At 40.6% G+C, this 144179-nt stretch overlaps 5 protein-coding genes and 1 long non-coding RNA gene across 7 annotated transcripts in view; 3 read left to right on the top strand and 3 right to left on the bottom strand.

The window, feature by feature from the left end:
* atf5a (activating transcription factor 5a) overlaps positions 1 to 597 on the top strand; it is a 1940-nt gene extending 1343 nt beyond the window's left edge. For both annotated transcript variants that reach the window (XM_085363647.1, XM_085363646.1), the window contains exons 2-3: positions 1 to 324; positions 411 to 597. The exon at positions 1 to 324 is cut by the window's left edge and continues 865 nt beyond it. In XM_085363647.1, the coding sequence (XP_085219773.1) occupies positions 1 to 324; positions 411 to 597 (511 nt within the window). The remainder of the gene's footprint in view (positions 325 to 410) is intronic.
* Positions 598 to 3183: 2586 nt separating this feature from the next.
* Positions 3184 to 8845, bottom strand: stk36 (serine/threonine kinase 36 (fused homolog, Drosophila)). The gene is made up of 20 exons (XM_085363645.1): positions 8762 to 8845; positions 8537 to 8677; positions 8357 to 8434; positions 8142 to 8272; positions 7816 to 8065; positions 7512 to 7605; positions 7221 to 7408; positions 6952 to 7124; positions 6771 to 6876; positions 6485 to 6616; positions 6221 to 6397; positions 6045 to 6136; positions 5865 to 5928; positions 5619 to 5729; positions 5457 to 5531; positions 5246 to 5363; positions 5029 to 5155; positions 4753 to 4933; positions 3595 to 4521; positions 3184 to 3303 (listed from the first exon to the last, which is right to left on the bottom strand). The coding sequence occupies exons 1-20, from the start codon at positions 8843 to 8845 to the stop codon at positions 3184 to 3186; spliced, it is 3369 nt and encodes a 1122-aa protein (XP_085219771.1).
* Positions 8846 to 11497: 2652 nt separating this feature from the next.
* On the top strand, positions 11498 to 24186 carry LOC146624060 (A disintegrin and metalloproteinase with thrombospondin motifs 15-like). Its single transcript, XM_085363644.1, has 8 exons — positions 11498 to 12627; positions 17319 to 17451; positions 17579 to 17746; positions 19485 to 19768; positions 19869 to 20046; positions 20146 to 20318; positions 22551 to 22726; positions 22872 to 24186. Exons 1-8 carry the CDS (start codon positions 11698 to 11700, stop codon positions 23662 to 23664), a joined length of 2835 nt encoding a protein of 944 aa, XP_085219770.1. The 5' UTR covers positions 11498 to 11697; the 3' UTR covers positions 23665 to 24186.
* A 51245-nt stretch (positions 24187 to 75431) lies between these two features.
* LOC146624059 (uncharacterized) lies at positions 75432 to 77051 on the bottom strand. The gene is made up of 3 exons (XR_014906534.1): positions 76726 to 77051; positions 76423 to 76549; positions 75432 to 75888 (listed from the first exon to the last, which is right to left on the bottom strand). It is a non-coding gene; the product is annotated as an uncharacterized LOC146624059 (long non-coding RNA).
* Positions 77052 to 103561: 26510 nt separating this feature from the next.
* On the bottom strand, positions 103562 to 123302 carry LOC146624058 (sorting nexin-19-like). Its single transcript, XM_085364443.1, has 13 exons — positions 123139 to 123302; positions 113559 to 113695; positions 110371 to 111864; positions 110143 to 110278; positions 109955 to 110055; positions 109756 to 109875; positions 109334 to 109452; positions 109076 to 109172; positions 108828 to 108969; positions 108188 to 108311; positions 104174 to 104358; positions 103990 to 104077; positions 103562 to 103781 (listed from the first exon to the last, which is right to left on the bottom strand). The coding sequence occupies exons 3-13, from the start codon at positions 111838 to 111840 to the stop codon at positions 103670 to 103672; spliced, it is 2694 nt and encodes an 897-aa protein (XP_085220569.1). The 5' UTR covers positions 111841 to 111864; positions 113559 to 113695; positions 123139 to 123302; the 3' UTR covers positions 103562 to 103669.
* Positions 115361 to 125667, top strand: LOC146624057 (carotenoid-cleaving dioxygenase, mitochondrial-like). Its single transcript, XM_085364444.1, has 12 exons — positions 115361 to 115479; positions 116919 to 117102; positions 117189 to 117400; positions 117746 to 117861; positions 117959 to 118061; positions 118579 to 118707; positions 118809 to 118969; positions 120979 to 121146; positions 122392 to 122529; positions 123171 to 123353; positions 124151 to 124261; positions 125025 to 125667. Exons 1-12 carry the CDS (start codon positions 115452 to 115454, stop codon positions 125139 to 125141), a joined length of 1650 nt encoding a protein of 549 aa, XP_085220570.1. The 5' UTR covers positions 115361 to 115451; the 3' UTR covers positions 125142 to 125667.
* Positions 125668 to 144179: the final 18512 nt, after the last annotated feature.

The following is a 144179-nucleotide window of genomic DNA, read 5'->3' as shown; positions in this document are numbered from 1 at the left end:
CGAGAGCAGCGAAGGTTGTTATCTTCCAACAACATCACAGTCTGAGGCCTACCATAGCTTCTTGGGCAACATCAACGAGCAGGTGAAAACAGAGAGTCTACAGAAAGCTCAGCATGATCTACACTGTAATTTCCTTGAGGATCAGGGCCCAGAGTGTCTTTTAATGGCTAGGGATAGTTTGAACCTGGAATCTTCGGGGCACAGACAAGCATGTCGGCTGAAGGAAGACCACTGTGCAATGAAATACGAAGTGGACATCATTCCAGGTGAAGGCGGGGAGCGCAAACAAAAGAAAAGAGATCAGAACAAAACTGCCGCTCACAGGTGAGATTCTTCTCGATGAAATGTCAATGTTATCAAAGTTTCACGAGTTTACATTTTCACAGAGTCTTCGTTTTTGGTCGATGCAGGTATCGCCAGCGAAAAAGGGCGGAGCTCGATTCTTTGGAGGAACAACTGCACTGCCTTGAAGGGAGGAACCGGGAGCTCCGGGACAAAGCAGAGTCCGTAGAACGTGAAATCCAGTACGTTAAAGACCTGCTGATTGAAGTTTACAAGGCCCGTAGCCAAAGGCTTAAGCAGGACACAACAGCGTAACACCAAGCTTCTGCGAGTACACTTAGAGAGAGCGTAACAGGGAGAATCAGCAGCTCTTTCTGTCTTTAAGTTTGTCCTGAATCAAATGTTAATTTTTTTTCTTTTTTTTTCTGTAGCGAGGGGTTAAAAGCATGCTTTGCTAATATGAAATCTTTTTTACATTTTAAATCAACACTATCCAATTCTTCCATCGCTTTCGTACTCGAATCACTTGAGCCGGCACTGTGGCATAGCAATGCTTTAAGATGACAATCATTTTCGATAGCTCTCGCACTTCGTGAATCTACTATTGAAATAAGGTAATTTCAGAAGTAATGTAACTCATTATGCAGGTTTTATATTTGTAATAGCCTTACGTTAAAATTGATGTCAGCAATAGAAACTCATGTTTGTTTGAGGGTTTTTTTTTCTTTCTTTTTTAATTATTTTCATGCTCAGTCGCTGGATCACGTTATTGGGTGTTGATATTTCAGTGTGGACAAATATTTCAAATCAACTGCGTTTATGCAACAGCAAAAACTAATTGGCATTAATACTAAAATTATTAGAACTGACCTTGAATATCCTTTGACTTTTACAATTGCAGAAAGAGCGGCTAACGTACAAAAGAGTCGTGAAACTTTATTGTGTATTTTGTTGTTTGTTTTTCTGTAAAACATTTGATTTGCTTCCAGTTTATTTCAGTCAATAACAGAATTATTTTATTTGTATGTTTAGAGTATTTTAGCCAGCTTTGTTGGAAACATTACTTTGTCTTCTGTATTTACATTTGTTTAATTTTCATCCCTTTAAATGTAACAAATATAACCTTTGCTATCTTTCTTTTAGCAATGGCTTCAAATAATGTCGGCATTATGCATTCTGTGACCAAAACTGTTTTTTTTCATATTATTTTTAAATGTGTAACATTTTATCATGTGGTGGCAGTAAGATATTCTTCCCTCGCATTTTGCAAAATGTACAATCTGTTTTGCAGCTCAGGATACATGTTAATCCGCCAGTTCTACAAACATCAGTAGATAATCATGGGAGGAGATTACAGACTTGAAGCTTGCAGGGTTTCCTCATATAAAACTGTTGTTTTTTTCTTTATTTCCAAATGTGTACAAATATTGTAACTAGTATCATTCTAACAGCCTTCCTCTGCATGCCTTTGCATAAATGTACTCTCTGGAATAGAAAATTTAGGGTTTCAGAAATAATTCTCTCTCTAAACTGCTTGTTAAAGCAATAAGTTTTATAGGCCTCTGGCTGATCTGCACTAATTTGTAACAACTTTTGTATGTTCAGGGAGTGGAGTGTGTTAACCTTTTCTTTCTATAAAATTATTGGGGAAAAAAATCCTAATTTTTTTGTTTCTTAAAGCTTTTGCAGCTTTAGCTTTGGTGTAAGAGGTCTCAATTCTTTTTTTCATATAAGCAAATAATCATTGTTACTGTCATTTGCTCCATGCTTATACCAAGGATAGTTGTTTTTCTATGCATATTTATTTTAAGACAATCTTGAATATAACAGCGAAACTATCGTAATTATTTATGGGGTTTAATTGGTGCTTCTTTTTTTTTTTTTTAGCCCCCTGCGGTGCACTATCAATCCCGATGGTTAAACCAAAAGTGTGTACTAACAGCACATTTAGCGCGTTGTGTTTTTAACGCAATTTTATCATAGATACAAATTAACTTCGTCTGATGTCAATCTTTTTGCTTTTAAAAAAAAATAAAGTGTATCATCAACTTGGCCCGCTGTGCTTTTTCTTTTTGGTGCTTTTACTGGGATTTATTTTTATTTTTTGTCTGCGTTATCCGAAGTACAATCTGCGGCCTGAGCGTGAAAATAAGTGCTTGGTTTTTGGATTTAATAAATCCGCGGGGTTTTCATTTTATTTATTTATTTTTTTTAAGGGAAATCAAAGTAAAGCCCGGTCAGGGCCCGACAGACACTGACAAGCGCTTCTTTTCTCACCCTGCCCCGCTGAGCAGACAGCTGACAGACGGTTATACAGAGAGGACTGAAAACTTTCATGGGTATCGATCTCTTCTAGTTTAGTCGATACAACATTTAACATAAAACCACATAAAAACGCTTTCGACGTCCAGTCCTCGGAAATTCGGCTTCGTTGTTTTCCACTTTATTTAGCCCAAATTCACAGACTTCTAGAAGACCTCGAAGGGCTTTGAAATGCGAATGCCTCTAAATTCACATGTTGATCTGCATATGGAACATTTTTAAAATCCATCAATAATGTTCGCTACACCTAAACAAAAGCTTTCCAAAAATCGACAGCACGCTGCGGTGCCAGCAGAAATACTCATAACTCAGAAATGAATGAAACTCCTCATTCGCCACTTTTATACAGACTGAATTATTGTTATGACAATTTTATCGATGAAAAAGAAAACCTACCGTGATTTTTACGAAGTTACATCGTTTCCTTTTTCTCGTGAAATTAGAACAGCTTGCTGTCACAAACCGAGACGTTAAACAGTAAAACAGTTTTATTTTGATTCATAAACGGGGACTCGGTCGTTCACTAACACATGGCTTCAGACAAATATGTTGCTGTAAAGTTAAACAGGGAGCAGGTTTTTAAGCTGCTGACTTTTCTGGTGCAGTCAGCTGTCCAATGAGCCGCTGATAGTCACACTGTGGAGGAGCATGTTGTGAAGCCTGAACAAGCTTCTTACTGGCATCAAGAGACATCAGGACCTTTGAATGAATGCAAAAGAAGAGCAATAATCTAAATAAATCAATAAATGTGTGTTTCAAAGTGTGTTACTGACTTGTGAAAGATTAAACAGTGAACAAAATTTATCTAAAGGACAGAACAAGCTCTGGGCGTAAGAGCACAGCTTTAAATTCAATACCAGGAGGTGTGAACTGTTTTCTGCTTTTCTAATTAAAAAGTAAAAATGAACTATTTCAAAAGCACCAAATTCTCCAAACAGAGATTGTTTTATTGTAATGTGAGCATGTGCGATGCTGTGACTTGCTCGTTACCTGACGCATGGCATCCTGCTGGCTGTACAGGTATAAAGATCCTATGGCAGCTTCTCTCACTGCACTGTGGTAATCTGTGCATGCAGTTCTTAGAAGTAAGCTGGGCACATTTTCCTCCAGCAACAAGGATATGGCTCCATCAACATTTAGCAGGTTTCCCAGGGCGGCGCAGCAGTGACGACGTGTGAGGGCATCAGGATCATAGATTAGAGTTACCAGCATGGCCACTGTCCTCCTGGCTTCATGTGTCCACCTTCTTTCTTCCTCCTCCATTCTCTGCTCTCTTAATGTTTCCAAATCACTTGCTGCCTCAATATCTGAGTACGTCTGTTTATTTTGTTGCTTTTCTATGCACCATCTCCCTCTATGTATCCCCTTTTCACTGGGTCTGTCCATATGCAGCCCAGCTGCAATATAGCCCAACCAGTTTCCAACTGACCGGCAAGCAACCTGCCGGACAGGCATGCAGGAATCATTAAGGCAGTTTATCATGGCTTTGAAAATGTCAGGTTTTAGGGTGTGTTGTGTGAGAGGCCTGAATGGATCCAAATTTCCTAAAAATCTACACGTGGCAGCCCTGATCTGCTCATACGAGTGAGCCAGTGCATGCTGCAGCACTGAGGTTTCTACATAAAGTTGCAGTGGGCAGGAGGGACAACGGGCTATCCCAGACAATAGAGTGAGGAGCTCCACAGCAGCTTCCCACAGAATTTCCAGCTGCAGGAGTTCGGGGAGCAGAGAGCAGGCAGTTCTGGTTGGAGGACTCTGACGGCTGGAGGCAGGGAGCTGATCGTCCCAGGATGGCAAGAAAAAGCAAGAAGCTGCTTTTGTGAGGTGGTCAATTGAGCGGGGGGGATCACACAGCAGCAAGCGGCTCAGAAGGGAGAGAGGCAGCTCCAGTAGATGAAGAGGAAGGGTTTGAATTACCTGCCAAAGCACAAAAAAAATAATAATAAAAAATAAAATCACACAGACAACTCGTCATACATCAAACAGGCAACAACAAACAACAACACAGTGCTCTTAAAAAAGTACAGACACATCCAGGTGTACAGTACTGCATGCCAGACACAAAACTAGTGCAAGAGTTATCCTGTGTTGCATCAGAGAATTATGTTTGTCGGCGAGGTCTTTATTGGAGCAAAATAAGGCCCTAACCTGCAGGAGGCTTGTAACAATACCACAGCTGTCGTACAACTGGAGAACTGTGGACATGGTGCGTGGAGGCAGGTCCAGGGCGAATGGAAAACATAACAAGTGGCAGCTCAGTGTGGATAAAGTGTTGTGACTCAGATCCACCCTGGGCCTCCCAGGATTGCCCTTGGCAAACAAATGAAGACTGTAGGGTATAAAAGATGCTATTGTTAGCTCCAGGCATTGCAGCTGGCTTGTAATACAAATTATTTCGTTTAATTAAGACATCTCAACACTAACCACTCGGTGCCCAGCAGGCGGCCAAGAGCGTACACACATTCTGATCCAACATCACAAAACACAGGAATGCACGAATATGCATCCTTGCAGAAGGCAAACAGTAAAGCAGAGAGAAAGAAATACAGTCCTGTAACAGACACACACAAAGAAGCAAGGTTTGCTTTTTCATTAGAAGTGTTTTCAGACATCATGGGTTTCACAGGATGAGTACAATTACCATTTGCTGAACAGAAGTCAGAGTCTGATGTTGCACTTCTTAGGGAAGCACCGATCTTTTTCCACAGATTCAGAAAGAAAACTTCATTTAAACCCGAGGGCAAAGGGCCATTCTCATGCTGTTTAAACAAGAAAGCACAGACATTTAGTACAGATACGTTGCTAATATCTGTACTAATACATGTTTAACCAAACTTCATCTGCAGTCTGACCTCATTAAGTGCATCTAGGAACAAAGACAGCAGGCCATCACAGAGTCCCCAACCGGAGGGTGGAGAAATGTGGGGCTGATAATGTAGAAAAATAAATGGATCATACATTTTCAGGTCCCTTCAAGCTTTCATATTACTGCCAGGTTTACATGAGCTCAGTACCTCACATGGGTTCAAGACCAGAGTTTTCAGCAAGGATGCTAGATGCTCCACATCAACTTTGACATCAACATTGTGTTGTGTGAAGAGAGACAAAACACAAGCAGCCAGAGGCTAAAAGACAGATAATTGAGCGTTTCACACAACAGACCAGCTGAATGCATATCAAAAAGGTACAGACACAGGATATTATATGTAAACCATGCTGAACATGGTTGATGCTGTTGAAATATGTCAGTGGGTACTCACGACCAGACGACTGAGATTTGGTTGACTAAGAATTGTTTTGAAGGACTCTGTGAACTCTTCCAGGCTAAAGCGTGAGAAGCAGATGGTGAGCTGCTGTAGTTGGAATCTCGTGTGTATGCACTGAGTATTTCACAAATGAACAAAGTCAGTTTCAGCGAGGGAAAAAAAGACTCATCAAACCTTTGTTCCTGTTCCACCCAGGCACAGTTCTTCTCCCAGTAGACCAGGACCACTGTGATCATTTCTTGAAGGACGGGGATACTCTGCTGATGCTGACAAAGTACCAAAGTAGAAGTGAGAAACATTGTTGCAGGATCAGTTCATTGTGAAACACTGTTTCAATCCAGGGTAGCAACCTTAATGAAATCTGAGCTTTCTACAGTATCCTGGATCAGGCCAAAGAGGACACGGGGTAGCCCAAGTTCACGGCCGACGTCGTTCAACTTCTCAACCTCGGCCATCACTAGCAGATTATGTAGAACCCTCATTGGTTGCTGAATCTGCTGAACTTCTTTTACCACGCCCCCTTTTAGCTGCCCAAACAAAGAAAAAAAAGGAGTAGATGCAAAACTCTTTTGAAGAAGAAAAAATTCACGCCGAATGAAATGCTGAAACATTACCTGAGCTTTAAATTCCTGGATCTTTGATTTAATTTGAGATATAATTATGCTGTAATCTAATATCTCTCTCGTTTGTCTGCTTGGATCGGACAGTTGGGCCAGATTCTCCCAGTATTCTTTGTTGTTTACATTCTGAAAGAACAAGAAATGACTCAGTGTCAGGTATATATTAATATATTAATTTAAGAAAGCAAGTTTTTTTTGTGCGTGTTATCAAAGCAGATCCTCTACTGACAGATAATATGTAAATAATTTCTAATGAGTGGAAAAGGCAGCTGTCTCTGACCTGCAATCGCTGTGAGGTGTGGCTTTCCTCCCTGCATCTCCGCACAAGTCGCGGCCCGATATCTATACAGGGAAATTCCCGTTCGTAGTCTATGCTTATCTGACCCCTGTAGAGAAAGGAACTATAAACACATTTGTTTATGATAGCATAACTCATCGTTACTTTGAACCTTCATTAACACCTGTGCTTTGATGTTGAGCTAGCTTGAATCTTCGGTCTGAGGCTTTGATTAGCAGCCATCATATCCAGCTGACCCGAGGTAACAGAAACATCGCCACAAGAGGGCATGGGGTTGCACACTCTAGGGGACATTGCTGCTGCCATCGCACCATTTTCCCTTTCATCCTTATTTTTCTGTCAGTGCACACAAAACAGGTTTAGGGCCCTCCGCTGATCTCACCATACAAACGTTTACAAATAATAAAATAATCATAATTACTGATTACTTACTTTGGCACTGTCCTTTCCTGGTGGTTTCCTCTTACTACAGTTTTCTGTTTGTTCCCTGACCTTTCGCAACAATCTGCTTTCTGCAGAAGCTGGTACAGTCTTCTCTGCCACTTGTTGGAGTTTCAACGCCAGCATGTCAGGGCTGGGTGTGACCGTCAAGGGCCTGGACACATTTGTGGCTGGCAAAACTGCAAACACATCACATGGGAATAAAATCATGAATGTCAGACATGAGAATGTGTCATTAACATTTGAAAGCTTTCTACTAAAATCAGGAGTTTTAAGAATCACCTAGAACACCATCAGCAACAAAGGGATGGTACAAGAGGTCTGGCCATGACAACCGTTTCTGGGGGTCTTTGGTCAACAAGCCTTTCAGGAAGCTCTGCAAAGAAATCATTGGATAGTAATAATATAGAAGACTTTGCATTAGGAAACAATTTGTGTAAGGTTTGTCTCCAATAAACCCTTCAAGGGACTTATAATTGCAACATAATCTTTTACAGGCTTAAAATTTTCAAGCTAGCAACATATTGAAGATATTGGCTTCAACCTAAATGTAACACAAGGTGAGTAAAGTGTAGCTTTACTGTACCGTGCAAGTGCTGCTCATGGTGTCTGGCCATTTCACTTGGTCTTTCACAATGAGCTGCACTAGCTTGAAGATGGAGTTGGTGTAGAACGGAGGCGCCCCCGTGTGGAGTTCATAAAGGATGCATCCCAAAGACCACAGATCAGCAGTGTGGTCATATGGTTTCTCCTCCACCAGCTCAGGGGACATGTACAGGGGCGTTCCCTTGATAGAAGTAAGCACTAAGGTGGAGACGCTCATCGCTCTGGCAAACCTACAGCAAGATTGCATCATGTCATTTATTCTTTTAGAAACGATTGAAACTTTTTTCTTTGCAACTATCAACATACCCAAAGTCGCAGAGCTTCACCACACCGCTTTTTTCTAGCAGGATGTTTTGGGGTTTCATGTCACGGTGAAGAATGCGATGGGAATGTAAATAGTACAGAGCAGAGACCAACTGGCAGGCAATCGCACGGACCTTGAAAGAAGGGAAGACTAGTTTAATAACGTAACATTAAATAAAGCTTCACATCTGGTTCAGTTGTGTAAAAACAGTGAAAACCTGGCTCTCTGGTAAGTTTCCATCATCCTCAAGGATCTGGAACAGCTGGCCCTCTGCGTACTCAGTGACAATCACAACCTGTCATTAACATATATAGGGGGTTATAATGATCATGGGATTATGTAAAGATAATTAGTTGACAGCAACTTATTTGAGAGTTTTGAGAAAATGGGAGAATACCTCAGTTTCAGTCTCAAAACTGTCAAAGAGCTGGACAATATTGGGATGCCGAAGGTCCCTCATAATTTCAATTTCCCTTTTGAGACTTTGTAGCTGGTTTTCCGAGCGACCCAGCTTTGGCATGAACTTAAGAGCCACCACCTCATGGGACAAAGATGAAGAGACGATGTGAAGCAGTGTCGTTAAACAAACAGGAAACTAAACTGTGCTCCTGTAGATGCTTACCATGCCACTACCTTTTCTCCTTCCCTTGTAAACCCGTCCAAATGAGCCCTCTCCCACCAGCGACAAAACGTGATACGAGTTCATTTCGGCGGCAGCTGGTTCCGTTAGAGCCCAAAAATCCCCGTAACTTTCAAACTGTGACCATTGGTAAATTATTGCTCTTGTTACAATAGACGCTTGGATGTAAAATGTTTTACTTTTTAACTTTAAAACTCACAACTTATGACGGGTAGCAGAGGTTACTCTTCAGTAGTGTTATTTTTTTCGGTGTGCAGGGTGTCAACGAATAGCACAGACGCTTGCCAGTTTAGCTGCCAATTCAAAAAAGTGACGCAGAACATATAACAAAGTGTGATAAGTCGTTTGCATACACTCAGTATTCAAATATGCGACTTTTTTCCGCTTATTTTGACATCAAACGTGGTTTTCAACTGTTTTTAACGATAGAATGCCAAAATCAAGACCGGCTTCTGTGTGGACAACTTAAAAGCAGGGGTCCTCAGTCTAGCAACGGCAGCTGCGTTCATAGCAACCACGTCGCAAACAAAGCTAAACGTTAAATAAAATGATATAACTCCCAGAGTCAACATTACTATTTTTCACCCCGTTGGGGCCATATTAGAAATTTTATACCACAAATTATTATAAATATATTTTAAAAAATCCTTATGGTTGAGGGAAGTGGCCCAAGTCTGTCTGTGGATGCAAAGCTAGTAGTAGACCACATAAAGTCACAATCATCATATTTACTACTACAGACGGATGAGATGAAGATTTCCACAGACTTTTACACGACAACACACAAAACAAAAAGGAGTTGATAGTGGACTTCCGGAGGTGCAGAGAAGTACACACCCCCATCACCATCAGCGGCGCTGCTGTGGAGAGAGTGAGCAGCTTCCGGTTCCTTGGTGTACATCTGGCTGAGGATCTTACGTGGTCAGTACACACAAACAAAACAGTGAAGAAGGCGCAGCAGCGCCTCTTCTTTCTCAGGAGACTGAAAAGATTCGGCATGAGCCCCCGCATCCTCAGGACCTTCTATCACTGTGCCATTGAGAGCATCCTCACTGGATGCATCACCACCTGGTATGGCAACAGCACCGCCTACAACTGCAAAGCTCTCCAGCGAGTAGTGCGGTGCTCTGAACGGATAATTGGAGGTGAGCTTCCCTCCCTCCAAGACATCTACAGGAAGCGGTGCCTGAGGAAAGCGGGGAGGATCATCAAGGACTCCAGTCACCCCAGCCATAAACTGTTCAGACTACTTCCATCAGGAAGGAGGTTCTGCAGCATCCGGTCCCGTACCAGCAGACTGAGAGACAGCTTTTTCCATCAGGCCATCAGACTGCTGAACACGTCATAGACACCTCAGCTTCACTATTGGAACTTTAACATTATGCACTCCATACTGTACAGTAATGCCACTGTTTTGCACATGTCTCACTCTGTATATTTTATTTTATTTATTTTATACATTTTATTTATTGTTTACTCTATTTAATTTGTAAAATATGTGTACACACACACACACACACGTAGAAAAATATTTAGTATACACATCCAGAAATGCATATACTATTACATATTGTACATATATTTATTAGTTTCAGATGTAGCTTGTATTTTGCTTGTTTACATTATTGTATTTTGCACAACTCTGTTGCTTGTGAAGCTCGCACACAAGAATTTCACTCACATGTGCTGTACCAATGTACCTGCACATGTGATGTGACAATAAAAGTGATTTGATTTGATTTGATTTGTGTTTTAATTTCAGCTTTATTTCTTTTATCTATGTTTGACTAACAAAACCGAAGTACATTAACTTTAGCTGCACTGTTAATATTAGATCTCCGTAAGGTATGTATAATGCATTTAAAATGTATAATAGTACAAAATATGTCTCACATAACAACTTTAATTCAAATGCTGATACTTTTTGCAAATAAGATTTTAATCCGTAAAGAAATAATAAAGAAGTATCATTTAGCAACAGCCCCATCCACCTGTATAGAAGTAAAATTAAATCAAATTAGGCTGTAGCTGAGTAAAAATAATTAGAGTAGTTACTTTCTAACATTTTCTGGCAGTCTTAAAAGAATACCCTCGGACCCCTGCTATAGAATTATTATTATTCTGTCCACAAGATGTCGTATGTGATTCTCTCAGAAACGGACCTAATCACAACATGGAGAAAAAGTGATGCTGAATCCTTACAACTTATAATCTTCCTCCGAGGAACTTCAGCTGCAGTATGATAGTGGCCTGTGTCACCCCTTATTTAATCATGCCTGTTATTTTCCTGCTGCCCGTTGTCCGGTGTTCCGTTAAACATGCAGTACTTGTAGCTCTTATTCGCCTTATGAACTACAAATGAAGTGCAGGGATTTCTGTTGAATATGCATGTGGCATTAAAGATTTTTATTCACTCCATGTGACCAAAAGCTAAAGATTTAATGGAGTAGTGGATGTGCAGTAGTCTGAGTGTAAAGTGCAAGATCTGCTAATTCACCATATTTTGTACGTTGTGACTTATTGATTGGCCTGTTTGATGAGTTTTAAGAGGCGGCAAGAAAAAAAAGAAAAAAAAAGAAGAAGAAGAAGAAGAAGAAGAAAAGGCTGAAGCTCATCCAATGAGCGCCTCGAAAGACTTCCCCCCAGCAAAGAAAGGTTGTGTTTCCATATTTTTACACATGACCAAATGCATAAGCTCCACACAAGGCAGCAGTCGACTGAGTACACACGTGGAGAATGACCAGGAGGAGTTTTCTCTGAGTGGACTTGTACGACCTGCACTGTTTTAGCGCTTTGGATTATGCTCTTCATCCCGATCCTCTCGCCGCCGCCACTGAGCTTGTAGATTCTTCATCATTCTGATTTTCTTTCTTCCCCCCCGTTGGTCATTGCAATCTTTGATTAATGCAAACATCGTCATGTTTATCAGATCAACTTTTCTCCTTTACTTTGTGGTCTCACTCTTAAAGCTCGCTCGTTGCATGGAGAGTGAACTTTGCTTCCCGATTAGAATGAATAGTGATGAAAGGACGGATTCTGATAACGACGTGGATTTCCTTAATAGAAAATATGTCCTAAAGATTAAAGCTTTCAAGCAGGAATTAGTGATCGATTTACAGCGAGACTCTAATTTCATTGCCCCTTCCATCTCTAACCAAGGCGCACTGTGGCTCTCCGATACCGATGTCACCACTGACCTGACCCGGTGTTTTTATTCTGGATATGTGAACGCTGATCAGTACTCTTATGCCGCTCTCAGTCTCTGCAAAGGTGTGCAAGGTGCATTTGGCTTCCACGGCTGGGAATATTTTATCAGCCCGGTACAAAATGACACCAGAAGCGCAGAGAGCGCGCACATCGTCCGGCGCAGAGCCAGCAACAACCTGAAGCCCAGCTCTACCTCCAGGTGCGCAGTGGACAGCGACATAAGCCTCCAGGCTGCGCAGTCCTTGGAGAAATACAAGCGACTGGCGGACCACAGCAATGTGACAGAAACGATGCTGAATAGGATGGGGAGAGCCAAAAGGTTCGCCTCAGTCCCCAGATACGTGGAGACGCTTGTTGTGGCGGACGAGTCCATGGCGAAATTCCACGGAGATGACTTAAAGCACTACCTCTTGACACTGATGGCAGTGGCAGCGAAGCTGTACAAGCATCCCAGCATCCTCAACTCCATCAGCATTACAGTTGTGAAGATCATGATTATATCCGAGGAGGACAAAGGACCCAAGGTGTCCGGGAACGCAGCCATGACGCTGCGGAACTTTTGCACTTGGCAAAAAAAGATGAACAAAAACAACGACAAGCATCCCGAGTACTGGGACACAGCTATTCTTTTCACCAGACAGGTAAAGAGAACTTTTAGTATCGTTCATGTTACACATGTTTGGGGTAAAACCAGAGCGGGATATGTTCTGTAAGCGCAATTACGCACAGAAAACGTAAATGTTTGTTTTTCGCACATGCATTGTGTCACCTTAATGAGTGACATACTGTAAAGCAACCTCTGATCTTGAGAAGGAAAATGTGCAATGTACTCTTATAACTTTGTGATAAGTAAAACTCCAGTTGACGCGTTTTTGATTTGCTCTGAAAACACTCTCCGCCTCTCGTGAACTCAGGGAGCATGCAGGCAGTCCACCAATAGCATCACAGCTTTGACACCAAGGCTGGGTCACACAGAGCTGAACAGAGCACCAGACTTGATTGCTCGTCATAGATCCTTAGAGGGCAGTTTTATAGACTTGCAAACCACCTCTGACTTCTCCCTGCACTCCCAAATATTTGCAAGATGACACAAGGTCAGAGATGAAGTCATTGCTCACATTCATTGGTCAGTGTGATGTATGCGCTTCCATTACCACTGTGAAAACTAGCAATAAAGCTGACAAGTCAGCCTAACTGATTTAGTTACAGTGAAAGTTTTTAGCTTGCAGTCACAAGGTCGTCTTAAAACCTGTGCTATCAGAGTTAAAAGAGCCAATGGTAACATAGTACTATTCTGTCAGCCTTAGTAGTACATAATGATAAGTGAACTATTGCTTGTTATACCTGCAAATTTACTGAATATAATGAGCGTCAGTGCCCTTGGGGATGTACTGTGTGGATGTGTTATTTTTCTCAGCTGTTCCCATTCTGCTGCAGCTGCCTGCTCCTCATTAAACAGGCCCCTGAAGGGATAGGATGGAGGGACTGAGGGTGGTGGCGGTGGGGTCCTTTGTGGATGTCAGAGTTACAGGCCTGCATGTTTTGGACTCACCTGTTCGCTTTATGTTGAAACAAACTCCTCCACATCAGCAGCTGGACTGCATCTTTCCCTGGCAATTCTTCAGTCTGTCACATGCTTCCTCCATTTCTTTTGCCACGGTGGTTCTGCACAAGTTTTTACAGTATGTCCTAGCTGAATAGATATCGACAGCTTAAGATGGTCAGCATTTTCCATAAAAGTGTTCCAAAAACAAGAATGTTACAAGAATGTAACATTCAGCTTTAAACATCAGCTTTAAACATCAGTTTAAAGCTGATGTTATAAACTCTGCAGCCACTTGACACGACCCAAGTCAGCTTGGAGAGTCACAAGGATGTAATTTACTATATAAAGCAAAAAGACAGGCATCAAGCAATCAAAGGTTTAGTGAGGTGTAACAAGTGCAGGGATTCAGAAAAAAGCCTCCTTTTAACACAGCAGGTTGAACAAAGGAATCTCACCTCTAACCATTGTGTGTTGAACAACAGATTCCTGGTGTAATATCACATATAAAGTGTATACAAAACAAAACATGGAGTTTATGAGCGAATGCTAACATAGTGTACAAATGAAAAGTCTAAACAGTGGCTTGTGGTGCATAAAACTTTCTTTACAGTACCACCCAATCAAACTCATGCTCAACACCAGGAATCTAGAGGATACAGGCCTTCACTGACCTTTTACAGTCAGTTTCATATTGAATCTATTAGCACAATCACTGTTTCCTGAAGCAATAAATAAAATAGTGGGGTTTGCAAACATGTACCTAACAAGCTCTAAATATTTCAAGGTCCGGTGTACTGCATGAGAGGCCTTTACTGATCATGAGATTGTAGTTAAACCTGTCAGGCTTTGTTCACTGCAATTAGATTGACATATATTTTTTCCTTTTTTATTTTCTTCTCAGTTTAGGCCTAAACGGTCTCCCCTCTTAAACTCAAGGATTCTGCTGACATGTCTGCTAACAATTCTGCTACATCATGACACAATGACTTTAAGTCTGTCCAATTAGTGAGTAGTATTTTCCTTTGTTTACTACAGTTTTTAACAGATATTTCAAAGCCCATTCATTCTCCACTTAACACCAGCCCATTGTGTAATTTTGTAGGTTTTATGAAGACCAACTCTGTGTTGTCCGGAGGCAACTGCGGTTGTCCCGAAACAGTATAGTCAGCGTGATTTTTGTGCAAAGAATGCCGCAAAGTGCGCTAAGTTGCACAGAATGTTTATTGTAGGAGAGCAGCCAAAAGATAAAATCTGACCATAAATCTGCTAGAATGCAAGTTCCCCCGGGGAGAGAGGAGGTGACTGTACTTTAGCTCACAGCCTTTTCTTACATGATAGATAATGGGCTGAGAAAGAAAAGAGCTCACCAAAGAATGTCCAGATGTCATAAACTCGGTCCAGGATACTGCATCAGACCTATAAAACTCTGAGATGCACCTTTTTCAAAGCTTTTTGAATATTGTTTCCAAAGCACAAACAGGTAACAGGCTGGACGGGATTTAAAAGCAATAAAATCTGTACACAAAACAAAATGGGAATTTTAGTCCGCTGAGGTAAGTATTGTTTTTCTATTCTTTTTGTTAATTCGCAGGAACACCAAAATTGCAAAGACAGATGACAGATGTGGGAAGTAGGTCATAGCAAACAACAAACTCATTGACTTGGGTGTTTCTTCTCCCCTGTTCATCTTGCAGTTCTTCTATTTTTTTTTACTGAAATGGCCCAAACTTTCAGATGTCCTCCAAGCACATGAGGACATCTGGATTAGATTTGCACTGGTGTACAATTGTGGTTTTGTGGTTTATTCTAGGAATGATTTGTCATAGCACTCGAGGTCTTCACTTGGCCCCGTGTTTAATGGTTACATTAAGCACGGCTGAGGATTGCAGGGGCTGCAGGAGACTCAGCTGGTGTTTTATCTGTAACAGCTGACCACCACTGGTTTTCTGTGTTTTGGGGTATGTAGGGACAGTGCTGTTTAGGGAACAGGCAGATGGGTGGTTCTTTGCAGCGGTTACTGCCGAAGTTGTCCTGTGATTAGGAGGTTCAGCTCCAAATGCATACTCGCTAAGACTGGATTTTAAAACCTGTGGTAGAGAAATAGGTCATCTGGAAACTCTGCTCTGGCATGGAAATGTTATGGTTGGGGTTATTTAAATTACCTCATAGGAGAAGGTGTGCTCTAAACACTGTTTCCCACTAAAAAGATTTAAAGACTGGGTGGTGGAAAGCAGTGCTTGACACGACTGAATAATTTCCCAATTTCTTAAACGAAGATCTTGCTGCGATGACATCAAGACAACATAAAGGATAATTTAATAATTGTACTTTCATAAACTGGACATGATTTCAACCGGCCTAATAGCATCGCACTCAGACAAGTTAATTGTCGACGTCTGGGAACAAGGTGACATCACCACAAAAAAGCCAGACAGGGCAAGAATGAGGATAAGCTGCAGTCCAGTTTCAAACAAACTTCAATCTCTGAGAAAGAAAAATGCAGACCAATAACAGATTCATAACCCAAACTGTCTGAGGTCACGCTGATCACTTGAAAATAAATGTCTTGGTAAATGGCCTGTATTTGTATAGCGCTTTACTTAGTCCCTATGGACCCCAAAGCGCTTTACACTACTTTCAGTCATCCACCCATTCACACACTGGTGATGGCAAGCTACATTGTAGCCACGGCTGCCCTGGGGCGCACTGACAGAGGCGAGGCTACCAGACACTGGCACCACCAGACCCTCTCCTCTGACCACCACCAGTAGGCAACAGGTGAAGTGTCTTGCCCAAGGACACAACGACCAAGGCTATCGGAGCCGGGACTCGAACCGGCAACCTTCCGATTACAAGACAAACTGCCAACTCTTGAGCCATCTTGTGTGAATAACCTTTATTTAGCTTTGTCACACTTTCCCATAACACTGCAAATAACTCAGTGGGAGCCATTCTGTGATCATCGACAGAAATCATTGTCTAATTTAGCTACAACTGGATTTTATGTTATCTTAAAAATACATCAAATGCCATTATCAAAACAAAGTGGAGTGTCTTAGGCCGCTGTGCTGTTTAAATGTTTGGCACACAGTTGTTACCACTTTGATTTACCGTTAATCCACTGCAGCCCATTTTGTTTCTCAGTATCACACATCAAAGACCAATAACAAGTGACACAATTACAATCATGAAGCAATAATCTTGAATAAAATGAAACTGAAATATATAAAATAAAAAGTTTACCTATTGAAATAATTAATCATTACGAAAAATGTGCTTCCATTTGATCAGAGTCCATTAAATTAAATGTTTTACATTTTACTTATGTAGCAAAATCACATGGAAAAATTACATGTAATTCAATTAGTTAAGGTCAGCATTTTGGGCATCATTTTTTTTCTAGTGTACCGAACAAAGTTGCCAAAAAAGCAGCTAAAAACACAAATATGTTGACCTTAAACAACACTTACTCCTTGTTGTGTAAAATAGGCAGCTAAAGTATGTTAATGAGTTTTTAACTCAATGAAAAGGGTGTTAATATGTCAGCGGTAAATTTATAAATAGTACCCACTACCCAGAAGTGACTAAAACGATAAATGAAGACAAATATTGTAACTCTCTTTGTGTCTCTGTGTCATAGAGAGACAAACTTAGCTTGGCTAGCCTTGAGCACCATTGTGATTCAGACTTTGGTTAAGAGGAAGGATGGATGCAAGCCCATGTTTGACTTTGCCTTTAGCTGTCATTGTTTCAGATGTAATCATGCTAATGTCTTTTTTCATCCAGGACCTCTGCGGCGCCTCCACCTGTGACACACTTGGCATGGCAGATGTTGGCACCATGTGCGACCCCAAGAGGAGCTGCTCTGTAATCGAAGACGACGGCCTTCCTTCAGCTTTCACCACTGCTCATGAGCTCGGTATGCTCCGTCGACGTCATCCTTCATTCAGTCCACATTAATATCTCAGTGTCCCTGAAAGTGTATATGCATAATCACAGTCTGTGCACTCATGAAAGACATCTGAGATCTCACTCCCTCTCCACAGGGCATGTGTTCAACATGCCACATGACAATGTGAGATCCTGTGAGGACCTGTTCGGAAAAATGCAGGAGAACCACATGATGTCACCCACACTTATTCAGATCAACCGTACCAGCCCCTGGTCCCCCTGCAGTGCCGCAATCATCACTGAATTTCTGGACGGCGGGCATGGTGAGTACTCTTGACCTCTGACCTCAGTGTTTCCAGCCTGAAAGCAGCCTCATAGCATGCTTGAAAAGGTCGAAAGCCAGAGTTGGATAGATAGTTGTAAACAATCTTGAAGCAGTAATGACTTACAAACATACAGCAAGGCATTGTCCTCACTGTGTTGGTCACACTGCTGTGTTTTGTTCAAATGACAACCGTGCTTTTGTTTTTGAAGAGCAAGCCCTGATTCCAAACATTACTGAAATCATTTTTTGGATAAATGCAAGCGAGAGAATGGATTCATTTCAATATCCACCTATGCTTGATTTCTCACATCTGCCAAACCTCTCTTAAAAAACAGGCTTGCAATAGCCAAGAAGAAATTCATTCATTTGGATGCAGATTTTTTGCCAAACAGGACAGACCACAGCACTTGGCCTTGGAGCAATTCTAAACTTTTATTTTAAAACTGCCCCCACATCTGTCCCAAATTACAGGCCTTTTTGTCTGGGGAGAGTCACCACAGCGGTTTGGACCACTAAGTGTATCTGCACAATGTTTCCCATGCAGGTTTACTCCAAATAGACATTTTTTGTTTGTTGCTTCTCTCTATTCATTTTGGAAATAATCTGTGGACAAAAGTACTAGTTTAGAGGAATATCAGGGAGTGATTTCTGTGACAGCATCGTAACCTGGTTTCTCCTGGCCATCTGTCATAAATCTAAACTTCAAAAAGCAGTGGGGTGGAAAAAGCATGTTACCACATGCTTGTGGTAATTTTCATTCAGCGCTGTGTCCAGACCTATTTGTAACCTGTTTAAACACACACACACCACCAGCTATTGTTTCCATGATTGCTCTATGGAGAGAGACTAGGAAGGAAGAGATGAGGTTGAGCTTATTTGGCGTAGAGTGATTTGTTTGTACAGCATTGCCTTATCTGATAATCAGTGTGTTTTTCTGCTACATCTGTGGGACTGTTACCACCGCACCGCAGTTCGCTTATAATGTGCTGCGAATTCACCACAACATGAATGGCATACTCAACAGTTCAAGTGGGGGAACCCAGTTTTTCCAAGCGCAGATTAATGTGTTTGTATGTGAAAATTCCCCATAAGAGTGCGAAGTTCTGCATGTTTCTGGGGGATAAAAAAACTTCTCCTGGAAACCTTTTTCATCCACTCATGTTGGCCTTTCGTGATTCCATTTTGCACCTACTTGCCAAACTCTTCCTAATATTAGTCTGTTCCCAGAAAGGTATGTATTTGTAGCTTTTGATGCCTTTGACTTTTGCAGCACTATCTAGCTTCATATCCTTTTTATCAATATTCTAGTCTAACTGCAAGTCATGCAACAAGGCTGGGATGGAAAATAAGAGGAGAGGCTTGTGGGTTTTTAGGGGGAGTTTGAGGAAGGGACTGGGGTGGGGATGACTGTGTGTGGTGTGCTCATGCATGTTTCTGTGTGTGTGGCATACATTGCATATACTGCATCAAAGGCCAAATCACAAGGGCAATGACTGCTTCCTGTGCCCACCCACAATCCCACCCACCACAACACAACATGCAGAAAAAGCACACATTTAATGAAGAGGACCATATAAATATTTGAGAATAAGCATAAACACATTGTTTTTCATTGTGTTTTTCGTGCATTTGTGTATTTTGGTTGCATCTTTTATACCTGTGTGTCATAAAGTCTCCACAGAAGAAGAAGGTCATACTGCGTCGTTGTGTGGCTTATTGAATCTCCCTCTTCTTAGGTGATTGTTTGCTCGACCAGCCTCAGAAACCGCTAGTCCTACCTGACACGCTGCCAGGATCATCCTACAAGCTCGAACGCCAGTGTGAGCTCGCCTTTGGTGAAGGCTCTAAGCCTTGTCCCTTCATGCAGCCGCCATGCAGTCGTTTGTGGTGCACTGGAAAGTCCAGCGGACATTTAGTGTGTATGACTCGGCACTTTCCCTGGGCAGATGGCACTCAGTGTGGGGACGGACAGGTCTGCGACCGAGGGGTCTGCACTGACAAGCAGTTTCACAACTTGAAGGTAAGATTCAAGCAGTTCTTTCTGTCAGGACATACCTTTATGAGGATATGAATAATAATAGTATTTATTTGCATTTTTATTTATGCATTCTTATTTTCAGGTGGACGGCCGCTGGGGCAAGTGGGGACTGTTCAGTACCTGTTCACGCACATGTGGTGGTGGTGTCCAGCTGTCAAAAAGAGAGTGTAACAACCCAGTTCCATCAAATGGGGGTAAATACTGCCAAGGAGTTCGGGTCAAATACCGCTCTTGCAACCTGAACAGCTGCCCTGACACAGGTACAAATCTCTCAACACAGACAAGTATATCCAGTTACGTATTTATGCTAGAGCAATCCCACCTCTCACCTTGTATGTCGTCCCTCCTTCTCTGTGTAGGTAAGACATACCGTGAAGAGCAGTGTGAGAGTAGCGGCCAGAGATTCAGCAGTAACCGTATCAGCCACTCAGTGGTGTGGATACCAAAGTACTCTGGAGTGTCCCTCAGTGACAGGTGCAAACTAATCTGCAGGGCTAATGGTACGGGCTACTTCAACGTCCTGGAATCAAAGGTAAGAATAAGGTGCACTCGAGAGACAGAAAATCTGATTGACGATCAGTCAAAAGTCAAAATACATTAGCACTTAAAATCCTTTTATTTTTAGAGGCAGCGATAGCAAAGAGAATATATGTCATCCAGCTGCCTCTGGTCTCTGAACAGAGCAGGGGAAAGAATGAAGAAGAGGAGGAGGAGGACAGTTTATCTTTTTCAGATAGCAGGGCGTAGAGTGAGCTTTTGCAGCAGAGAGACAGAGTTCGCACTTCAGTCCATCAAATCAGCTGAGAAGGAGCAGATAGGGAGAACTCAGGGGACACGTAGATCAGCTCAGCACAGGTCAGCTGGATGTTTTAACCACTGACTCACAGCTTTAAAAGTTAGCCGGCAGCAGGCTTTATGTAGAATTTAGTTTAAAAAATGCGCTGAAGTTAATAGTTAAGGATGAAAAAACCTTGCACACTTTTTCTATATCACATTTGCATACACACTGGAAATAGGGCTGATCTCAAAACATGCACTATACTATGACATTCTGTGTACGCTTACGAAGTCATGTAGGTAGTTTACCTGATATAACAAATACAGGGAGTGCAGAATTATTAGGCAAGTTGTATTTTTGAGGAATAATTTTATTATTGAACAACAACCATGTTCTCAATGAACCCAAAAAACTCATCAATATCAAAGCTGAATGTTTTTGGAAGTAGTTTTTAGTTTGTTTTTAGTTTTAGCTATTTTAGGGGGATATCTGTGTGTGCAGGTGACTATTACTGTGCATAATTATTAGGCAACTTAACAAAAAACAAATATATACCCATTTCAATTATTTATTTTTACCAGTGAAACCAATATAACATCTCCACATTCACAAATATACATTTCTGACATTCAAAAACAAAACAAAAACAAATCAGCGACCAATATAGCCACCTTTCTTTGCAAGGAGACTCAAAAGCCTGCCATCCATGGATTCTGTCAGTGTTTTGATCTGTTCACCATCAACATTGCGTGCAGCAGCAACCACAGCCTCCCAGACACTGTTCAGAGAGGTGCACTGTTTTCCCTCCTTGTAAATCTCACATTTGATGATGGACCACAGGTTCTCAATGGGGATCAGATCAGGTGAACAAGGAGGCCATGTCATTAGTTTTTCTTCTTTTATACCCTTTCTTGCCAGCCACGTTGTGGAGTACTTGGACGCGTGTGATGGAGCATTGTCCTGCATGGAAATCATGTTTTTCTTGAACGATGCAGACTTCTTCCTGTACCACTGATTGAAGAAGGTGTCTTCCAGAAACTGGCAGTAGGACTGGGAGTTGAGCTTGACTCCATCCTCAACCTGAAAAGGCCCCACAAGCTCATCTTTGATGATACCAGCCCAAACCAGTACTCCACCTCCACCTTGCTGGCGTCTGAGTCGGACTGGAGCTCTCTGCCCTTTACCAATCCAGCCATGGGCCCATCCATCTGGCCCATCAAGACTCACTCTCATTTCATCAGTCCATAAAACCTTAGAAAAACCAGTCTTGAGATATGTCTTGGCCCAGTCTTGAAGTTTCAGCTTGTGTGTCTTGTTCAGTGGTGGTCGTCTTTCAGCCTTTCTTACCTTGGCCATGTCTCTGAGTATTGCACACCTTGTGCTTTTGGGCACTCCAGTGATGTTGCAGCTCTGAAATATGGCCGAACTGGTGGCAAGTGGCATCTTGGCAGCTGCACGCTTGACTTTTCTCAGTTCATGGGCAGTTATTTTGCACCTTGGTTTTTCCACACGCTTCTTGCGACCCTGTTGACTACTTTGAATGAAACGCTTGATTGTTCGATGATCACGCTTCAGAAGCTTTGCAATTTTTAGACTGCTGCATCCCTCTGCAAGATATCTCACTATTTTTGACTTTTCTGAGCCTGTCAAGTCCTTCTTTTGACCCATTTTGCCAAAGGAAAGGACGTTGCCTAATAATTATGCACACCTGGTATAGGGTGTTGATGTCATTAGACCACACCCCTTCTCATTACAGAGATGCACATCACCTAATATGCTTAATTGGTAGTAGGCTTTCGAGCCTATACAGCTTGGAGTAAGACAACATGCATGAAGAGGATGATGTGGACAAAATACTCATTTGCCTAATAATTCTGCACTCCCTGTAGTTTATTGTCCCAGTATAAAAGGAACAAGTGAACTCATTTGTAACAGTTTTTTGATGTGAATGCAGAAGCTAACGCTTCGTGTGTTTTTACATCCAAGGTTGTTGATGGGACTCCATGTTCACCAGATTCCACGGGAGTGTGTGTCCAGGGGAAGTGCATTAAGACCGGCTGTGACAGCAAAATTGGCTCCACTAAAAAGTTTGATAATTGTGGAATCTGTGGAGGTGACAACAAGGGCTGCAAGAAAGTGTCTGGACTCTTCACAAAGCCTGTGTGAGTATCACTATGTCATCATGGGACGGGCTCTACAAAGCGTTGCTTAGGTCATTCTTTTTCCCCCACTCACTTCAACATAACTTTATCATTTTCGCTCCATTATTACAAGCCCCCACTGACTCTAAAATGTTTTGGCTTGCAGGCATGGCTACAACTTCGTTGTCATGTTGCCAGTGGGTGCAGCCAATATAGACATCCGCCAGCGAGGCTACAAGGGAATGGTCAGTGATGATAACTACTTGGCCGTGAAGAACAGTGACAGCCATTACCTGCTCAATGGGAACTACATAGTGTCAACTGGCGAGAAGGACATCTTTGTAAAGGGAAGCTTGCTGCGCTACAGTGGCACAGTCGGCCTCTCCGAGACCATACAGGCCATGAAGCCCTTGGGAGAAGCCCTGACGGTGGAGGTCCTGTGTGCAGGCAAGTTGACACCTCCTCGCATCCGCTACTCCTTCTACCTCGCCCGTCAGGTCAAGGAAGACAAGACTCTGAAGAAGAATGAGAGGGTAAACTCTCAAAACAGTGTCCTGGGTGAAGATAGTGTCAAGGAGAAAGACACAGATACCCTAAAGATGTCTTACAAAAAGGAGGAGCCCATTCTGGACAAGTGGGTTACCACAGGCTGGGATGATTGCTCCGTTTCCTGCGGCCGTGGGATCCAGAGGAGGATGATGCAGTGTTTGAAACCAGACGGGAAGCCAGGGTGGAACTGTGACTCTTCGCACAGACCTCCAGCCACCAGGGTTTGTGAAGGGCCGTGTCCTGAGTGGTATATTGGCCAGTGGTCACCGTGCTCCATAACCTGCGGGAAGGGCTTCAAGAGACGACCACTGCACTGCCAAAGCCAAACTGGGCATCTTCTCACAAGAGATCACTGCACTGGCGTTCGTAAACCACAGGAGCTGGACTTCTGTAACATGACGCCTTGCTAGTAACTTAAACCTATAAGCGACACAAGTGTTTTTTTTTCTGTTTTAAAAGGGTGAATTGATTCCATCTGCAAGTATCTTTTCTATCTGTCAGACATGGATTTTTCCACTTGGGCTGTTAGAGGATGATGGACACCTGCTTGGAAGAATATCAACACTCAAACCTGGAAGATGAATGCTGAAAGTTATCTTTCACTGCCACTTTGTTTAAGCATTATTCAGGAGTACGTTTTATGGCAATACAAGATAATCAAGGTCAAATAAAATTTAGTTGAATTCCTTGTACTGTCAGCAGATACAGAATGTCCATTTGCAAGCAATCAATCTAGTTTACCTTTTGAGTCTGGAACCCATTTCATGTCATAATACTTTAACTGTGCAGGCTGCAGATTAGTGAAAGCTGTGGGTAGTTTACAAAACGACTCCAGTCATTTTTCAAATAGCAACTATACCAAGAGTGACATGTATGAATAACAGTTTGACTAAAACATAGTTTCAAAATATCTCACGCATGTTTATGTTTTATCGGCCATCTTTTTTTTTTTTTTTGAATCACAAGGAATTTTAAAATCTTCCAACTGATTCTGAAATGAAACTGATATCATTTTCATTGCTGTGTGAATACTTATGTGGCACTGTTTATTCCTACCACCACCCGTTTACAGTTTGGTAGTTAACTCCTGCAGTCAATCAAGACTGCTATTACTGCGACGTTTTAGGAGTTAAAGATGCAAAACATACGATTATCATGTAGCCAGGATTTCTTCAAAACATGAACAGAGATCACCTTCGTTGTACACATCATGTTTCAATTTAAGGTTGAATATGAAGTCACACTGACTAAACAACACAGGCCAGGAAACACTGACCTAAGATAGCGGCCTAGCCAGATACTATAAACACGCAAATACACACAGACTGCATTGAGATCCTCTCTCTCGTGATCACTTCCTTCATTTGACCTCAGCAACATTATTCGTAGTTCATAGTGTTCAGCCAGTCGTGAAGCCTGTTAAGTCATGCTCGTCCGGCACAGTTAGCACAGCTAATTTATTATCAATATAACAATAACACAATCACAGACAGAATGTGTTTTCCTGGATCCCCATCTTCTTATGGCCTCACAGCCTGAGCCAAGCTGTTCTGTCGACAGACTCGGAATCCTGTAATCCATTATGTTCTGTTTTATTTGAAGGGGTCACATTCACCGGTCCAACATCCGACTACAGGGTAAGTCTCATGTTAGTTGGCTGTTTTTTTGTTTGTTTGTTTTTAAATCCGCTTTTGCACTTTGTACAGCAAAAGAAACCAATGACTTACACAGGCTGTACTGTATACTATGTATACATTTATTCAGCTCTGTGCAAAAAATAATGTAAATACTCTTTTTTTAAAAAATCTTTTTTTTTTTACACAGGCATTTGTAATGGTCTTTGAGACTAGTGTATTTATTCCAAAAATAAAGTCATTACCGTTGTAACTGATGCTTTGTTTTTCTTTTCTCAACTCTGTAGATATATAATGTCAATATCAGTCTTCATTCGGTTGGTGAAAGACGTCCGCTTTTCACAATAGACTGTAAAAAGGTGGACATAGCCAAAGTCATCTTGCTTTAATTTTTAGGGAAGGTGAATATTAGTCAACTGCCTCTGGCTTCTAAGCAAGCTAGTAAGCTTATTCACAAAGGTGCTTCCACGGACTCTGTGGGTGCATTGCCCAGGATACCTGTTAACTAGTGCTGCAAGGGGCCTCTCTGAGTGGAGTTCTGTTCTCCCTGCGCCGGCTTCTGGCTTCCTCCCACAGTCCAAAGACATAAACGAGATGAGATCATGTGACAATAAACTGGCTGTAGGTGTGAATGTTTGTCTGTCTCTGTGTTAGCCTAGCTTGTCCAGGATGTACCATGCCTCTTGCTGTATAACAGCTGAGATATGCTCCTGTGACCTTGAATTGGACACACAGAAGATGGATGGTAATATACAAAAAATATACAAAAAAAATATATATATATATATATATATATATATATATATATATATATATATATATATATATATATATATATATATATATATATATATATATATATATATATATTAGGGGTGCAACGATACTCGTATCGATATTGAACCATTCGATACAGTGATTTCGGTTAGGTACGCATATGTATCGAACAATACAAAATTTGTAATTTATTTTATCAACTTTCCTTCTGACGATGCTGTCTGTGTTGAGCGCTCAGTGGATCTCCGTTCGACTACTCCGCCTAGGTTGCACTGTCAAGCGCAGATCCACTGAGCGTTCAACACAGACAGCATTGCCAGAAGGAAGAGCGCAGGGCAAGCTAGCGAGACAGAAGTTAAGCTCTCCTTGCAACATGGCAAATTGAACCTCCCCCACCCTCATTCAGATCTGGCGTTTGGAATTATTTTGGTTTTCATGTGACGTATGACCCTGAAGGTAAGCGCGTCATGGACTAAAGTAAAACAGTATGTTGGATGTGCCACGCAATGGTCAATTACATGGGTGGGAACTAGTGTGTTAGCGCAGTTAGCTCGTTAATGTGTTGGCCGTCTAGCCCCACGCACGGGGGGATCAGGGGTAGCTCGTTAACGGAGATTTGCCGTGTTGTGGCGTTAACGTCATTTCAACGAGATTAACGCTGACAGCACTAGTGGGAACACAACGAATATGACTGCACATTTACGCCGACATCATCCTAGTGCAAAGACAAGTGGAAGCAGACAAAAATAACAAGAATGCATGCTACAAACTTTACCCGAGTCATTTAGACAGCCGTTAGCACATGATTCTCCTTATGGGGACCTGATATGTTTAATATTGTGGCGAGCTCAGACAAGGAGGAGACGGAGGTGTCGTTTGGTCTTGCTTCCCGCGAGCTAGCCAGGGAGTACAGCCGTTTATTGACATCTGCAGAAGAACACTGCCGCTAGCTAACTGCTCACAGCGCGGCAACCGCACAGCAACAACAACAACAACACACAGGGCGCCCTCTGACCCCGGAAGGACACACCGTCGCAGCCAGAGGGCGTCACCTGTCACTATGGCAAACATAAACAAAACATAACCGTACAAACAGAACCCCGAACAGCCCTGACCCGCTACATAGCCCCCACCTAAGGGGTCAGTCGTCCCCGACGACCCCATTACCCCACACAAAGTCCTGCAAATGTCCAGGCGCCTTCTTTTGGCGCACCGGCCGGTCACGACCGGCGGGGGAAAAGTCACTCGGGTCAGAACATGGGGTGCCACCATCATCCCACTTCTGACACCAATGTGGCGAGCTCAGACAAGGAGGAGACGGAGGTGTCGTTTGGTCTTGCTTCCCGTGAGCTAGCCAGGGAGCACAGCCGTTTATTGACATCTGCAGAAGAACACTGCCGCTAGCTAACTGCTCACAGCGCGGCAACCGCACAGCAACAACAACAACACACAGGGCGCCCATGTGGAAATGTACATACAATCAATATCAGACTCCACCAACAAAAAGGCTCTCAAAACAATATATGTATGTGAATTTTTGCGTGTATTCCTATAATTGTTACCTTTTTCTTTTACCCTTGGCTTTTTGTGTTCATGTTCTGTTGTTTTGTATACTTCATCTGTATGTTGTATACTCATTGTTTGTTAAATAAAGTAAAAAAAAAACAAAAAAACACAGGGCGCCCTCTGACCCCGGAAGGACACACCGTCGCAGCGAGAGGGCGTCACCCGTCACTATGGCAACATAAACAAAACATAACTGTACAAACAGAACCCCGAACAGCCCTGACCCGCTACAATATGCTGCTAAGAATATAGCCCAGAAGAAGTGTATAGTATTGCTTTTATTTTGGAAAGAGCCATTTCTCTGTAATAAACTCTCTTTTCCAAAGATGAGTGATTCCTCAATCAGATACAGGGCTTGCAAAATCGCTAGCCCGACGTCCCGGGGCTAGCGATTTTTCCAGTCGGGCTACCAAAATCTATCTCTGCCCTGCCCGTCGGGCTGTTGTAGGAAGGAAAAATATATGTCAATGCTTTTGCATTCTTTCGGAAATGTAGCTGGGTAATTATGTCATTGGCATCGGTGAGCCACTGTCAATATGTGACATATTAAAATCGCGTTTGAATTTGCGCTTGTTTTTTGCTTTCACTTTGCAATCGCGCAAACTGTGTATAGAGAGCAACAGCACTGATTGGTGAGTGATGATAATTTGCGCACCAATTCCTCTGACATCGTCTTATCAATCGTTAGCTTACTATGCAAACATGACAAGTGAAATCTCCCGCAGCAAGCTTAAACATGTGAGAGGTTGATCGCGCAGAGAATCGCTGACCGTTATGTGTGTGTGTGTGTGCGTGTGTGTGTGTATGTAAAAGCAGCAGGATATATATTTTAGTTCTGCTGAGCCAAATAAGACAGGTCAGGGTGAAGAAGTGACAGCCAAAGAAAAGTTTACCACAAAACGGAAAAGTTATGACAAATCAGACTATAAGGCAAAAAGAAAGTGCAGCTTTATGGTTTCATGGACAAAAGAATTTCTGTGGATGCAATATGACGAGCTATATAACCGGGGCTGCACATAAGTGGTCCGCAGGTGCGCATTCGCTGTCAAAATTTAAAAAAAAAAAACGCGCACAAGATATGAAGTTGCAACGCGTTTGCATACATACGATTTTCTGGAGGAGGACAGACATTTGTTTAGAACTCTTAAAGATGTCGAAGAAGCTCCTTAAGCAATTACTTTGGTGTTCCTCCACCTGCAAACAAATGTCAGAAGGAGTCCGAACCACAAAAGAAGCACGTATTCTCGGAAAAGTGGTTGCAGGAGGTGAGCTGGCTTCAAACAAATGATGAACGCACAGAGATGTGGTGCGGAATGTGCCGTGAAAATCCCACTCTAGCGGACAAAAACGCGCATTGCAACTTCTTATCTGGTGCGTGTCTTTTATTTTGACAGCGAATGAGCACATGCAGACCACTTATGTGCACCGGTGTAAATAACATAATGTTCTGCCGGGTGTGTTGTTGGTTTTCCCTCGATTTCTGAGTCGACAAGCGCCTTTGTTACTGGGACCAGTCATTTTAAGAAAGGCCCCCATTAGAACCCATGAGAAATGCAAGAAATGCATTATTGCTCAGTCTGCAATATCTTTCCCAGAACAAACACCAATTGCAAATAACATACTAAAAATAAACCTGAGAAATCTGTTTAGAACAGCGTACTATGTTGCAAAGAGTGAACCACCACTGGCAAAATTTAGCAGTCTTTGCAAACTTCAAAAAGCAAATGGCCTAGATCTTGGTTCCACTTGCCTCTTACCTGTGACTTCAGTGGAAATTTCAAATTCAGGATCTGACACAGACTGATTCATGTCCTACACAGTTCTTACAAGTTCATAGAAATTTCTGTTCAATTAGAACCAAGTATTTGAGTTGATGATTGTAATTTTTATACAATGTTGTAATTTGTGTTTCAACAACTTTTTGATTAATGTTTTGTTTCCTTTACAATATTATACATTAATGTATAATATTGTAACGGAAACAAAACATCAATCAAAAAATTGCTCTCTTTTTTATTCGGGCTACTTACATTTATTTTGGGCTACAAAAAACTGAAGAGTCCCTGCCCGAAGGGCTACCAGGGATTTTGAAATTTTGAGAGCCCTGAGATATATTAATTTTTTTAATTACTTTTGTTTCAGCAACATTAAATTTAAAAACTGTACTTTTGAGTTAAAATATATATTTATAAGTTTAATAAATGACAAATTAAAAAGGCATGAACATTTTTTTTGTATCGAAAAAATATCGAACCGTGACACCAAAGTACCGAACCGAACCGAACCGTGAATTTTGTGTATCGTTGCACCCCTAATATATATATATATATATATATATATATATATATATATATATACACAAAAGGCTAGGCTAGGCTAGGCTGATAGCCTAATAGCAGGCTATCAGCCTAGCCTAGCCCTTAAAGCTTGCCCTGAATGTTACCTGAATGATAACTTTATTCCATAACAGAATCTAAATAAGTGACTTATAAAGCAACCTGAATACAGTTGTTAGCTAGAAAAGACTAAAACTATTATTTGTACCAAAGTGTAAATGTTTTTATATCTGTGGTAAATCTGAGCACAAAATGTGAGTCTATGAGCACTGACTCTCTTTTGGTTTCATTCCCTTTTTTTTTTATACCCTTGAGGTTTTCACTTGCTGTTCAAAGTATTTTTATAGATGACTTTTCTTAAACCTGCCATGATATTTACAATGCACACATTGTAAAAAATCTATCAATGCTTTAATCACTGGCACTTAGATTGTCAAATGAAAATTACTGGCTGTAATTAGTTCCTCACAGCAATGTCAGTGTGAATGAATGGAGACAAAACTTAGAGTGGTAAACATATTTTGAGGTCAGCATTCAAAGAGACTGAGGAGAAGAAGCAGCTGGAGTGTGGCCTAGAAAAAATGAACAATAGCCTACATTTATTCTCATCTTCCTTTTTGCTCAAATCTCTCATTAAAGCCATTCACTTATGTGTGCAGCTGCAGTAATTGTAAAGATGAGGTATTTGCGGCCATGTAGCATTTCAGTGTAGTCTATAAACCACTTTGTCATGCATTTGTTTTGCATTTACCATTTCAGACATGCAACTATGAATACTTTCCACTGATCGTGCACTGATGTGAACCTGTTCACATTCTCTGTGACTGGTCCAAGAATGCAGCTGTGTTGCGAGGTGGAAATTTTGAATTGTGTGATTTTGGCAAGATGACTTATGCATGGCTAGCTGTCTGACTAGTCTAGAAAAAGGTCTGTGGGCGGTGTTGATTCAGATGTTTTTCCCCCCTTTTTCCTTTTTTTTGACTTACTGAGAAAGAAGTGATAAGTCAAAGAAAAAAAGTAGAGAAGTCTGACCTACATATGAACAGATAGAGGAATGGCTGCCGGAGAGCCAATGGAAATATTTATTTCTCTCCCCAGCTGCCTCTTGCCTGGGTTTATAGTAATATCTAGTTGGAGTTTTCATGACTTTAATTGATTCAGACTCCTTATCAAACGGCTGTTTGGTTGGAAAAGTTTCTACCAAATTAAGCTTTTTATTTGGAAAAATCTATCTTAGAATTTGTGAGGCCTGTGTTATATTACAATTTAACACCGTGGATTAATGGACTCAGTCTTTAAAGCAGTTTATATGGTACAAACTCCGTGATGTTCACTTTTATGGAAGAACAGAAACTTCCACAACAGGAATTCTGAGGTGATTAGATGAAGGGCATATTGTCACATGACTTACATTCACAAGTTGCGTCCAAACCACTGCTCCTTACACGACCACTTGCTTTTGTTTTGGCTCTCATCCCTAGTTAACATAGTGCAACTTAGTTGTGGGTTAGTTGCCGTTATATGTTATAGTATAAGGTCAGATCTAAAAGAGAAAACAAAAGTAACAGTGTATACATACAGTTTTCTTGTATTTGAGTAAGCTGATAGATAGACCTCTACAAGAGATAAATCAGGAAATTTGGAAAGAACAACATTTTTGGAAAGACGTGGAAAGACATGGGCTACACTTCAAAATAAGGCAGTTAAGTTACTTTACCTTTATTGTGTTAATTGCTTTACATTAAAGTAAATGTTACCATAGACTTTCAAAACTATAAATTTTTTTAAACACCTATTCGATTTGGGATTGTGGGAGGGCAAGGACCTCCCACTTCTTTGCAAGAAGCCGAGTACACCTGAACAGGTGCCAGACCATCACATTGAGACAACCATACACTGAGGCCAGTTTAGAATCAAGAGTTTAGAATAACAATTATGTCTTTGGATAGATGGAGTATAGATAAAAGCCACACAGGCACAGGGAAAACATACAAATTGGACATGCAGGGGCACCAGCAAACCTAGGGGATTAGACCAGGAACCATGTTGCTATCTATCTATCTATCTATCTATTAGGGGTGCAACGATACACAAAATTCACGGTTCGGTTCGGTTCGATACTTTGGTGTCACGGTGTTTTTCGATACAAAAAAAATGTTCATGCCTTTTTAATTTGTCATTTATTAAAATTATAAATATCAGGGCTCGCAAAATTTCAAAATCCCTGGTAGCCCTTTGGGCAGGGACTCTTCAGTTTTTTGTAGCCCAAAATAAGTTTAAGTAGCCCGAATAAAAAAGAGAGCAATTTTTTGATTGATGTTTTGTTTCCCGTTTTGTTTCCTTTACAATATTATACATTAATGTATAATATTGTAACGGAAACAAAACATTAATCAAAAAATTGTTGAAACACAAATTACAACATTGTATAAAAATTACAATCGTCAACTCAAATACTTGGTTCTAATTGAACAGAAATTTCTATGAACTTGTAAGAACTGTAGGACATGAATCAGTCTGTGTCAGATCCTGAATTTGAAATTTCCACTGAAGTCACGAGTAATTTGCATTTGCTTTTTGAAGTTTGCAAAGACTGCTAAATTTTGCCAGTGGTAGTTCACTCTTTGCAACGTAGTACGCTGTTCTAAACAGATTTCTCAGGTTTATTTTTAGTATGTTATTTGCAATTGGTGTTTGTTCTGGGAAAGATATTGCAGACTGAGCAATAATGCATTTCTTGCATTTCTCATGGGTTCTAATGGTGGCGCCAGTGTTCGGCAGCCTCGCCTCTGTCAGTGCGCCCCAGGGTGGCTGTGGCTACAATGTAGCTTGCCATCACCAGTGTGTGAATGTGTGCGTGAATGGGTGGATGACTGGATATGTAAAGCGCTTTGGGGTCCTTAGGGACTAGTAAAGCGCTAATGGGGGCCTTTCTTAAAATGACTGGTCCCAGTAACAAAGGCGCTTGTCGACTCAGAAATCGAGGGAAAACCAACAACACACCCGGCAGAACATTATGTTATTTACACCGGTGCACATAAGTGGTCTGCATGTGCGCATTTGCTGTCAAAATAAAAGAGCGCACCAGATAAGAAGTTGCAATGCGCGTTTGCGTCCATATAAAAAGCACTGTTTTTGTCCGCTAGAGTGGGATTTTCACGGCACATTCCGCACCACATCTCTGTGCGTTCATCATTTGTTTGAAGCCAGCTCACCTCCTGCAACCACTTTTCTGAGAATACGCGCTTCTTTTGTGGTTCGGACTCCTGACATTTCTTTGGAGGTGGAGGAACATCACAGTATTGCTTAAAGGAGCTTCTTCGACATCTTTAAGAGTTCTAAACAAATGTCTGTCCTCCTCCAGAAAATCTTATGTATGCAAACACGCGTTGCAACTTCTTATCTTGTGCACGTTTTTTATTTTGACAGCAAATGCGCACCTGCGGACCACTTACGTGCAGTCCTGGTTATCTAGCTTGTCGTATTGCAGCCACAGAAATTCTTTTGTCCATAAAACCATAAAGCTGCACTTTCTTTTTGCTTTATAGTCTGATTTGTCATAACTTTTCCGTTTTGTGGTAAGCTTTTCTTTGGCTGTCACTTCTTCACCCTGACCTGTCTTATTTGGCTCAGCAGAACTAAAATATATATCCTGCTGCTTTTACACACGGACTCACATAACACTCAGCGATTCTCTGCTCGATCAACCTCTCACATGTTTAAGCTGCAGGAGATTTCACTTGTCATGTTTGCATAGTAAGCTAACGATTGATAAGATGATGTCAGATGAATTGGTGCGCAAATTATCATCACTCACAGATCAGTGCTGTCGCTCTCTATATACAGTTCACAGTTGCAAAGTGAAAGCAAAAAACAAGCACAAATTCAAACGCGATTTCAATATGTCACATATTGACAGGGGCTCACCGATGCCAATGACATAATTACCCAGCTACATTTCCGAAAGAATGCAAAAGCATTGACATATATTTTTCCTTCCTACGATAGGCTGGCGGGCAGGGCAGAGATAGATTTTGGTAGCCCGACTGGAGCCCTGCGAGCCCTGTATCTGATTGAGGAATCACCCATCTTTGGAAAAGAGAGTTTATTACAGAGAAATGGCTCTTTCCAAACTAAAAGCTTCAGGGAGTGCAGAATTATTAGGCAAATGAGTATTTTGTCCACATCATCCTCTTCATGCATGTTGTCTTACTCCAAGCTGTATAGGCTCGAAAGCCTACTACCAATTAAGCATATTAGGTGATGTGCATCTCTGTAATGAGAAGGGGTGTGGTCTAATGACATCAACACCCTATATCAGGTGTGCATAATTATTAGGCAACGTCCTTTCCTTTGGCAAAATGGGTCAAAAGAAGGACTTGACAGGCTCAGAAAAGTCAAAAATAGTGAGATATCTTGCAGAGGGATGCAGCAGTCTCAAAATTGCAAAGCTTCTGAAGCGTGATCATCGAACAATCAAGCGTTTCATTCAAAATAGTCAACAGGGTCGCAAGAAGCGTGTGGAAAAACCAAGGTGCAAAATAACTGCCCATGAACTGAGAAAAGTCAAGCGTGCAGCTGCCAAGATGCCCCTTGCCACCAGTTTGGCCATATTTCAGAGCTGCAACATCACTGGAGTGCCCAAAAGCACAAGGTGTGCAATACTCAGAGACATGGCCAAGGTAAGAAAGGCTGAAAGACGACCACCACTGAACAAGACACACAAGCTGAAACTTCAAGACTGGGCCAAGACATATCTCAAGACTGGTTTTTCTAAGGTTTTATGGACTGATGAAATGAGAGTGAGTCTTGATGGGCCAGATGGATGGGCCCGTGGCTGGATTGGTAAAGGGCAGAGAGCTCCAGTCCGACTCAGACGCCAGCAAGGTGGAGGTGGAGTACTGGTTTGGGCTGGTATCATCAAAGATGAGCTTGTGGGGCCTTTTCGGGTTGAGGATGGAGTCAAGCTCAACTCCCAGTCCTACTGCCAGTTTCTGGAAGACACCTTCTTCAAGCAGCGATACAGGAAGAAGTCTGCATCGTTCAAGAAAAACATGATTTTCATGCAGGACAATGCTCCATCACACGCGTCCAAGTACTCCACAGCGTGGCTGGCAAGAAAGGGTATAAAAGAAGAAAAACTAATGACATGGCCTCCTTGTTCACCTGATCTGAACCCCATTGAGAACCTGTGGTCCATCATCAAATGTGAGATTTACAAGGAGGGAAAACAGTACACCTCTCTGAACAGTGTCTGGGAGGCTGTGGTTGCTGCTGCACGCAATGTTGATGGTGAACAGATCAAAACACTGACAGAATCCATGGATGGCAGGCTTTTGAGTGTCCTTGCAGAGAAAGGTGGCTATATTGGTCGCTGATTTGTTTTTGTTTTGTTTTTGAATGTCAGAAATGTATATTTGTGAATGTGGAGATGTTATATTGGTTTCACTGGTAAAAATAAATAATTGAAATGGGTATATATTTGTTTTTTGTTAAGTTGCCTAATAATTATGTACAGTAATAGTCACCTGCACACACAGATATCCCCCTAAAATAGCTAAAACTAAAAACAAACTAAAAACTACGTCCAAAAACATTCAGCTTTGATATTAATTAGTTTTTTGGGTTCATTGAGAACATGGTTGTTGTTCAATAATAACATTATTCCTCAAAAATACAACTTGCCTAATGATTCCGCACTCCCTGTATACTATACGCTTCTTCTGGGCTATATTCTCAGCAGCATATTATTAAACATATCAGGTCCCCATAAGGAGAATCATGTGCTAACGGCTGTCTAAACGACTCGGGTAAAGTTTGTAGCATGCGTGCTTGTTGTTTTTGTCTGCTTCCACTTGTCTTTGCACTAGGATGATGTCGGAGTAAATGTGCAGTCATATTCGTTGTGTTCCCACTAGTGCTGTCAGCGTTAATCTCGTTGAAATGACGTTAACGAGCTACCGCGGATCGCCCCCTGCGTAGGGCTGGACGGCCAACACGTTAACGAGCTAACTGCGCTAACACACTAGTTCCCACCCATGTAATTGAGCATTGCGTGGCACATCCAACATACTGTTTTACTTTAGTCCATGACGTGCTTACCTTCAGGGTCATACGTCACATGAAAACCAAAATAGTTCCAAACGCCAGATCTGAATGAGGGTGGGGGAGGTTCAATTTGCCATGTTGCAAGGAGAGCTTAACTTCTGTCTGCTAGCTTGCCCTGCGCTCAGTGAGTCTGCGTTCGACTACTCTGCCTAGGCTGCACTATCGAGCGCAGATCCACTGAGCGCTCAACACAGACAGCATCGTCAGAAGGAAAGTTGATAAAATAAATCAAAAATTTTGTATTGTTCGATACATATGCGTACCGAACCGAAAGCACTGTATCGAACAGTTCAATATCGATACGAGTATTGTTGCACCCCTACTATCTATCTATCCATCCATCCATCCATCCATCCATCCATCCATCCATCCATCCATCCATCTATCTCTAAATTCCCACTCACCCATGTGTGCCGTCTTCACCCTTCAAGTTCAGGTCCTCTACAGAGATCTTCTTCCTGGAATCTGCTGGAGTCACGTGCCCAGTTTAGGGATCACTGTTTCAAGTTCTCAAAAAGTATCGGGACCACTGTTGCCTTCACCCTCCACATGTCGAGCTCCTCTCTCTGCCCTTAGTATTTCTCAAGCTTTTTGTGTTCCTTTTCTCTGATGTTGCTATTACTTGGTATACAAATATTATATTTGCCAAGTTTACCAGTTCCTGCTAATATACTTTGTTTTATTTCTGCAAACAATTATTTCTGCTTCAGTGGCCACTGCTGCAAGACCTTGATGCTGAGCCACTAACTTTACTAGCTGTTACTTTATGTTCCTTTGTTTTCTTTTTGTAATTCACCAAAGAAGGGTTAACCCACGATCTGTGAAAAAAATGTAAACTGGTAAAGGGCTCAGTGTCTCTGTAAGTAATTAGGGTGAAGAGCCCATTGGCTTTTTTTATGTGGCGTCTTTTGTCTGATCAGCAGCATATTTTTTTTGTTTTTGCGGCAAGTGCTGAGTCAGATGGATAGCACACCACAAGCATTTTTAAAGAAGCCTCAGAGAAGTGCTTTGTACACAATCTGAATGTACACATTGAATGTGAATGGGTACAAGGAAAGGCCCAACGAGCCTCATTAATGCTCATCTCTGAGGAGGTCTGCTGACTGCAGCAGAAAGCGGATCAGTGTGCAAACAATAGTGATGACAGAGCCACAGCTGACCTCTGCTCATGGAAAACTATTCGAATGATTCAGCTAAGTGTGGCTGAGGTAAACTGCATGCCACGTTTGTGACAGTCATGTTGATGATGTGGGTGCAGCATCATTAGCCAAAACTCACTGTCAAAGTAGTTATGTGAAAATATCATTCAATCTTTGCTGCCCCGCTGAACTAAATCTGAACTACACACCCACCAAAAAGTTAAAGCTAGCTTTCTGAAATGCAGTTATTGAACCACATTTTACTTCCTTGTCTGTGGTACAATGGACCACGCTAGCAAAACTGCCAGAAATATCCCCTCTGCATGTGCTTTGTAGAAAAGGGTTCTTGTCCATGAGTGATGGCAGACAGGATCAGTGGGCTCACAGGTGGATCGAGGACGTGTTTGCAGTGATTTGGATACCCTAAAACTCTGCCGTGGTGAAGATTTAGGTGAGTGTAGAGAACCCACACAGGTACAGGAAATGCAATGTTCACACAGGAAAAACCCCAACTGGGCTGCAGGTTCAAACCTTGTTGCTGTGAAGTGACAGCACTAACCAATGAGCCACCGTGCCTCATTTAAAAAGAATACCATCGGGTTACCTCTATAGGGTCCCAGTGGTTGGAAACCAGTACTTGCAGTGAAGATATGTCATATTCTTTGAGAGCCTTCAGGAAAGAGCTGGAGGAAGTGTCTGTGAATCAGCACACCTAGGCTACTTTGCATAAAAGTTCCAGATAATAGACAAAAGCTGTGTCCCAAAACGTAGGCTGCATCCTTCGAAGGACCCGGCCTTCACGGTCTACGTGGGCCGGGTCCTTCGAAGACTGGGAAGGCCAGAAGTGCGAGGATGTGAAATGGGACAGTCTAGCCTTCAGATTTGCGTCACCGCTGTCTCGGTGGAGTTTAATAAACTCAGCCGTCTGCTCCTTGCTATCTAAAATATAACAGGACAGTGGCGTAAATTCTCGACCGTCTCACACTTCTGTTTAATCAGTTTTCTGTTTGATGTTTATTCAGCTGTGTGAAAATCCCCGAGGAACCCACCCGATGGATTAATAAAGTTTTATTTAATCTAATATAATCTAATAACTTCAATCTCAGCCAAACCGATTTACTCCGGAACAAATAAAACAGACTTACTTAGACTTAGTTCCTCCTACGCCGGGCGGCGCATCGGGCAGCTAGTGATCTCCATCGATGTCGGTCAGCAGCGACTGCTTCAGCTTCGTCCCAGGCAATGTCGACAGTTCTCAGATCGTCCATAAATGTTCGACGCCATGTGGTCTTTGGTCGGCCTTGCTTTCGCTTGCCAGTGCGTGGACGCCATGTCATGGCAATCTTAGCTGGGCGATGAGGGGGTAGGCGTAAAATATGGCCCGCAAAGCGGAAGCGCCTTTCTGCAACAACATCGGCTAATGGGCGGGTGCCTGCTCTTCGTAGGACCTCCTCATTTGTTATTCGGTCCCGGTAGGAAATTCTCAGGATTCGCCGCAGGCCACGTTGTTGAAGCACGTTCAGGTGTTGAATAATTGCACTTGTTGAGCGCCAGGTTTCACTACCGTAAAGTGCAGTAGGGAAGACGATAGAGTTCAGTAGTCTGATCTTGACCCTTACATTCAGGGAGGTCGAGTTCCAAATAGGTTGGAGACGTCGCAGGACACCAACTGCCTTCCCTACTCTGGCGTTGACATCCCGATCAGAGACCCCGTCATTCGAGATGATGCTGCCAAGGTATGTAAAATTCTCCACCTCTTCAGCACGTTGTTGGTTGATCATGACAGGAATGCGGGCACGTGCATAGCCAACTCGGAGTACCTTGGTTTTTTTGGCGCTGATTCTTAATCCAACTTTCGTCGCCTCCCTCTGCAGGGCCGCGGTCAACTTTTGGAGGTCTTCCTGAGTCGAGCCCAGCAGGGCAATGTCATCTGCGAAGTCCAAGTCAGTGAGATTACGCGCTTCGTGCCAGGGCACACCGATGCCAGCTTGGTCAACTGATCGTCGCATGATGAAGTCAATTACCAACAGGAAGAGGAAAGGGGATAGCACACATCCTTGTCGGACGCCAGTATTGATCTTGAAGAAATCTGTGCAGCCGTCATCCGTCCGGATGCAGCAACGGGAGTTGGAGTAGAGACAACGAAAGGCATCTACAAACTGCTGAGGGACTCCATAGTGGCGTAGGATAGCCCATAGAGTCGGCCGGTGGACGCTGTCAAAAGCCTTCTCAAAGTCAATGAAATTAATAGAAATCTTCCTTTGGTATTCCAATGTTTGTTCAATGATCATGCGGAGGGTGAAGATTTGCTCGACGCATGACCGGCCACTCCGAAACCCAGCCTGCTCTTCTCGCAATCGTTCGTTCACAGCGTGTCGTAGCCGATTCAAAAGAGCGAGGCAAAACACTTTCCCGGGTACCGACAGCAACGTGATGCCCCGCCAGTTGTTACAGTCACCCAAATCACCTTTTTTTGGAAGTTTGATGATGGTGCCTTTTGTCCAATCATCGGGTACATGTGATGTTGACCAGCAGGCGTTTAGGAGTCTTGTAAGGGCGGCTTCAAGATGGGGTCCGCCATGCTTCAGCATTTCGGCGAGGATTTCGTCCAGGCCTGCGGCCTTTCCACTCTTGAGGAGTCGGATCGCTGTCTTGACTTCAGTGATGCTGATTTGTCCGATATCGACAGGAAGAAGATCCATGGAAGGTGCCGGGTCTTCGGCCTCGAACCGTTGGGGTGGCTCAGGTTGGTTCAGAGTATCGCGGAAGTGTTCGACCCATCGTTGGTCTTGTTCAGTTGCAGTAAGGAGGACACGTCCATTTTTGTCTCGGATTGGAACACCGCGGCCACCACGAACCCCAGTTAGATCTCGTACAATGCAATATAACTCCCCGCGTCATGATTTGCTGATCGTGGGCGGAGATTTCAACGCGCAAATAAGCAGTAACCGGGACGGCCTGGAATCGACTATCGGCCCGTTTGGAATCGCAGCAATGACAAATAAAACAGAAAAAAGCCAAAAATTACATTTTAAGTTATTTAAGTGACTTATATATCATGTTTACCCTGAGTAGCGAAAGACAGTGGGTGTCTGAAAACGATGAAGCCGGGAGTCTGCTGCTCTCGCCGGTTCGAGTGACCATTGAACCCCCCCGAGCGGGTGGGTAACAGACATCTCCAAAAACGTCGGAGCACTTTGGCAAATATGCAATGTCTTGATAAACCAAGCAGATATTTGAAGTTTACACGGCTACTTTCTCGCCTGAAAATATGTTAAAAGTTTATTTTGTGACCCAGAAAGATTAATAAGAGTAATATTAAAACTTAGCAGCAGTCGCCATTGTTGGAAACTGGAATTGGCTGGGCCACGCTATGAATTCTGGGATATGGTGGGCCACGAAGACCACACCCGACCCATCCTTCAAATTCGGGGAAATGCATTTGGCGGCCGCATTTGAAGGAGTCGACAAATTGGGACAGCCTTCGTCGCCTGGCTGTGACGTAATCGGCCTTCAAATGCGGCCTCCGGAGGATGTAGCCTAGGTTTTGGGACACAGCTAAATAGTCAAATATTGACCCAGATGTGAAAGCATATTTTCCTTCCATGTTTTTTTCAATTCTTTAACCATACCATAGGATAAATGCTCTAGCTGGAGATCAGTTAGTTGGATGCCTTGTAGCTAACGGTATAATTTGTGTTCTCAAACTTGTAGAGACATTTCCGGAAGGTTTTGTGCACAACACGAGCTTACTCTGATAATCCACTGTTATTGCAACACTGCTGTTGAGCTCCTTGCCTTACAAGGATGTTTTGGTCACCTGCTGCTATATGTTTACCTTTGACCTTGCTTGAGGGGAAACACGCACGCTGATAAATAGGAAAGGTAAGAAGGTAACATACACGGGAGTATTCTGGAGATCTGTAAGGAGTAAAACCCGTGACCTCAGTGTGACCTTGTTAGCTCGGCACGCCTATGTGTGAACGGCTCTTTGAGGACATTTCTTTGGCCAGAACCTAATGTTTACTAAAATCTCAACACACTGAAGAAGAATAATGATCACTTTATGATCTCGACATTTAGGGTCAGTTTACACAATTCACACATTTTATACCAAATGTGATAAATGTTCACAGGATTTGTCCAGTAAAAATATAGAAATCATACACCAAAATATGTTTGAGATAAAAATAAATGGAAGCTTCTTCTTTAATATTATTAATAAGACAGTAAGCAGTTTTTTTGTTTGCCACAAGTTATGGAATCTACCAGGAAAATTTGTCTAAAGCACACAATAAAAAACAGGAAGAGTATAATTATTAGGAGTGTTATTATCATATTTTATTAGTATTTCACAATTAAAATCATTCCAGAGGGAACAATTTAGTCCATGCACGCAAAGACTTTTATTATGAAAGAGCTGAAAGCCTGTTTGGAGACCTGATAATGGTGGGATATAATGCCAAGGCAAAACTACCACACTTGTTTATACTGCATTAAAATTTAGCCAGCGGCTCTCAGAATGAGCTCCTTATTGGAACTTAAGCTATTCAAAAATATACTGTGAGCCAGTAACATTTTGCATTTTAGCTTCGCTGGGAAGCATTGCTCTGAATGGATTCAGTTTATTTTTATCTGATCAAGCAGTGGATGGAATCGAGTTATTTGTGTGATTAAAAATGTTGGATTTTCAATGAGCGAAAAATGTTTTGAAGCCAGTTCAAATACAACTGTGTGATAAATTATTTAACATTTCATTCGGATTGCTCTTCAAAAGGCACACCATCAAACATATTCCATTTACTCTAATCAAGAGGCTTTTCAGGTCCCAGAATGAAGAGAGAGATTAAGTAGAACCATGTGTGTGTTTATGAGAGGGGGTATGGTAAAGCACCCCAGAGTTGGAGGCTTGTTTTAGAGTTCTGGCATTTATCCCTCACACTGTAATTTTGATTACAAAGACAAACCCAGGTAAATTAAAAATGTGGCATCAATCAAGAGTCTCTACACAACAGCGAAGGCGCAGAACATAAACTGGCTGCTTTGGCCAACTATACTGTTACTCATGACTGTTTTGGGTGGTCTGGCTGTGTTGGGTCCTTTGTTTAACTCAAGCTCAAAGCAAGCTTGACTTTGTTATAAAGTGGCCAGGAATTGTCCAGTGGGTAGCTGGCCAGATAATGACAATGACTCACGTTTTTGCAAATTCGTTCAATATGGGGCTCAGTATACGTCAGGTGAATGTTTCACTTCCAGCAACGTGGAGAAAACCATTTCTGCTTCTCTACAGCACCCCTGTATGTTTCTAGTTGGTTCTGCCTTCTGGTTTCAATAGGGAATTCTAATCACGTTAGAAAGCCATTTTAGGGAAACAAAACGGCAACCTTCCCCTCTAATGTGACAAGTTCCTGGCAGAGACGAATAATCTGCTGAATTTGAAAACATCAAGTATGCCTTTAACCTTGGCTCGTAGGAGAATTAAAGTCTTGCCGCCTGTGGTTAGTATGCATTTGGATTTTGGCCACATCTGTCTGGCGCTGTCAGTCCCTAAAGACTGAGCTTAGTGCACATTGGTTGAGCCTCTTGAGTGGAGAAGCAAGGGCATGAAGTCATACGGTGATGCTGTAAACCTGTAAAACTGACTATTTAACGCGAGTAAGGCCACTTTAGTCCACTGGATCTTCAGTCAATTAAAATATTAGACAACAGTGTGAAAAAGCCTACGTGGCATTGTAAAAAATTATTTGCCCAACCTCAAGTTTCTAATTCCCCAAAAAGCAGTCGAGGGGTCTAATTAGAAAATCTGATTTATGAACAAGAGGAATTAGGGCCAAGAGTGCACTAATTCAGGCCTGCTGTTGGCAAACACCCTAAAATGTGCCTGGATAATGCATCGGCTCTGCTCAGGAGACACACAGTAAAGTCAAATGTAGAAAGAATAATACTCATGTAAGTGGATGCATACGCAAAGTCATGTTCTGGTTAGTGAGACCATATGCTGGAAGGGATTCATGTTTGCTTAAAACTGATACACCTCAAATATTTCATTTAGGCTAACGCCAAACTACAAAAACATGAGGTTCAGGTCAAGATGGCACGCAGATGCGTGAGTGGATGTTTTATCGTCAAACATATCTTAAAGCCTGTGAATACAGAAAAAAAAGACATGAAGAAGCACAGAGAAAAAAAAAACTGGGAGACTTTCCAGAAGTTATCTTTTTCATGTCAGCATGGGGGTCACCTGGAATGCGTATCAGAAAAGCTGTGCAAATGACTCATTAATCATGGCAAAGGGAAATGTCACTGCCGGTCTATCGTTTTGCCAAGATGTGTGGCAAATTTTATGGTGTTTCTAATCGTATTCCTTCATTTCTGTCTTAAATTAGCTCCAGATATTCAGGAAAGAATTAAAGCTTTCAAGGACTCCTAGTGTGAGTTGAAGAAGGGGGGGGTTATGAAGGAATGAAAAGTATATTTGAAAAGATTTTCCAGCTGAAATGTGCAAAGACTTTTCAAAGAGTGCAAAGCAGGTCCCAAGTTTGATGAATTATTCTCAGGTGCACCTTTTTTCATGCCTCAGTCTGTGCTTCTGCTTCAGATATAATGACCAGCCACACATCATCATCCTGCAGCTGTGAAACTCAGAGATCGACATGAGCAATGACGGAGATTATCATAATGAATGTCTTCTTTTCTTTCTAAGAATCCCCCTGAACTCATGAAGACCAGCAACTGTGCCGTGACTGTGTGCCAGAATGCTCAGAGGCAGGTTGAAAATGACCTGTAAATGTTCATTTCCAGTGGGACCGAGAGTAAATTAGGAGAAATTAAGACAATTATTTTCAGTGCCTGTAGGATACTTTTGAAGAAAATGGGGTTTTCCAGGGTCAGCAAAATGCAAATTCGTATAGGCTATTTGCCCGTGAATGAAAGTTTTTCAACATACGTCTTAGGAAAGCCTTGTAATATGACTTAAAAATAGCATAACAGTGCCAATTATCCCAGAGAAACACCGAGTAATGTGGTCAAGTGCCAAAATTATGTAGATCGCTGATCTTTTCTTTTTGAAATGGATAGGTTTGAACCAATCATTTTTATATAAACATTTCTACCATGATGCTAGATCGTGAAAGGCTTTACTTTGGGACGGGACTCTTCATCTAGTCATCTACTCAAACTTGAAATGATTTTAGATTTTGCATTGCTGTTTGATCTTGCGTTTGTATTTTTCAGTAAGTTCCATGTAATTCTCCCCAAGTATTTACATACCCTTATATACTTAGTTTGTATTTTGTCTCGTCTCCCCACGCTCTCGTGCTTTCCTCTTTCCCTTCCCACCCGAGCAGATGGCTGCCCCTCCCTGGGCCTGGTTCTGCTGGAGATTTCTTCCTATAAATTTTGATTAAGGGACTTTTTCCTCTCCGTGGGCTTGCTCATATGGGGCCGCTTGACTGTTGGGGTTTTCTCCTGAATCCTTAAGGGTCTTTAACTTACAGCAAGTGCATTGAGATGGCTGCTGTTGTGATTTTGAGCTATATAAATAAAACTGAATTGAATTCATTTGAAAATGTGCTCTGAGTAAGTTCCTGTTGTCACATTTGCTGGCACTGGACTCTGAACTGTGCAATCAAACAAGTGGGTTTATTTATAACGACCACTATGTACAGTCCAAATCCAGATTCCACACCATCCACTCCAACAATGTGCTCACTTTCACTCACGCTCAACTGGGAAGGGTCCAGGGAAGACAGGTCCGGGTCCAGGAAGGTCTATAAAAGGGAGATGGAGAAAGACGTCAGAGAAACACTCAGGAACACAGGGAGCTCAACAAGAGACTAAGCCGGGCTACACTAACCCTAGTGAGTACAACGCTCCAGCTTGGAACACCACTCCAACCAGGCCTTAAGTATGGTGATGAGGCACATGTGCGTGTGCGTGAAGATCAGTTGACCACTGCAAGGCAGGCACCGCACCCCAGGACAGCCACTTGTGGATCATGAAACCTGTGGTATGTATTGCACACTAATGCACACTTGGCAAATATGTATTTTCAGTACACACTGCTGAAAACTTTGTGTGTCTGGTTTATGTGTCGTTTTGGAAATGACAAAAAGACAAAAGCACAGGTTGACTGAACACACAACGCTCAATAGGAAAGAGATGACTTACACATCGGTCACTTGTAAATGAGTACAAAAACTGTAGATTATAAGATAATTGTTAAATTTCATGTGAATCCTGAAATTCTGAGGGAATCTGACAATTTGTGTCTTGGCAGATCACAACCAACTTTGCACTTATTTCCTTTAGATGTTGTTCTGATGTTTTGTTCAAATACTGATTAAGAAATTTCTTGGCAAGGAGAAAACAGACAGTTCCTTCCTTTGGAGATCGATGGACTCTGTGGTCTCTTTTAAAAGCCAGTTAAAACATATCTTTTTAAAGATATGTCATGTCTTTGGCACCTCTGTAGCCAAAAAGCTTTGGAGTTTAGACAAGAGACTGCTGATGAAAAAAGTAGGTGGACTTATGCACTAGATATAGATGTAGGATTGGTGTTACTGTGACATATCACAGATGACGCACTTCCATCTACATCAGGGGTCTCAAACTCGTGGCCCGGGGGCCACTTGCGGCCCACGTCACCCCTACTTGTAGCCCGTATATTGACATGAATGGCAATTTGGCCCTTGAAGCTATTTTTTGTTAGGGAGGATGTAACAATGGTCACATTTTGATAATCTTTCTATTATTTTGTTATTTTCTGGCCAAATGATCACAGACTGTTCGTTTGTCAGTCACAACCACATTGATTACACCATGCTGAATGTTGCCAACTGAACATGGGCCCAAATATTATATTGCACTTTATGAACCTATTGATCAAAGAGGGAATAATCGCTGGAGCACAGAAGAATCCGATTGCATTCCTCGTGCTTTACATCTGTTGCGTGCTCAGAATTATAATTGAGAAACCTGAAGTGATTTTGTGGTTTGGGAAATAACAGTGAATCTTTAAGCTGATGTATGTTGCTCTGATTATTAGTACAGTATATAACAGGGTTGTTTTTTTGGTGAATGTTGTTTTATGGGGTCTTACGTTTTGAAGCAAGAAATTCCTATAAACTAGACAAAGTGTGATATAGAAGTTTGAATCATTGCAGCAGGAGAAATTTGGTTTATTCACACTGAGCACAGACATGGAAAACAATACAGAATAATGCAAGCAAACAGAACTCAGCAGCCTAACTGCTAACGTTGATGCCATATATTGAACACAATGAAGCCAAGTGTCAGTTGGCAGGGCTGAGGTTGTGAGTCAGAGCTCCCTGGACCTCAGGGGGACCATCCAGAGGCTAAAGAGATGCTATTCATTTGTTATAAAGTCTTCAGAGGTCTTCTGGCATTATGGGTCTCCTAATGGCAGCCGTTCCTTTGAGGCTCTCGTCTGCTTTCTGTTACTAAACAAGGACCAGCTTGCACAGAGTCATGAACTGCATGTAAGGCAAGCAGCAGCTTTGTGCAAAAAGATGGCACTCATTAAATCAGCTATGGTAATGGCTGCGTGAGGCTGTACAGGCTAGTTACAATCAGTGGTTTCCAAATTTTTTTGTGCCCATTTCAAGGCACACCTCCATTTATATCTACATAAGAAAGCCTCAGTGTCATCTGACCAGAGTTTTGAACGCTGGACCTACTGTGATACCTGCAAATACATCTCTACTTCAGCAGCATAGAACGTCTCAACATCACTTCATGGAGTGATGGAAAAACGCCAAGTTTTCCTTAGACAATAATTTGCTTTCTGAGGGGTTTGCAGTATTAGCATTAGCCATAATATATTAAACGTTTTGGCTGCAGGCTGTTGACTTAAAATAGGGAGCATTTGTGACAGCAGCTTTTCTCTTTTCTTTATATAGTGTATTGTCTGCACTGGTGGCCAACTGTCTTGCTCCACCACAATAAACACATTAACTTCCTCACTGTCAGTTAGGGTCTCTCTTAAGGTCCTTTATACAGAAACATTTTAACAGATTCTTTTAGGGGAAGCGAGTGCAAACTACTGATAAAGAAATCATTAAAAAGGTTTTTGTTCATAAGTCACTGCACCTTGTGGAAACCACTGGGCATAGCTCAGTTAACAATGTCAACAAGCACAGATAACAGCACAGAGACTTCCAGTGTTGACAATGTTTGTGCCAAATTATGGGCAGAAATTCTGAACCTATTTAGTAGAGATTGAATACAGAAGTTCAGGAACTGCTCGTCCCATAAATATTATATTTTTCTTTCAGCTAGAAAATAGTAACTCTAACAGATCCAAAGACGTTCGTCTTAGTTTACACAGTGCTTTTGTGTGACCTTATTTTCTGTCTCCCTGGGGCTCCATAGTGAGGTCTTGACTGACGAATAATTTTTTCATGTTTGCCGGAAACTAAATCCCCCTGCTGACACAAATCATCTTTGGTGACTCAGCTGGGAAAGAACTAGTCTTTAAACATTTGTTTAAAAAAAATGCTGAACTGGTGAAATCAAAAAGTCAGTATTTGGGGCAAGGGGTATGTACTTTTCCATTTAGCCAGTACTAATTTATGACTATGATTTGAGGATCCCGACATTACTAAAATCTGCCTGACCGAGAAAAGCCCTTTTGTGATTCCTGCTCAGAAAGGTGAGGGTAGCTTGGTTTAGAAATTGTTTTGGTGGTTGAAAGTTACGCTTAAATAACTTCTGATTTGATTCAAGAGTGCCAGCCAGCTGTCATTTCCTAATATTTCAATATTTCCATCTCTTTAAGTTAACTAGAGTAATGTTTCATGTATTTTATTAATAAAACACAGTAAAGAAATTATTACAGTGCACTTAAACTGCATTCCTCAGACTATACGGTTTGCTCACTACTGATGCAGATGACACAGAGCAGAGCTCAGCTGTGTCTATTTTGGGTGGATACCGATAAAGATAAAGCTCTATGAGAAAGTGCAAAGACTATTGCACTGACAGTATTTTTTTAACCTCAATCCCAAAGCCAATTTTAAGGCAGTGTAGCCAAGCTATTACTGTTGGACATAAATATCAAACATATGCTCTGTTTAGTGTCGAGAAATCTCCTGACCTGTGCTTGTCTTAATGCGAGTCTTGCCTAAAGTAGAGGAGTAACAACATGGTCCAAACCTTGCCTTGTTTAATCTTACGAGTCAGAAAGATTTATGTTAATTATTGTGTGTCATTCCAATCGACGATTGAAAACATCACAGACAGATCTTCTCAGTCTTCTAATCTTATCTAAATTGCAAGTAATAAAACCTCTATTACCCCTGGATAATTAAATTTAAAGTCACATGATGAGTCTAAACATGAAATATAGATTAAGGTTTGATATTTATTACTAAAGCAATATTGTATGTGAGTGTTGGTGGGAACTTTTCAGCCACATGAAAAAATAATTAGGCTATATTGTGGTTTGGAGCTTTGCCCTGGTTGGCAAGTGTCTCTGATAAATGTCCCTGGAGAGGTAGGTGGTCCAGTGGTTGGAAAACCCACAACTTTAGCCAGAGTTCCTTCAACCCATGACGCGGTTTTTTTTCTTAAATAAATTATGATTGATGTGCTTTAGCTGGGAACCTGGGAATAGTCCCTGGAGTCAAGGTCATGACTTGGTGCACTGGGAAACAGTTTTGGGAAATTAATTTACGTGAAGACTTTGAATTCCAATAAACTGCATTCCAGCTACATGGTGTGGCTTGCCACAAAGACCAGCAGGCACACCAGTAAGTGAACAAAAGTTTAAAGACTCTATCAAAAAGAGAGTTTCTAAACCTTAAACTTTTAAACAAACTTCAAAATTGGGAATTGTGTTTACAGTCGTGGAAATTTTACTTCTAAATTTTTTCTAAAGAATTTCATTTCACTCATTTATTATAAAGCACTTTTTGGCTGACCGATTTTATAGCCAGTTGCCTTTCCAAAGAAATCACCTCCCGTCAGCATGATTTCTGTTTAGAATTTATTCATCACAGACAGGATTTGCTGCCAATGACAACAATGAGTTTTGTTTCCTTTCGAAACAACCCAGCCTCCTCATTGTGGAGACGACACATCTGTTTTAAAAGAATTTGAAAATGTCTAGGGGTGGGTGAACAGTTCACATTCAACCCTGATACCACAAAAAAGATCGAAAGCTGGAATTCACAGAATTATAACTTTTTAATTTATGTTGTTATGTCAGTGCACACTAGGGCTGCCACAAACGATTATTTTGATAGTCGACTAGTCACCGATTATTTTTGCGATTAGTCGACTAATCAGATCATCATCCATTGGATGTAAAAGTACAGCTTATTGCACCAGCAGCATCTGCTCTAATATAACTATCATTAGCTTACAGCTTTAAGCTTTTAAGGTGCTAACTAAAAATAAAGACAAGATGATAGTTTATTAAATTTTAATGAAATTTGCAGATTGTTTCGGTGAAGTTTAATAAACTCCTTGCTATCTAAATATAACAGGACACCGGAGTAAATTCTGGAGCATCTCACACTTCTGATAATCAGTTGTCTGCTTGATGTTTATTCAGCTGTGTAAAAACTATAACTTTAATCTCAGCCAAACCGATTTACTCAGGAACAAATAAAATACTAAAAAAAAGCCAAACAATAACATTGTTAAGTTATCTAAGTGACTTATATATCATGTTTAACCTGAGTAGCGAAAGACAGCGGTGGGTTTGAAAACGATTTGCCGGGAGTCCGGTGTTCTCACGGCTCTAGTGAGCCTAGCCCCCGGCTCGCTATCGAGCTAGTGGGTAACAGACGTCTCTGAAAACGTCGGAGCGCTTTGGAAAATATGTGGTGTCCTGATAAACTGAGCAGATATTTGAGGTTTACACAGCTACATTCTCGCCTGAAAATATGTTAAACGTTTATTTTGTGACCCAGAAAGAATAATAAGAGTAATATTAAAACTAACTAGCTGCCGCCATTGTTGGAAACTGAGCTGGGCTGCGCTATGAATTCTGGGACACAGCTTCTTCTTCTTCGGGGTTTAACGGCAGCTGGCATCCTTGTACATGCAGTGCTGCCATCTTCTGTTTCAGTCCGTTATTACACTCTTAAATCCTACTACTTATTCCTGCGTCTTTTGGGATCTTACAAAGCTTCAAACGACGCGTCGACTATTAAATCAGTCGTCGACGATTTTGATAGTCGACGTAATCGTGACTAGTCGACTAATCGTGGCAGCCCTAGTGCACACTAGTCATTTATTTGTTTCATGCAGCTTGCTGGGCTTTGATTTGTTTCAATTGCACGTGTTCTATTTGAGAGAGGTTGTGGCTTGAGAATATTGTTTAACTTTATGAGCTATGGGAGTTTTTCCATAGTACAATTACGGTTTTATTGACATGAGAGAACAAAATAAAACCATTCAATAATATTTTGATGTTAAAGACATTATGTACAGAAACAAAGCGCGAGGACTATATAGTATATACGTCAGCAAGACAAGAAGTAAAAACCGAAACAAAACACATTAGAAAAACCAACAGTCGATGTAACACTACTTTCAGCTGCTCCTTTACTCACAAGGGGCCACTAAAACAGGTACATAATATTTCTGAAGGTTTTACTCACCCATCCAAATCACTGAATTCATCAGTTCCAATAAATTCTATGACCACAAGTGTATAAAACCAAGCACCTAGGCATGGCGACTGCTTTAACTAGCTATTGTGTAGGAATGGGTCGCTCTCAGGAGCTCAGTGAAGTCCAGTGCAGGACCGTGATAGGATGCCACCTATACCACCGTGATGGGATGCTTCTTCGTGATCCAGCATGACCTCATACCAGTGCACAAGGTCCATAAAGATATGGATGAATGAGTTTGGTGTGGAAGAACTTGACTGGCCTGCACAGAGTCCTGACCTCAGCCCGACAGAAGATCTTTGGGAGGAATTAGAGTGGAGACTGCGAGTGAGGCCTTCTCGTCCAACATCAGTGTATGACCTCAGAAATGTACTTATGGAAGAATGGTCAAACATTCCCATAAACCCACTCCTAAACATTGGAAAGAAAAATGAAAGCTATTATAGCTGAAAAGGGTGGGCCGAGATCGTGTTAAACCCCATGGATTAAGAATGCGATGTCGCTCAAGTTCATGTGCGTGTGAAGGCAGACGAGCGAACATTTTTGGCAATATCGTGTAGCTCTGCATGTTTGATTTGGCTGACGTTTTTACACAGGATGTTCTTCCTGACACAACCCTAAAGGGATTTGTGTTTCCGCTTGTTCTAAAACCCAGAGCTTTTCACCTGTTAGGCAAATATGTAAATCACCACACTACTCAAAGCCAAATATTAGGAAAACAGGAAATAACCAACAACAAATACTAAACAGAGACATTAAACTAATAACAGAAAGAGGGGGAATGGACACTAAGAGATGATATAGACTGGGACATACTGGAAAGAATAATATAACAACAGAACTCATGACAAAGAGGTAAAAACGAGAAACCAGAACGGAAAGATATCTGAAGCTTAACATGACTGGAATAAAAACACAAAACTTAGAACAAAAAATCTAAATCAGGCAAAACAGTGGGACATATACTTTCTGTTGTTCAGGCTTTCTGTTGAGAATTTTAATGAATTGTTATTATGTATTTATTAGTAAATTACCTGTTTTCATCTATCTGTCTTTTTATTGTCTCTTATGGCATCTAATTTTCTTATTTACTTTACTTGTTTGTGTAATGAATACACTTTGCTTACTTACAAGATAATTTTAGTAACTGCTAAAATTTTGTAGCATCTGCCTGATAAAGCTTGAATAGACGTGTTTATTGAGCCTGGAAAAAAATTATGATTTTTTTTAATGTAATACTGATTTTGTCAATTTTCCTAAATCTTCCCTGTGACATATGCCCTCCAGAGGCAGAGCCAAAGGGTGGTAAACTTAACAGCTTAACTTAACATATTTAGTCGCCTTTCTGGGGCGATCGTGGCTCAAGAGTTGGGAGTTCGCCTTGTAAATCGGAAGGTTGCCGGTTCAAGCCCCGGCTTGGACAGTCTCGGTCCTTGGGCACCTGTTGTTGCCTACCGGCAGCCTCGCCTCTGTCAGTGGGCCCCAGGGTGGCTGTGGCTACAATGTAGCTTGCCATCACCAGTGTGTTAATGGGTGGATGACAGTTTGTGTAAAGCGCTTTGGGGTCCTTAGGGACTAGAAATGCACTACACAAATACAGGCCATTTACCATTTACCCGGTATCAGCAGTGGTCTTACACATGCTCATATAAGAAAATACAACAATTGTTGCCTGCAGTGATTTTCCACACGAGACTTTCTGTCCTACCCTAATGTAAGTAATGGTATCAGACAGGATATTAATATGAAAGCAAACTGCTGTAAAAAAAAAAAATGTGGCTCCTCAACTGAACCCCACAGGAACATGTAACAGACAACAAAACGTTTCATTGTAGCTACCCTGTTAAACCTTTCTACACAAATACAGTGTGCTGAAAAGCCACTTCTGTCATATACCAGTGGGGAGAAAAAGGAGAACTAAGAAATGAAATGAAGCATTGTAAGGTAGGACTGAATCCGGGAGGGAGCTTTGGCTCTGTCTTTTATCAATGCCAGGACGCCCGATTCACAATGATTAATGTCTTTTTGCTCATGAAGCCATGCAAAAATAAAACTTGGATACTATGAGTTGCTGCTCAAATGGTCAAAAAAGCTTTATGTTCTTCATTAGTTTTTATGACATTAACCGACCATTTAAAGGAAAACAAGTGTTTAATTATTTTATTAAAAGTGTAGAAGCAGATGAATACTTGCATACTGAGTAAATTACAGACGAGGGCAAACGTATCTGCAGGATATTCCTCTCCATTGTGTCCTTCACTCAACACCACTGCAGTGCCTACACCCACAGGCTCTGTTTGGCTAGCTGCCAGAGGTGTCAGTCACAGAGACTCAAGTTCATCCAGAACGGATGTGGATGTCTTCATTACGGCTGTCACAGCAGCTCAGGGACCTTTCAGCACACAGACATTTTTGTCTTCATGCAGGTGTGATTTTCACTCTGGTGCTGTGTGCCAGATAAGGGGATGACATCAGTGCATGAGTTCATGTCAACACAGGAAACAGCAGCGAGTCTCCATCTATAGTGACGTCGTATGACTTATTTCCTCTGATGGGATTCCTCTGAGAGCCTGATATTCTTTGATCTAAGCTCTGTTTTCTTCTTTTAACGATATATGTAGACTAGGTATAGGTCAGGTTTTTAAAAGTAGAATAAATAAATACCACATATATATGTTTGAACATATTTTTCAGACCATAAGGCGCACCGGATTATAAGGCGCACTGTTGAAGAACGGGTCTGTTTTCAGATATGCGCACTAAGCGAAACAAAACAGTCAGATAAATCAAACTTAACTCAACTCATTCTTCTTGCTTCCTCCACTTCCGTACCATTGATTCTTTAATGTTGAATTCTCTCGCAGCTGCTCTATTGTGTTGTTGCAGTATATTAATGACCAACCTCCTATTGTGGTTAAATTATCTCAGTTCATCTACTGACTGAAGTTTGGTCCGTTTACAGCATCCTGCCATGCATTGCATTTGCCCCTAACCATCTGCAACCCTCACCTTAAATTTTATTTTGTGGAAAAAAGTTAGCGTTGATCCTCCAGCTTCACTGTGTTTGTTATGCTAACATAGCTGTGTTGCTAGCGATCACATATCACATCATTATATACCAGCTAACCCAACTTCAGTAACCCTACAAACGTCACTGCTGTTTAGTTTTCTGTCTTCATTTATGTTGGAAGTGATAACAGAGCTGTACGTTTAAATCTCTAAGAAAATCTCTAAGTCAGAACGTGCTATATCATGTTTAGGTGGAAACTAGCTTGCTAACTTCCTGCTAACTTCTAACTTCGTTAAATTTAAGAAATTCTGTTTTCATGGATGCCTGGATGTTAAACTTAATTGTTACACCTGTTAAACAGGCAACTTAAAGATGAAAGAATTTAGACAGTTTTTACCTTTCAGTGATGCTGCAGTGATCATTTGACTTTGGGACCTGAAGAAAGACGGAGTTTTGGACCCAGATTACTCCCGAGTCTGCGAGGCTCCTGTAGTGTAATGCTTCAACAATCCTTCAACAAGCGGTGCGGCTTCGTAGCTTACCGAAATCGTACAAAAAAACTTTTTTAAAAGAGTTTTGAGCGCTGCGTACCACATAAAATCGGTTCGAGGTCAGTCAGCACAACCAGAATTCATACATAAGGCGCACCGGATTATGTTCTGTTTTACCAGGAATGTATTAGTCAAACCAAATCTGCTTATTACTCTGCTATTGTCTGCTCAAGTGAGAACTCTACCAAGACCCTTTTCTCACTATTCAACTCTTTTAACAGGCCACCTGATTCTCTCCCTGCTCATCTCTATTCATCTAACTTCTGTGATGCTCTAATGCTATTCTTTATTGATAAAATTCATAAAATACACTTAGACCTGGACCCTAATGCTCAATGTAGCTTCTCTGTCCTAACTTCTCCCCCTTCTCACTTCCTCTCTTTTTTTCAACTTCCATCCTTAGCTGATATTGCTGATCTCATCCATAAATCAAAGCCTTCTACCTGCCAGCTCGATCCTATCCCCACTGTCCTCGTCAAAGCCTGCTTACTCCCTCTCCTTCCCCTCATATCTGCTATTATTCACTCTTCACTCACCACTGGAACTGTTCCTGCTTCCTTCAAAGTTGCTGCTATTACCCCAATTCTGAAAAAAACTGGTCTAGATCCCAACAACTTTAATAATTTTCGTCCTATCTCCAATCTACCATTTCTCTCAAAAATCCTTGAAAGAATAGTTGCTTCACAAGTCCATCTTCACCTAACTGATAATAACCTTTACGAACAGTTCCAGTCTGGCTTTCGTCCTCTACATAGCACTGAAACTGCTCTTATAAAAATAACAAACGACCTTCTTATAGCAGCTGATTCTGGTCTCCTCTCCATCCTTATCCTTCTTGATCTGAGTGCAGCTTTTGACACCATCTCTCATCCCATTCTCCTTAGCAGATTAGCTTCTATTGGTCTCTCTCACACTCCACTAGCCTGGTTTAAATCATACCTATCTGACCGCACTCAGTTCATTCAATTAAAATCCTTCACTTCTCAGCTTTCTCCTTTATCCACTGGGGTGCCCCAGGGATCTGTCCTCGGGCCCCTTCTTTTCATCATCTACCTTCTTCCACTCGGACATATTTTTCGTAAATATAATATTCAGTTCCACTGCTACGCCGATGACACCCAGCTCTATCTCTCTACCAAACCTGACTCTACTCTTCCTCCACCCTCCCTCATCCTCTGTCTAGCTGAACTTAATTCTTGGTTCTCCTCCAACTTTCTTAAACTCAACAGCAATAAATCGGAACTTCTTCTGGTTGGCACTAAACGACTGCTATCCAGAATTAACAATTTCTCTCTCACCATCAATAACTCGCTGGTCCCTATCTCTCCCTCTGTGAAAAGCTTGGGTGTCATTCTCGATAGCACATTATCCTTTAACTCACATATCAATAATATTACACGTGCAGCATATTTCCAACTCCGTAACATTAATCGCCTCCGCCCCTTCCTCACACCTCACGCCACTGCCATTCTCATCCATAATCTTGTTATCTCTAGAATTGACTACTGCAACTCATTATTATTTGGCCTTACACAAAAATCTATCAACAAGCTCCAACGTGTCCAGAACTCTGCTGCCCGTATTATTACTAGGACTTCTTCTACCCACCACATCTCCCCAATCCTGAAGCAACTTCACTGGCTCCCGGTCAAATTTCGCATCCATTTTAAAATAATTCTGTATACGTTCAAGGCTATTCATTCTCTCTCTCCACCGTACCTCTCTGACTTATTACAGATGAAGCTCCCATCCCGCTGCCTCAGATCTTCATCTTCTCTTTCTCTCTCTGTTCCCTCTGCTCGTCTGATCACAATGGGAGGGAGGGCCTTTAGCTGCTCTGCCCCTCGACTTTGGAATTCCCTACCCCCGGACCTCAGAAATATTAGTTCATTCTCTCTTTTTAAGTCCACCCTCAAAACTCATCTGTTTAAAATTGCCTATTCTTAAATTTCTGTATGTTTTAACTTTTATCTTCTATTTTTATCATTGTGTATATTTCCAGTTTTTATCTGTTGTACAGTGTCCTTGGGTGCTTTGAAAGGCGCTATTTAAATAAAATGTATTATTATTATTATTATTATTATTATTATAAGGTACGGAGCCCCGCAGGGGACATGGGAGAAAAAAAATTAAGACGGACTTTTGCGAGATCTCGCAAAACTAACTCGGGATCTTGCAAAACAAACTCGGGATCTCACAAAACTTTTGCGAGATCACGCAAAACAAACTCGGGATCTCGCAAAGCTTTTGCGAGATCTCCCGTTAGCTCAAAGCTAGCTCAAAAAGTTAGCTTTGAGCTAACGAGAGGTCGAGACCTACTACAGCCGGGAGGAACACCACTTTCCCAGCACATCGTGCCTCGACCTCCCGGTCGGCTTCGAGCCGGCGTCCGAAGAATGCGGCTAAAACTTTTGCGAGATCCCGAGTTTGTTTTGCGAGATCTCGCAAAAGTCCGTCTTAATTTTTTTTTCTCCCATGTCCCCTGCGGGGCTCCATAATAAGGCACGCTGTTGATTTTTGAGAAAATTAAAGGATTTTAAGTGCTCCTTATAGTGTGGAAAATACAGTAATAAGTACATTTAATGTCTTCTAAATGATTTCAAATATATGAAGACTTACAAAACTGTGCAAAACTATCACCCATCTCTCTCTTTATATTTTGCCTCCAATGAGCCAAACTGTCTTTAAAATTTTTTTAAGTGGCCTTGAGCCTTCTTTTGAAACTGGCTGCTTTTCATTCTAGTCCATGTACCTGACCAATTTTAGAGGAATGTTTGCTTTTGGTTGGTTTTTAAGCCACAAACCAATGAGTCATTCAAACATATAAAAGACACCAAACTCAAGGACTGAACCCGTGTTGTGTCTACACATAATAGCCAACTTGGAATCATAATAGGATGAGATCCTGATCCGCTTCAGTCATGGAGAAGAGAAGAATTTTTCTGACTAGAAATATTTTCATGCATAGATTCATTCTGGACTCTGCCTCCTATTGTAATTGAACGGAAAGAAAAAGGCTACCATGATCTCCTGACCTTAGCAGCATGGGTAGCAGTGTAACATAAACATCAGTTCCAGTGATACTGGCAAAGTCAAATTAAATATGTAACCATATGGACCTGCAAGTACAGTGGGTAACAGAGTTATGGAAGACTTTCCTTTTAATGCAACACATGGAACATATTTGTACTTTTTGCTCATGTTTTCATATTGAATAATAATTTAGAGCAGCGTACAAATTACAAAAGCAACTTTTCACCTGATTAAGTAGTTAAGAACATGGATTTACAATAATTTGCATGAGTGTGGAGGTTGTCTGTCTCTCCGTGTTAGCCCGGCAATAGATTGGTGGCCTGTCTAAGGTGCACCCGGCCTCTTAACCCATGACCGCTGGGATATTCAGCTGAACAGCAACCATAAAATGGAAAAGAAAAAACAATTGAATATCAGTTATACATTAATTCATTTTAGCATAAATGTAAGTTATTTTTGTGTGAAACAAATCCACACGTGGTAGTGTTGAAGATGCTACATTTGTGCAAAGTGGAGTATGGTTAAGTAGAAAACCAGATACATTTTAACAGCAGGTCCTCGGATGCACATTTCGAAAAACTGTGCTGACAGTTGTTTGCTTTTCTCTGTTAAATATATATTTTAGTAAATTAGTTATAAGAGGGGTAAAAAGAAAAGTTTAAGCACTGAGATAAAGAAGAAAAAGGTCAATGCAGACTACTGCTGGAGTTACAGGAATTAGGAAAGAGAGTAGCAGTGGAATTTAAGAGCAACTGTGAGACAGAGATTACGGTGTCATCAGACTTCCTGTCAAAGTTGACACGAGGATTTGGGCAAAATGAGCAGAGGAAAGCGGTTAAAGTGGTTAGAGGCTGAAAACCAGTTTCTTGTGGGTAGAAACAAAATGTTCCTGGTTGTTTTAAAAAGTTCACACCACACTCAAAAAAGAAGTGGGTCAGTTGAGAAGTGACTCATAGGCTGGAGTTGCTGTATAGGACTTCAAAATGAAATATCCATTCAAGCTCTCAATAGGATAAAAAAGTGGATATTGTAACTATTTTGTTTTGGCAGTGTCTCTATGCCTACAGCATGCAGTTATATCCTGGAGGATATCCTGCTTTTGCTGTCTTCCTTTTATTCACCAGTAGCTTGAAAAGTGGCACAGACAAATGAACAAAGCATTTAGTGCTACCAGTATGTGGTGCTTGGATGTGTTTGAAATTGCTCAGCGGTTTGCTTTTATGCCATCAGTCATTTCTGGATTAGCTGATTTCAACATAACTATAATAGCTGCAGAAAAAGAAAAGATTTCAACGTCACCGCATTACTCCACAAGAGGTTTATGTAATGCAGCTGTCTTAATGACCTGTTTCCACTGATTTGATTTCTCTACTGCTGAAATGTGGGGCAGCTAATGTTGCTGTAAAAGGTTGCTTCATATTTTCAGTGAAAGTGACAGGTGTGTATCAGCCAGGGCGACATCTGTAAAACTGGCTATGATTCTCCAGAAAATGACCAGGTAGTTTTATTTTTTAAATTGTCAACATCATCAGTATTTGTGTTTTAAAATAAAATCTGTGCAACTAAACAAGTAAAGTTTTGCAGTTACCTTACACTTACACACACCACACACACACGATGATTTATTCTGGAACTTCCTAACACATCAACCATCTGGTCGACCATTTCTTAGCCAGCTGACTTCAAGCAACAGCTGGATATGAATTTCATTCAAATAGAGGAAAAATTGTAGCAGAATAGAAAAATGCTTTCTTTGATCACTTCAAGGTGGAGTTAAAATGAGCTTTTGGAATGAATATGTTATATATTCTCAGAGAAAAAAGTATGGATGACAATAGTGTAGAGTTAACAGCTTGGCTTTGTGTGCTTCTTGTGATGATGTAGTTCCACAGAGTTTAACCTTTTTATATACAGCATGTCATGGTAACTGGGTCTGTACACGGGGTTTTGAGTGTTGGGAATGTTTAGTTTTCTAGTTTGTTATCCTTATATTTTAGTTTTTGTATTTATTGTTATTCAGGATTTTCTTTTTACGTGGTTAAGTGAGTGGTCGTCATCCTCTAGTGTCTGGTTTTCTGTGTTAGTTATTTGTCTGTCTGTGAGGTCAGTCGTGTCTCGTGTTAATTTGTCTGTTTCCCAACTCTTGTCTGGTTCCTCTGTTCTCTCTCGCCCTCCTTCTGTGTCTTCCTAGTCTTGTCTCCTCCCTCCGTTCCCTGTGTTTACTCAGTCTGAGTCTCTGTGTGTGTTTCCCATGTTTTCCTGCAGCTGGCCTCTGTCTGTTTCCTGTTTTATTCTGATAGTCATTTGTCCTGTGTGCGTCATGTTCAGTTTTGCTTCCCCTGTCTCGTCAGTTAGATTATGTCCAGTCTTGTTCCACGGGTGTTACCTCTTTGCACTGATACATTGTGTATATAAATAGTCTGCATTTCCCTCTGTTCCTTGTCGCAATCTCCTGCATCCTCTGCTTTTGTGTTCTGTCTGCTTAGTCTATCTTGGTTTAAGTTCCTTGTGACATCATTGGTTAATGTATTGGGTAATTCAGCAATGAAGCTGCATTTAAGTTTAGTTTTGCATGTGAGTCCTGCACCTTTAGGTCTATTCCTGCTTGCCTTACACTGCACCATGTCACAACAAAATATCCAGTAATGAGTAACTGTATGAATAGTAATACTTGGGTGCAAGAGCTCAGGCTTAAGACTGTTTTAAGCACTTACCTTCAAAAAAAAAAAAGTTTTCTTCTTATCTCTGCATGTCAAAGAGAGAGGGGAAGCAAGGCTAATGGTGCTTGCCCAGTAAACCTAAAAATGGGCATTGTCTCTCAGTTATATTTCTATGACCACATGCCACTAATCCGCAGTATGCTATTATCAAGCAGACAGTTCTAGCAGTGAGCTCAGAAGCCCCACCCACCTGTTGTTCAAACCTTTCGTTCATGAGGAGGAACCAATCAAAAGAAACATGTCTTAAAACAAAGGGTGTCTCAGTCTTGGTAACAGTAGATGAAAAGAGTGGCTACATAAAGGCTCATTATGAGATAAATAAGGATTACTGTAAAATATAAACTATGCAGCGCTAGTTAAGTAGCGTCCAAGACTAAATATATGGACCAGAAATAAGCACAAAAAGTCAGATACAGATTATATGAAAAGAAGGACATAAGTGAATTTGCTAAGCTTACCACTTTTATTGGACTTTTACTCACATTTTTACTCAACACGTGTCAGTTGCTTGATGCACCAAGATGAAAAACCAAACTCTTACATCCTCATTTGCAAAAGTCTGAGCTCACAGTGAGGCGTGACCCTGGACTGAGGACAACAGTCCACTCAGCAAACACAAGAAATAAGCAAAGGAAAGTTTATTTGAATTCTTTGAGAGTGTGTATTAAGTTGCCCCGCATGCACGTTTTATTGTGTATTTATGCTCAGAACAACAGCATAGGTCCAGAAGGCCCTACTGATCTTCGTGGTGTCCCGGTATCCCCACCCTCCACCCCCAACAAACAGACATACACACTCTCTCTCTCTCTTTTTCTCTTGCATGCTCTTGCTCTCTCTCAGCTATGAAGACTAGGCGGACATCACCCCACCCTTCACCCAGTGACTCACTCACAGAATATTCCATTTTCCTCTTCTTATTTCTTTTTTCTCTCCCCAAGGCTGAAGCTAGCCCTTATTTTATTTTATTTTTTGCAATTGGTTTCAAACAGCTGTGGTGTAACCCATTTCTATTCTGCAGAAAAATTACATCAGCAGTTCTGAAAATACAGCATGTAACACACTGTACATTATATTCCCACTGTATTCAGCTTTGTCTCCTTCACATTTCTAACAGAATTCAGTGAAAAGTAATCCAGTTTGGATTGAAATTAAAACATCACACCACACATTTAAGTTACGCTTCAATTGCTGCTTCAATTTAGAGATCACTCGATAATAAAAAAAACATAATCAAAGGTAAACATGTAACCTAATACATTTGTGCCCTCAGTAACAATGTAGGCAACAGTAACCTAGCCTTGTCAAACTGCAGTATCTGCTCTCTGTTTCCAACTACAGTGTAGCACGCAACAACTTCAGCCACCTGTGAAACTCATTAGCTAGCAGCAAATTGGTTCCACATGTAGAGATGCACTCCCACAAATGGTGTGTAACATAAAATGGAAATCTTGGCATGAAATCATGTAAAGGAAAAAAAACATCTACAAACTTTGTGAGAAACACAGTTGGACAGCAGCTCATGAAAGAAGCGAGCTTGGATTTTGTTCCTTCTCTAAGAAGATTTCCTGAAAGTGATAGAAAACAGGGTAACATAATCTACACCAGTCCTCTGCACTAAATGTCATTCATATCATCAACATCAGTGGATAAACAACCTGCAGACAGTAAAAAACAGCTTAATGTTTCTCCTTTTTTTGCACACAGTGCAGGTGCACAAGCTACAGTGTGTTATACTTAAAGCAGCTGTCCTCTAATTTTTTTTTTTTTTTAGAGAAACCCTCAATTAAGCCACCGAAGAAATCTATAGGCCTTTCTTAAACCTTTCATCTTTGCTCTATGGGGGAGGTTTATCTTATTCAAGATCAAAGCCTTCATTATAGTGACACACTTCCAAGCTGCTGACAGACACTGGATCTAGGGAAAGTTTCACCTCCACTATCTTTTTATCTGCAGGTGTGAAACTGCCATCAGGTCCTACAAGTCCTGCATTTAAAATAATGCCCCACATTTGAGTTATCAGCAAGCGTAGCCTCAAGCTGCAGCTGGAGCGAGCAGCAGAAGTCTGCTACAAACAATCAGACGTTGGTGAGTAAAATCACAGTTCCACACTAAACTATCCTAAGTTTGTGTTCTTCTTCTGCAGCGCAAGTATTGAGTCATGTTCCTCTCCTCCTCTTTGTTAGGACATATTGTATTATTTTCCACCCTGACACTTGTTCAGCCCACAGTAACTGTTGACATGCAGCAATATTTACTCTCCAGCTAATGAACGTTTGGCAGAACTCTGCCTCCACAGTTGACGTTAGTAAGATTACGGTACGGTCTACGGTAACTGCTCTTAGTCAGCACAGATAAATAACGAAATAATTTTGGGTCGGAAAGAAAACTTTATTCCAACAGCTGCAGTGGATTCCCCACTTTATGCAAGGATGAACAGTTCAAATGACTCAGATTAATAAAACAGATTAATAAAAATATGAGTAGATCATGGTGTGTTTTTGATGTGTTTATTTCATGTTCTTGTAAAATTTGAGGAAATTGCAGTTTTTTCACCTCCATTTGCATCAGATGTGCAAGCAAGCATTATGTATTTGAGATGTCCAAAATATCTCTTGAAGCGTCTTGAATGAGACCTTTAAACTTAAAAATTCAACTGTCAAGGTCATAGGTCATCAAATATGCCATAGTGGAAGGTTTTTATTCAGTGACTGGGGTCAGGTGTTCGAAATGCATTTTCAGTGATAACTCTCACACCTAACTCCACAGTTTCACACAACTGGCTGATTAGATGAAATGAAGAGGTCCGATTTTACATCCAGAAGGTCAAAGGTCAAGTTCACTATTACATCATGCTCTTGAAAAATGGTTTTCTGGTTGTTATTCAGCATCAAAACTCAGGAACAGAACCATTCATGCTTACATTCACACCTACGGCCAACATAGGATCACAAATCAACCTAACATGCTTGTCTTTGGACTGTGGGAGGATGCTGGGGTACCTGGACAGCACAGGGAGAACATGCAAGGCTTCACACAGACAGGGCCCAGCTAGCCACTGAAGTTTAACCCAGGAGCTTTTCGCTGAGGCTCTAGGGCTAACCATTGCACTGCTGTTCTCCCTGAATTATTCACATTTGCTTATGTCAATCGTGTTTAGTCGTGTCTACTGTTTTAATTGTACTTAATCTACATAATCTGCATTTTATGGCTACGACTTCAGTGGTAGCTGTGCAATTACTGTAAATAACCTGTGAAAATGTGGTTTATAAATAAAGTTTTGGTTGCTTTTGTGGATTTTTCGATTATCTTTTAGTGAGAAGATACTTTATGTCTCCTGACTCACACTGTATTATGTAAGTTTGTTTGGGGAGGGGGCAGTAAGTTTAAATTTTATGGAAATGACTGTTAGCAGCAGGGAAGACTCTACTAAATGTAACACAGTGGGGCTTTAAAAGATTTAAATTACAGTGAGTTTGGTGGAAAAAGCCCATTCTACACCTCTTGAAATCTGTTAATGTTGGAAGTTAACATTTTTATTTTGCTGCAAGGTTTCCATGCGTAAACGGAAAGCATTTGATTTTTAAATATTACCATCCCTAATTTAATTCAGTTTTGGCTTTGTCCCACAATGCTGCACTCAGAACACGTAGGATCTACTTTTTTCCTGCCAGATACTGCAGTATAAAAAAGCTGTAGTAAACATACACATGGCTGAATTCGGACAGATAAAAAAACGCACCATCATCTCTAGAAGGATGACAGCAATATTGGATTCACTCTCATTTCCATTAATCCATTAATAACTACATTAAGAAAAAAAGAGTTGACAGTTAGCTGGCAGCCAGTGCTTCTCCCTTGAAGGAAACGTCTTCATTTCTCTTACGTTGTGGTTCCATACAGATCAGAGCTGAGATGATAATTGAACTCCTTCCCATTGCTCTCAACTTCCACATCTGAATGCGACTGTAATGAGAACAGCTGTGCCGAACAGACCTCTTTCTCACAGAAATTCTTTCACCGAAGTAAAACCATATGGATGCTCTGGATATGAGAAACATGGTAATGTCAGATGCAAAGGAGGTCTGAAATCATTGCCGTCATCGGTAATCAGTCAGCGTTAAAGGGGAATGGTCTTCTGGTTGCTTTGCTGGAAAACAGCATACAGGGATGTGTGGAACTACAGATGGCGATGACTTCTTCTGCCATAATGTATGATTAAAACCTTATGATGTGCAAATGTACACAAAACGTCCAGGGTTTCTATTCTGCTGCTCTGCAGTTCAGCAGATTTCTTTGAGCACTTTTTCTTGCTTTATCAGTCTATAATGCAGTCTTACACTCCCTGCAAGCAGCACAATCTGGAGGGCTGGCAGAAAATAATGGATGTGGAGCTCTTCCAAGAATTTCTGCTCTGATATATCCCAGAGTAATGGTTAAACCAGGGAGCGGGTTTTACAATATGAAGCATAGCTGCAAGGCACGATGAAGGAAGCAACAATATATACTAAATCCAAGACCATGAAGTGAGGCAGGAAACAGTCAATGTAAGATATACTGGTGCTGGGATAGACTTATGCTGCTTTCATACATTTATTACAAACAACATTTTGATGAATCTTCCTTCTCTCGCCCCAACTGGTCGCAGCAGATGGCCCCGCCCCTCCCTCAGCCTGGCTCTGCTGGAGGCTTCTTCCTGTAAATAGGGAGTTTTTCCTTCCCACTATCTCCAAAGTGCATATTCATAGGGGGTCATATAAGTGTCGGGTTTTTCTCTGCATATATTATTGTAGGTTTTACCTTACAATATAAAGCGCTTTGAGGCAACTTTTGTTGTGATTTCGTGCTATATAAATAAAATAAAATTGAATTCAAATGTTTCAAAAGTTCCCCATTTGTCCCTTCAGTCTACAGAATATTTTCCCAGATGTCTGAGGGAATCATCAAGATGTTTTTTCGGCAAATATGAGACGAGTCTTTGTGATCTTTTTGGTCAGCAGTGGTTTTCTCTCATGGATGCCATTGTTGCCCAATCTCTGTGTTATTGTTGAATCACGAATTCTGACACATGTGAAGCCTGCGGTTCTTTAATGTTGTTCTGGGATCTTTTGTGACCTCCTGAATGGGTCGTCGATATGCTAATTTTGGTAGGCTGCTCACTCCTTGGAAGTTTCACCACTGTTCCAAGTTTTCTCCATCTGTGTATAATGGCTCTCACCGCGGTTCACAGGAGTCTCTTAGAAGCCTTAGAAATGGCTTTGTGAGCCTTTCCAGAAAGACGTCAATGACTTTGATGTAGCTTGGTGTTTCTTTAGATTGTGGTACGATGTTGCTTTTCGTGATCTTTTAGCCTGTTTCACCTTGACAAACAGGTTTTTGTCTAAGTGATTTCTTGATGTAACAGGTCTGACAGTAATCAGGCCTGAGTGTGTTTAGTGAAACTAAACTCAGCTTTCCAAAAACTGTGGTTAATCACAGTTTTATGATTTAACAAGAAGTTAAAGAATTAATAATAAAATGAGAAAAAAAACTCTGTTAGTCTCTTATTGTTGTAACGAGTATGGTATAAAAGCAATATTTTCTGGCATTTTAATCTCTTATTTAACCACATTTACTTCCTGCTTATTTACCACATCTGTGAATACAAAACACAAGAGAGTTTCGCTCTGCATCTAAACTATGTTGTGATTTTGTCTGGGGATACTTTTATGGTTATGTTTACAGAAAACTGGCTTTGTAATTAAATCACAATAACAATTATGGTAAATTTGTATATATATATTTCCTTGGCAGATGCGGTTTCCGTATGACCCCGTGGTACCAAAGAAGTGGGAGGATTTACAGATCGGAAGTCTTTGTGTCAAAAACAGCTGGTTTTAGGGTAAATATTCACACAGAGACAAACAACAGACTGCATGCCTCGAGGTCAGTGGCTCCACGATGCATGAAATAGCCAAGTTACAGTAGAGATAGTGAAGCTGAAACTTTTGTAGGCATACAAACAAAGATAAAACTGATGGACATGAGTGCTGCTTGGCTCAACAACATCTGTAAGGAGCAGCATTTGGTGCTTGAACTATTTGGGCTCTTTATGGTATGCTCCAGATACTCACAGATAGAAACACTGCTGTAAAAGTTTCCTTATAAAAAGTTGTTTTTATTTATTAATTTTTTTATATATATATAAATAGCTGAAGATGTGGTCCAAAAGAGATGTACTGCCCCAATCAGGCTAATGAAACCTGACACAGAGAAGTCTGATTACTAGCATCATGGAAAGCACATCTGAGCCAATAGAGAGCACTAAAACTACCCCTGAGCTCTGGAACAATAAAACGTCCTTAAGCTGTGGAAATAAAAATATGCTTGGACAAAAAGCACAGAAATATCTGAGGTTACTTTTCAGAATAAGCCTGGAGTTAAGTCACGTCACATGGTCCCTGCCAAGACTTCCCAAAGACCTTCTCGAGGTCTTCGTCTCACTTCTGAGGGACTCGTTTGTTTTTTTTTTTTCAGTTTTAATTTTCTCTGGAATATTAAGTCATGAGGCCATAAAGCTGACTTCATGTGCTCTAGGTGTCAATAAAACTGCACATATCACGATTAATGTTAGTCATTTAACTCATCTCATTCTACGCTTTAAAAAACTGATAAAAAGACAAGTCGTGTCTGCTTCTGTAGAGTTTTGGCAAGACATTTTTTGTTTTTGTTTTTATAGAACGTTTGTACAGAAACACAAGATTCTTCATCTTGGCTCATAAACACAATGCAATGAATCACATATCCCTCATATTTATAGAGGATTAGATTTGGCAGCAGCACCCCTGACAGGACCATGAATCTTCACTCTCCTCTGCATACTTCTGACACAAGGGATTAGGAATAATAATCAACAGCAATACATGTGTGACAGACAACAAAAAGTAGGGGATTAGAGACACAGGGCTACTTCCCGCTTTGCATCACAAGCTGAAGGTTAACGTGATGGACATGCTTAGCAGTATTTGATTATTTGTCCAGTTCATCATGGTTTGTGTCTGCTGAAAAACTCAGTACCGCAAAGACAGAAGAAGCAACCTTGTTGTTTGAAACATGCATTTTTTTTATTAGATCCTTTAAAGGAGAATGTGTTCTTTTCCAATTCTGAGAAATACGATCTGGTATCAAGATGCTGTTTCAAAACAACGTGGAACACAGATAAGAACACTTTGTCTCGTGGAGCACTTTGGCGAAGCAGAGGAACAATTTAGGGCTCTTGTTTTTGGAAAATTGGGTAATAGGCCTTTAAGGGAGAGAGATTATTTTTATCTTAATTATGTGTTGATGTGTGGATAGGAAAGAGATAAAACTCTGCAACTCTAAGGAGTGAAATTCCATTCACCTCTGTGACAAACTGAGAAGCTTGCCAAGGAATACCGACCACCGGCATGCTGTAAGTGGAAACACCTGATGTTATTTGCTCAGATTAAATTAAGAGGGATGGGGGATTGTTTAAAGAGGAAGCGATGTAGAGGTGTAAACAAACAGACACTATCACCTAAGTGTCTTAGGTCACCACATATTTGCGCAATAACCCTGTGTGATGCAGTGTGGCAACGCTTAGTCATATACCAGCCGTAGCCTGTAAATATGAAAAGACAGTGTGCAAACATGTATTGTTTTCCCATCAATGCTTTTGATTTATTCCAGACCGATTATTCATGCTACTGTAAACCTATAACCTTTTCATTTAAAGCATATAAAGATATTAAGCCGTCAGTGATTTCAAAAGTCCAAAGAAGCTTTGACATAAATGTCCGTCCTGAGGGGAGAGTGTGGCTTTAATTAGAGCCAAAAGGCTTGAAAGCTGCCAGTGTTGTAAAGCTCTGGCTTGCCAAACCATGGCGCCTGTCAGCTCAGCACAGCCTGCAATTTGTATTTCATGTGCGCCATCAGAGCAAAATGAAAAACATTAGTTCAGGCATGTCACATGAATAAAATCTAGAAGTTGGCTAGCAAGAAAAGGCTGTACTTGAAAGCATCAAAATGTTGCTGTAATGATGAAACCGAGCTACAAAGTACATTAAGTAGAGCAAAAAGCATGCAATTAATCTAGCAAATGAAGCACAGATCTTTTTTCTGGACATAATGCAAATGCACGAGGACCGTGCCCTTAGCAGCAATAGCATGTTAAACACAAAATGATGAGGAAACTGATCAAAGAGCTGCATGCGCAAGAGCCATGGGACTTGTAAAGGTTTATAGCAGCGAGCGAGTAAAACAAATGCTATATATGGTTGCTGATGACTTATATTCCAAAACCTGACAAATGAATGTATTCATATTCACACTAACAAACAAGCTCCTCACGCTGATCTGGATAATAGTGTGTAAATAAAATAAAATCAACAGCAGAATGAAGGTTATGATACAATACAGACAGAACACAGGCATTAGCATGTCTTTATTGGCAAATAACCATGTTTTCACAGGGGACTTCTTCCTGAATAAATCATGAAACTAGCAGGTTATTTCAGAACTTTAGACAGATGCACGAGTGCTGCTCTGAACTTCACTTGTTGTTGTAAACCCTGACAGACATGCAAAATATTCTACATGATGATATAAGAGGTCGACCTGAGAAACGTGCATCTATGCAATCTTCAGCATGTTCTGCAGGCGCTGACCCACCGGCCTGTGTGCTGCTTCTTGCTCTGTAAAGGGCAGCCCCACACATGTCTGAGTCGGGTTTACTATTTACTTATTATTTGACAGGAAACCCTTCAGGTGATGCTCTGTGGGTGACCTGAAGAAGCCAGTGGAAATTTACAGCTCTGTGTTGATGTGCAGACTTGTTGCTGACTGTTAGCCCTGTTTGTTTGTTTTTTTAAATTAATGATGGATATGCTAAGCAGGATTCTTTACTCTTAAAAAGAGTCTTTTTTTGGTCACTGGAACATACAGAGAAATACAAAAACAGGCTATGCTTCTTGTGACTAATCTTCGAGTTAGTTAAAGACAAAAAAGACAAAAGAAAAGGACAAATTATACAGCGTGATTCTACGAATAAATTAAAGTTTTGGTTATAAATGTTTTTGTTACAGTAATCTTATATTCAAATGAACTGATATCTGTAACACAGATTGTGTGTTATATGCTGTTATGCTCTTATGCTTTATGACGTGTTATTTAACAAGGGACTTAACTTAAAAGCTGAGAAATGTTAAACCTGAACTAACGTTATGTTCATGTTGTACACTATGTATTGCCCTGTTTTTACAGGGCATGATTATTATTCTATTAAAATAGTGTAAGGCTTTCTTTTAGGGTTAAAGAACAAAGACAAAGCAAAAATCAGCCCAAAAAGCACTTCACAGCAGTTCACAAGGTAGAAATGAAGGCTACAAGGCTGTAAGGATTTTTACATGTTTTTTGATTTTATCTAATCTACATAGGGTCAAAAGCATAAATGCAGGCTCAAATATATACATATACTCAGTTATATTTGTTTATATGTCCATTAGCAAATTGCACCTTGACCAGGACACTTTTGGTAGTCATCAAGAACTTTCTGGTATAATTGTGGGTGAATATTTGACTGCTTTTCTTTGCAATATTGGTAGGGTTCATTTAAATTCATTGCTTTCCTGGCACAGACTCCACTTTTAAGTGTAGTACACAGTTGTTCAATAGGGTTGAGGACAGGGCTTCGGGAAGGCCATTCAGTCAGCTTAATGTTAGCTTCCATTATCCATGCCAAACCCAGTTTTGAAGTGTGTTGATTGTTCAGGTGTCTGTTAATTTGAAGGGAAGTTGAAGACCTTGCAGTTAGTCTTTATTTGTCATTATTCCATCCACTTTGTTGCAATAAAGTAGATGCAAGATGTTGCCGTCACCACGTTTGACAGCTGGTACAGTGCTCTGAGGTTTTAAAGCCTCACCTTTACTTCTCCAAACATACCTCCTGTCATTCTGTCCAAATAGCTCAATTTGGATGTCTTCTCACCATAAAACTTTTCTCCGGAAAACATTCAGCTTGTCCATGCGAGCAGCTGCAGATTATAGGCAAGCTTGACCGTTTCCTTTTTTTGAGCAGCAGTTTCTTTCTTGGTCGGTACGGTTTCAGTCCATGAATAAAATTCACTTCACTGTGGACGGTGACAATGCTGTTCCCGCAGTTTCCAGTTGTAGCCTTGGTGGTTCCTGGGTTGTTCCTGAACATCCTAAACATTTTCCTCACATCTGACAATGACCGTTTGGGTCTTCCTCTAGACCTTGGCAAAGTGGTGACACATCAGAAAAACGTCTTCTTCTGTACTCTTGTTTGAACTGATCACAGGTTTTAACAATCTGCAGCTGTTTAGAAATGGCTCCAACAGAGCTTCTTCTCAGTTCTTCTTCTTAGATCTTCAACGAGTTCAATGTACGCTCCTCTTGTTCCGAGTACTGGTCAATCCATTGGGTGCTGTCAAGAAGTCCTTTTCACGATGGCATAAAGAAACTACCAGCTGTAGTCAATTATTAACAAGAGGACCTAACAATGCCTTGGCCTTGTCAAGTTACAAGATATTGTAACCCAATATATTTGAGCATGCACTGTATATAATACTTCTTACATTGTGTGGATTAGAGAAAATCCAAAATAAATTCAAACCTATGCATCCAATTCTTGTTCTTTAAAGTCATAAAAGATGTAGACGTAGAATCATTCCACCCTGGAAAAAAGATCCAGTTAAAAATAAATCATACAAAGCCCCAAATTACCATGACATTCATGATGGGTGCATATAAATTTCTCACCACAACTGTATGTTTTATGTGAATCTTGCCACAGTGAGAAGTGATAAATGCTTAAATCCCAAGTATGTTTCCAAACAAACAACAAAGCTGCACTCTGACATCTAACAGTAATACGTAAGTGTAGAGCACCAGGAAAAAGCCCAAACCCTGCACAGTAGTACTGCTGCCAGTTTTAATCCCAAAGACAGCCACCACCCTGCAGGCCATTTCCTGAATTACCGTGGTAACTGTGTTGAGTGTGTAAAATCTATTGCCAAACTCAGGCACTTACTGATCTCTTACAGTCAGCAAGAAGCAAAACCCTGCAAGTCATCTGCAAGGCCCTACATGCTCAGAAACCAGCACTGCCACTACTTCACATCAACATCTAGGTCACTTCATGACACAGTTTAGAATTCCTCTTAACAGCCATCAAACTGGGAATGAATACAGCTCATGTCTTTTTGGCTGCAGTTCATTCATTTACAGGTATAACTTGAGCAATGGAAAACATACATGCCTGCATGACCCACATCCTTTTCCTCCTACACGTCCTGTGAGAAAAGGAGAGCGAGCAGCCGGACTCAGCTGCGGGAGGAAAGTGAATACTCTCACAGGTGTTGACAGAACTTTATGTGGGGATAATATGAGACAGAAAAAACAAAGCGCTCCTTACTTCAAATCCTCTACATTGCAAAGTTAGCCGTGTTTTAGTTAATGAAAGAAGAGTAAACAGTGCTTGAGCTCTCATATTTATGTGATGCTAAGAGGATCTAACTTTTAAGGTTTCGTATTTGTGACGAGATAGCCAAGGATGAGAGGAGAGTTATTTCATTATTGGCGTCAAGGGTGTTGTGGAGGTTACTGAGCCCAGAAATGACAAGAGCAGGAAATGGGAGGCCTAACAAAAGATGAGGGTAAAAAAGATAAAGAGGATGGAAGGTGTGAGCATAATACTAGAATCCTCAATGGACATCCTCCTTAGGATCAGGGTGTAGGCCAAAATAGTGGCTCCCAATCCTACTCTAACTCAGTTTTCAGTGTCTAAACAACATAAATGGCATTGGGAGAGAATTACAAAGGACAAAAGAACCTCCCCTCACCATTATTGTCTGTAAGGAAATGCCTATAAAAGTCCATCAATTTTAAATCAATGACTATCACACCCTTGTATACAGGATGTCCACATCCCAGATAATGGATATCCTGTTTAAGACTTCCTCTTACATCTCCCACTCATTGTTAGGAATGTAGATACATTTAAAAAAGCTAATGAAAACCTTTAAAATTGTTGTGGGCTGATAGCTTAGAGCTTGTAGTTTTCCACTGCAGTGTTTTGCCTGTACACAAACTAAAGCCTGCTCAGACATGATTGTTCATCAGACGCTGGAGTATAAACGGATTATAAATGGACCGTAAACCATAAATCCGTGTCCTTTTCCAGCGGATTTATCTATAATTATATGCAGATATCTGTTGATCCTTTTCATAGCGTTTAAATACTTCCCTGACTCCCTGGGTGTTTTTCAGTGTGCTTCTTTTTCTAGTTAGTTTTCTGTTTTATTTTAAAGGATTTCTTCCATTTTACTGCTTTCCTTAAGTAAAACAAGTGCTTTTTTCCTGCTGTGGAGAGAGGCAGTTGAAGTGTACATCTCTGGTCCACTGAAAAATTTTGGTTTGGACCTCTTCAGAATGACAAGTCAATTTATAACACACATTTTGCCATGCTTTCAAATGGCCCCCAGCCCCTGCTGCAGCACCCGCTGAAGCATATTGATTTCTTTCACAACACATGATTATATATGAATTCAAACAATCATTCAGTGTCACCACAATTGTCTGGTTACTGCCCTTTAGTCTCACACTACACTTCAAACATTTCCCCTTTTGTTTGTCAAACAACATCTGACCAGCATCAAGCACCTATAGTGACTCACGCAGTGTAACAAGTGGATGACTTTAGTCTGATGGTCACAATGCGATTGAAAAAAGTAACTTAAATTGAACAAATAGGCTTTGAGAACAAAGAAGAAATTCAATCTGAAAATAACATCCAGTGTTTCCCTGTAGTTCATGCACTCAAAAAAACTGTTGTTGGATGAACACAATTTAATCATGGCACCCTTTTTCCACGCAATTTAACCAAGTACAATAAACCATTTTCGATCATGTCAAACCAACACATTTGGCATTTGGTGGTTTAATGTAATCAGATTACGTTGGATCAACATAGTATACTTACATTGATTTGAAGTGATTTATTTAAGTATGTAGAGTGAAATTTGTTTTAATTCATTCTACACAAGTTAAAAACTTTAGGACAACACAATTAAATCTTGTTGTTTGCTTAATAAACCAATATGGGGGCTGATGATTTCACTCATTTCAATCGAATTATTTCAATTAGATTTGTTTTCATTTGTTACACATTTAGAAACCCACTACTTTACCTTGAGGCGCCTTGAGGCGACTTATGTTGTGATTTGGCGCTATATAAATAAAATTGAATTGAATTGAATTGAAATTGAATACTTTACAAAAAAAAGTCACAATCAGATTATGATAACATTAACTTTATTAACTGGATTTAGTGGACAATATAAAAGCTTACCATTTTTGTACACCTGCAAGCATTATGCCACTTCAAAAGGAAAAACGATAGAATACTTATTTACATAGGTAATATGTTGGAACCAAAGCTTCCACAACTAAAAACAGATGCAAAATTTGCTCAATATATCAAAAAAATGTTGCGTGACCCATGGGTCAACATTTTTCCTCCAAGTGGCGTGAAACAGTGTAATAAATTAAATAAATAAATAGGTCAAGATGAAATAAATAACTATGTGAATAAATAAGACACAGATATGTAATGTGAGAATGATATTGTGAAATAATGGAACACATTTTGAAAAAAATGCTCATTATTGTGAAATATATTGCATTCTGCTATATAAATTTACTTATTATTGTGAAATATTATTTCATGGTCATTATTTTTCACAATAACAGAGATTATTCCTGAGGCATTTTATTTATTTCCAGCCGTTTTTAGTCCAAAATGACCTTTTTTCAAAGTCAGTCTTTATTTCAAAATCCCGTTTTTCCCGATGGTCTATTTATTTCATAATGCGACTTTTCAGCAGAATGACTTTGTCTGTCAATCAATGTAAGTGGGCTGGACCTTTGCACCTATTGGCTTATCGTTTACCATCGACTAGTTTTCCTGGATACCGGCTCCGCGGACGGCTACTGCAGCTAGCAACAGCGTGCTAGGTCAAAAGTCACGGAGGATGGCGGACTGGTGTGAACTTCAGCCAGTTCTGCTCATTTAAGCAAATCAGATAGAGAGGGATCATTTACCTGTAGATACTGTTTTGAGTCGTTTAGATGTTTCTGAAATGCTTGGGATGATAATTGCTCTTCAAGATGTTCGCATCGATGACAGCATTGTCAAAGGTTTAAGATCAATTCAGCACCGTGTTCGTTTGGAATACGCCGAGGAAGAACAGTCTTCAAATGTTGGCCGTCCACGTCTAGAAATCCCGGTGCAGCACTCAGGACTTTAGTGCTGTCCGGGATAACCGTCGGGGTAATTGCCGATACATTTTCTGTGTCTCCGAGCACAATTAGGAGGAAAATGACGGAGGATGGTCTAAGGTAAGTTTATGCTGTAATTGAGCACCTGTGTGATTCTGTACACAGCATTGTTTAGGTGTTGACCTTAATTATGACGTTTGACAATGAATTATTATCGCTTACTTTTTTTTTGTTACTGTCTAAACTAAGTGGGGCAGCTACGGCTAAAGCTATCGGCGCCATCTCGGCGTTGAGACACGTTTAGCAGTGTTAGCTGTTAGTGTGTTAACTCGGAGACTGGGGTCAGTGGAGCCTGTAGGAACCTTTTACACAGAGAGTAGACCCACCAGCTTTCCACAGTCTACTTACTTATCACATCTTGTTAGACAACAGGGTCATTAGTGCTTTAAATAGTACATAGTTGAATGTTTCATTGCTGTTTGCAGTTGATTGTTCTCTGATAACGCATAACAAGGTTGATGTTAAATAGCGAGTTTATTGAAATGGTTTTGTCTATTTCAGCAGCATTATAGATATACTTTCTCTGGTGTCTTCGGTAAAGCTAAAACAAGAATACATTTACATCCTTGGTTCTTTCAGCATTAATTGGAAAACTTTGAGATTTGCTGTGCGCCTCCCAAGCCATTCTCTTTTATCCCACCTGTCAGGTATAGATGGCAATACTTTAAACAAAGTTAAATTTGTTATACCTGAAGAGAACCAATCCTGACCTAGAATGGGTGAATGAATAATTAGTTGGTAGCCAATGCCTAAGCAACTCACATAGGCCCTGGCAGACTCAATAAGTCCATCTAGGAACAGCTGCAGGAAACACCTCTTCAGTTTAGATTTAAAACATGTGCATGCTCTTTCAGGTTGATGAGGATTATGGTGTGGACTGGACAGGACAACATAATCGCTGCCCATCAAATGAGATCACCATTCCTGAGATTCAGCTCCCAGATGCACTGAATGAACAAGACCCTGCTGTGCTACCAATACTTCAGAATCACTTGTAGAAAGACATTATTACATTTAATCAGTTTCTATGTCAGGAGGATTTTTTTTTTTTTTTAAATTTCTACAGCTTTGTAGCTAATACTGACTCAAAACAGCATAACCAATTTCATTTTCAACAAAACAGTGAGTGGCTATAAAACAGGATTTGTTTTATACAGCTGTCACTTTAATGATATTCATTTCTTGGTTGGATATACAGTACATGTCAACTCTGAGCAGATTTAATACAATGAACACAGTACAGTAGTGTAACATCTTAATTCAAATAATTTTTTCTAGAAATTTTTTTTGTATCAGTAGCGAGTATAAACAAAACATATTGTGTAATTTATAATGTACAGTGAACAACTGATTTTGATATCTGAACTCTTCATCAGTTTATATTAAAAAAGCCATAAATGCACACCTGTACTCTGTATTTTTCACTGTCAAGTGTATTAAAAAGAACTAGAACTCACTAGATTGTCCGTTTCTTTGAACACCGAGTACAGTAATGTGATGCAAGAAAGAAGAAATGGTCTAATTTTACCATGTGGTTATGGAATCAATCGTAAACCAGACCAAAACCTGAGTCAGAGTTGAGACACACCTGAATGTCCATTAGAAATGACTCATAGGTACAGTAGTGTGCAGGAAGACGTAGTACTTCAAAACCGGTGGAAGACTTTGGAAGATTGCTGTTGACCACTTCCACAGTCATTTCTCGGCAAGACTTCCCATCCTGTCCAAAACTTGATGAGGGCTTTTTGTTGTGCACAAGATGCTGCAACAGAAGATTGTTTTAAACTATAATGACATCCTATATTCATTATTTTGAATCTTTTATGGAGAAATACCATAAAAGATGACCACTTACATACAGGGCACCAGACATTTTTGCCCCACTCAAATTGCTGTTGTAGCTTTTATAGATATTTTTATGTTAACAAAGCTAAAAGTAGTCTACATACAATTCTAGTGCAACTGATAATGCCACCACTCTTATGTATTGCATGGAGCAAATAACAAAACAAAATTATACTATAGCGTAGAGCTGGGCGATAGAACGATAACGATATGTATTGCGAAATAACTTTTTCTCAATAGAAAAATTAAACTATTGCGATAGACCTCACCGCTCTTGTCCTTTTTATAAAAAAATAAATAAAAATAAATATCGTGATATGAAAAAATCTCATATCGCCCAGCTCTACTATAGTGTACTTTGTTAATGACCCAAGATCACTGGACTGTATGTAATTTACCAAAGTATAATCAGAGAAAACCAATGGCAAAATACCTATCGCAGCAGACTTACCATTTTCAATGAAGGACCGAAGGTAACCTGCCACTCTGCATTTATCCTCGAGAGCATTCCTCTTCTTCCTCATCTTCATCTTCTGTGGCAGGCCACAGTCATTTTATAGCTTTACTTATCTTGTAGTCTTAAGAGCATCAGCAACATTAGGTGTATTTTTATTAAATGTAACCCAGCTGTTCAACTAACCCACGCATACAAAACAGTATATTGGTGTTTTGTGTCAACAATTAATGTTCATCCTTCATAAATTAACCAAATAGCTTTACTATTCAGATGTTAAAAGATGTGACCTGACTTTACCTCACAACAGGGAGCAGTCTCTGATTCCCTTGGTAAGAAAGGAGGAATGATGTCTGATCTTTCTGTCAGAAGCGGCCATACCATGGTTTCCTTAAGCCCTTTCCTCAGCTGCTTGACTTGACGACTTGTTTGTGTTATGACCTACAACGGTGAGACCAAACCAAAACTGAAGTTGGAGTCTGTAAAGTGACACACACTTTAAATGTTAAATATTTAAAGAACATCCACTGTACTAGTAAAAGCATTTTCAAATTATACCCACTTACAAAATCACTACGTTGAACTAAAATTGCTTTCTTTTCTTTCACATAGATTACTTGTCTTCCATATTAGCACAGAAGATAAGCCACTTTAAAACAGTCATGAACAGTGTTGGTCAAGTTACTTGAAAAAAGTAATCAGTAATTAATTACTGATTACTCCCCCCAAAAAGTAATCCCGTTACTTTACTGATTACTTATTTTCAAAAGTAATTAATTACTTAGTTACTTAGTTACTTTTTAAAAACACGATTTACAACCTGAAGAGGTGATAAAGTGATAGATCTTTCAGCCCAATTCTACTTTTTCTACATAATCCATCATACAAAATGTAATCAAATGGAAAAGTCTCTTTTTTTTAACTTGTTTTATCAGTTTTAATCTTTTAACTTTATGCATCAAGCAAAACATTTAATTATATGCAACATTCTCTGACTTGAATAAATTAGTTTAACATTTAAACCTATTTTCTACACATTCCAGCACATAAAATAAAATGTTTTTTGTGTTTTCACTCACTCTTTCAAACAGATGCAAGTAAAACACAGCAGAAAATAAATAAAGTCAAAGACTCAGCGGTCCTTTTGCTCTATTTTCACCTGTAAAGCAGGAGCAGGGTAGGCGGAGGGTTACCCTGGTGTAGGTGTGCTGCGGTCAGTTGAAGAATCCGCGCGAGTGTCTCTGTGAGTTTCCCATCACGTCGTAGCTACTCGGTGCTTGCTCGGAAGTTTAGGGGTTTTTTTCGCTGTAAAAAGAAGTTTTCTTCCCACGCACGATGGACGCTAATGTTTTTGTCACTTTTTATGGAATCAAACTCAAAGTAAGGTCAGTACTTCCACGCTTTAAACGCTGCACGCTCATACTCTCTCCCGCACTCCATATATTATCCATTGTTGATCTGCACACAGCTGCTGTCACCAACGTCGCACTTGCTTACGTCACTGTCATGAGACATTCTCGCAAAAAAAATCACGGTTTTAGTAACGCAGTAACGCAGCGTTCCTACGGGAAAGTAACGGTAATCTAATTACCGATTTTGCAATAGTAATCCCTTACTTTACTCGTTACTTGAAAAAAGTAATCAGATTACAGTAACGCGTTACAAGTAACGCGTTACTGCCCATCTCTGGTCATGAATAACTATTACCTACAACAATGTAAATAGTAATACAGACATTAACCCAGAAGACAATTATTTTCTCTTACCTAATTTATAGAATTCTTTGCTATGATAAAAAACAGTATTAAAAAAAATCTGTGACTAAACTGATTAAAAAGCTCATTTTTGCCAGACAGACAGACTAACCAAGCAATAATAACATATCGTTACTTACCCTGAACAGCGTTTCGTGGAGTGGAGCTAGCTGTGATAGCGTTAGCATTTGCTAACGTTAACACTGTGCGGTTGTGATGAGAACTTGGACCAGGGACCACTTCATCTCCAGTACACTGCTGCAATACGCAGACTGAGGTGAAGACGTTCAATCTAAGCGGTTAGCAAGTTCTCTGAGTAACTCAGAAACGGACTTGTTTCCTGCAGCCATGCCCTTCACAAGAATTGATACACCTGTAACGTTATTCGCGCCCAGTGTTTTGCATTTGTCGGTGCCTTAAGTTTATTTTGAGCTGCATACTGCCGCCAGCTGCATAGGAGATGCATTGCACCATTAAACCTAAATCGACAATTCATGTGCTATTACTTATGTCTGAGTAAAGGAGCAACCAATCACACAACTGGCTCCGCCCTGTCTTTCTTGATTGACAGACAAAGTCATTCTGCTGAAAAGTCGCATTATGAAATAAATAGACCATCGGGAAAAACGGGATTTTGAAATAAAGACTGACTTTGAAAAAAGGTCATTTTGGAATATAAACGGCTGGAAATAAATAAAATGCCTCAGGAATAATCTCTGTTATTGTGAAAAATAATGACCATGAAATAATATTTCACAATAATAAGAAAATATATATAGCAGAATGTAATATGCATTGTTTTCAAAATGTGTTCCATTATTTCACAATATCATTCTCACATTACATATCTGTGTCTTATTTATTCACATAGTTATTTATTTCATCTTGACCTATTTATTTATTTAATTTTGAACACTTTGGAGTTCCATAGGGGTGATGCGTATATATAAAATTCAAATAAGAACACATGCAGTGTTGGGGAGTAACGGAATACATGTACCGCCGTTACGTATTTAAAATACAAAATATGAGTAACTGTATTCCGTTACAGTTACCGTTTAAACAGGCGGTATTCAGAATACAGTTACTTTGTTGAAATAAATGGATTACACTGCGGTACTTTCCTGTTTCATTTTGTCGCGGGTCAGGACTGTTTGGGTTTTGTTTGACAGCTACGTTCTGTTGTTCCAGGCGGCAGCGTTACGGTTGCCATGGTTACAGGGCAACGCTCTCTCTCTCTCTCTCTGCGACTGCGTGTTTCCTGGGTGAGAGAGCGCCTTTTCGTTGTTGTTGTGCTAAGCTAACAGGCAGAATGCTACAAGCATAGCTCTAAAGAATGTAGCATCATGGGCAGTGTAGTCCGTGTTGCAGGGAGAATGGACTGCCATACACGTTATGGGTCTGTGAGCGCGAGGAGGGAGAAAAAGGGGAGCGGAAAGGTACGAGTTGTCATCGAGGAAAAACGGGAGCTGGAAGCATGTAAATATAATAATAACCACTTCAGCCAAGAAGAGAGCCTGACGAGCCCAGTTGTAAGTAAGCTATTAAGACTCGACTGTACACCGTGTTCGTGTTTTCCTCTGAAAACAATAAGTTCTGTTGGAGCAGCCTTTCAATGCCTCTCTCTGTCTCTCGCAAGAAAAGTTGACCCACACAACAAAGTAAAGCTATTTTTCGGCTATGAGCTGACAGGGACCCCGCCGTATTAGTCAGAGGTCCCTTTACTACAGTTCGGAGTCGCGGACCTTCAGTAATAGTAATAAATCACACAGCAATAGTACATTCACGTTGTTGTAAAAAGAATGATAATATATTAAGTAATCCAAAGTATTCAGAATACGTTACTGTCATTGAGTAACGTAACGGAATACGTTACAGAATACATTTTGGGGCATGTATTCTGTATTCTGTAATGGAATACATTTTAAAAGTAACCTTCCCAACACTGAACACATGTCATTATTTATATAACCCAAATTAAACCAAAATGAAGAAGCATTGTGTGCAAAACTAATAACAGCCTGTGATCCAATAACTTGTAGAACCACCTTTAGCAGCAATAACTTGAAGCAATAGTTTTCTGTATGACTTTATTAGTGTTTCACATCATTTTGGAGGAATTTTGGCCCACTCTTCTTCACAGCGTTGCTTCAGTCCACTCCTGAGGTCCCACCACCACAGCGTTTCAGCCAGTTGCGTTCTGGACTTTGAGTCATTGCAACACCTTCTGTTGCAGATTTTCTGCTTTGCTTGGGATAATTTTACTATTGCATGACCCAGTTTTAAATAAATAACGACGCTATAAAACATGCTGTAATATGTCACGTCTTGTTGTATTTCAGCTAAGGACAAGATGATCGTTTATTATGTTTTGATATGGCAACCATTAATTAATTAAAAGAGGATCTACTTTCTTTTTTTACTTTTTACATGATTGTATAAGACTATTTCTGCACAACTGCACTTTACTCTGACCTAATCAGCCACCCTTGGGATTCCTTGTCTGGGTGCAGTATGTTCTGTTCTTGTACCTGGAAGCTTGACATGATTTTATTGGAGGATTTCATGTTTCATGTAATATATCTGAGTTGGTTTTCCCCTCAGTTTGCTCACTCTCACGCTTCACGTTAAGTCTTTCTCTCCATGTTTCTATCACAGAGAATCACAGTGGGTTGAAAGTCATTCTGAATGAAACTGCCCCACAAAAAGGGAACAGGTCACTTCACAGAGGAATTTTAGAAACATCACTTTGTAATGATTCATTTTGGGTACTGCTCATCTCCTCATGAAAGTACCACCACTGACACAAAAACTCCAATTTAAAAACATATTTGTGTGCGATTCATTTCCCTGCAGAGTTCTCACACGAGGCTAATGGAAACATCTGTTTGCCTCAGTGCTATTTGCCGATGATGTCGTCCTTTGGGCCACATCTGCAATCTCTGGTGTACACTTAAGAAGTTTACTGCTGTGTGTGAAGTCAGAATCACATTCACATAATCCGCTGTAACTATTATTGCCACAGTGAGGTAAAGAATAAACAAAGGCGGCAGCTGTGACCTGTTTGTTATTAGTTTGCGGCAGGAGTTCATCATCTTCAGTTTGACATGTGGCTTTCCTCTGGCTGTCTTGGCTAACAACAGATCTTTAAAGTATTTTATGTAAAATCATAAACTGTTGGAGCTTATTGGCTCTTACATTTTAGCACTGGTGTGTCAGGCCAAGTTGAAGTGCTTCAGGGGCTCCGCTTAGCCCTGACATAAAGCTGAAGCAAAATGCCCCGTCATGTTTCTGAGGTGCAGCACGTTTGGCAGCTGATCCACAGTGTGCACTGGCTTTCTAATTCAGCACTTGTTTTGTAGACGTATCAATGCAATCACGCAGTCGACTGAGAAAAAAGCCATTTGGAGTTTCACATTTTTTAGGACTCATTGTGATTGAAGCGTATGTATTTAGAGCGCTATGTGTACTCACATCAAACCGGTATATTTTAAAAAAACCCACAAAAACAAATCTCGATGTTGAGGTTTTTCAATCTGTGGAAAATTACAGAGATATTTATGTCCATGTAATGAGAATGTTTTGTTTAGCCATCGTTTGAGTCACTGAATCATTCCCTAATCTACTTTTTTTTATTTCAAGCACTTACAGTTATTACAAGTGATTAAACTGTTTATTAGCTGTAATCTGCCACTTCGAAACCTGTTCGACAGATGGGCTTTTTAGGAGCAAGCATCTATAAATCTCCGTCACATAAACGTGATGGTTTTGTCTTAGAAAGGATTTGTTTTCATTTGTTTATGAGAGAAGTAAACCAAATTTCTAATGCCAATCTTATAAAGTCTGCGGTCGGGTAGTGTTTCATTATTTTTTCCTCTTTCAGCTCAGACTGTGAGGCAGGCACTGAGAAAAAATATTTATCTGAGTAGGCTCTAAGATAAAGTTTGATTTGCCAATTAAACAAATAAGCCAGGACCTATAAATTCTGAATACTGCTGATGAAAAATCCATTTTACTTTGCTATTCTGGCAGAAAATAATGAGTTTGATGGCAGCCTTTAAGCTCTGCAGAGAACCATGTAAGGATATTTCAGTCTGAGAGGAACTGATTGGAAGCACCTGGTGGTAAGTGTGTCAGACAGGCAGGTTGTCAGACTGTTCTGTTCTCATGGATGGACATGCCTTTTCTGAATAAATGCAACATGTGTATGTTATTCAATGAAAGTATAGGAGCTCCAGCTTGGGTCTCATTTCTAATGTCTCTGGACAAAGCCTCAGTCACACAGGCCCAGAGAAAGGAGGTCCCCAGTCATTAGAGAACAACATGTATTTCCCATCCGACTGGCGAGTGGTTGCTCGCTATCACTCGGTGAAATCAGCAATAATTAGGGTGCTACATCAACTGCAATTAAATTTATACAGCACATTTCATTACATGTAAACTCAATGTGCTTACCACAGATGATAAAAACATAACAACCTGCGTAGGTTACCTTACTGCTTTATGGCAGTGAACAGCACTGGTTAGCAGTTGTTGCTGTTTCAAAGAACAGGACCGCAATAACTGAAAGCACACTCACAACACTTAGATCTATTTCTGGGAACATTTAAAAGATCTGCGCCTGATGACCTGAGAGGTTTAACTGGTTGTAGATAATGAGTGAGAGATGTACTCGTGAACATTCAACACTCGCCATTTGCAGCGGAACTTGAAAAAGTGCAACACAAACTGGAAACAGAGAATGTTTGCCTTCAAAATAAAAGTTTTTCCCTTAACGATAACAACTTTTAACAGTCTGTGTTTTTGGTTTGTGCCCTACTTTTCACAATTTCACACAGTTTGCAGTCAAGTCGGTGTCTTCTATGCAAACTGCCAGGGATTACAACAATTTACGATTGAGCAACCGAAGCAGTTGCAAGGAGGTTTTCGGTGTAGCACTGTATGCCTCTTTGCAACCAATTTCAAAATAATGATTCCAGCAACCATTCTCCAACTAGTTGCAGATTATGCAACGTTTCTTAGATGCCAGCGGTTGCCAGCAGGTCTCCAGGACATCCAGTCCTGGAGACCTGCTTTGGAGGCAATTTCTATCCTTTAAACTGGATAGAAATTGCCTGCCTACTGCTTTAAAAACACATGCATATATGATTATTGTTTACAACAATGGAAACTGCATTCAAGTTGTTTTACTGTCTAGAGAATCTAAGCATTTAGATCAAATTGTAATGAGCAATTAAACCATCCTAACGTAAGTTTACATGCTTAACATCATGGCAAACTGGCAATAATAACACCGATTGCTTGCTGCCACTGAGAGCTGAACGTTTAAAAACTTTTACAGTATAAAGTTTAGCATCAGTATTATTTCATAACCAATTTGTCTAATGAATAAAACCTGAAACAAAAGCTGATACAACTGCATAAAAATGGTAGGACGTTGTAGAAAATGTGAATAAAATCAGGAAGCAATCATCTGCAAATCACTAAGACACTAAGTGTGTGTGTGTGTGTGTGTGTGTGCGTGCGTGCGTGCGTGCGTGCGTGTGTGTGTGCGTGCTTTAAGGTGCTGATTCCTGGAAGACACCACAGACAAGATGACCAGAGAGCCTTCACTTCAAAGCAGGGGATGAAGTGTTTTACATACGAACTAGCAGAGGACTCATAAAACCACAGCACCCTGCAGTGCGTTACTCAGACTGCTCTGCTCGTTTACTTCATAAAGCAGAGCTGCCTGACTGCATATGTTGATTAATGCCCCACGACGACTCTGCGAGCACATCAAAAAGGTCAGCTTTGTTTAAAATACTTCATGTGAACCCTTTCAGCGTAATCCATCATTGAAATGGTATGATGGTATATTGGGACCACTGTATATTCTGAGAGAAAAACTTCATTTCCAAAGTAAGGCTGTAAATTATTTAAAAACAAAAAAGCCTCTGTGTATTTTCATCACCGAATGAATATAAAAGGTAGCAACAGTATCCTCACCTGTTGCCTTTTGAATTCCTGTTTTCAAGCCAGTCTTTCTGAATTTGTCCATTGCCATGTTGCTATTGCTCGGTTCCATAGACAGTATGGCAACAATACACAGAGATACATGCGAAATCGTGCTATATAACATATAAACAAAACACTACAATTTCACTCACTTCACTGTCACATCTACAGTCAAGAGACTCCAATAGAGGTAAGGCCCAGCAGATAGCTGTATGTTGGGCCTACGAGTGACCACACCCTTGTCAATCAAATCTCAAAAAGTTGATTCAGTTCATCTGGATGTAGCATTTTCAGTGGGAGAAAAGTTTCATCACTCATAGAAGTGCTGAATAAGTCTCAGAGACTTAAAACATTATGTTCAGATGAAGAGAATCAACTTTTTGGGATTTCTTTATCTGGATGATTGCACATGCATCAAGACTTGTCAAAGTTGCTGCAACCTTTACTTTTAGGTTTGACACTGACTAGATGATCAGTGTACTGTATTTGTAGTCTAGGTATATATATATGTGTGCCCTCTCCTCAACGGGTAGGCTGATCTGAAGGAAACTGCAAGAACATTGTGACACATCATTAACCTATATGTTTAAAAAAAACATTTTTGTATATATCATCGTACCCCTGCCTATGTGTTTGTTTCACGTCTCACTTTCATCATGCACCGCTTGTACATAACTTACATTTTTTTTTATCCGCGATAGAATTTTGTTCGAATCACCACTAAATAGAAAATGAAAAACTTAAAAATTAAGGATTTAAGTATCACAGACATATTGCTTAAATGTACTAAATCAAATTCAAATTCAAATTTTATTTGTCACGTACACAGTCATACACAGTACGATATGCAGTGAAATGCTTAGACAACTGCTCGTGACCTAAAGAAAAAAAACGAAAAGGCTATGAATAAGATAGGAAATAAATATGAAAATTAAAAAGGGTAAATTTAACTAGGAAGGAATAAAATAAAATATAAATATATATATACAATAACAGCAGCTGTACAAGTATTAACTGGAAATGAAGAATATAATGACCAGTGTTGTGCAATCCACATTATTTAGTGTCTTGTGCAGTGCAAATATGCTTAAAGTGATTAAGTGATGAAGTGAAAACAATGTCCAGAATGTCCAGTGTGTGTGTAAGAACTATATGTGTGGGTCAGTACTGTGTGGTGGTGTGATTGAGAGACCGTATCGCCTGCGGGAAGAAGCTCCTCCTCAGTCTCTCTGTGTTGGTCTTCAGGGAGCGGAATCGCTTTCCTGACCTCAACAGAGAGAACAGTCTGTTGTTGGGATGGCTATGTCCTTTTATTAGGCCTTTAAATGTGTCTTTTTAAATGACAGGTTATAGATTAGGTTTTTACCAGTGGTAATAAAAAGAAAACCATTGTTTCACACAGATCTTTTTTTTTTTTATTGCTTGCTTTGGGAGACAGCCTGAAGTGCCCTTTGAAGGAACAGTTTTCAGCATGTCCATGTTAACTTAATCTTTCATTCCTTTCTCACAAATGTATGACTTCTCAGATAGCAAATGAGTGATAGGAGTTTTTTTTTCTTTGTAAATTTCTCATTTTAAGCTATGTGTTTTTCTCAGGTTTTTGCTCCATCCTTCAGGGCTCTACAGGAATTCTTTTAAACTACAATGACAAACTACAATGACCCTGATATGCAGCCCTATAAAAGTCTTCATTAGACCACAAACAGGCACTTACTAGTGTTTGTCAGTTGGATGACCTGGTTCCATAAACACCTGAAGAACATGTTTTAATTCATTTACAGTGAGCACACATCTTTATGTTGTAGTATGATTAGTACAGTTAGCTTTTCCCCCCATTTAATATGTAAGTCCTGATTCCTTTAACACCATCACATAGACTAAGAAAAAATAATATAAAAAAAACCAAGCTGACGTGTAGAGACAAAGGAAAGCAATGACGACATCCATGTTCCATATTGCTGTTAACTTATTCCAGTATGGGTAGACTCGCATCGCTCAACATTTCCACTGCTATCTCCCAGGAGAAAAGCTGTTGTGTTACTCAGCCATCAGCGTGCTGTTGTCATGGACTGACTGGCCCAACGCTTCAACAACAGCCTTTCTGGAGGTTTACTCAGATTGTAAAGGAGTCAGCAATCCAGCCCAGCCCCACCCTACTGGAGCCCACCATGTCTTTGATGGCAGAAAAACAGCCATCAAAGCAGAAAAACCACATTATCTTTCTCAGGCTTCCCTTCCAAGCTAGCGAGAGAGAGAGAGACTGTCTGAAAAGGGGGGAAAAGGGCTGGGTTGTTACTGAAAGCAGAAATTAAAGAAGATACTGGAGGTAAGGTATCAGTGCTAGGACAGCCATCTATTTTTTTTTGTTGTATTTTTGGGTTTTTTAAAATTTGGTTTGTTGTGGAAACAGTAATCCAGATAGCTGTACCCCATGTAACATTTTAGCTTGTTAATGAAAAACAGCTTTTTTGTCCTGTTGGGAATGGAGAGTTGATGTCACCTGGGTTTATCTGCTTTCAGCGGACAGTCTGGGTCTTACCTTTAGTTTGATTCAGAAACTGTTGTTGTTGAAAAGTACCTTCGGTGAAGTTTTGCTGAGTAACTAGAGCACAGTTATGGACAATATGAGTATTTATTCATATTGTTGAGCAATTAGCAATAATGTCACTCTTACTATGTGTGGTTATTGACAGTTTACACCAATGAAAATGTCAGAAAATCACGCGAGCAGTTCCTCTGACTCTTATAATTCTTCTTTGTTAAACTCATGAAAGTGTAAAAGTGGCGCATTATTGTGCTAAGCTAAGCTACTTGGAAAGCACGCTTTTCTCATCGGGTTTCTCTGTCACTGATTCCAGCTTTGTGGGATATTTTCGTAGGTGATTATATCAAGTTGTGGTCGCAACTAATGAAACACTCATGATAAAAGTGAAGTAACTGCAAATGTTCTTGCCTCAACACTCACATGTCTTTGAAAAAGTGAAATGATTCATTGACGTGTCTATAGATCAAGGACCACATATTCAGATTCATGAAGTTATGTTTTCCAGACTTTCGGTGAGGAAAAAAAATCGTAACACAAATGCAAACCCCTGTTGAAGACTTTTTTTTAATTTTACAGTATTATGCAAAAGTTTTAAAGTGGTCTTGAGAGATAGTCTCCAGATCTTTCAGTGTTTGTTGGGTTTTTTTGGACATTGGTTGCTTTATCACATATCCCAAATTTTTAGCCCAGCTCATTACCTGATCATTTTCAGAAGAACATTGTTTGTTAAGTAACTTAAAACTGACCTATGAATGCTTCAAGCACTACAAAAAGGCATTTAACTCGAACAGTATTGCATTAACTTTTTTAGGTACTTTGTTAGCCTGTTCCATGAAGACATATTGCTAACATTTCTTTAACTGAATCTGCAAAAGTTTGACGAATATAAAATAGTATAGTGTGAACTTTTGACAGTGTACCATCTATTCTTATATAAATGGTAAGTTCAGAACGACAGTCTGATGGAAATCACATTAATACCAGTCTGAAATCTCCCTAATATTGCCTCTCAAATCCCTTTCACGCACTTTCAATCCAAAGATTTTCCAATTCAAATTTAGTTGGGGCTAAAACATAGAGTCTTTGCCCAGCTGCACAATATTTTGCAAAATGGTGCATGCACAAATTGAGAAAATGTGTTCTTTAAATTATCTGTGAAAATAAACTGAGTGCACTCAGGAGCGATTTGTGAGTTTGTAACATTGGTGGAGAAGTCCACCAATATTTGCGGTTCCTACTTTGGCTCCATTTAAGGAGAAATTTGAAAGAAGTAGCACAGAGTAAAACAAAATGCGTGACAAATGTGGCTCCGCACAAGAAAACACTTTACATATTTCTAATGAAAGACGATCTGCATTTGATCAGTGTTAAGACTTGATAGTCAGATATATCACAAACACATGCTACTCTAGAAGGCATATGTTCACTTCAATATATGCAAAGAGCTTCAGCTTGACATCCCTCACTGAGCGATCAGAGCAGTTTGTTAACTTTAATAAAAGCCTTGGAAAATACAGAGCAGAAAGACATCAGGGGTGTTGGCTCTACATAGTTCAGAGTTTTCTCATTTGAAGTTAAGCTGAACTTTGTTCTCTAACTTTATGACTAAACTGGAGTATTTATCTTCATTAACACCAACTACATTTTAATTAGGGACCTCATCTAATATTTATTCTGTAATAATCATTAATTAATATTTAGATCCATCAGTTAGATGTCTTAAAACTACTTGTCAGTCTGTTTTTTTCCACACTAGATGCAAATGGTGTATGGCGTGTATCTGTGTGCAAGAGAATCACAGGGCCTGATGCATTCATTTATCGGATACTATTCAGAGGAAAAGAGCAAGCTCACGGACACATGCACACTCTATTCCTGACAACGAAGCTAGTTAATAATACAATTTGGAACGTGTGCTGTTTCATTAAGATGCTTGCTGTTGTCACCAATAACCACAAGTAAATCAACCAACAAAGAAAGCAAAATAAAGCTGTAACTGTAAACAGTTACAGTGTTCATGTTAAACATGGTGAAAGTATGTGAAAGATCACTGTGAGGGAAAACCTCAGGCTTCATATTGCCCTAAAAGCTTGACTTCCATTGTTTTTTTCTACTCTCGAGCCAAGTTAACATCAGGCCGCCACAGATGAACTTATATGGTATTATCAAATTCCTTTTTGCAGGAACAAGCCATGGGCCAGCAAATCAGAATAAAACAGGCGTTTGGGGTGGGGTAAACACAAGCTAGAGGGAGAGAAGAAACCGAGGGGCTGCAAAAAGGGCTGTTAAAGATAAAGATACTCAAGTTGAGCCCAGGAATTAAAAAAATACAGAGTTGGAGCATACTAGGGTACTTTTAAACTTTACCTGCTAATGGTGTAGGATTCACTAGATCTGAACAGATCCTCTCAACTGTGAATATGTCATATGGTAACTGTGCTTTAACCCAAACACACATTTTTCTTACCTCCCAGCTCCCAAAAGTCTGAATCCACTATAGATCATTCAAACATAATCTTTCATTAAATACAAACCCACAGACACAGAAGACATTTCTGTATACCAGCACAACACTTGGCTTTGATAAAAAATTTAAGGCAAGAACCAGAAAGAGCACAATTGTCAAAAAAATGTTTGACCGTGTATATGAACATCTGTATGAGAAGGAAGGCTGACGTCCATTTTCATGTGTACACATGGGCACCTTGACCCCGACTGTCAGTGAACATGCTCCTAGTATTGTTTTATGACTGGAGCACCACAAGCTCAACACCTGTACAATAAATCACTAACTTAATTGCGTAGGTATCACATAACCCAGCAGGACTTTACTGACATCCACAGAATTACCCATGGTGGAGGGCCTGACATGGGTGGCAGGAGTTGACTCACATGCTTGTCATAGATGGTGCTTCTCAGGTAAGGAAAACATCCATCCATTGTCTGTCGTCTATATAGGCTCGAGACAAAGGGCCCTGAACCCTCTTCTTGGCAACTTCCTCAGACAACCAAGGAATTCGCCAAACTAGCTAAACAAGAGACATAATGTCTCCAACATGTCCTGCATCTGGCCCAGGGCTTCTTCCCAGTAGGTCATGCCTGAAGAAGCTCACCTATAACTCACCTTGGGGCGACTGTGGCTCAGGGGGTTGGGAAGCGTATCTGTAACCGGAAGGTCGCTGGTTCGATCCCCGGGCTCTCTGTCCTGGTCGTTGTGTCCTTGGGCAAGACACTTTACCCTACCGCCTACTGGTGTTGGCCAGAGGGGCTGATGGCGCGATATGGCAGCCTCGCTTCTGTCAGTCTGCCCCAGGGCAGCTGTGGCTACAACCGTAGCTTGCCTCCACCAGTGTGTGAATGTGAGAGTGAATGAATAGTGGCATTGTAAAGCGCTTTGGGTGCCTTGAAAAGCGCTGTATAAATCCAATCCATTATTATTATTATTATTATTATAAGCAGTTAAAGAGGCATCTTAGGGAGATACCCGAACCGTCGCTACTTACTCTCATTTTAAGTAAGTAAAGTAAGTTTATTTATATAGCAGCAGTCTGTTTAATAAGAGGTTAAAGTATATATTTTCGAGCTTGCCAATTTAGCGCTCTGTATGTTAATATAAAAATTTTAAAACAAATTCTAATATCAAATGGGAGCCAATTTAAAATGGAGTGGTGTGAGCCTGCTTGCTACAGTGCGTTACGCCACTTGCTCTAGCATTTGGTGTGAAAGGGGTGATTTATATTAGCTAGTCAATAGGGATGGGTACCGGTATCGGTTCTGACATAAACGGTAGTAACCAGACCGAAAATCAGCGCACATTTCAGTGCTTTTTTTTCCTGAGCTGTGATACACTTTAGATTCTAGCCAATCATTTTACGTTTCCGAGGATAGTAGGCGGGTCCAGGTACGCACGTTCTTTTACGCAGAGCTACAGATTAAAAATGCCCAAGGCGAAGCGGTCAAAAGTCTGGCTGTACTTCACAGCAAAATATGCAAACTCAGCAGCCTGCAACAAGTGTTTTAAGCTGATACTGATACTGATACTGTTAAGGAGGTAACACCTCAAATCTGATGAAACACCTGGCGATGCATAGCGGTTTTTTTAAAAGCCGAGAAATGCGGCGTATTTGATAGCTTGCCTCGAGACCTCACACCATGCACATCTACTGCGGGTGTGGTGCCTGTTATCGGACCCGGAGTTAGCAACATCCCCCAAAAACCCGAAGAGTAGAGTCCTGGCCCCTAGCCCTGCCAATGTAGCAGAAATGATGAGGACGATGATGGCAGCAGCAGCCGTTCTTCTCTGCGTGAGTAGCTTAATGTTGTTCGTGTGTAATTTACGTTGAGTAGGCTAACCACGTTATTACATTAATGCATGTAAGGTGAACTAGCAAACATCATCATAGCTACATGCGGCTGTCTTCTTGTTTGATGGCAGATACTCCCTTCACCCTGGCCAAAAAGGCTAAAATGACCAAAGAAAAAGTGGAAAACAGCTAAACATGAGAGGTTTTTGGACAAAGTTTGTGTTTTTTCCATTGTTTAAGCACTGCTTCCAGCCAAGAGTGATACCATATATGCCCCATAGCTGCAGAAAAGGCTAACATTGTTATCTTTTTACAAAAAAACAGCTGAACATGGGAGGTTTTTGGACCAATTTTGTGTTCTCCATTCTTTAAGCACCGGTTTGAGCACCGTTTAAGCACCGGCACCGTTTCAAAAGTACCGGTTTGGCACCGGTATCGGATAAAACCTAAACGATACCCATCCCTACTAGTAAATAAGGTATTACATTTACGTATGTGATAAATGATATGCATGTGCAGTGCTTTTTTTTTCCTTTTCTTTTTTTTTTAAAGGTAATTATTGGAGCGCTAGTCACTAATCCAGGATAAACAGTCAGCTATGGTGGAAAGGCTATCCAGCTGGTGAGACTTAAAAAACATATAGGAGAATATCATCGGCAAAGAAATTATAAGAAATGCCGGAAAATGATTGAATGACACAGGCTAAAGGAATGACGTAGAAGAGAAATAATTACGGATCAAAGACTAAACTTTGTGGAACTCCACATCAATAATATGTCTTTGTCAGGTTTATTGCTTCTGCTCAAATAAACCTATGGTATAATAACATTTCCCCCTTTCCAAAATAATGTTTTAAAGTAAGTTTAAAATCATGCTGATAATGTTTATTTAAAAAAAGGATAATTTTGCCTTTACGTTCATAAATGATTACCCCTGTCATAGTTAGTATTTACAATGGTTAACCACAGCAAATAGATCCACATATTTGATTTAGCACATATTTTTACACCAGACACCATTTGTGACACGACCTTCCCAGAACCTTTTTTGGCCCCAGTCTTAAAAGACTCCACTGAAGCCTGTTTCATTGTTACTAAACCTTCAAAACTTCATTCAACAGCTGTAAATAATTACCACCTGACCTCTTTACAAACATATTTGGTTTCTTCTATTTCACTAGCTGAGCTAATTTGCTTTGTTGTTATTTTAAACCAGTTTGTAGTGTCTCCGTAGTGTAGTGGTTTACACATTTGTCTAACACATGAAAGATTCCTGCTTCAAGATATGAAGCAGACAGAATTGCCTGGAAGGTTTGCAAACTATATCAACTCAGTTACAGACCAAAGATCTTTTTAAATTATAGCTCTGTAGCTTTGTATACTGTGGCCCTGAGAGGCCAAACGGACTGCAACTTAAGAAAACACCAGCAATAAGATAAACGCTGCAAAAGCACACAAAACACAACGGAAATAGGAAAAACGAAAACAGAAATAGGAATAGGAAAAAAAAAGAATTCCAAAACAACAAGGGAAGTGTTTCTGGGGAGACAATAACCCGACGGACCAGTTGCAGGAACCCAAAACATGTTAAAATGCCAAGTTTTACTGTAGAAATGACGACTTCATGATAACAGCATCGTATGGGAATGTTTTGATAATTCACCCATTATTAAGGATGTATTAAGGAAAAAGTATTGCATGACTAGGGGTGTGGTCACTTGAAATTAAAGGTCGGTGCTGTTTGTCATGACTTTGCTCTTAGGCTGTTTTTCACTTTGTGGACTGTCTCCACTGAGCAAAAGGTGGCGTCACAATGGCTTTATCCATTTAATTTGCTGATAAAGGTTAGTAAGAAAAACACCGTATTGTTGTAGTTACTTAATAAAAGATGCTGTTTCTGGCCAAATGGAAATGACAGAAAAAGAAACCTGTGAGTTTGATTCTGATTGCACAGAGTGGAGGTACACCAGTTCTTGTTTCCATACAGACAGTAGAAAGCATCCAGAAAAAAAATTATGTGAACACTTAAATAAATCAGACCAAAGTAGAGGGTGATATGAGATCATGAAGTTTTATCTCAGCAATCACAGTCCAATCAGTACCATGGGAGTGGGTCAAAGACACTTAAGGAGTGAAGACCAGCTAAAGCCTGCACGATAACATGAGGGGGAACACTGCATCCACTGCACTCATGTTTCTGGCTGTTTTTGCAGACCCCATCCCTTCAGCTCAGAGTGTTCTGAATCGTGGCATGGAGCAACCTTCCAAAAAACAGGAAAAACATTTCAGAAAGTCCCTCTGTTTGGAGCCAAGTGTTAATGCAAACCCTTTGACTCTACAGGAGGCAGTGAGGAGGAGGAGGTGAAACCAACCCAAGCTGAAGAGCAGCACAGGCGAATGATATCACTTCTCTCTTCATTAGTCCAGCTTGCATCTGATCTCACCCTATATTCACAGAGATTGAATATCCACTTTGCATTAAGTCCGAGCACAACACATAATGTCAAAAGTTACTCTTTTAGAAGAAGCTGTTTATATACTCAAGTCTAAAGTGTAAAGAAATTAGCAGAAAAGAGAATTGTTTTTCATCTAAAGTTTCACCCTAACCAAGAAAATTTTGATTTTAAATATATTTTCTATTGTAACAGAAGAGCTAAAGGTTATTCCAAACAATTTGGACAACTTTGGCGTTTCATCTGCTGCCAGAGTTTTCCAGTCAAAATGCTGGTAGCACCCACAAAGAGCTTTCTTAGTTTGGTCATGTCAGTATAGACCATATCTGTGAATTGAAGACTTACAGAGAAAAGGGGGACTTCAGCGCTGTAACAAGCCACCCACTCCCACTCCCCTCCACTAGTGTGGTTGTTCTTTTTCATGTCAGCTTAATGTTTTGCATTCAACAGCTCTTGGCTGCTGCATTTAAAGCTAGAAAGATCACATGCACTGTCATTTTCAGTAATAGATTTTGCCACTTTATTAAACACACACATCACTATGTTTATCATTACAAAAGAACAGATTTGAATCATTGAAGTGTCCCACAAAGACTTGTGATTAAAATGTAATTGCTTTTTGCAAAATTAGACAAAACTTTTAACTTTATTCAAACTGCAGTTGCCATTTTGTTTGTAGTTGATTATGTCATCTGCAGCTTTTTGGGGGTTTATTTCTTGTTCAGTGGGGAAAATCTACTCTGTTTTGTCTTAGAACAGGTCAATTAAAGTCAGGTTCAATATCTGAAGTGGAAATGCAACAGCAGACGTGATCATCACTGACCAGTAGAAGTTTGATTGTGTTAAACTTCATAATTGAAAAACTGTTTCTTCACAAAGTCCCTTTCATTGAGTGTATTGCTGCCAGCTCCTCTGTAATCAAAAACTCTAGATGAGTAACTGGGCTCTGGTGCATACATCACAACTCTGGTCCAGAGCCAAGGAGAAAAAGTCAAAATTGCCCACTTCATTTCTCGATTGAAGCTCCAGATTTCCTGCAATGTCCTCGATCCATTTTGTTACAGACTTACTGGAGTTTCTGGAGAAGGGCACATTTCCAAATGTTTCTTTTTTCAGTGTATATTAGCATAACAGAGTCCACCAAACACTTTATGATAAACTCCTCGCGAAAAAAGTGGCTTATGTTTTACAGTAATTTTGTGAGAAATGATGAAGTTGGTCTTGACTGCACCGCTACAGCTTGGTAAAAAGCGCTAGTTGCTTTTGCGGATTTCCTTTTTTTTTAAGTTTCAGATGTCAATCTCCATTGTACAACAGTCACGTTGTTGTGTTTCTCTGCATGTTTAGGTTCATAAAGGCAATTCAAGATGTAATCTCTAAACACAGCAATCTGCTCTCCACAAACTAAGGTCATGGCTTTAGCTCTGACTTCACCACATAAATATTGCGAAGTCCATGTTTCATTAAAAACTCTACATACTCATGCTTTTTATTATTTATTGCATGTGTGTGAATTGCAGCGTTAGCAAACTCGCATCTCTCATAAATGTGTTGGCACTGACATCACAAACATCAGACCCAAAACATTCATTGGTAAAACTGTGTTCACTTGCACACATCTACATCCATAAATTTAAAAAAGCAACAACAAAAAAACAGCAGTCATCTTAAAAATAAAAGAAACAAAGTAGTATTGTGATTTACGACAAATTGAGAAAAAAAAACAGGAAGTCATTCTCTTTTGGGGAGTTTATCAAAGAGTGTTCTGTGGTTGAAATGGGACAAACATGATCTATAATATTACTATCCATTTATGTTTATATCCTAATTATCCGGTCGTTAAGTCTGACGTCACTAGCCGTGTCTGGGCCTAAACTCCGCTGCAGGTCCATATATCAAACGATCACTATGGCATTACTGAGAGTTGAAAAACTGTCTAAAGTCTTTCATCTTTAATAAAATGATCAGCGTTCTGCTCTACCAGGTGTAACAATTGAGTTTAACATCCAGGCATCCATGAAAATGGAATTTATGACATTTAACGGAGTTAGAAGTTAGCAGGAAGTTAGCTCGCTAGCTTCTATCTAAATACAATATAGCATGTCCTGACTGCAGGGTTTTGGAAACAAATTAAAACGTACAGCTCTGTTATCACTTCCAACATAAATGAAGACAGAAAACTAAACAGCAGTGACGTTTGTAGGGTTACTGAAGTTTGGCTAGTTGGTATATAATGATGTGCTACGTGACCGCTAGCGACACAGCTATGTTAGCATAATATAAACAAGCTAACTTTTTTTCCACTCGATAAAAGTTAACGTGAGTGTTCTCGGTGGTCAGGAACAAATGTAATCGCATGGCAGGATGCTGTAAAAGAACCAAACTTCAGCCAGGAGAACAACTGAGATAATCCATCCACAATACGAGGTTAGTCATACATATACTGCTGCATGGGCTGGGCTGTAGTTACATCCTAAGGTTTTAAAAACTGAGCTTAATGAATGATTAGCGGTAATAAAAGCCGAGGGAGGTCAACAGTGATCACTGACTGTTTTAGGAGCTTTTTGAGATTAAATAGAAGAAAATAGAAAACATTAAACATGTTAACAACACAAAAGCCATATTAAACGCAGACTATTTTAGGCCTGGAAGTAGGATTCGTCACGTCATCACTTAACAACCGGATACATTGACCTCAGGCAGGTCGGTCAGAGAGAAACAACTGACTGAATGTGACCCGACTGAATGTACAATGGCCACTTGAATACAATACAGTCAATACAGCTTAGCTTAATGGCTTCTCCATATATCCTAAGAAATGCTATACAGCCATAGCAAAAGTATACGTGAAAAACTAGTGATCAGATATACAAATAAGAGTGATAAATGCCATTCATTTCAAGACAGAAAACTTGGCCAAAAAATTAATAAATAAAATGAAATAAAATTCAATTAAATATACAGACTATGTGAGTCAATCATATTTGCAGAAAAGTTAAGAAAAAGCAGGATCTGAACATAATTGTTTGCAGCCTTGTTCCAGGTATTTCTTAGTGTTTTCCTCACACCTCAGGAGAGCAGTCACAGCCTAAATCCAATTATAACCATTTTCCAGAAGTCTCAAAGCCCCCATTAAGCTATCAGACCTCATTTGACCCAGGTCACTTAACAAACAGAAGTGTCAGGAGCCGACTGCTTGACTTCCACTTAGGTATTGATAACGATATGATCTCGGCCATTTCTTGGGGTTACTGTAGATGGGTGAAGGGGTGGGCGTCAGGAATAGTCCTTTAATTAATGTTTAAACAGATTAAACAGGCGTCTACAGCCACTTTTCAGATCACAGTGAAATTTTTGAAATGTAAATGAGTTTTAATGACAGCCATACAGAATTTGTAAGGCTTTTGTCTTTTTTTTTCTTGATTGATATGAAACTGACTGTCACCATTTAACAAGATTACCTCATTTCTGCTGTGCAGTGTCGTGCTGAGCTGCCTGGGGGAAGGCTCAGGTAACAACTCCAAGGAAGTACCTGGGGAGCAATGCAGTCAAGCGCCAAATCCAAGCCCAAAAGGGGGGGTGTCTGTTTTGTAGCTGTCTTATCTGACTGATGACATTAAATGAAACTCCTAGATGTACTATTGCAGATATATTTTCACCGCATAAGAAGAAGAGTAATGCACAAAAGTTTTGGAGTTTCTGTGCTGCAGCTGAACAAGAGAATTATTTCATGATCAACTTATCTAAACCTCTTCTAGCCCCTTGTAACACTTTCTCAGGACATCTTACTCTGCACCACATTTTTGTTCTTCTAAACTAGCTGACTCCAATCTCCCATAATGTTAGCCCTAATCCCCCATACATTGATTTACACACTGTCCACACAGCTCGGTCTGCTCTCTGTCTGCACAGAGATCAGAATAATGACTTGTTGTGATTCCTGGATGCAGGTCAAATATTACTGCCTTTCCTGGGGCTGATATAGTGTCTGCCGTTTCAACACTCCTCATTGACCTCATACATGGCAGAAAAATAACAGGATTTCTTCTCTGTGCAGTACATGTGAATTCTGATAAAGTGCAGAGTATTTTCTGAAGTGGCAACTGCAAGCATGCATAAAATTATAGAGCATTTTAACATAGCTCACCTACTGAGAATTTTCAGTAATATTTGAAAATATTATCTTATTGAACTTCTATCTTTTCTTTTATATGGTCTAATGAGGCATGAAGAACTCAAACTCAGGCCTCAGTGACACCCTTCCCACTGTGTTATATCTGTTTAAACAGAGAAGACCACAACTATAAGCCTGGTTTTCGCCCAGGGCTTAAAAAAGCTACTTATTAAAATGACAGGTTTTATACTTCCTTTGAGCTACAGGCTGTATACTCTAAGGTAAAGAAAGTGTACTGTGGTATGGTAAAAAGAAAAAAACTTTACGAGCATGTTTCATAATGTTCCGTTGTCAGGGGGCACCTTTTTCCCCCGTCAACCATTTACAGATGAAAAAGAGAATTCACACTCACATGTTTCATTTCATCGCCATGAGACCGTTGCAGTCTTGAATCTGCAATGTAATCTCCACATGAAAGCTGCAGTTTTTCTCTTTAATCTCTTATCAGCAGTTAAGACCATAATGTACAGATGTATAATTTTATGGCTATAGATGTATAGCTATGAAAACTATACGTCTATCTCTGTGTCAAGCACAAAAGAGCAGATGCGACCTTATATGGGCGACTGATGTTATGCACCAAAATACTGGAATACCAAAAACAGCACATTCTTTCACTGAGATTCAGAGAAATGGCTCTAGTGATCATTACCTTTTCAACTTGAAAAATGATAAGCATTTCCATTTCGACTGGGGAGCGCAATGACCTCTTAAGAAGAGCTATTCAACTGATTAGCACAAACAAAGAATGGCATAAAGACCCTTGTTTGGCATGTGCTCCATACCCATAATTTCAAATCTCTTTCAAATAAAGATGATTGATCTTAGTAAGCTCTAAGTAAAAGAGCTTAGATTCAGGACTCAAAGAAAGAAAAAGTCAATATAGGAAGCAAAGGGAAGTAGCAGAAAAGCACGCAGCTCATTAGAAAATGTTAACTTTAACAGGGGGGCAGGCTGACACTGACTGAATATAAGGGGTAGCAATTATTTTAAAATGGGCTGAACCACTATTGCTATACAGGCTGGACAGAAGGAATCATGGATACAAAAGCACCTCTCAAAAGCTTTAACCTAGCCCTGGATGGATGGATGGATGGATGGATGGACGGACGGACGGACGGACGGATGGACGGATGGATGGGGTTGGTGTATAATCTTTTTGGCAAATATAAACCTGCTCCTGATGAACTTCCAGATTAAACTTTATACAGTTAAAGTCAACAGTTGTTACAGTTTCCAGAAGTCAGTGATAAATGCTTTGACTCACACAGTTGTTTTGAAGTTGGGGTCACTATGAGGTCAACATCACCCTTCACTTTTCCCTTATCCATCGTATCATATTTCTCCTTTTTAGCCTGTTTTAAGTTTATAGTCTCAGAAATGCATTCACAGCATTGTTGCCTACCACTATGCCCACTTCCATGCAACGTCTTTCCTTCTACTGGTCAAATAATCAAATAAACTAGAAAAGGGGTGGAGTACAGGCAGTAGAATTGCTACTGGATAAAGTCATATAGCAAATGCAATTCTTTTTGAGAACACAGGGTTTTTTTTTCTAAGTAGATGGAAGTAGGGCAGGGTGTGGGGTGTAAGAGTTCCTTAAAGGCTACACTGCACATCTGCACTGTGCAGCAGAGGACACACCACTAACAGGAACCAGATTGGCTTTATTGCAAGGTCACGTACTACAATCAGCAGTTAGGCTTGCTCACGCCAAAAGATTAAATTCTGTGTCATACAAGACGTATTCTTACGTCATTGGATGTACGGGAAAATGGCAAAAGGAGTGGTGTACAAAGATTTCACAAGAATGCTGATTTTAATTACAGATTGAGTTTGAAAACAAAGTATTAGCTTAAAGGTCAGGAAACACATTTGTTAGCTGGTCGTATTCACCTGCTGTGAATAATCACTACATGTGGAATGTTTGCACAAATGTCCATGAGACTGTACATTAATCATTACAACACTGACATTCCACTGTAAAACTGAGACAGTTCATGATGCTTCAGCAGCTGCTGGGCTTTTCTGACACTTTCTTAGCTGTGGTTGGTCATGCCTCATGTCACAACTATTGCAAACTCATAAAGAACATCTGCTGTTTGGGACCATGGTGAATTATAATGAAACTAGTTTAATACTATTGTCATTATCATCGTGTTACTGATATGAAACTCACGGCTTCTTTCTTAGGTACACCTTGCTGGTACCAGCTTCTACCTCCTTTTGCCTTCAGAACTGTTAATTTTTCGTGGCATAGATTCAACAAGGTCCTTGAAACATTCCTTTTGGTCCATATTGACAAGATACTATCACACTGCTGCACGTGCATGGTGTTAATCATCTGCTCCACCACTACCTAACGGTGCTCTATTGGATTGAGATCTGGTGACTGTGGACGCAACTCGAGTACAGTGAACTCAATGTCATGTTCAAGAAACTATTTTGAGATTATTTGAAATTTGTGACATTGACCACAGTGGTTTATAGGGATGGACATGGTCAGCAACAATACTCAGGTAGGCTGTGGTATTCAAGTTGTACTCAGTTGGTTCTAATGAGCCTAAATTGTGCCAAAACAGACGTCCTACACAACATTTACGATCAAACACTGATCATGACATTATGACCACGTGCCTAATATTGTGGCAGTCCCTCTTTTGCTATCAAAACAAGCCTAAAACATTGAAGTATGGACTTCACTAGACCCTGAACATGTGCTGTGGTATCTGGCACTAAGAAGTTAGCAACAGATCCTGTAAGTCCTGTAAGTTGTGGGGCCTCCATGAATTGGACTTGATTGTTCACCACATTGCCCAGATATTTGATTGGATTGAGAGCTGTGGAATTTGGTCAACACTTCAGGTTGTTGTGCTTCTTTTGTCTTTGTGACAGGGCATATTCATCCTGCTGGAAGAGGCTACAGCTGTCAGGGAATTCAGCTTCCATGAAAGGATGCACATGGTCTCTAACAACGTTTAGGTAGATGGTATGTATCAAAGTAACATCCAGGTGACCCAAGCTTTTCCAGTAGGACAACTTCCATTTCTCTGTGGTCCAGATCCAGAGGGGCAGTGATAGCTCAGTAGGTAAAAGCGGTTGCCCCATGATCGGAAGGTCAGGGGTTCGAATCCCCTGAACAGCTACCCTGAGGTACCCCTGAGCAAGGTACCATCCCCACACGCTGCTCCCCGGGCGCTGCACTAGTGGCTGCCCACTGCTTCACTGAGTGAATGGGTTAAATGCAGAGAAGAATTTCCCCACGGGGATCAATAAAAGTGTACATTATTATCCCTATGCAACCTCATACCCAACAAAGTGCAGTGTGTATTCTGATAATGTCTACCACAACCAGAATGAACTTTTTCAGCAATTTGTGTAACAGTAGCTCATCTGTTGGATCAGAGCATACTGGCCTTCACTCGCCATGTTCCTCACAGTTTCATTAACCAAAGCATTGGACACATTGACCTGAGGAACATCTAATGAAGATTTTACCAGTCACCCCAAGGAAGCCTACAACTGTGCACAACAAATTTCACTGTTTTCACTAAAAATTAAAAAACTCTAAGGGTGGGGGGATGATTTTTATCAGATAAAATCACAATATTTTACAATATACTTTAAATGAATAATAATGCTTATTTGGAATGATTCAGCAATTCCTGTAATGGATCTAAGTTGTGAACTTCCGTGGGTATTTGTTGCACTAAGCAATTTGTGGTTAAAATACAGCTGTTCCCACTCATATGTGGCCACCAGCAGTGCAGTTTAAGCATTTAATCCCCCCTGGTTTCCAGTCACAAACAAGTCCCAAAGCATGAGACAGGAGGTGGGGCCCCACCAGTATCAGACCATGATCTCATAAGAAAGGAAGTGAGATGTGCTAAATGTTCCTAATATTAACTTTATGAAGTCCTGCTGACCAGCAAGTGGAAACAATAGGAGTGGATTTACACCCCGACGACTGACAGTTTATATGTGAGCATATGTGAACAACTCCCCTGTTGTTGGATCTGTGCGCATCCAATATACAACTTTTGCTCACACTGTGGTCTTAAAGCTTTATAAACCTTGTGTGTGTTACAGGATTATTCTGCTGGAAACACACTAAATTGATAGAAAAGTGTTTTACATTGGAAGAGATAATTGCAGAGCAGGGAAGAGTGCGCATTTTTGAGACTTTGTCAATCACCATGACAGAACTGCCAGATTTTTTTTTCTTTTTACAGACAAACACCCTCTTTGAACTGATTGTAATTATTTCAGTGTTTCAGAGATTCTTTGCAATAGGCTGCCATACTGAATATTTAAGGATGCTTGACAGTTGTCTGAGTACCAGCCACCAGTGACCCTGTTACCCTGTCGTGCTTAACACGGATAATAAATCTTTCAGTTCAAGTACAGAGTGCATGCAGATACCAAGTGATGCAGATTTTTTTTCCCCTCAATGAAATAAAGATACTCACAAACACACACTATATTAGCCATCCATATTTAATAAAATTATGTTGCCATATGGAAGCACTCTATAAAAAGAGTGCTTTTCCTTACTTTTTTTCAATTTACCATTCAAGCAAAACATAAAGCGGTTTTGTAAATCATGCAGTTAATTTATCCCTCATCACGGAATTTGGCTGTGAAGAAATTGGTATTTTTTTAACTGCTCTCCGGATCAAAAGATCATGGGAAGACTAAAACACAATACTTATACACACTTATTTATGAAATCAGTCTATTTTTAACTCCTTTCACACAAATAGTGTTTGTACAGTGAAAGAATGTGTGAGAAGAGCTGGATTATATGAATAAGTTACCTGACACAGAGGAGTAATCAAAGAAAACTAGCACAAAATCCTCTTTGTGACGGCTAAAGTTCACTCTTTGTGTTGAAGACAGGGGGATTCCCCAACAGTGCTCTCAACTTCAAACATTTATTGACTCAGTCAGTACACCTGTCTGAAGTTCAGCCCCAGCTTTCATCTGAGCAAATCCTTCACACTGCTGATTTCACTCACAGATGTCAGAGGGCTCAGCTGAAGGCACTAATTGCACTGAGAAGCACAGTGAGACCTCTAGCAGTCATTAGATAAAGGGCGACAAAAGACAGAATAAAACTTTATATAAAATCCTGGAAGAGCCTCCTTCATTTCCTTTCAAGCCCCGGCGATCTGTCGAGTTCTACATCTGAAGATCATACTTCAGGTAGATATCATGAACATATGCACTCATGCCAGCTGTGAACTTACCAGGCTCCAAAGTAGGAATGTGCACGATTTACAACCACATCAGAATAAATGAATGCATCAAGATAAAAGAGCCCAAGAGCCAAAAAAATGAGTTTAACTGGGTGACATGTTAACCAGACGTCAGTTTGCGTGATGATATAAATATGAAGCCAGGATCAGTCTTTTTTCTCATTAATCTGCGTGATTGATGCCGCTTTGTTGTGTCATTACCCTGTGGACTCCATTGACTACAGGCTTTTATGAATACGTCACATCCTGCACAAGTATAAGACAAGCTGCATCTCCATGAACTGCTTCCACCAACGATGCATCACCTAATCATCTTATCACTCCCCAAAAGACTAAAAATGGGGCAAAAGAGTAGGTATGTTTGGGATAATGTGGGACACTGTCTGAAACGTTAACAGATTTAACTTGAAAAGTAAAGAAATGGAGGAGGAGGACAAATACAGTACATGGTATTTTACTTGGATGCAAACTTTTTATAAGCTGAAATGGAAGCTCAAGCTTGTTTTATGATAATGGGATAAGTGATAAGTCTATCACACATATGGGAAGTTGAAATGATCATGAAATAATGATAGGAATTATATAAGTACACTGAGCTCGCCACAACTGAATGACAGATATTTGTTTACCTGTGTATTCCATTTATCTATCAGACAAGCTGCTGAGAGTCGTGACTGTTATTCAGACCCAAGTCTGTCTGGTGATCAGTTCTGGGCTTCAGCAGGCAGATTTTTGTAAACTAATGACGATCATTGTTGTCTCAATATGTGTCTTTGGTCAAGCTCTGTAGCAGAGAATGCTGGAAGTTCTCATCACACGACTCGGGGATCAAAAATTCCAGCAGCAGGTCACAGATGCAGTAAAGCAGATGCCTGCAGAAAAACACAGATGTAGGAAAAAGACATCAGGAAAATGACATTCTTAGATTGATGATATAATAGTATAAATATGAAAGGTAAGAGGAGTTTGCAGTTCTATCTGAAACATTAACATTGTGGTTGTACTGTTTAGTGATAATCAGAGACCAGCACTGATACAGTTTCTGTTTCTTGTTAGCTTGCTGTTTGGTTGCTGACTCACTTGTTTATCTGGTGGTCCTGCAAAGACTCCAGCATAGTCTCCAAACTCAGTCTGTACTTCTCATTACCCAGCATGTCAGTGATGAGCTCTGCTCAGACACAAACAGTGAAACATACTGTCAGAAGCTATGAAAATCAGGGCAGCATTTAACAGCAGTAATCTGATTTGAACAGCTGTTATTCACCTGGGAGCAGCTGCATCAGGCAGTCCAAACATTGCTCCTTTGTTTTCTCCTTTTGTGCAGCACTTCGCTCAGGCTGTGGTTGAGCAGGCAGAGTGCCACCGGGCCATACAGCTTCCTGCAGCACTTGTAGGTAAATCACCCAGCAAGGAGCACTGGTAAGGTGGGCGACACCTACATCCAACCATCTGATACAGAAATCAGTTCAATACTTTAGTGAGTGCGTCCATGTTCAGGACATGTGCCAGTGTGTCAAACAGACAGATGGGGAATTAAATGCAAGCTCATGAAAAAGCGTGCTTTAAGCAATTACAGGAGAATGCAAAACATGAACCTTAAGCCAGAAGTGAGGTCCCAGAGGCAGATATCAAGCCAAAAGTTGTGACCAGTATGACCATTTAATGATAGCATAACATTAGGGGTAGGAAAAGCCCATTTCCCACACACCATGTGGTAAAGTGGGTCCAGTAGTTATTTAGTTTAGCAAGTAAAGCACAAAAACCCATAACATTTATGTGTGTGTGCTAAAAAACTCCTGAAAGACAATCGGAGAGAAGATCGTGCACCATTAAAATCCAACTAACCACCACTAACCTGTCCTTGTGCCCTCTAGATCTGGCTGAATGAAGGAAAAATAAATGACTGTAAATATGTCACCTGCTCACAAAATAGACCCCATAGCCAACTGTTGAGGCCTTGCTGTGATTTATTGTAATGAATAAAAATTCAATATTTTTTCCTGGAATGTAAATAACAGAATGACAGTACAAAGACTGCGAACAACCAAAAGGACATCACACAAACTATGGCAGAGAGTAGACAAACACCAGAAAAGTCCTCTAGCAGAGTCACCTGAGGTATAAGTTTTATCAAGTTGAAGTTTCGTGTTCCAGGTAGAGAGAGTGTCAGTCTCCTGATCCCTAACTGGGAGCTGGTTCCACAGGAGAAGAGCCTGATAGTCGAAGGCTCAGCCTCCCATTCTACTTTAAGAAACTCTACCCATACAGTATGATGATCATTCAGGACTTTCTATTCAAAGAGAAGAATTTTGAATTAAGTTGTGGTTTTAACAGGCAGCAAATCAAGAGAAGCTGATATGTTAGCACTCTCACTGTGGCCTTTGAACTGAAGGTTTTTCAGGGAGATTTTACCTGTTTACAGTAACCCACTCTAGAAGTAACAATCTCAAAGTCATTTTTCTGTCTCACTCTCACAGGATGTTTCTAAATTTGACAATATTGCTCAGATGAAGTGAAACAGTCCTAGAGATTTGTTTAATGTGTGAGTTGAGTGACATATCCTGTTCAGAAATGGCTCCAAGATTCGTCACAGTGTTACTCGAGGCCAAGGTAATGCCAGCAAGATTAAGTATTTGATTATACTGCTAACATTCTGTCCACATTTGATAACCTGCTTACGATGTGAAATCATCATCAATGTGTGTGGGCAAAACAGAAGCAACTTTGGATTTCTAACTACAAATCCATTCTCTCTTGTTTCTTTTTGTCTTTATCCCACTCTAAAAGTTGGATGTAACAGTGAGACCAAATTCACAACCCAATAGAAACAGATCCAGGTACATTTACTGCAATATTCAAACTGAATACAGGCTGCTGGCCATTGACATGTAGTATCCTTTTGACTTGAAGTCACCTGGAACTGTAGCTGTGCTGTAAACAAATAATGAAGCACAGTTTGACCAGAATAAGAACTAGAATCTTTAACACACTAAGACAATAAAATATTAATGACAAACCAGTGGTAGAAGCATCATAACATCAAGAAAACTGTACAGTTAAAGGATTTTTCTTTTTACATTAAAAAAGAAAAAAAATGTTTGATGATCTGAAATGTTTAAGTGTGACAAACATACAAATAAATAGGAAAACGCTTTTTCACACCATTGTCATATAAAAGACTTACTTCCTTCATTCTGTTCATTGACCCCATTGTGGACCACTAAAATGTTGTATACTATGTAGTATATACCTTATTTACTTTATTTACTAAATTTTGGGTTTGTTTTGTTTTTTTGCACTACATTAGACAACATCAAAATAGCGTTGTCAAAAATGACAATAGCGTTGGCATTTTTGTTATTTGTGTTCTGTAATCTTTATAAAAACCTAGAAAAAAAAAACCTCTTAATCTTTGGTATATGGCGAGGCGCTGTGGACATCCAAGTTTGTGATTGTGTAGATTTTTCAAATCAATACCATGGTTGCATCTACTGAAAATCTCTGTGAAGCTTAAATCTCAGTGACCTTGACTTCAAGGTCAGAGGTAAACTTTTCTGAAAATCGGAGGAGTTTCACATTTATAACACAGGTATGTCTACTAGGAGGCTGAAGGGTAGCACTATATATTTATAAACAATCAAAAACAACAATTTATTTCCAATTTGTATGGAACTTATTTCTGTAAACATGGTGTTTTAGGTCGGATTAAAGGACTGATGTGATGGTAAGGTGTCCGCTGCTCTGCTTTGAATATTGGTAGGCTTTTTTTTTTTTTTTTTTTAATTTTCACAAGAATTGCTACTTCCCCTAGAGTTTTGGCCACACCAGCAATCAGAAGATTCCCTATGAGCAAGCATTTAGCGACAGTGGGAAGGAAAAACTCCCTTTAAAAAGGAAGAAACCTTCGACAGAACCAGGCTCAGGAAGGGACAGTCATCTGCCGCGACTGGTTGGGGTGGGGGGAGTGAAAATAAAAAAATAAATTAAAAAAAAGCCAAAGTGATAATTATTGGAGCAGCTTAATTAATATTTCCAGTGTAATTTGCTGTTAATATCCTTTTCCAACCCCAGTTTGTGTTTTTATCACTTTTGTCCAGGGTGGAAGATGCCATGCTGGAGATTGACTCTGTATGGTTTTTCAGTGTTGATACTTGGGAACCTGTTGGAGAGGCCAGGGTTGAAAAAGGGATGCCGGAGAACCTGAGAGGGTGTTATCCGCTGGTGTGCATCCAAGGCAAACATCTCTTTAGTTAGGCTGACAAATAAGCATTGGCCATCTTCTGGTCCTCGTCTAAACAGCATTATTTGTTCGAGGTCATCCAGACGTGTCAGTTTTATGTATCTTGTCTCCAAAGATTCATATCCTGTCTCGTATTTAAATTGTTGAGCGGTCTTAAATGTCCAGCGTTGTTGGTTGTAGTTGTCTTTTGTGAAATAGTCTTCAGTGTACACGCCAGGATCGAGAACATGATCTGGCGGCTGACCCTGAATCTCTATGATGAATTTCAAAACATCATAATATTTTTTTCCAGGGTAGAGTGGCACCCCTGTACCAAGCTCCACAGCCACCAGCCCCAGAGACCACATGTCACTTGCTTCGTTATAAGGAAGGCCAAGCATAACCTCAGGTGCACTATAACCAACTGTCCCCACACGGTCACCAGGCATCACTGCAGACGCAGGACATGCGAGGCCAAAGTCTATAAGTCTGACTTTGACTGGAGACTCATAGCGATTTACAACCATGATGTTTCCAGGTTTGAGGTCAGCGTGCACTATTCCCACAGAACCCAGGTGGGACAGAGCATTTGTGAGTTGACCTAAAATTGGCCTGACTTCGCTTATGGGGAGACGCCGATTATTCGGGTCCCGTATGTAGTCCCACAGGCATTGGTCTAGGAGTTCAAATTTCAGGCAAACCCGCTCTCCGTCGTGGAAAAAGCCGTTCCATTGAACAATGTTGGCGGCATCTGGATCCAACCTTCTCAGCTGCTCCAGGATGAAAATTTCCAGTTTTGCCTGTTGCAGAATATCAGTGCGGTTCTTGTTCACCTTAATAGCCACAGCTCGGTTGGTTTTGGTATCACGGCATTTGGCTACAATACCAAAGCCCCCTTCTCCAAGGAAAGCCTCTACCTTGTAGTGGTTTCCCAAAATGCTCCCTTTAACTATTCCAAGCTCATTTGAGCGGAAGGATGGGTTAGCAATGACTTATGGCATAAGTCATTGTTGATTTTGTCTTCACTCCTGATTTACTTACAGTGCAAGTAACTCTTACCTCTCGATGAAAGTCCCGAAGAGCAGTCTGATGGCCTTCTGGATGTTCTCAGTGCACAGCCAACTCCACTGATCCTTCATCAGCAAACACAAGATGTTCAAAGCGACATCTGCCACAGCTGTGTCTGCAGCACGCACATGCACACACACACACACACACACACACACACACACACACACACACACACACACACACACACACAAACCCCCATTAATTATACATTAATTATACATTAATTATACATTAATTATACATTTATTTCAGCACAAGGATGGGAATCTTCACAAATGAATTAAAAAAATATTTGACTACTTGTAAAGGCAGAACACACCATTAGTGGTAGTGGGCAAAAACATGGAGTTACCTTTGTGTTGTTAATAAACAATCAACCAAAAAATTTTTAATGAGAAATATCTATTAATAGATGCTGAGGTCAAGATTTTCCACTGCAAGTAAAAAAAAACATTCTTACTAAATGTGGATTCAAAAAGTCTCCAAAATGTGTTTGTGCCCTATTGCTGCAAATCGTCTACTGCTCAGCTAAAGCCACCACAGACATTGGGTTTTGCTGCACCCATGTGGTAAAACTGTGTCAGTGCATCTTGCCAATGTGGATAAATCTACTTCAGACAAACTCAACCTGTGCCGTGAGTTTTCCCTGAAGTCTTCTTCACATCTTGCTCACACCTCTGCTTGTTCTCTTTCCCATTCAGTCCACATAACAGTGTTTCCTGCTCACCAACAAAATTCTCGAGGTGGGACAGTGACATGCCATTGAGGACCTAGAAAATCAGAATAAGCAAATGATTTCTGAAGAAAATGTCAACGCTCTCCCACATTAGTCTGAAACATGTTTGTGTTGATAGTTCATGAGGAATAATAACTTACAGTGCTGCCTTCACTGAAGCAGTATGTCACTTTAGGATGTAGATCAGGAATGTTGGGTATATTGAAGGCTGGGGAGATTTTGCTTGGGAAAAGCCTCCTGAAGCACAGAACACAAAACAGGAATCCCTGTGTTACAAAAATAAGTGAATTAAATCCAACATGAAAGAAGCTGAGAATTAACTCACCGAATTGATAATAAGGAAGAAAAGTAGATTTGAATGTGTGTGAAGACTGGTATCAGGCAGATAGAGCTCTTACCTGTATTTTCTGTTGTCCATTGTTCTTCCATCAGGATCTCCATCAATGTCCTCTGTTGGGCTGAGGGGTTCTGGATGTGGGAAAGCTGTCTTCAAAGTGTCCAAAGCATTTTCCATCATCTTTCAATCAATCAAACATATGTGAGATAATTAAATTCAAGTTGTAGAAAAAAGAAAGAAAAAGCATCCAGTTTTTGTCTCATTCTGAACATGATTAGCTTCTTGAGTATTTATTCTTCTCTATTTTGTGCGTTCTTGAGTATTACAATGTGGAATTTCTTTACACATTTTCACAAAAGGTCCAACTCCATGCTCAAGAACAAGGCATAAAACTTCTTACTTAACTCTCGCAGGGGAGTAATGGAGTAAATTTCACAAAATGCAACTACTTATTGGTTTAATTTTCTGTTAGCTTGTTCCTACCTTATCAATTCTTGACTTGGCAAAAGGTTTTCTTCCAAAATATGTACAGACACCTGAATTGAGAGCTAGGAACTCCTGCATGTCTTCGTTGTTGGCTATCTCAGGAATGCTGCTTAATTGCTAGAAAACAATAAAAATTATACCACAAGAACAAACGTCAGAACCCTGCAAATGCAAAAGTTATAATCCCAATGCTTACTTTTAGGAAGGCATCCAGCTGGCTTTTACGCACTTCAACCTTCTCACCGTCTGGACTGCTGAATGAGAGATCAGGGAAAATCCTCTTTGGGCCCTTGACATCTGAAATGCAATAAATAAATAAACGTGGCATCTCTTCTTGGACTACTAGGGTTTGGTGATGTCTTAAAGCAGAGGACGATGTCTTACTCTTGATTAATTTCTTCATTTCAGGCTTCTCCTCTAATCGTGTCTGCAAGTTGAGGAACTCGCTGTATCTGCGATTGACAGCGTGACAGGCCGCATGCTGTGGAGTGGCGCTGCCATCACTGGTCGCTGTCTGAAACTGTTAAACAGAAAGAGGGGTGCAGTATGCAATCATCAATAATCCAATTTCATAAGACAGCTTCATTGTACCAGGCTGTGACATGACTGTACCTTTACAGTGTAAAGAATATAGGGATGTATGCCGGTGCCACGCTGGTCTTTTGCGGTGACGGTGCCACCAATTCTGACATTCTGGATGTTCACAGGTGCCACTGCATTGCTGGGGGAATCCAAGTTATAAGAGGGTAAACAAAGCTTTCTTCTAGGGCAACCTGGAGATTTCTCTTCAGCTATGCCTGCTGGCCACTGGGAGTCCACCGGCACCACCACCTTCTGTCCTAGATTTCTCAGTGGACCGAAGCATCCATAGGCTTCAACATCTTTAGAAGTGAGCATGCTGCAGAAGTTGTTTGAAGGACCACACTCGCAAAAGCCTCCTTTCAGATCATCATCCGAGTCAGACTGAGTTAGCGAGTCCAGTGAAATTATTTTGGACTGTGACGAGTTGGAGTGATGGGCAGATGTAAGCGGACAGCAGTTCACTTTGTATGATGTGAGCAGACCTGGGAGGCAGCTTTGAAATTTCCCAGCTGACGCCAAGCTAACCATGCTGCTCAGTGAGGACTCAGTCTGCTCCGTCGTGCTCCGGCTCTCATTCAGGTCATCAAGGTCAGAGGCGCTTTTGCTGGCGAGACCAGCTTGATCGGAAGAAGACAGTGACATGCAGGTGGCCCAGGACTCCTGGTCGATCTGACATTTGTATAGGGAATCTACTGGGAGGTCATCCACGTTGATTTCCTGGTGTGGTTCTCTGCATCTGGTAAGTATGTCTACAATGGTCTGGTTGAGCCAGTCAGGATCGGATATCCTGGTTATGAGCGGTAGCAGCACGTTGCAGGTAATAAGTTCTGTAACCATGTAACCTCCTGTCCTGGTTTCCATCTGTGGGTATGGAACCAGCACGTGTAGTACAAGGTGAACTAGAGCTCTGGAGTAGCTGAGCTCAGCAGCTTTGCTGCTCACAGCTGGATGAGGGGTGTCTACTTCACTGTAGAGCTGCCAGAGGCTCATGCTTCCCTTTTGTGTTGACTGTATCTGTCTTACTGTCATGTAGTTCTGCAGGTGACCCCCGTACACCTCCAGCAACCGCTGAACCATGACCTTTCTGTCCACTCGCCGGGCACGCTCCTTCAGTTCCATCACTGACTCCAGCATCGAATTACGCACCGCACGCTCAAACTCGCCCTCCACCTCGGGCAGCAGAGTGCGATACCACGAGGACACAAAGTCACGCACTGCTTTGTGGACAGCGCTGTGGATCTCATGGTTCAATCTCCACTCGTGCTCAGGTGAATACTGAGGTGGGTTAATGTTGCCAAGAGGCAAGAAGTGCTCCAGGTGGAGAACGCTGTTGGCATCCAGCAGAGCCCGTGACCCAAGCCAACCTCCGAGAACTACCAGGAGACTGGTGAAGACGCAAAGGAGCCAAACATTAACAAGAAGGTGGAAGAGGACGAGCCACACCAGCAGAACTCCGACCCCCAACAGCTTCCCCTGCCCAAGAAAATCCAATAAAGACATTATGATCGGCAGTGGGGATTTGTCCTGTTGAAAAAAAAAATGCATATACTGTTAAATAACAAGCAATAAGAACATTATAGTAATGACTAAATTTCAGTATACCGGTAACTGTTTAATGCAGGGGCGGGGGAACTCCAGGCGTTAAGGGCCGAAGTCCTGCAGGTTTTAGATGTGTCCTCGATCCAACACAGCTGATTTAAATGGCTAAATTACTTCCTCAACATGTCTTTAAATTCTCCAGAGGGTTGCCAATGAACTAATCGTGGGCGATCGTGGCTCAAGAGTTGGCAGTTCGCCTTGTAATCGGAAGGTTGCCGGTTCGAGCCCCGGCTTGGACAGTCTTGGTCGTTGTGTCCTTGGGCAAGACACTTCACCCGTTGCCTACTGGTGGTGATCAGAGGGCCCAGTGGCGCTAATGTTTGGCAGCCTCGCCTCTGTCAGTGCGCCCCAGGGTGGCTGTGGCTACAATGTAGCTGCCATCACCAGTGTGTGAATGTGTGCGTGAATGGGTGGATGACTGGATATGTAAAGCGCTTTGGGGTCCTTAGGGACTAGTAAAGCGCTATATAAATACAGGCCATTTAATCATTTGATTCAGGTGTGTTGACCCAGGGTGAGATCTAAAACCTGCAGGACACCAGCATTTAAGGCCTGGAGTTCCCCATCCCTGGTTTAATGGCTTCAATTCTCACATGATAAAGCCAGCCAGCTACAACTCTCACTCAGATCTATGTTTACACAGTGTTTGTGTCTATGATGGGGCTTTTGCATATCCCTTTATAGGCCTTCCATTAACAAATATATGCATTATAATGTAATCTATTTCCCTCAAGTTTTATTTTACAAATTTCCTTTTTTCATTTGAGACTTTTTTTGTAAATTAAAATCCAAAAAGAGAAAAAAGAAAAGAACTAGGAAGCCTCCACAGAGATAAGCATCTAAATCCTCATAATTAAAACGGTAAAACCGGAATATGCAGGGAATTAGAACAATAATTTAGCATTTTTTTAAGGTGATGTTTTTCTTTGTGTTTTTATAGAAAATTAATAAAACACCACACCTGATATGACATAGGCAGAAGTTGTGTTGCGTTTACTGTAAATGGCCCACAGAATTTGGAGGACGTGTGATTTAATTCAACTGACCATTATACATGTTAAAATTTAGATGGCTTGCAGTGCTGTACTGGATTCAAAACACTGACCCAACAAAATTACAGTTCCAGCAAAATCCCTTCTACTGAGAGACTGTTTTATATTTACTGCCTTCATGAGAATAATAAAAAATGATCAGATAACGTCCGAAGTCATTTGGAAGCAAAAGGTCCATATGACAGCTATAAACCTATTATGTTGTTTGTATGGAGTATAATGTTCTACTCCATTAACTGCCCCGTGACAATGTAATTACGCTTGAATGCACCATCTGTTACAGTATCATGTCAGAGGACTTTCTTCCATGTCAACAGTAAATTGATATAAACTTTAATGGACAGCGAGTATTGCCTGTTGTTGAACTTTTTTCTGCTTTCTATATTTTGCATAACAGTCAAACCTCGAGAGAAATCCAGAGCGTGTTTACAAAAGTACTGTGGGCTAGCAGCAGCTGAGGTCAGAGCAGAGGTCAGTGAAGCTCACCTATTATATGCAGCTAGCCCGTAGCCTACTGACAGTGGATTTCTATTAGTTTAGGCTATGAAGCAGAAAAACACACATTACCTGAAAGGTTAAAGGACTCTCTTTGGACAAATGCAGGTCGTGTTGAATGTCTTCCTGCTCCGGTCTTAATCCTCCAACAAAGATTATCTGGATAGACGCACAGAGCCCATATGGACAGCTCTCTGGCTGCTGGTTGTCTACTTGAGACAGTTAAAGAGCAATACAGTCATCTATGTGCAGCTGAAAACAAATGCTAGCGATAAGTATGCAGATTTTAGAGAATAAAACTATGTGACCATAAATAAATGAACAGACACAAAACAAGCATACAAATGATACACATTTAAGCGCTAGTAGCTGAATTAGCATAAGTTAAATTCCTTTACTCCATTTTTACAGTTCTGCACACTTAAATATTTTAAATTTATTATCTCTACATTTCTTCTTGATTTAATTGCGTACTTCTGTGTTTTCACCAGTGTTTTCTGCAGAGTAATGAGAGTGATCTGTTTTACAAGTTGACCAAAAACTATATATATAATGTTATAGATACACATAAATGTAGGAATAAAGTGATCGGCAACCCATAACTGTAAAGTAAAGTTTTGGAGTCCTGATTCATATATTCTATATTGTTCTTATTGGTGTATATTAAAGCAATATATTAGTCATGGGAGACATTGGGGGGGGGGGGGTGATGCAGTAAGCACTTTCTTTGTCTGAGCTCCTTAAAACAGAATTTTTATGTAATAAAAACATCAAGGCTTTAGTCCTTAGCCCTTGACCTTCAGGGGGAGTTGCGCTCTCTGAGTGGTCTTGTTTTATGTTTATTATCCTCAATTGCCAACGATATTCTATTACACCTACACTATGTTTTGAATGAGTAGAGGCAAACCTTAACTTGGAGAACAGTTAAGATAAATTGCATTAGCATAGATGCTACTGCCATAGTTTGTCAGTTGCTTGCTGCTAAAAACATTTGGAGGTAAATAAGTTGTCTAAAGTGCTCCTAAAAAGTACTAAGACATTTATCTCTCTTCTACTCATATCTTGGTTGTGCAATATTTAGTGATTTCCCTTCCTGTTTCCTTTAACTCTTTCCCATGTGTCGTCCTTTAGTGTCTCCCTGTAAAGTCAGTCATGTCTGTTTGTTTACTTTTCTTTATGTCAGCTTTGTCTTTGTCTCTGCCTCTTGTTTTATTTTAGTAGCTCCTGTCTTTTGTGCACTATGTTCAGTTTTGCTTCCCCCTCTCTTACTCTTGATTTGTCCCCGCTGTGTCCTCAGCTGTCTCCACTTTCCTAATCACCTTCCTGTGTATTTGATTCTCAGACTTTCCTTGCCTTTGTTCTGCTTCTTGTGGCCTTAGAAACACATTTATAGAGTGGGAGTGGGAGAAGAGGGTTGCATTGACAATCCAACACAATGGGCAGCACATTGAACACTGTGGTCAGTGGTCAGAAACTTGTAAATAACTCATGAAAGAATAAAGTTACGTTGAAACCAAGCACACCATTGTTTTTCTTGTGACATTACCAATAAGTTTGATGTGTCACATGGCCCCTAAGCAAAGATGTTAGACATACAACATAGAAACCTGGAAAATCACCTGTTAGCACACCACGTGGTTTAAAGCAGGTGTAGCTTATGATTGTATAGGCCTGTATGTAGCTGCTGTTGTAAATGTTTATTCTTTTTTTTTCTGCCTACCTTATTTCATAACCTCTGTTTTGTTAGCACCGTGTGTGACTGCAAGCCCAGGCAGGCACAAGTGACTCTCTCCCTCTCTCTTTCACTCTCCCTCTCTCTTTCACTCTCTCTCTCTCTCTCTCTTATAGCTTACATAACGCAGTTTATCGCTGCAGGCGGCTGTCGCAGCTCCACGCACACTAGTGGGTTTCTGTGGTCTAGCAGGACACGGATATAGAAATCAGGAACTGCATCCACCAGCTGTCATGTCATCTGTGAAGCTCGAGCGTGCAGGTAAGCTTCCTCCTTGTTGTGAATACTGTACAGTAATACAGTTCAGATTGCACAGAACGATGCGCTGCTGGTTTCATAACTTACAGGAAGCTGCACGTTTTACAAGCCACGAGCATTTGAAGCGCACTTGATGAAATCGCATTTATCATATTTGCATCTCTATAAATCAGCTGGACTGTTGAGCGCGGTGATGGGCGGTTGTGACTGTATGTAGAGTAATATCAGTACAGAGTGTTCTTTAAGCCTCACGTTGGCATGTGTGGATTTAATTTCACAGGCCGGTGGATATGAAAAACTCGGCAGGCATTGCACTACCAGAAAACAGAGTAGAACTGAGGCTGTAATCGGAGACTTGGATATCTGCTGCTTAGCTGTTTACAGCACAACCGCCACGTTTATGGGGATTTTGTAACAGCCCGTCTGCTGTAGGCCAAATATAATTAGCCATAACTTATAGCAGAAAATTTCCCTCCACATCAAACTAATCGTTTCAACACCGATTTATTCAAGGTTTTTCTTTAATTTGTCACCCAGTAGTACAGCACTGGGTGTATTTGGATAAACAAGCTTAAAGCGACATGTTTGTCATTGTCTCAAACTCCAGAAATGAAACTTTTGTACATTGTAATTTCTCTGAGTGGATCTCCAGAATATACTGTTGTTTAAACAATCATGTGCTTTTGCTTTTGTAAAAATGAAGCCCTTCCCTGTCAGTAGTGGCAGGGGTGGATGGTAACAGTACAGCTGACTGTTGTGAATAATTTAAGTCATGCGTCTTTAACACTGGAGTCAGAGAAGCAGTTGGTGACTTTTTCACTGAGGATCTGAAGCGGTGGTTAAACGGGGTTCTCCCTAAAGATCTCAGCAGGGCACTGAGCTGTTTATTGTAGCTTTTCTGAAACAAAGGACCACCCTAAACTAGAACAGCAGATTTCAATGTCACTGTTATTTTATACTTTATATTTTATGTTTTAGTAGCTGTGACACTTAAATGAACGACCTTTTAAAGACAAGTAAATGCACACTTGAAAAAGTAATGGCAGGTTTTAAATGTTTCTTAATCAAGGTGAAAGTTGGGGAGTCGTTTATTTTATTTTTATTTTTTTATATCCCCGAGATGCTGACAGAAGGACAAACAGTGTTACGTAAAACTTACCAAGCCAAATGTGTTTAAACTCTGCTCAGAAGCAAAGCTTGGGCAACTAAAGAGCTCTAATGTGGCACAGACCCTGAGTGCTTGTTTTCATTCCTTATTTTTTCTTAATTTATTGAGCTGCATGCAGAACTGCCAGTAAAGTAAAGTTTATACTTGGGTTGCCAGAAATTTTGTTTACAGCAGTTACTAAGTAAAAGGGAAATATTGTCCAACTGTAAGAAGTGTAAAGCAAAAGTTGCACTAAAGAAAGGTAATTTCTGTCCATTCTTTCATTTGGGTTCAGATCAGGCAAAAAATGCCCACAATGGCAAGGTACTGAAGGGGCTGGAGACAATTGCTGCCCTGGTCCGCTCTGTTGAAGAGACCCCTGAGCCAGTAGCTACCAAATTAGAGGGAACCATTCCCTCCTGGATCAATGGCAAACTCCTCCGCAATGGCCCTGGGAAGTTTGAGTTTGGAGAAACACAGTGAGTTATAAAGACCTGCTGCAAAGCACAAAATGAACATTTCTATAACAATGGAGTCGAGCCTTAACATCTGTGTTTCATGACAGCTACAACCATTGGTTTGATGGGATGGCCATGCTGCACCAGTTCAAGATTGAGAGAGGTGAGGTGACGTACATGAGTCGGTTCCTGCAGAGCGATACCTTCAAAAAGAACAGCGAGCGGGACCGGATCATAATGTCTGAGTTTGGCACGCTTGCCATGCCCGACCCCTGTAAAAACTTCTTCCAGCGATTCCTTTCTCGCTTTGAGAAGTTTGGTGAGTAAATAAGACAGTGGGATGAAGTATATGTGCATAATGGATCAAAAAGCAGGTTTTCTGCTGCAGTTAATTTAAAAAAGCAGAAGAGCCACGACAGCTAGAGATAAAATCAAGTTTATAACTTTGCTTTGCTAAATCCTCCTGGGATGGAGCTTCTTAAGTGTTCTGTATATACCCAAGTTTACAGTGGGGAACCAGGGGGAGCATAAAATGTTTTACATTCCCACTGGACCCTCCAGTATAACTACAAACTGTAAATCGTATAGCAGACCAATTTCTTTAAAAGGAGAAAAGCTTTCAGTCCTAAAAAAACATGCCATCCTTTATTTGTCTTTGCTACAGAACCCACAGACAATGCAAGTGTGAGCTTTGTGAAATACAAAGGGGACTACTATGTCAGCACAGAGACAAACTTCATGCACAGAGTGAACCCAGAGACCCTAGAAACTTTAGAGAAGGTAATGTCATTTGTTATGTGCAGTAAACGCATTTCTTTGTCATTGTGTAGTCTGGTATAAACATAGTATACATCCTTATCATTCTGTTGTTTTGCAGGTGGACTGGAGTAAGTTCATTGCAGTAAATGGAGCCACTGCTCACCCCCACTATGATCCAGATGGTACCACCTACAACATGGGCAACTCCTATGGAAGAAGAGGTTTGTTCCTTGAGTCAAGTATCCACACTAAAGTCTGCACAGTTACATGGCTTTTTAAAATTTATTTATTTATTTTTATTTTTTATCTTGATTTAGAAAAAAAGAAATGAACTGTACTTTGTTGGAAGAAAGGAGGTGCAGCAGTTAGCAGTGTCAAATCACAGCAAGTGTCTGGATTCAAATCCACTGGCCGACTTAGGTCTTTCTGTGGAAAGTGCGTCATCTCTGCCTCTCCAGGCATTCCAGCTTCCTCCCAGAGTCCACAGACATGCACATTAGATTAACTGGGTTGGGTTAATTAGGTTGATTCTAAATTGGCCATAGACATCACTAGTTGTCTGTCTCTGTTATCCTTGCAACAGACTGGCAAACGGTACAGGGCGTACCCTGCCTCTCACACATGACAGTTGGGATAGGCTCCAGCTCCCCCTTCCTCAGCAACTCTGAATTAGATAAGCTGAAGAGGATGGATGGAAAATGGATGGAACAATTTTTTGTAAAACACTTCTCCTTCCAGGAGTCCTCTACAATATCATCAGAGTACCTCCTGAGAAGACGGAAAGCGAAGACACTCTGCAAGGAGCCAAAATCCTCTGTTCTATTGTGCCTGCAAACAAGTCCCATCCCTCCTACTACCACAGCTTTGGTAAGGCAGCACACCAGGGTACCACTCATTATGCTTGTTTTTTTTTTCCATTTGCTACCCTCATCTGCAAAGCTTGGTAATCTTTTTCTTCCTGCTTCCAGCCATGTCTGAGAACTACGTGGTGTTCATCGAGCAGCCAGTCAAGATGGACCTGCTGAAGATAGTCACATGTAAATTAAGAGGGAAGGCTCTGAGTGATGGAATCTACTGGGATCCCAAACAGGAGACAGTCTTCCACCTCGTGAACAAGCACACAGGCGAGGTGAGATGCGATCAGTAGCGGTTTTAGATACAGGCGACACGGGCGGTTGCCCGGGGCGGCATCATGGTGGGGGGCGGCATCACGGGCATCGGCAAAAAAAAAAAAAAGAAAATGCTCGTACTCATGCTGCCCCGACGTCAGCAAGCGCATATTGGGAATGGCATAGGCACCGATCGGTTTTCTATCGCCCATTTGCTGGGAGTAAGGGCGCCCTCCGTTTGCGAGGTGCACCTGCTGCTTGCGGCGCAGGGAGGAGAGGGCGGGGCGGCGGGGGATTCTCTGACCGGCTGGAGCAGCATCTAATAACCAACTCGCAAAATAAAACAAAATAAAAACAAACCAACAAAGACGAAAACACCAGACATTATGATACAGACTTATAATTTGCACCGATGTTTTTTTGAAATTCTATACACGAAAAGTGAGGCGAGAGCCCTCGGTGCGCCTGCTCGCTGCTGAAGTCAAAGTAAACTTTATTGTCATCTCCGCATACAGTCCAGAGACGAGACGACGAGGCTCCAGTTACAGCAGTGCAAGTAAACAAACAATATATACAAGAAGAGTAAGAAAATAAACATACCCTTTAGGACCAGGGATAAAGGGATCAATAACAATTTAAAATTTACAGTTTGATGATTTAAAGTCTCACACACAACCCATTGAAAGGGGAGGGGGGCCAAATAGAGCACATTTCATTCATAATGTTGTAAATCCAAGTCCATTATGTATTCTTGATTTGAATCCTGGGTTGTCTCAGAAATCTCAGAAATGCACCCTAGACAAAGTGAATCTGTGAACTAAGGTGTAGGTGTGTTAGATCATGTTGTGGTGATCCTTGGGTTGAGGGATAGGTGTTCATACTGGAGTGCAAAATTAAAACCACTGGAAGATGGAAAAGAAAAGTTCAAAGCCATCAGGTCCTCAGTTTAGAAAAAAGAGAAAAGAAGAGGAGGAGAAACGAGCAAAAGATACAGGTAAGCAGATGTGTCATTGGATAATGGCAGGTCATCCTGAAACAATCAGAATCAGAATACTTTATTATGTGGGTGATCGTGGCTCAAGAGTTTGGAGTTCGCCTTGTAATCGGTTGCTGGTTCGAGCCCCGGCTTGGACAGTCTTGGTCGTTGTGTCCTTGGGCAAGACACTTCACCTGTTGTCTACTGGTGGTGGTCAGACCACCACCAGTAGGTGGGCCTCTGTCAGTGCGCCCCAGGGCAGCTGTGGCTACAATGTAGCTTGCCATCACCAGTGCATGAATGGGTTGATGCCTGAATGTGTAAAGCGCTTTGGGGTCCTTAGGGACTAGTAAAGCGCTATACAAATACAGGCCATTTATTAATCCCTAATCCCCGTTACAGTTGCTCCAAGAAGAAATGGTAAAAGTAGGAACAGTAACAGACTAAAACAATACCTTATGTTACAGAGGGAGTGTTCGCCCAGGGCACCAAACAGGCTAGGACCGCCACTGGATGCGACTGTTAATATATTTTTTTAACTGCACTTCAATATTATATTTATATACAATAACAACTGATGTTCCTGTTGATTGATTATGCAAGAACTAGCAAGCCTGCATGTAATGTAAATGTAAAAAGAGGCAAAGACAGAATCCGTTTAAATTGGGTGTGGATTTGAAACATTGGTTGAATTCCACTCCAGGCCATTAGGGGGCCACCTAGGCTGAAAATGTTCATCTCTGCTTAGCGCCACAAATTTGCAATGACATTGCAGTAGGAAAACTCCCTAGAGTGGCCCCATTTAAAGGGCTACACAGAGAAAACTAGGTGATTCAGAATGTAATGTAACAGATGTAATAAGCATGTTGTGTGTACATATTAAGCTTTTATTACTCCATGTTGATTTTATTTTAAAGTTTTTAACATAATTTGTCTTCTGAATAAGTGATGGTGATGTTGAGGAGTACTGTCCTTAAAGGAGAGTGTCCTTGTAGTTTACAGCGAAATGAAGTACTTGACAGAAATTCTGTAACTGTATACGCTGTACCGCAGGTCAGCTCAGTGAAGTACCACACCAAAGCCTTCTCCACCTTCCATCAAATCAACGCCTTTGAGGAGGATGGATTCTTGATGCTCGATATGTGTTGCTCCGACGACGGCCAAGCCATCAACAACTACCTCATCCAGAACTTGCGTAAATCAGGAGACGCGCTGGATGAGGTCAGTATAATTGCATGAACACATTGTTACAAAATAAATGTAGCAAGAAAAACAGATTTTTTTTTTTTTTTCACTGTACTTAAGTTTTGGCATAATAAATATTTATAACCGGGGAAGACAATATTGGCTTTAAGATAAGATAAGATAACCTTTATTAGTCCCACACGTGGGAAATTTGTTTTGTCACAGCAGGAAGTGGACAGTGCAAAAGTTATGAGGCAAAAATTAGAATACAATAAGAATAAATACAGTACACAACTGTACAGAATAGAATAAAATAAAATACTATATACAGTAGAATAAAATAAATATACAATAAGATAAAAATAGAATACAAATACAAATACTATATACAACTGAGTAAAAATACAACGATGACAGAAAGGATTATTGCACTTGGTATTATTGCATATGTATGGATGTGTGTGCTTGATCAGTTAAAGTCTTTATTATGGAGTCTGACAGCAGTGGGGAGGAAAGACCTGCGAAATCTCTCCGTCCCACACCGTGGGTGCCGCAGTCTCCCACTGAAGGAGCTGCTCAGTGCTGTCACAGTCTGCTGCATGGGGTGGGAGATGTTGTCCAACAGGGATGACAGCTTAGCCGCCGTTCTCCTGTCACTCACCACCTCCACTGGGTCCAGAGGGCATCCTAGAACAGAGCTGGCCCTTCGGATCACCCTGTTCAGTCTCTTCCTGTCCCCAGCAGAGATGCTGCCGCCCCAGCAGACCACACCATAAAAGATAGCAGAAGCCACCACAGAGTCATAGAAGGTCTTCAGGAGTGGGCCCTCCACCCCAAACGACCTGAGTCTCCGCAGCAGGTACAGCCTGCTCTGCCCTTTCCTGTAGAGGGCGTCTGAGTTATGAGTCCAGTCCAGTCTATTGTTCAGATGAACACCAAGGTACCTGTAGCTGTCCACAGCCTCAATGTCCATACCTTGGATGTTCAGTGGTTGCAGTGGAGAATGCTTGTGCCTGCGGAAGTCTACCACCAGTTCCTTGGTTTTACTGGCGTTGATCTGGAGGTAGTTCAGCTGGCACCAGTCCACAAAGTCTTGGGTCAGACCTCTGTACTCCTTGTCGTCCCCATCAGTGATGAGGCCGACTATTGCAGAGTCATCGGCTTTGCTAATTTACTAAATAATTTAGTGAGAAAGCTATTCAGTGTTAGCTTTATGGATTTCAGTCTGTTCAGATTTGAATTAACCAAATATCTAAAATGTGCAAATATTGTCCCTCTCAGGTGTACAACACCTTGTGCAGGGTTTTCCCTCGGCGTTTTGTTCTGCCACTGCATGTGACCAATGAAACCCCAAAAGACCAGAACCTGAACACTCGACCCTGCAGCAATGCATCGTGTGTCAAAATCGGTGACGACAAGGTGAGTTGACTTCTTGCTCATGCCTTCATTTACAGTTCACCTGTAGCACACATGCTGGAGGCAGTAACCAGAAATGAGTTGTCTTGACAACTCATACAGTGTTGTACAAGTCAACAAGCAGGCAGTGAAAATATTAAGCTTCTTATTTTGAAATTAATCTAAGTGGCAGAAGTAAAGCGTTCCCTTGAGTAGAAATGTTAACGCCACACTACGGTATGAACAGATGCAGAAAATTAAGTTAACAAAATGAGTACTAGGTTTTTGGGAGGGGGTTGAAACGCATAAAAAAGGCTTTTCATAAAATTAGAAAAGCCTGCTTAAAAGTAACCGCTACATTTGTAAAACTACTGATTAGTGAATTTGGGATATTTAGACTGATGGGTAACATCAGCACAAAATCTATTCTGTTATCTTAAGAGATGTTTCTGTAGTGATTTTTATCATTTTTGCAGTTTGTGTAGTTTTTGACCTGTGTGTATGGAAGTTTACATAATTTCTAGTATGTTAGAACAAATGTATGGCAATCAGAGTTCACATAACTAGGTTGCAGAAACATGAGTCCAGTTAAAGGTGAAGCTCATGGTCACAGAGCTCGCACGCTCGACTGACCTTAGGTGGTAGTTCATCCTCTTTTTCAATAGGTGTTCTGCCAGCACGAGGATCTCCACGGAGAAGACCTCCATGAGTACGGTGGCCTGGAGTTCCCGCAGATCAACTACGCCAGATGTAACACACATCCGTACCGTTATTTCTACGGCTGTGGCTTCAGACATCTGGTGGGAGACTCTCTGCTCAAGATGGACCTGAAGGACAAGACATTCAAGGTCTGTATGATACTGTGCAAAGGGCTCCACCTCATTTAAACATGAGAGACGATGAGAGAGCGTTAGTGAATTTGATCACATTCACTGCTGTTATACTGTGTAAATTATTAGTTAACATAATTTAAATGGTATATTGGTTTATTGCTAGCCCTTAGTTTAGTGTTAGCCCTGCGACAGACTGGCGACCTGTCCAGGGTGTACCCTGCCTCTCGCCCTATGACAGCTGGGATAGGCTCCAGCGCCCCCCGCGACCCTGAAAAGGATAAGCGGAAGCGAATGGATGGATGGTTTATTGCAGCTTCTTTCTGGTTAATATCAACTGTCTTCCTACACTGCTGCAGACAGTTGTCTATACATTCAACTACATCTGGGCTGTCACAGTAAAAGCTCATGATCTTTCAGAGTTAAAGTTTTATGTAGTAAAAAATATTTAAAACTAGGCAAAACGATGCCTCAGATGAACTACACGTGAAATATTAAACCATTACTCTTGTTAAACGTAACTTGGCCAAAAATGTAGAAGTAACATTGGGAAAAATTAACTACATCCTGACTGCTTCCATAGCAACTGTGATTATCAGTGTGAGCAATTTGCTGCTCTGGGAGCATTCGTGTGTGTGTGTGTGTGTGTGTGTGTGTGTGTGTGTGTGTGTGTGTGTGTGTGCGCGCGCGCGCGCGCCAGACTGGAACTGAGCCAGTAGTTGAAGAAGCAAAATTAAGATGGCGAACAAGAGCAACTTTAAAATGTGGAGTTAAATTGAAAAAACACTGACACTTGTGAAAATGATCATCCACAGGTCTGGTACCAGAAGGGTTTCTACCCCTCAGAGCCTGTGTTTGTGCCGTCACCTGATGCTGTGGAGGAAGATGATGGTGTCATCCTCTCGGTGGTTCTCACCCCGTCACAGGTAAGAGTCTCGGCTGCACAGACGTAGCAAATACATCTACCTAATGTGCTGAACCTTGTTGTGTCTCATGACGTTATCAGAGGTTTATGGTTTCCTGAATTTGAGGTACCAGCATGTCTGCAAGTCCGCCTAAGCTTGATTCCTTTCCGCTTCAAATTCTTTAATCAGCTGGACACGATCTATCATAAATATTCATGTGGGTGACGAGCAGAGTCATAAATATTCATTGCTGAATTTACGCGAGTGAATTTTTGGAATTTAAAAACAGAACTTTCTAAAGCCTTCAAGATTAATGGCAGAAAGTGCACTTGCTGGCTACATTAATGGTGCCAGTAAAAGATTTTCTGAGTAACGTAAGATTTTTTTTTTCTTTCCCAAAAATGGTGTTCTACTACATCCCAGTGTCCGTCTTCCTGACAGCACATTGGGCAGCCTGAATCAAAACTGAGCATTATGCTATTGTGTCCATCTCCCCTATAGCAAATGTCAATTGTTCATTTGCCCGTCTGTTTATTTTAAAATCCTAATCAGTTTTAATTACCCCTGAAACACTGGATGAGGACCCTTTTATTATTCTTTTGTACACACAATGCGTTCTGGTCCTTGAATTTAAGCAAAGCTGCTATTCTAAAGACATGCACACCTCTCAAGCATACCTCCACCTGGTGTACTGAACCTAAGTGAAGTCTTTCACTATGTGGTGGTGTGTAGAGAAGTGTGATTTGTTTTGTGTGTGTTAACGCCATCAATCGTTTCTCTCCAGGATAAAGGGACCTTCCTCCTGATTTTGGATGCCAAGACTTTTGAAGAGCTAGGAAGAGCCTATGCGCCTATTAACATGGCTTATGGCTTCCACGGTACCTTCAGTGCCTCTGCATAAACTTCTTGTTTTTTAGACTCCCCATGATTCATGGGCCATGAATACAACGCATCAATAAGCATTAGCCAGTTATATATCAGATGGTACTGAGTTGCTGCTGCTTTTTATGCTTAACATATATACTGTCTACAGATATTCACTACAGGTGAGGATCACCAGACATTATGTTATCACCATATTTCACTGACAATACAAGCAGTGTGCTGAGTATTACAATAACCGGATTTATCATATCCAGTAAGATTATGTTATCTCTCTTTAGTAGTTTGCTGCAAATAGACGTTGGAGGTTGCTGTCCCATTTTTACTCTAATGACTGAGCTGTTAGCTTGTTCTGAATTAGGAGGTAGGTAGCTTTGTCAAGTGAAGTGTGATCAGTGTTGGATGGATTTTCGACTGGTAGGACTTGTAGGGTACAGTTGAAAGTAAATCTGTGGTCACCCAAGTGCCAAAATGTTTTTTTTAAAAGAAATTTATTCCAAAAATTTTTACAAATCTGACTTTTGTACTGTTTTTTTTTAAATATAATTTTTTAATTAAAGTTTCAACATTAACACTTTTCAGAGGTGAAGTGTCTGGATTCTTTTCACACACTGAATCAGTCAAAACACATGGTTGAGAATAATGTACATAAGTACGATTCCTCACATCAAATATTCTTTTACAGTCTTTTACTGGCAAGTGGTACATTTAAGGCCCCAGGTTTTATAAAGTCAACATGTGTTGCTAATTATAACAATTTGTATAGCAATCAAATTTGCATCCTTGACATTAATATAGATATTAATCGTTAATTTGTTATTACCTTTGTTCAGATTACTTGTTTCACAGTATACATTAAGCCCATAAATAGACTAAGTGTCACACAAATCACTTAAACTAAACAGACCCTATTTTACATAACAATGGGGTCTTTTTAATTGAGAATTGAAAATTGTATTAAAACTAAGTGGCATTTCTTTACCATACAGTTTTTAATTCTGTTAACTTCTGCTCCACTGTAGGGAAAAACATAACTCTTAATCCACAATTTGACAGCTTTTAATTTCCAAATTACTCTTTTGTGTTACAATAAAACATGCTACATGTTTAAACATTTAAAAGACACATCGAGGTCTCCAGCTCCTCAAAAGTAAGGATTGTCTTTAAATAAATGAATAAAACACAATTCCATTAGTGATGGTATAAACCTAAATTTTTTTTTACAAGGGCTCAACTAGAAGGCTAAAAAAAAAAAATTGGTGCTAATAAAATAATTTTGTCACAGTTAAATAACACATTTCTGCATTAAGTGCCAACTCTGATTATGTAAATCTTATGTAAGCACATGTATTTTACATGTAAGTGATAACTGTGTGTGCCATTTGTACTTCCTCCACTATTCTAATGCATAATACACATTTATAGTGGTCTAAATTTGAAACGCATGCTTTATTAAAGTCTGGGTGCGCTTCACCCAGATTTCAGAAGTATACAGAATATCATTCACAGACGTATTTCTGTAGTAAATGTAATAGGCTAGGAAATGGTTTTACTGTGTAGAGAATTTATTAGAGGTCCTCTCTAAACTATGACTCAATAGAGGCTATTTTTCAAAAACCGATTAAACTCTCTGCACTTACACTAGAAGATGAATTTGAAAACCCATGAATGAAAAAGCTCTACACAGTTGTAACTGAGGTGTGGCTTTTTGGAGGGTTTTTTTTGGTTTCTTTGCTGTTTATAAGAGATCCACACATCATCCACTAGAGGTCAGCATGTGATGACATTTACCTTCCTTCAGTCACGTTCTGGATCTGCAGAGTTGGAACAACGACTCAGTACCTGACCAGGATTTATTTAAATTAATTTATAAATTAAGAAAAAAGTTGTATACCACTTTGTGTCGTGTGTGTTTTGTAACCATGTTCGCTTTCTGTATTGTAAACCTCGTGAACTGCAAGGCTGTTTTCAGCTTTGCGATTGTGAATCGTAACGGACCCATTTTCTGTCTCATACAACAGTCTGAACAAAGGGGTGAGGCAGGGGCAACGTCTCTGAAGGAGGTGGGCTCAACATGGCCACACGGGCTATAAGAGGGATCAAACCTGTGACCCTGTGACAGTGGGACAATCTGTAACTGCCAGCCCACCCTGCCACTTCAAAAACACACTGCAAACAGTGGAGGAGCCCGGCATTGAACTTCACAGGGGTTATTTCCAAATCTGTGACCTTAACAACTGTATTTATAGGACACTTGGAAAAGAGTGCCTCTTTGAGGGGAAAAAAAAAGATATGATAAAAAAAAAAAAGGGTAGAACTTTTTTTTTAAAGAGGGGAAAAAAGGGATTTCAAACAGACTATTATCGAAACTGTGGATTAAAGCAGAGTAACTCAAGCTTCACTTTTCAGTCTGCGTGTGTGGCCAGAGAACAGATGCGCATTTTCATAGAGGATTGTACAAAGGGGAAAAGGAGAAAAGGAAAAGAAAAAAACTGTTCCCAACAGCCGGTTAAAGCAACAGGACCCAAAACTACACCTCCAAATGTAGAAGTTTGGGGGGCGGGGTTCTCTAACTAGCTTTTAAAGTTTTGGGATGCTTTTGTAGGACAGAACATGCATTTTTAATATCTGCAGGAGGGCTGCAGATGGCACTTTGTTACAACAATGGTGATTCAAAAAAAACTTTAACAACAACGCTGCGGCTGATCAAACCTTCAATCAGTGCTCATCACTGGTGTGTTGTTTTGGTATTGTTTTATCTAAATAGAAAAGTTAGTGACTAGAATAACGACGGCACTAAATAAATTAGAATTATGTGATTTATTTTTACATCCACCCTGTTTAGTCAGAACAGCTCAGGGATCAACTGTTTCAGATTTCTTTTCTGCAGGAAAAACGTGCTGGCAGATACAGCTGCTGTCTTTCCTGTAGCAAATCCTCATATTAATCAGTTCAGTTAATCAACTTTCTCCTCAAAGTATCCTGCTGTCTTTTCAACACACAGCAGACACTCGCAATAGAAATGTATACCTAAAGATTCTCGCTGAACTCATCTCAGTCTTTTACAGCACAAACATTAAGCAGACAGCAAGTAACATGAACGACTGTGCTCATATGCACTACCCACTGTTTGTTTTGCTGCTACAAAGCAGCGGGTTCTGTGGAAGCAGAATAATGTCTATTGAAGCAGCCGGTAGAGTCTCGGGTCACGAATTGTGATTTTCCTGGCAGGAAAGCGGTTTGTGATCAGTCGTGGCATAAAAAGCACAACATTTATTTTTAGCTTGTTTTTTGATGGTGATATGAATAACTCTAAAAAGCTGCTGCCTTTTGTATAAAATCACAAATGTGTGAAGCCAGACACCCCTGAGAACAGTGCTGCTGCAGTCTTCTCAGGAGGGTTACTATGTTATAGAGAAGCTGGATTTTAGTCTGGATATTGTTGTATTATATACAGCAGACTACAGAATGACTACAGAGTGTAATAATGTAAATATAGTTTAACTGCATGTATTACCATTTTGTTTTTTGGGCTTTAAAAAAAATTACTTTGACTAGAAGATGAGCCCTTAATGTGCATTATTGCAATACATTGGTTGTGATAAATTTTGCAGGTTATGCAGGCAACATGAGTTTCTAGTTTAAGCTCCACCTGACCAACAAAGTCCAATATTCTTTTTTTTTTAAATCTTTGGTCTACTCTTCACGTCTTTGTGTTTCTATCATTTAGTCTTCAGTAAGTACTCGTGCTTTGCGGTGAGTTTTTTGTCCATCAATGGCTAAAAGCAGCATCTGGAATCAATGCAGAAAGCAGTGAGGTTGAACTGAAAGAGCAAAGTTGCCATTTGGGAAACCAAAACAATGTGCTGAAAGAGACTAAAAATCCCAGAGTTCAGGAGAACTGACAGACATCACACCAACAATCCTCATTGATCTTTAAGCTGTTAAATACATAGAAAGTCACTATGCAGGATCGTTGTAACTGTTTGCTTTGTACCAACCACAAACTCACTCACAAAATACATATATATAAATATGCTGTGATTTACCATAAATATTTCACTCATAAAAATTAACCATGGCAACATCATAGAGAAAAAGAGCGTCTCCCAGTGTGTTTTGATACGTTTTCCCTACACATGAAAATTCAAATTTGGCACTTTCGCCCAACCACACGATTGTTTTCATGTGTTTTGATGGAGCTCGGCCCAGTCGGACATTGGGTAAAGATGGATGCTACATTAGCTCAACAAACACGCCCAGCAAACATTTTGATAGTGAATGTCACTGTTCTCTTAGTCGAAATATAGAAATGAAAGTGGTAAATGGGCTGTTTTGTTATAAAATGCTTTTCTACTCTATGGGAGCCCTCGGAGAGCCTCATTCATACAAAAACATATGTACAAATATTTCTCTACGCCTGAGTGCTTTCAATCTTCCATTTACACACATTCATACTCTGATGAATGCATCAGAAAGCAACCTGGGGTTCAGTATCTTGCCCAAGGATACTCTGGCATGCAGACTGGAGCAGGAAGGGATTGAACCACCAAACGTCCTTAGGGGATGACTGACTCTACCCCCTGAGCTTAAGCCATCCTTGAGCTTAATGGACTTTCAATCAAGTTTACAAGAATTGTAATTGTTTCATCAAATGTGAAAAGATAAAATTCTCACTTGAGCGAAGAGCAAATGTGTGCAAAGCAAAACCATCGCGATGGAGATTTAAACCGATGACCTCTCACTTCTTAGTCAACTTAGCGAGCCAACGCACACCACACCACAGATTTATAATGTTGACGTGGAGCAGAGAGATTGCTCAAGCAGCCAATGAAACAGAATGTCCATGTAAATATATGTAAATGCAAAAACACATGAGGGTCTGACTGGGATGTTATTGTACATGAAAACAACATCAGCGTCTGTCAGTCTGTTTACGCGCAATAAATAAAACTAAGGAGGGATGTCAGTGAAGCGGTGGGGACACGCCCACACAGCTCTGAGCAGGGGTCTAATCAGTGAAAGTGAAAACACCTGTGTAACTGTACCGTGTTCGCGCTTTTAAATCTACATAAACCTGCAATGATCTAAAGGGGACTAATTTCTGGTGTGCAAAAGGAGGCTGCAGGAGGCTATTTAACAGAAGGAGTAGGAACTACATGTGATGCTTAAAAAAAACAGACTACAATTACTGCTTTGTGGTTGCGCACCTTTGTAAACCCATCAAGCTGCAGACTCATAATATCGTAGGAGTCTGAAAGGTGGGCACAAAGATTACTGTAACCAATTTAATATCTAAAATATGGCCCCAATCTGCCTTTTTATGTCGATATCACATCGTATCAATCGCATCGTTTGTGTGACTTTTTTTCTTTTCTTTTCTTTTGAGTTATGAGACCACAGTGACCTCGGAGCACAATTCTAATAAGTTCATTCTTGAGTCAAAGCGAGAGTTTGTGCCAAATTTGAAAAAAATTCCCTTAAGCTGTTAAAGACAAGCTATGTTCAGGAGACCGGGTCAGACGTAAGGACATAGAAAACGCACAAAACATAATAAATATGGCGTTACTTGTGCGTTGTTTAGCTTACACAAAAAAACAAAAGGAAATTTGATTTAAAAAAATGACGCCATTATGTTTATGTATGTCTGCCTGTGCAGGTGTAGCTCATGAGAATCTTCAGCTCCAGGAAGGCTGAGTAAGAATTTAGTAGTAAATGGTCATTTTCATTGGATTATTATGACAGCGTTTCATACAAATGTCTAACAGAATAACATATTGAAATGATAACTCAAGGTCAACTTTGCTGTTACATCATATTTTTCTGCAAATAATACACTTTCCCTGGCGTTCAGCTCCATAACTCAGCAGCAGAAGGATACATAAAGTACGTATTTCACATTTTGCAGGTTACTGAGTTAACTCGGAGGCTGAATGAAGTTTCCAACAGCTGCGGTATCTTTAATATGTCTTTATGAAGGATAAATAGGGTGTGAATAATAAAAGTAATAGTATCTGAGTTTCTATGAAGCTGCTTTGATTTCAGGATGCCGGTATATGAAAAGTTATTTATCATTTATTTAGCATTTCAGTTACTACAAAATGTAAGTAAGACAGTATTTATTTCACTTTGAAAAAGCTGTTGTTGTGTTAAGGTTAAGCAAGTCTTGGAGATAAATGTGCCTACCATGGAAAAAAAGTTTCAAGAATTTATTTGAAAAAGTACAGAGAATTCGAACTTACTGACCCTGTCATTGAAAAGAAAAAAGTATTTTTTTCCACCTGTCACGTTAAAAGAAACCCCCCACACACAAGATATTTCCCGACAGATTTGTTTTGAGATGCACGTCATATTAACAACTGTACAGTGTGTTCCCAATTCGTAACAACCGTCTTTTGAGGAGCATCTGACTGCTGAAACAGAGTTAAGTTTTTCACTTCTGCTCCTCCTTTGTGCTGCATTCTCATGATAATCACGCACAGGTGAGGAACCCTATTTCCAGGCTAGTCTGTTTTCAGTTCATTAGTACAGTGAGTGTGCTGTGTATGTGTGCCTGTGAACACTACTCAGAATCAAGAGCATCCTTTGACCTCAGAGCACTGTGTATGATTTGTCAGCCTGGCAGTTCCCTGGCATGCGTGTTCTGTGGACTTGCACACAAAAAGCAAATACCCGTACACTAAACCCCTGCTGCAGTGTTTTCAATACATCCAGCCTGATTCACGTTAACCCATAAAACATGTCTGACATATTAATCAGGTCTGCATGTGGGGGTAGCTCTACTATTGCGCTGCTGCTCAGGGCAGGGCTCTCATTGGGCCATCTTACGCATCCTAGCGGCCAATAAGAGAAGGCTGATTCTCTCCTCTCCTAGCAACAAGACTCCTTCTCTGCGAGCGAAGCAACCAGCAAACTGACACCTATAATTTTACAATATGAATAATTGTAACTTTACAGTGTTGCAGAAGAAGCAGAGGAGCACGAGTCTGTCCCTTTCCACATCGAGGGAACATCTTTGTTTTCTTCCTTCCTGCCTTTTCCTCCCTCTCCCTCCTCTTCTCCATCTTGGCTGCAGCCATGCCTCTGAGTGAATTCAGGCAGCTCCCATCTTACCATCTTAAAGGAACAGCCCTGAATATTTTTTCTTTTTGTTTTTTGTTTTTTTCTTTCTCTTCAAGGGCATTGTGGGTAATGGTCTGTACTTGTTGACCTCACAGCGCTGAATGGCGGGGCCTCTCTCAGGAGGGAAGGAATACCTTGGCACAGAGCTATCTTTTCCCTGAGACACTACCAACCTCTCAGCTATGAGCTTCTCTTTCTGTGCAGATGTTCCAGCTACAGCTCGGCTCGTTTAAAGAGTTTCAACAGAAAACAGAATAATAAAGGCAGCTGAATATGTTCATGCAGTATTACTACAGAACAGATAAAAGACAGGAGCAAATTCTGTCATGTCAGATGAAAACGAAGAAAATGTTTGGCCTAATTGAAGGATTGCTGTACTCTTTAATGACTTGGCTGCGGTTCTTGCACAGCACCTGTTGCCAGGCTACAGCAGTGCACGTGTCCGACCCCTGACCCCAAATGCATTCCTGTCCTTGCCCCTCTGGGAGTTAGGGAGAGCAGAGCACATGTTACATGTCTGCACAGCAGCCTGAAACAACCAGAAATGACTTGAATTTTTCAGCTATCGTATGACTTGTTATGGGCTGCAGTTTGCTGTGCTAGAGAGAAAAAGCTGTCTTTTTCCCCCCATGCATGCTAACTCAGTCTTTGTGTATTCAAATTAGGCTCGAAAGCTGCAGGGCTGAATACCTGAAGAGAAATGCCCGCACTCAAAAGTGTCATGGCTGTGTGAAATTTGACATGTGGCAATTATAGCAACAGTCCGACCTTACACTTGCTAGACTTCTCAAATTTAGCAGAACAATATCTCATGGTCATTATAGGTCAATTGGGGTGGGATGCGGAAAGTGTCTGGCGTGTTGAGATGAAGATGATTAAGTACCCATTTGACCTCGTGTCCTTTTCAGCATCTTCGGTCGAGTATCTAAATTGTCAAACAGCAGGGAAAAAATCCCCCACGGAGCTCGTTTCCCCCAGTTTCAATGAAGACGGACAAGAAGAAAGCACTCGCTCTTTGAAGTGCGTTCCCTCCGTCTTGCTTCTGCCCCACCTTCTGTCCAGTGGAGCAAACCGTTGGAGTAGGAGTTGCTCTAACAGACAACCAGAGTTTAACCTTAGGTGACCCTTGCTCTCATCAGGCCCGCCCTCTTCTGGAGGAATGCTGCTGATGGGAGTTTTTAATATTCCCCGGCCCTGTGTGTCCTCAAATGTGGCGGTGCGGCATTAACACAAGCTGACACCACAGATTAGCCACAGACATCAGGAATGCTGCGGCCTTTTTGTGCCACGTGGATTTTGGCCAAAAGAGCCTTTGGTTGCAATGGCCACAAAGACCTGCGAAAAACAAGTCCATGACAGAAACACGGAGACTCCTCAGTGAGGCTGTCTCGCGATTCGCTAGCCATCAAGGTACAAACCTGCGGTCGGTTTCTGTGCAAAGGTAAGACTGCACAAGCGCCAAATCGAACGTGCACTTCTGACAGTCAAGATCACAGTGGGTTTACATGTAGTTTGGCTAATTTTGGTTCACTTGAAATGATTTGCTTCTGTTTCTATTTAGACGTAGACATCGGAAGCTTCTGAACATCTGGATACAATGTGGAATCCATTCATCACCTGTAATTTCTGTATGCATAAACTGCTATTACTTTAATTCATATTGCTCATGCTGGTATCCCACCTTTCCTCTCAGCAGTCTTACCCTCTGCACGGATAATTCCTTTATCCTCATCCTCAGCAGGGGATTGGATTATTTGATGCTTAGAGATAGTATTTCATAACGGAGGTATTTTACTGCACGCGGGTCGTGTTTCGAAAGTTCTTGAAGGATCACATTTATACTTTTTCATCTTCACATACCATTTGAGCTAAGTTCTGCGTGACATGGGGCCATAAAACCTTTCTCCCTGTTATTGTAGGATCCTTACTTTACAATATAAATCATCTTCAGACAACTGTTGGTGTGATTTGACACTATATAAATAAAACTGTGTCGAACTAAAAAATAACAGAGTTTAGGTCAAACTAACGACCAGACTCATTGTCTCACTAACTGTTTGCTTGTTGAGCTGTTGTAAAAGCATGTGTGATAAAATGTCTTTAGCAAAGGTTTTAGCAATTTGGAAAAATTTCCTCAGGTGGTAGCGTGCATCTTACTTGCCATCCAGAGACTGTGTGTCACAGCTGTGAAGCACGTGACACCAACACAACAGTTAAGCAGGCCACAGAGAAAGCTCCTAAAGTCTGAATAGCTACTCCGACACAGAGTCAGAGCAATGGGTAATCTGTTTGTATTGCTATAAATCTGACCTGGCTGTATGAACAATATTACAACCAATATCCTGAAAAATCATAAAAATTATTTGAGAAATATACACCAAACCCCTGATATCCGAGCCTTCTGTAAATAAAACAACACTTTAAAGGTTACACTGCTTCTGTGTTAATCTCTAGTCCCCTCGCGCTGTGCTTGCATCTTCTCTATTGTAAATGCTAGATGAATGAAAGACGCCTGTTGGAGTGAAAGTTTGTTCTGTGCGACATTCACCAACGCACTTCTTTTAATTTCAGATTGCACACAACTAAATTCCTTGATTTTATTCAGTGGCCTGCAAATAAAAGCAGACTGAGTTTAAAAAAATAGGTTATATTATCAAAATGATGAACCAGGTTTTTATCCAGGCAGATATTTCAACCTTGGTTACGTTTGAATTGGATGCTTATATCAGGCTCCCATTCTGCTCAGCGAGACCTTTTTAAAGAGAGAAACAGATATATTGTGTGAGGGAGAGGCGAGTTGTTTTCAGACACCTTACTTTATCATAGCTTTTATTTTACACATTTATATGGCAACGTTGAGGTTGTAGTCATGCACACAGCTTTCTCTTTTCTGCTGTTTTTAACTAGGACTGTATACGCAAGATGGATGTAGCCACAGTGGCATCACTGCTAACTAGCAGCTTCGTTAATTTGCTTAGGTTTTAGTGCAAAACACAGATGCAGATATCTAATGATTGAATCAAATACAAATAAAAAAAAGGAGAAATACACTCACCAAACCTCATGCACAAATTTCTTCAATTGCTGCACTGCACAGCAAACTGCATTAACTGTCATAATTCTGTTAAAAAAAATCCATAGGTAATAACAACACATGTTTATTTATCTTATAAGCGAGGGACTGTATATCTCTACTCTCATATTTTCAGTGCAAACAGCCATTCCTCTAATTTTCAGCTAACAATCCTGAAGTTGTAAAAATAAATAAATAAATAAAAATAAAATAACTGTACAGTGATTATGAAGGGGAAAATTAGCTACAGTGAAAGCATTTTGTATCATCTTTTAAGTTGGGCCGATTAGTTTTTGGTACTTTTAGCTTGCTTTGAATGTCTTGGCAGCAGATATTTCAATATGTTGCTTTCTACTATAATTAACAACAAGTTTTTGCAATTGTTTTTTAAAAATTGATATCAAGGTGTTCAGTAGGGTTAAAAATTAAATTAAAGAACCCTGTTTAGGGGCGTTTTGAAAGAAAAATGAGAAAACTAAATTTTGAGACCACATCTGTGGGTTTTGTTTGGCTATTTTCAGTTTTCTGTTGAGATTTTTTGGTTTATTTTAAAGTTTCCTTTATTTCTGTAATTATAGTAAGGATTTTTTAAAATGGTCGTGCTTATTGTCTCTAGTTTCTGCTTAATCTCTCGACTCCATTTAGTTTTTAGTTCTTGTTTCTTTTGTAAGTGTTAGTTTGGTCTAGCCTCCATGGTGTCATCCTGCGCCTTGTTGTCAAGTCTTTCTCTGTATTGCATGCTTCACCTTTTAGTTAGCTCCTGATTTATTCTGTTAGTCCTCCGTCTCTTGTGCCTCGCCATTAATCTTTCATCACTTGTTGTTGTCTTAATTAGTTTCAGGTGTGTCTCATTACTGTGGTGTTTCCAATCTCGTGATTACCTACTTTATCTATTTAAAGCCTCGGTTTTCGTGAGTTCTTTGATGAGTCATACGATGTTCTTCTCTGCTGTCTCTTGTTTGTGTGCTGAGGAATTTGTTCTTTATTTGATTTTTTTGCTGCCTTTTGGATTACCTGCATCACCTCAATAAAGCTTTCTTTTTGTTTATAAAGTCTGCTTCAGAAGCTTGAATTTGGGTCTACAACCTACAACCCTTGATGCCAGTGGTTACCAGTAAAACTGACGTTTACTCAGTGAGTAAACAGAATTTGTGGCTGCAGAGAGGACATTTCACCATGGAATGAGACAACTGCAGTAGCTAAATGGTTTACTTTTTCCCATTTTGTTTGTATTTGAATAAAATAAATGTTTGCATAGCTCACTAAATGGCTTTTAGAACAGCTAGACTAGTACTGAACAAGCAAAAAGAAATGAAAAATGAAAAAGGCGCTGGCAGCACACCAAACATTAAACGTACCGTTGGAAAGACTGCAGGGCAGAGGGGAGTAAAGGGGAATGTGAACCAGTTAGAACCAATATCCACTTGAGATTGTTTTTCCCCTGTCAACATTAAATATGAAGGTGTGAAAGGAGAATAATTCACTAGCTGAAACAAACAGGCAGCAGATTTGACTGTCATGATTTCATTGTTTAAACTCTTTGAGGTTGACGAAGGTAAAAGCAGAAACATTTACAATTACAGTGGGGCAAAAAAGTATTTAGGCAGCCACCGATTGTGCAAGTTCCCCCACTTAAAATGATGACAGAGGTCAGTAATTTGCACCAGAGGTACACTTCAACTGTGAGAGACAGAATGTGAAAAAAAAATCCATGAATTCACATGGTAGGATTTGTAAAGAATTTATTCGTAAATTAGGGTGGAAAATAAGTATTTGGTCACCTCAAACAAGGAAAATCTCTGGCTCTCACAGACCTGTAACGTCTTCTGTAAGAAGCTTTTCTGTCCCCCACTCGTTACCTGTATGAATGGCACCTGTTTGAACTCATCATCTGTATAAAAGACACCTGTCCACAGCCTCAAACAGTCAGACTCCAAACTCCGCCATGGCCAAGACCAAAGAGCTTTCGAAGGACACCAGGAAAAGTATTGTAGACCTGCACCAGACTGGGAAGAGTGAATCTACAATAGGCAAGCAGCTTGGTGTGAAAAAATCAACTGTGGGAGCAATCATCAGAAAATGGAAGACATACAAGACCACTGATAATCTCCCACGATCTGGGGCTCCACGCAAGATCTCATCCCGTGGGGTCAAAATGATCATGAGAACGGTGAGCAAAGATCCCAGAACCACACGGGGGGACCTGGTGAATGACCTGCAGAGAGCTGGGACCAAAGTAACAAAGGTCACCATCAGTAACACACTACAACGGCAGGGAATCAAATCCCGCAGTGCCAGACGTGTTCCGCTGCTGAAGCCAGTGCATGTCCAGGCCCGTCTGAAGTTTGCCAGAGAGCACATGGATGATACAGCAGAGGATTGGGAGAATGTCATGTGGTCAGATGAAACCAAAGTAGAACTTTTTGGTATAAACTCAACTCGTCGTGTTTGGAGGAAGAAGAATACTGAGTTGCATCCCAAGAACACCATACCTACTGTGAAGCATGGGGGTGGAAACATCATGCTATGGGGCTGTTTTTCTGCCAAGGGGACAGGACGACTGATCCGTGTTAAGGACAGAATGAATGGGGCCATGTATCGTGAGATTTTGAGCCAAAACCTCCTTCCATCAGTGAGAACTTTGAAGATGAAACGAGGCTGGGTCTTCCAACATGACAATGATCCAAAACACACCGCCCGGGCAACAAAGGAGTGGCTCCGTAAGAAGCATTTGAAAGTCCTGGAGTGGCCTAGCCAGTCTCCAGACCTCAACCCCATAGAAAATCTGTGGCGGGAGTTGAAAGTCCGTGTTGCTCGGCGACAGCCCCAAAACATCACTGCTCTCGAGAAGATCTGCATGGAGGAATGGGCCAAAATACCAGCTACTGTGTGTGCAAACCTGGTAAAGACCTATAGTAAACGTTTGACCTCTGTTATTGCCAACAAAGGTTATGTTACAAAGTATTGAGTTGTATTTCTGTTATTGACCAAATACTTATTTTCCACCCTGATTTACCAATAAATTCTTTACAAATCCTACCATGTGGATTCATGGATTTTTTTTTCACATTCTGTCTCTCACAGTTGAAGTGTACCTCTGGTGCAAATTACTGACCTCTGTCATCATTTTAGGTGGGGGAACTTGCACAATCGGTGGCTGACTAAATACTTTTTTGCCCCACTGTAAGTGTTGACCAGTGTTTATTAATATTATAAATTATTATGAACTAATCTTTATGTATAATCTACTTTTGGTTTTATAAAAAAACAAAACCACGCACTGTTGCCGCACAGTAAGAAGGTGGGTTCTCTCCCATTACTCCGGCTTCCTCCCACCGTCCAAAGACGTGCAGCTTGTGGGGATAGGTTAATTGGTTAATCCAAATTGCCCATAGGTGTGAATGTGCGAGTGAATGTGAGTGCGACTGGTTGTCTGTCCCTGTGTGTTAGCCCTACGACAGACTGGCGACCTGTCCAGGGTGTACCCCGCCTCTCGCCCTATGACAGCTGGGATAGGCTCCAGCGCCCCCCGCGACCCTGAAAAAAAAGGATAAGCGGAAGCGAATGGATGGTTTTATAAAGTATTGGAGATATATTTTCATTTGTTTGTGTAACTGATATTAAATGATGCTTATAAATGTGTCTGAAGCGGATGTTTTCTTAACTTAGAAATAAATCATCTGTTTTTTTGCCAGGTCCTAAAATTCAGTAAATAACATCTCAGACCCAAAAAATAAATGAATAAAAATGCAAAAGGAGTGAAAACAACTAAGCAGACCTAATGAGTCAGCCTAACAACCTTTAGCAGTAATAATTTGAAGTAATCATTTTCTATGAGTTTCTCTCTCTCACACTCTCCTTTACAGCATTACTTCAGTTCACTGAGGATTGTGGCCAGTTCATTTATGCACAGCACTCTCAAGGGCTCGCCACACCATTTCAATTTGGTTGACATCTGGACTTTGACTGAGCTGCAACACCTGATTCTTTTCTGTTTCAGCCTTTCTTTTGCAGATTTGCTGGTGTTGGGATCTGTATGCATCTGTATGGGACTGGGATCATTGTCTTGTTGCATGACCCAGTTTTGGCCAAGCTGTAGCTGTCGGACAGATGGCCTCACGTTTGAGTTTAACGGTTGAGAGTCGATATGAGGTCTTTGCTGCGTTTGGTTTTCACCAAACATGGCACTGTGCATTATGCCCAAACATCTCCACTTCGGAGAAATACACTGTTGCAAATTAAAGCTGTACTGCAATGTTCTTTTCAAAGAGAAGTCTTTCTTCTGACAACATTTCCAAACAAGCCATACTTTTCAGTCTTTATCTGATTGTAATGTCATGAACTTTAACATTTAATATGTTAACTAAGGCTTGGAGAGTCTGAGATGTAGCTCTGAAGGTTTTTTGCAATTTCTCAGAGCACTGCACAATCTGACCTTTGGCTAAATTTGCATGCACATCCACTTCTTTGCTGTTATTTTTTTCAAAGTTTGCTTTTTCTTGTATTCACATTATATGTATCCATAATCATATTGGGCCTAGCGAATAGTGTGTGTATAGAAATGTTCTTAACCTGTCCAAGAAATAACTGTACAAGCGAAATTATCACTGGATTTATAAAATGTGTACACTGGTAAAGTTTGTTCTTACCACCATGCTTATGTTGGTCAGTCAGAATCAATCTAAATCAACAGGTAATCTAAGGAGCTTGGAAAGAAAAGCGACTGGACTTCTCTAAGTTTATTGAAGACGTTTTACCTCTCATCCAAGAAGCTTCTTCAATTCTAGGACCGAATGGTGGACAGTCCCAGGTATTTAAGCCCTAGTTGTTCCTTAAGAGAGTCGTTTACCCACTATTGATCATGTTCCTCATCACATGAGCCAAGATGTGAAAAAGGGTGTGGGTCATTATCAGCAGAGGTTTCATGTGAAACCATTGTGAGGCCTTGTCTCATCATATCATGTGACCTACAGAGATCAACTGACACAAGGTGTGAGTGGGCGTTACAGCATCAGGGAAGGGGTCTCAAAACTGGACTGTAGGTGGCTGACAGTTGGTGTCTTAACCCACCGTCTCTGTTCAAAGATGGCCGTTCACAGTGGACATAAGCTGTGTCCCAAAACGTCGGCTGCATCCTTCGGAGGACCCGGCCTTTGCGGGGGTCTGAAAACGATGAAGCCGGGAGTCCGCTGCTCTCGCCGGCTCGAGTGACCATTGAACCCCTGGCTTGCTATCGAGCTGGTGGGTAACAGACATCTCCGAAAACGTTGGCGCACTTTGGCAAATATGCGATGTCTTGATAAACCAAGCAGATATTTGTAATTTACACGGCTACTTTCTGGCCTGAAAATATGTTAAAAGTTTATTTTGTGACGCAGAAAGATTAATAAGACTAATTTTAAAACTTAGTAGCGGCCGCCATTGTTGGCAGCTGAAACTTGGCTGGGCTGCGCTATGAATTCTGGGATATGGTGGGCCACGAAGGACACACCCGACACATCCTTCAAATTCGGGGAAATGAAGGACGCATTTGTCGGCCGCATTCGAAGGAGTCGACGAATTGGGACAGCCTTCGTCGCCTGGCCGTGACGTAATCAGCCTTCAAATGCGGCCTCCGGAGGATGCAGCCGACGTTTTGGGACACAGCTATAGATGGCTTCTTTCCATTTGTCTTCTCAGTCCAAAATGTAGACACTGGCATCCTCAAAAGAGTGACCTTTGACCTTTAGATGCAAATGTACAGCTGTAGTGTTGTCCTGTCGAGGTGGCTCTTCTGTGTTGTGCCATGCGTTTATCAAGTGGCTGTTTGGTTTCTCCAATGTCTGAGCACTCCTCGCTACACAAACCTGCTAAATAAGGAATGACAATGTTGTTGTGTTTGTCCTTCTGTTTCTCCCCAGCTGGTGTCTGACCTTCTTTGCTGATTTGATGAAAGCCCAATTAGGATAGCCACATGTTTTAAGAGCTTTCTTTGCATTTGTGCATTCCCTCTTTTTCTTTTCTGGCTTAGAGGGAACATTTTCTGCCCGGTGTTGTAGGGTCCTGATTACTCCAGGATTTTGTTCCAGAAGGTGGTGGGAGTCAAAGAGTAGGTACTGGCCCATGTGTGGGGGGCTTCAGGTAAACTTCACACTGCACAGTCCAGAAATGACAAACTCTTATCCTTTGTATCTTCCCTGGTGAACTTTATGTTTCTATCCACAAAGTTGATGTGAACAGTGAAGGCTTCCACTTCTTGGGTTTTGATTTTGACCCAAGTGTCATCCACATATCTGTACCAGTGACTTTGAAGAAGCATAAATGAGTCCAGTTGCTTTTCTTTCCAAGCTCATTTGATTACCATGACCTGTATGACTGAGAACCTACACAGACTAAATCAACAGGCTTGTGACAATCTGGATAATTTCCATTCGTCTATATAATGAAACATGTTTACTTAAGTGGAAAAAACCATAAAGTTGTTGTATGAGCAGGAAATAGGAGAAAGTCTGGCTAAAGAGAAAAAAACAATAGTGTCTGAGAACAAAGCCAGAAAAATCACATCGCAGCTAATGACAGTGAGACCAGACTCATTTTGAAGTTGCATTGCCACAGATCAGCTTCATTTATGTGGGATAAAACTATCCAGGCTGTTTAAGGTGCAAGCAATGAGTGAAAAACACTGTTGGATCCTGAAGGAATGTGTTCTGTCGCTTGTATCAATTACATTAACTTAACAAATCAGATCAGATAGGCCCAGCAGCCCAAAGGAGGTAAAATGTCAAGCTGACTGTAAAGATGGGCTTAGGAAGAGTTTACCTCAGAGTCCTCAGTCCTTACTCCAAAATAAGAAGAAAAAGGGAAGGGAGGGGCGGGGGGATCACATGCAGGCCCCAGTCTCATTTCTATGGCAACCTGAATGCTATTATAGCACCTTGCCATTCATTATGAAAGGGCTTCAGTTGGTGAGCAAGATGGGGTGGGGAGCGGGACAGATAGTGCAATGCTGCATTTTCCTTGCTCACAGCCAGAAAACAGGAGGAAAAGTAATAAACCTGTAAAAGCAAAAGCTGCAACACGCAGCATAGAGCTGAAAAGTTTACCATTAACGACAAAAACATGACTATTAATGCAAAACGGCCAGTGACTGAATGGGTGCTAAAAATTCCACCATGACTTGAATTGATATTTGTTTTGCAAATTGGGTTTAAAACCAGTAACTAAATAGTCTGAAAAGAAGCATCTCAAACCTAAAATAGGTCATAACAGCAAAGACAGTAATTATCATGGAGGATGCTGTTAGCAGCTTCAGGTGGAAATGTTCTCCATTTTGCCAGCCTCGTTGTCTTTTCATCTTTTTTTCTTCCGCTTTCAGAAGGGTCTACAGCATGTTGAAATGTGAAAAATGCTTTAACATATTAAAATGATCTTATTTATGTATATTTTAACCAAAATTACAATGTCAGTGATTTGGCTTGAAACTTTACTTTTTGATAAAACTTACAGTTAAGGCTGGTGCAGGTGACCCGGAATCCTCCCGTAACAAATAAGTAAACATGAAAGCAAACCACAAGTGAAAGTTGTCTCAGATGAGAGTCAAACTCTGCTTTCCTGGTCAAAGGTGAGGTGGATTTGTTTTTAGCACTACTCCTATATGTTGTTTCAGGGTTGTGTCAGATTTTAAAAAGAGCCGATATAATCGGTTTGACAGAGGACTTGTTGAGTAGTCAAGACCCTAGGAAGCAAACTGTGCTTTTCTAAAGCGTTGACGCATGTTGATGCACGTCGACACCTGAAATCAAGGCAGCAATGTCAATGATCCACAGTCTGCTCACTGCGTGAGACAGCTCGAAAAGTAGTGAGTAACAGGATCTTGATCATAGTTTAGATTTTTAAAGTACTAAACCAGCATTATCAAAGGAAAACACTGCTCACAAAATAAAATGTCTTATATAATATATTTAATCCATGATAATACATAGTTTATATAGTAATACCTTAAATATCCTTTGACTATTACTGCATGCAACTGTGATCCACAGGCTCAGCACATGGACACAATGACCACAGCCAATATACAACATGAAGTAAATGTTATTAATTTATTTTTCATTTTTAATGCTCTTAAATAGCAAAAATAGTTTTATTTTATTCATGACATAAATGAAAACATAGTTACTCCTCACACCAGTTTGGTAAGTGGGGAACATTTTCCTTCCACTCAGGTGACCACAGTTCGAATAGCAGGATTTCACTGAACCACAAGCAAAAATACATCCTTTAGCCAAAGTTAGCAAAAACGATACAGAGCCCAAACTCTTTAAAGATAATTTGACTTGTTTAAACTCTACATGTAACTGAATACCGTGTGCTTGTGTAGGTCGTTAGTATAATCCATTAAGCCTACCTCAGTGTGGGGGAGCAAACTGCCCCTAATGAGTCCACATAAATAAAGTGCTAATGAAAGTGAAATAAGTCTAACTGCACTCAACAAATAGCCCACCTGCCATATCTCTGTTTGCAGGCACAGAAAGGTGGGCAAATGAGGCAGTTATTTGTGAAAGGACAATCTAAAGTAAGTCTTTACGATTCAGTAGGTTGCGAGTTTAGTTAAATACATTTCAGTTCTGGGAGCAGCGCTGCTGTTGCTAACTGTGAGAATACTTAGCGGGGTTAGTGTGACAGTGCATTAGCAGCCCGAGTCCATTCTCTGCGTCCCCAGAGAGACCAGAGCGGGCATATTAACATTCTCCTCAGAAGGGCCACAGGATCTGCCTTCAATGCCGTCTGACTCCAAACAAAAGACGGTGCGTGTGTGTGCGTGTGTGTGTGTGTGCGTGTTTGAGTGTGAGACGCAGACAGGCTGGGAGTGTGCATGTGTAA

The sequence above is a fragment of the Diplotaxodon limnothrissa genome, linkage group LG10 (assembly GCF_057381915.1).
Source record: "Diplotaxodon limnothrissa isolate DT_005_m linkage group LG10, D_limnothrissa_male_GT1.1, whole genome shotgun sequence".
NCBI lineage: Eukaryota > Metazoa > Chordata > Actinopteri > Cichliformes > Cichlidae > Diplotaxodon > Diplotaxodon limnothrissa.
The sequence above is the reverse complement of the archived record's forward strand: the minus strand, read 5'-3'. Positions and strand labels throughout refer to the sequence as shown.

Coding starts and splice junctions, on each gene's coding strand:
- LOC146624060 (XM_085363644.1), top strand. CDS start 11,698: ATGTTTATCAGATCAACTTTTCTCCTTTACTTTGTGGTCTCACTCTTA. Junction 17,747..19,484: donor ATTTCTGGACGGCGGGCATG/GTGAGTACTCTT, acceptor CCCTCTTCTTAG/GTGATTGTTTGCTCGACCAG. Junction 20,319..22,550: donor TCAACGTCCTGGAATCAAAG/GTAAGAATAAGG, acceptor TTTACATCCAAG/GTTGTTGATGGGACTCCATG.
- LOC146624057 (XM_085364444.1), top strand. CDS start 115,452: ATGTCATCTGTGAAGCTCGAGCGTGCAG. Junction 117,103..117,188: donor TTTGAGTTTGGAGAAACACA/GTGAGTTATAAA, acceptor GTTTCATGACAG/CTACAACCATTGGTTTGATG. Junction 122,530..123,170: donor TCAAAATCGGTGACGACAAG/GTGAGTTGACTT, acceptor CTTTTTCAATAG/GTGTTCTGCCAGCACGAGGA.
- stk36 (XM_085363645.1), bottom strand. CDS start 8,845: ATGAACTCGTATCACGTTTTGTCGCTGGTGGGAGAGGGCTCATTTGGA. Junction 8,435..8,536: donor GTTTTGAGACTGAAACTGAG/GTATTCTCCCAT, acceptor TGTTAATGACAG/GTTGTGATTGTCACTGAGTA. Junction 7,125..7,220: donor CAGGAAAGGACAGTGCCAAA/GTAAGTAATCAG, acceptor GTGCACTGACAG/AAAAATAAGGATGAAAGGGA.
- LOC146624058 (XM_085364443.1), bottom strand. CDS start 111,840: ATGTCTTTATTGGATTTTCTTGGGCAGGGGAAGCTGTTGGGGGTCGGA. Junction 109,876..109,954: donor AGCTGGATGCCTTCCTAAAA/GTAAGCATTGGG, acceptor ATTGTTTTCTAG/CAATTAAGCAGCATTCCTGA. Junction 108,312..108,827: donor AGGGAAAACTCACGGCACAG/GTTGAGTTTGTC, acceptor TGCGTGCTGCAG/ACACAGCTGTGGCAGATGTC.